The sequence below is a fragment of the Mobula birostris genome, chromosome X, assembly GCF_030028105.1.
Source record: "Mobula birostris isolate sMobBir1 chromosome X, sMobBir1.hap1, whole genome shotgun sequence".
NCBI classification, from domain to species: Eukaryota; Metazoa; Chordata; class Chondrichthyes; order Myliobatiformes; family Myliobatidae; genus Mobula; species Mobula birostris.
This window is the reverse complement of record NC_092402.1, coordinates 64,554,348-64,698,526: the sequence shown is the minus strand read 5'-3', so window position 1 is coordinate 64,698,526 and position 144,179 is coordinate 64,554,348. Positions and strand designations below refer to the sequence as shown.

Genomic DNA, 144,179 nt, shown 5'->3' with positions numbered 1-144,179 from the left:
TGGAAGGGTGCGTAGGTGACAACTATCAGCTATACCTCCTTGCCCTTGAAGAGGTTGCTACTGAGCTGCCATCTTGAACTTCTGTGGTAAGGCTTGCTACAATATGTGATTTTGGGACTTAATGATTTATTTCAGATGAAAATTAAGAGTCAGCTACATGGGGTGGATTTGAAGGGTGTTAACCTCGGGTAGGGTGATTCAGAGCCCACAAAAGCCAGTCATGTGGCCAACACCCCATGTCTCCCACAGCCACTAGAGAAGTCAGTGATGTGTTGCTCAGACAGAGAACCTCCTTATTGTAACTTTCCACAGAAATGAGCTTGCACCTGTGCCTCAGCGTTTTCGGGAGGAGCTTGGCCAAAGATTTGGTGACTCCCACAGGTGGGGAAGGGTATTGAGTAAGAGCTGTCCTCTGGTTCATCAATGAAATCTTTTTGTTGCATGATCATCATCATTATTGATTTAATTAAATGAGGTTAACTTTCCCTGGCCATTCAGCCTATTGAGTCTACGCCTATCATCAACTACTCATCTACACCAATCCTACACTAATTTTATTCTCCCCACATTCTGGCTAACTCCCCCAAGATTCTACCCCTTCCCTACACCCCTGGAGCAAGTTACAGCCTACTGACCTGCACATCTATGGTCTGTGGGAAGAAACCGACACAGTCACACAGTCTTCAGAATCAGAATCAGAATCAGGTTTATTATCGCCGGCATGTGACGTGAAATTTGTTAACTTAGCAGCAGCAGTTCAATGCAATACATAATCTAGCAGAGAGAGAAAAAAATAAAATAAAACATAATAAATAAACAAGTAAATCAATTACGTATATTGAATAGATTTTAAAAATGTGCAAAAACAGAAATACAGTGTATTAAAGAAAGTGAGGTAGTGTCCAAAGCTTCAATGTCCATTTAGGAATCGGATGGCAGAGGGGAAGAAGCTGTTCCTGAATCACTGAGTGTGTGCCTTCAGGCTTCTGTATCTCCTGCCTGATGGTAACAGTGAGAAAAGGGCAGGCCCTGGGTGCTGGAGGTCCTTAATAATGAACGCTGCCTTTCTGAGACACCGCTCCCTGAAGATGTCCTGGGTACTTTGTAGGCTAGTGCCCAGGATGGAGCTGACTAGATTTACAACCTTCTGCAGCTTCTTTCGGTCCTGTGCAGTAGCCCCTCCATACCAGACAGTGATGCAGCCTGTCAGAATGCTCTCCACGGCCCAACTATAGAAGTTTTTGAGTGTATTTGTTGACATACCGAATCTCTTCAAACTCATAATAAAGTATAGCTGCTGTCTTGCCTTCTTTATGACTACATCAATATGCTAGGACCAGGTTAGATCCTCAGAGATCTTGACACCCAGGAACTTGAAACTGCTCACTCTCTCCACTTCTGATCCCTCTATGAGGATTGGTATGTGTTCCTTCGTCTTACCCTTCCTGAAGTCCACAATCAGCTCTTTCATGTTACTGACGTTGAGTGCCAGGTTGTTGCTGTGGCACCACTCCACTAGTTGGCATATCTCACTCCTGTACGCTCTCTCATCTCCATCTGAGATTCTACCAACAATGGCTGTATCGTCAGCAAATTTATAGATGGTATTTGAGCTATGCTTAGCCACACAGTCATGTGTATATAGAGAGTAGAGCAGTGGGCTAAGCACACACCCCTGAGATGCGCCAGTGTTGATTGTCAGCGAGGAGGAGATGTTATCACCAATCCGCACAGACTGTGGTCTTCCGGTTAGGAAGTTGAGGATCCAATTACACAGGGAGATTCCACACAGACTGTGATCTGCTGGTTGGGAAGTTGAGGATCCAGTTACAGAGGCAGATTCCACACAGACAGCCCCAGAGGTCTGGTTTGAACCCAGGTCTCTTGTGTTGTGAGGCAGCAGTTCTATTTGTTGCACCATTGTGTTGTCCAAACAAAATTATTCATTTAACAATATAACCACAATGCATCTTTGAGAGGCCACACAATGACTTTAGTTAATGCTTGACAGCACCTCCAACAGTATAGCGTTACCTCAGCCTGCACTAGGTTATCTGGACTCCACAAAGTCTCAGGGGTGAGAGTGCTTTCAGCTGAGCCACAGCAGAAGGCAAAGTGAAAATGTGTGTGTCTCTTAAACTGACCAGCAGAAAGTCTAAAGGGAAAAGGAATGGAAGCTGGGTGGGGTTGGTGGTGAGGGGCATAGGGAGGTGTCATTGAACCTGGTTAAAAATAGGATTGGGTTCTTCTGTAATGCCCTCAACAGTCCATAAGGCCATTAGATATAGGAGCAGAAGTAGGCCAATTAGCCCATCGAGTCTGCACTGCCATTCAATCATGGGCTGATCCAATTCTTCCAGTCATCTCCACTCCCCTGCTTTCTCCGTAAAACCTTTGAAGCCCTGGCTAATCAAGAACGTATCTATCTCTGCTTTAAATGCACCCAATGACTTGGCCTCCACTGCCGTTTGTGGCAACAAATTCCACAGGTTTACCACCCTCTGACTAAGGTAACTTCTCCGCATCTCTGTTCTAAATGGACGTACTTCAATCCTGAAGTCGTGTCCTCTTGTCCTAGACTCCCCTACCATGGGAAATAACTTTGCCATATCTAATCTATTCAGGCCTTTTAACATTTGGAATGTTTCTATGAGATCCCCCCTCATTCTCCTGAACTCCAGGGAATACAGCCCAAGAGCTGCCAGACGTTCCTCATTCAATAACCCTTTCATTCCTAGAATCACTCTCGTGAATCTTCTCTGAACCCTCTCCAATGTCAGTATATCCTTTCTAAAATAAGGAGCCCAAAACTACACACAGTACTTCAAGTGTGGTTTCACAAGTGCCTTATAGAGCCTAAATATCACATCCCTGTTCTTATATTCTATACCTCTAGAAATGAATGCCAACATTGCATTTGCCTTCTTCAGCACCGACTCTACCTGGAGGTTAACCTTTAGGGTATCCTGCACAAGAACTCCCAAGTCCCTTTGTATCTCTGCATTTTGAATTCTCTCCCCACCTAAATAATAGTCTACCTGTTTATTTCTTCCACCAAAGAGTATGACCACACACTTTCCAACATTGCATTTCATTTGCCACTTCTTTGCCCATTCCCCTAAACTATCTAAGTCTCTCTGCAGGCTCTCTGTTTCCTCAACACTACCCGCTCCTCCACCCATCTTTGTATCATCAGCAAATTTAGCCACAAATCCATTAATCCCATAGACCAAATCATTGACATACATCGTAAAAAGCAGCGGTCCCAACACTGACCCCTATGGAACTCCACTGGTAACCGGCAGCCAGCCAGAATAGGATCCCTTTATTCCCACTCTTTGTTTTCTGCCAATCAGCCAATGCTCCACCCATGCTAGTAACTTCCCTGTAATTCCATGGGTGCTTATCTTGCTAAGCAGCCTCCTGTGCGGCACCTTATCAAAGGCCTTCTGAAAATCCAAGTACACCACATCCACGGCATCTCCTTTGTCTACCCTGCTTGTAATTTCCTCAAAAAATTGCAGTAGGTTAGTCAGGCAGGATTTTCCTTTCAGGAAACTATGCTGGCTTTGGCCTATCTTGTCATGTGCCTCCAGGTACTCCATAATCTCATCCCTAACAATCGATCCCAACAACTTCCCAACCACTGATGTCAGGCCAACATAGTTTCCTTTCTGCTGCCTCCCGCTCTTCTTAAATAGCGGAGTAACATTTACAATTTTCCAGTCATCCACTACAATGCCAGAATCTATCGATTCTTGAAAGATCATTGTTAATGACTTGGCAATCTCTCCAGCTACTTCCTTCAGAACCCAAGGGTGCATTCCATCAAGTCCAGGAGATTTATCCACTTTCAGATTATTAAGCTTCCTGAGCACCTTCTCAGTTGTAATTTTCACTGCATAAACTTCACTTCCCTGACACTCTTGAATGTCACTGCAGGTGTATACTGCAATATACAGGTGTATACAGGAATGTATACTGCAGGTGTCTTCCACTGTGAAGACTGATGCAAAATATGCATTCAGTTCCTCTGCCATCACTGCGTCTCTCAATACAATATCTCCAGCGTAATTTTCTATTGTCCTGTATCTACCCTCAACTCTCTTTTACCCTTTATATACTTAAAAAAGCTTTTAGTATCTTCTTTGATATTAGTCGCCAGCTTCCTTTCATAATTCATCTTTTCCTTCCTAATGACCTATTTAGTTTCATTTTGCAAGCTTTTAAAAGCTTCCCAATCCTCTATCTTCCCACCTGCTTTGGCTTCCTTGTATGCCCTCTCTTTTGCTTTTACTTTGGCTCTGGCTTCACTTATCAGCCACAGTTGTATCCTTCTTCCATTCAAAAATTTCCCCTTATTGGGAATATATCTGTCTTGCACTTCCCACATTTTTCGCAGAAACTCCAGCCATTGCTGCTCTGCTGTCCTTCTTGCTGGTGTCCCTTTCCAGTCAACTTTGGCCAGTTCCTCTCTCATGCCATTGTAATTTCCTTTATTCCACTGAAATACCGACGTATTAGAATTTAGCCAGTGAGGACCGCAGGAATTGCCAATACAGAGTTAGAAATTGCAAAGTTGATCACACATCATTGGTGAACAGCCGAGGAGGATTGCTCGGATATTGAGGTGGGTGAGTGGATGTGGTCAAAGTCTGGTCATTAATTAAAAATTAAATTTCACACACTCTTGGCCAACACTGATATTTAAGCTTCTGAGAGGATGGACAGAGGGGATTCCAAGAGCCTGCTTTCTCAGGTCAGTCTTTTAGGACAGATGTGAGGAAGAATTTCTTTACACAGTACATTACAAACCTTTGGAATGTGTGTCCCAGAGGGCTGTGGGCATGTATTGAAGGCTGCGGTTGATTGGTTTATGGACACTGAGAAGTAGGGATATAGGGATTGATCGGAAGTTGACTTGTCATAGGTTTGGCTCTGTTATTAAATGGCAGAAGATTCCTGCCTACTCCGCCATTCAAAAAGATCATGGGTGATCTGGCCGTGGACTCGGCTCCACCTACCTGCTTTTTCCCCTTAACTCATAATTCCCCTGCTAAGCAAAAATCTCACTGTATCTTATACATATTTAATGAGGTAGCCTCTACTGCTTCCCTTGTCAGAGAATTCCACGGATTCACTACTCTCTGGGAAAAGCAGTTTCTCCTCATCTCCATCCTAAATCTATTCCCCTGAATCTTGAGGCTATGTCCCTTAGTTCTAGTCTCACTCACCAGTGGAAATAGCTTTCCTGCTTCTTTCTTACCTATCCTTTTCATAATTTTATATGTTTCTATAAGATCCCCTCTAATGCTCCTGAATTCCAGTGAGTGGAGGCCCAGGCAACGCAAACTCTCCTCGGTGTTTAACTCCTCATCTCTGGAATCAAGCTGGTGAACGCTGCCTCCAAAGCCAGTATATTTTTCCTTAAGTAAGTAGACCAGAACTGCATGCAGTACTCCAAGTGTGGCCTCACCAGAACCCTGTACAGTTGCAGCTTCACCTCCCCGCTCTTAAATTCAATCCCTCTAGCAATGAAGGGCAACATTCCATTTGCCTTCTTGATAGCCTGTTAGACCTGCAAGCCAATCTTTTGTGATTCATGCACAAACACTCCCAAGACCCTCTGCACAAGAGCATACTGCAATCTTTCACCATTTAAATAATAATCTGATCTTTTTTTTTCCCAAAGTGAATGACCTCACATTTACCAATGTTATACAGCATCTGCCAGACCCTTGCCCACTTACTTAACCTATCTATATCCCTCTGCAGGCACTACGCATCCTCTGCACAACTTGCTTTTCCATTCAGTTTCGTGTCGTCTGCAAACCTGGATATGCTACGTTTGGTCCTCTCTTCCAAATCATTATTTTTGTATTTCAAAAATATACTTTATGCATAATATATACAGAAAATACAACCAGGACATGTCATTCATGATTCCTCCCAAATCAATCGTGAAGCATTTGGAAGTCTGTTACACAGGATATAGCCCCTCAGTGCCCCAGTGGCAAAAGGACCATAGATTGTGGTCATTCCCCACAAGGCCTTTGCATTGGCTGCACTGAGCTTCAGTGTGTCATTTACCATGTACTTCTGAACCCTGGAATGTGCCTGTCACCAACATTCCCACACAGGCATCTCACTGTATCAGAAGATCAACAATTCACCAAAGTGCACCTTTCACCGAGCTGATGATCTTCCACCAGCACTTGACGTCTGTATCAGTCCATAGCTCTGGGAACAGTCCATAGATCACAAAACTACATTCTGCAATTGCTGAGGACGAACCTCGACAAGGACCACCGCACCTCCTGTCCAGACCTCTGTGGCTTGTGTGGACTTAAAGAATGCTTTGTCATAGGAGATGCATACAATCCAACCCAACAGATGCTTCCTTTCATCATCTTCCTCACCACACCTTACAATGTTTATGGCTACTCACCCTCAACTAAAATTTTAACATCATCTCTTCAATGGCCACCACACTGGGAATTGATTCAGCCTGCCACAGAGGCAAAAGACACAATTAAAGAATAACATGTACAGAATAAATATGGCCATGAGCAGGTTAGAACTAACAGAGGGCATTGTATATTTCAGTCCCAGTTTACTGAAGTTACCCAATAGCTCCCTTTTCAGGATATTTTGAATTTCAAGATTTTAACTACAGTATTTCTAAAATGAAAACAGTGCAGTGTTTTCGTTTGCATAACACACAAAGTGCTGGGGGAACTCAGCAGGACCATCCCAATGAAAAGCCTCTGCCCAAAACGTTGACTCTTCATTCCTCCCCATAGACGCTGTCTAACATATTCAGTTCCTCCATTTTGTGTGTGTTGTTCCAGGTTTCCAGTATCTGCAGAATCTCTTGTGTCCTTCTTTTGCAAAAATTGAACTATTTTTAATCAGAATCAAGAACATGTAGTTGAATATACTATTGATTACAATGGCTAAGTTATTGTCCTCGCACCCATCATGTTGTTTTTGTTCTAAGCTTCGACATTTTGCATGAAAGATACATAAAATGGCTTCTGTTGAGTAAGTGACTAGGTCTGCTGCTCCCTTCCAAACTCGACACGTTTTGAATTCAACAACCATTGAGCTTAATTGTGCTTTGTGTACAATAAATCTCATGTTTTGGTGTGTCTTTAGATTAAATCATAACTGACATCAGGCTTGTCGCTGCTGGCAATAAGTCTCCTTCATATGAATAGGGAAATTATTGAAAGCATAACACATATATCAAAAAAGACATTCTTACCACTCAAGTGCTGAGCTCTCAATATGTACTAAGTTAGAAGAATCTGTGGAAAGTGGGTACTCTCTTAATGTCAGTGTGGGAGACATTATATTTTCCCGAGTTCAGGTGGAAAGTGCAAACTTTCATCTGGCAAGGGCACTGGGTGCAGCACAGTTTTGCAAAGCATGCCATGATGTGGCACAGCATGGGGTGGCTAGAGCGCCAGTCTGTGGCGTGGCTTACAATAACATGATACGGTATGGCATAGTTTATTGAAGAGTATGGCATGATACAACGTTGGCAGCAACCAGCTCAGTAATCTAGAGTAGCACAGCATGGCTATGAGGGTTAAAGTTAGCAGACTTTGTTTTTGCTTCCCAAAGCCACATGACCAACAAAATGGAACGTGATTGTATTGGGGACTTATTTGTTGCTGGTGGTTCCACTTCACTCCATCCTCCACCATGATTTACAAGCTCCCAGTGATTCTTCATCCTATTGGAGTGATCTTGTGGAAAGCCTACAATTCCTCTGTTCCCCTTGGACACAAACTCTCTCCACCCCCTAGTCATTCTTCAGCCAGTTCTCCCCAGCCATCTGGATTTGGGAAATAAAACTTCTTCAGCCAATCACCTACCTGCCAAATTTGCAAGTACCTATGAAAAGTCCTTTCACTAGCATGGGTGCTTTGTGTTTTACATCAATCTCCCTTGCGGCTTGGCTGTGTGTTTCACCTGTTTCAAAGAACAATGCAAAACCAAGAGGAAGGCAAACAGTAATCTTTAGATTTGTTTTGGCACTTTCAAGGTCCCAGGTAAAGCCAATTTAATGCAAATTAGTAATTATTAAAGTACAAATATCTATATATATTGAAAGATATCACAATAGTAACAACATTTGAAAAACTCTGACAGGTACTTGAATCAGTTGGGCATAAAGAGGTTTGGAATAAGTGCAGGCACATGGGAATAATATAGATAGGGATGATGGCTGGCAGAGATAAATGGGGCCGAAGGGCCTGTTTCTATGCTGTACAACTCCATAACTGTATGATAATATTTTGGACCACACAGTGGCCCAGCCTGTGGAGCTGCTGCCTCACAGTTCCAGTGGCCCAGGTTCAAATGCTGCCCTCTAGTGCAGTCTGTAAGTGCATGTTATGGAGGTGGGGATAGGGAAGAAGTGGGGCAATGGTTTGGTGGTGGGATTGGAGTCAAAAGCCAAGAAAAAGACTAAATCTAATGTATGATCCCATTGTTGCATACATGCTCTCCAATCCAGGCAGCGGCAGCAGCACTACCCATTGTGCTGTTGGCATTGAGGGTAGCAATGAAGGTCCTCCATCTCTGGTGGGGTTCAGGGCTTCCTTCATCATGTCAATTGCTTCCTTTTGGTTTTCACTGCTGTCAGTTACGCAAGTCCTGGGTGGGATCTCGGGAATACCATCACACTCAGATGTAGAGGATTTTTCATTGCTGTTTCTGTAACAATTTTGTTTTACCAGTCAGGGTTGTTAGCCCTGAGGTGAACTACCAAACCTGGGGGACCATTGGACCACTCTTAGTCTGGCCCCTACCCTTTGACCTGTTTGGCATGGGTGACCCTTACCAAGAGCCAAAGCATAAAGCCCTGACTCCAGCCAACATTGCTCTCCGGGTCATTGAGGCACACAAGCCTCCAAATCCGACGACAAGGTGTGGTCCTCTTGGCGGTCCCATTGTTGAGTTGAAGGAAATCTCTGCATCCAATACTAGGGATATGGGGTGGGAGACAGGAAGGGTGGGTAGGAATAAAAAGGGGGCATTCAAATGAGGTGGCAGTGGTGAGTCAAGATGGAGTGTTGATAGTAGAGCTGCGTTTTCACCACTCAGGTGTCCCAGGTTCAATTCTGACCTCTGATGTTACCTGTTTATGTGGAATTTGCACATTTTCACTGGGGCTGTGTAGCTTTCTGCCAGGTGCTCCAGTTTCCATTGGGGATTTAATGGGGAGGGGCAAAAATAAGGAATGTGGAGGGAAAAGAGTTGGAAAGAGGTTAAGAACTGGAAAGAGAAAGTCAGGATGAGGTCCGAGGAATGGAGAGAGGGTAGGAGGATAGCATAGAGGAGAATAGGGGGAGGGTATGGAAACAAAGGTGAGAATATGGAGGGGAGGTGGAAGAGGGGAATTTGTGAATGGGGAGGGGTGAGCTTGGGGTGGGGACATGGCTGGAATGGGGAGACAGATGGAATGGGATGGGGAGATGTTGAGAAAGTGCAGGGAGGAGGGCTGAGAATTTGGATGGGGCGAGGGGTGGCTAGAAAGGGAATGGTGAAAGGGAAGGTGTGCGGATGAGGAGAGAGCAGATGGTGAGGAATGAAATGCAGATGATGAGCAGATGAGGAGGGGGAGAAGTGTAGATAGGAAGGGGAAGAAAATGGATTGGAAATAGTGTGGATAAGAAGGGGCTGGGGACAGGGAGGGATATGGATATAAAGGGAAAGGGTAGGGCTGAGGACCTGGAGTGTATGGGATGGGAATGAGGGAGAGGAAACAGCTTGTTGGAGCATTTTTTTTTTGACTTCTTGATTAGTCATAGTCATACTTTATTGATCCCAGGGGAAATTGGTTTTCGTTAAGAACTGGAAGGAGGAAGTCAGGATGAGGTCCAAGGAATGCAGAGAGGGTAAGAGAATAGCATAGGGGAGAATAGCGGGAGAGAATGGGAAATACATCACGGAAACAGGCCCTTCAGCCCATCTCGTCCCATGGTGCCCATCCAGCTGCTCCCAATTTACTACAATCGGCCCAAAACCCCCAAAGCTGTGCCCCTCCATGTACCTATCCACGTGCTTCTTCAATGATACTCCTCTACCTGCCTCAAGATTGAATAATTTAGTACGTCTCCCACTCCATAATTCACAACTGGATTTATCTCGTGTTGTTGCATAGCCATGTGCTGCATTTTTGCAATTAGCCAGCAAAAACAGATTTTAAAAAGATGCTACTGGCAGTATAGTGCTGGAGGATTATTTACCATGGACACTTCCTTCTGGTGATGAAAACCTCAACACAGACCAACTCAGTATTTGACTAATAATTAATGAGAGCTCGCTAACAAAGCTGCGATGAGTGCAGGCTGTGAGGAGCCCTTTAGCAGATGTTTTCCATGTGGTAATTACTTTGTACTGTCATGGGATAATTCGGAAAATAAAGCAACCATTTCATTGAACAACTGTCAACAAGCTGTAGATTAGCTAAACTACACTGAAAACCTACATGTCACCTTCCTGTTTGGGAGGCACAGAGTCATAGAGCAATACATCACGGAAACAGGCCCTTCAGCCCATCTCCTCCCATGGCGCACATTCAGCTGCTCCCAATTTACTACAATCGGCCCAAAACCCCCAAAGCTGTGCCCCTCCATGTACCTATCCACGTGCTTCTTCAATGATACTCCTCTACCTGCCTCAACCACATCCTCTGACAGCTCAGCACCCTCTGAGTGAATAAGTTGCCCCTCAGGCCCCTTTTAAATCATTCCCTGCTCCCCCTAAATCTATGCCTCCTTATTTTTGACTCCCCTACACTGGAGAAAAGACCGTAACACCATAATACATGGGAGCAGAATTAGGCCATTCAGCCCATCGAGTCTGCTCCACCATTCCATCATGGCTGATTTATGATCCCACTCAACCCCATTCTCCCACCTCCTTCCTGTAACCTTTCATGCCCTTGCTAAACAAGTACCTATCAACCTCTGCTTTAAATGTACCCAATAAAAGACTATTACCATCCACCTTATCTACGTCTCTTATAACTTTAAACATTTCTATAAGGTCACCTCTCATTCTCCTACGTTCCAAGGAATAAAGAGCTAGCCTGGCCAACTTCTCCGTATAACTCAAACCCTCTAGCCATGGCAACATCCTCATAAATCTTTTCTGCACTCTTTCCACTTCAAGTCTCTGGATGCTTTCAAGAAAGAGATGGATCGAGCTCTTAAAGATAGCGGAATCAAAGGTTATGGGGATAAGGCAGGAACTGGATACTGATAGTGGATGATCAGCCATGATCACAGTGAATGGCGGTGCTGGCTCGAAGGGCTGAATGGCCTACTCCTGCACCTATTGTCTATTTAACCACACCTTTTCTATAACAGTACTTTGCGTAAACCCACAACTTGTACAACTGCAACATATCCCAATTCCTATACTCAATGGCGTTACCAATGAAATCCAGCATGCTGGACACCTTTTTCACCACCCTGTCTAGTTGTGACGCCACTTTCAATGAACTTTGCACTTGTACACTTAGATTCCTCTATCCCATTGCACTGCCATTCCCCGTCTACTGGACTGACTTTTCCAAATGCATCATCTAACCCTTATCTGTAATGAAATCCATTTGCCACTCCTCAGCCCACTTCCCTAACTGATCTAGGTCCCCCTAGAATAATCTACAATAACCTTCTTCACTATCAATAGCACCTCCCACTTTTATGTCCCCTGCAGTGATTTCCATTTAATCAGTATAATTTAGTCATCTATCAATCTGACTGACAGATGAGGTGATCCTGTTGAAAAACAAATTGCCAGCCAGTGAGGGAGGAGGAACTCAACAACATTACCCACCCACAAGTCTTTGCATGGTACAACGGTGCCATCTAATGGCACATGGAGTTGTGAACGTACATACACTTCCCACCCACATTAAACCATGTCCTGGAAGAGCTCTCACACCAGAAGATCGCATCAGCAAAAGGTGCTGCCCCCTTAATCACTTCGGTATTCGGTATTAGTATTGGATTCGTATTGCCACATCTACCAAGATACAGTGGAAAGATATATGTTTGTGTGCCATCCAGGCAGACTGTGCCATACATACAGTAATTACATTGAGGGAGTACAAATCCAAAGCAACACCTACAAACTGCTGGAGGGACTCGGCAGATCAGGCAGCATCTATGGAAATGCTTAAACAGTCAACATTTCGGGCCAAAATCCTTCTTCAGGACTGGAGGGGGAGATGCCAGTATTAATCAGTGGGGGAGGCTGGAAGGTGACGGGAGAAGCCAGACGGGTGGAAAGGGTCAATGGCTGGAGAAGAAGGAATCTGATAGGAGAGGAGAGTGGACCATTGGAGAAAAGGGAAGGAGGAGGGGATCCAGGAGGAAGTAATAGGCAGGTGAGAAGTAAAAGGTCAGAGTGGGGAATACAGGAGGACAGGGCGGAATTTTGTTCACCGGAAGGAGAAGTCGATATTCATGCCATCAGGTTGGAGGCTACTAGCTGGAATATTAGGTGTTGCTCCTCCACCCTGAGGGTGGCCTCATCTTGGCACAAGAGGAGGCCATGGATCGACCCGTCGGAAAGAGAATGGGAATGGGAATTAAAATGTTTAGCCACCGGGAAGTCCCGCTTGTGCAGAGGTGCTCGATGAAGCGGTCCCCCAACTTACAACGGGTCTCATCACTGCAGGGGAGTACTGGACACAACAGATATGCAGGTGAAGTGTTGCCTCACCTGGAAAGACTGTTTGAGGCCCTTGATGGAGGTGAGGGAGGAGGTGAATGAAGAGGTGTAGCACTTCTGCTGCTTGTAGGGGTAAGTGCTGGGAGGGAGATTAGTGGAGAGGGATGAATGGACAAGAGAATAATGGAGGGAGCGATTCCTAGGGAAAGTGGGATGGGTGGGGGAAGGTAAAGATATGTTTAGTGGTGGGATCCCTTTGGAGATGGCAGAAACTGGGGTGTTATTAACAGTTGGAGGACTGTCTCTGTATGTGTGGGTGCGTGGCAGGGAGGAAAGTGGCTTGTTTAGCTGTTGTTGTTTGTTGCATTTTGCTTTGTTGTGTTCTGTGTTGTTCTGCAGAGCATTGTGGCATGCTACAATGGTGCTAGAATGTGTGGTGACTCTTGCAGGCTGCCCGCAGCACATCCCTAAGTGTGTCGGTTGTTAACGCAAATGATGCGTTTCACTAGGTGTTTCGACGTACATGTGACAACTAAACTTGAACCAGTTATAGCTACAGTGAAAGTGCAGTGCAGACAGACAATAAAGTGCATTGGCCATGAAGAGAGAGATTGGGAGATCAATGATCTCGACTCAAAACGTCGACTGTTTATTCCCCTCCATTGATGCTGCCCGACTTGCTGAGTTTCCCCAGCAAGCCAAGTTTTGATCGTGTCCTCTGGTGCAGTCTACGCAGCGAACAGCCAGGACCTGAGTGTATTGTTTCACCTGAAAAACAGTGCCTCCAACAGGTCATCTCCGGCATAGATCACAGGCTTGGTTCTGGAGTTGGTCTGAACCCCACAACCCTCTGCCTCATAGTTTCAAGTGAACCACTCCTCTTGCCTCTAAGCTAAAGATGAAAGTGAAATTTGCCCTTTGTCCTGGGTGTGCCTGATGCTTCCGCTAATTCAAAGAGCTAACATCCCTCCTTGACACTGCTAATAACTAAAAAGCAAAAATTATGTATTTGTTGGAGGAACTTAGCAGGCCCAACCTGAAGGCCTCTAACTCCTGATAATTTCTCCGCCTCCCTCCTTTTCACTTTTTTCATTCTCCATTTTGGATACCCTCAAGCCCTTCCTCTTCGCCTTACCAGCCCATCACATCCCTTTGGTGCCCTTCCTCCTTCCTTTTCTTCCATGGTCCTTTCTTCTCCTATCAACTTCATTCTTCTTCAGCCCCAACTCCCACCTTCGTATTCTGGCTTCTTTCCCTCCCAGTCCTGATGAAGGGTCTTGGCATGAAACGTCAACCGTTTATTCCTCTCCATAGATGTTTGTGTGTGTTCCTCCAGAATCTCTTGTGTATATATTTATTTATTGAAATACAGCGCGGAATCGGCCCTTCAAGCTGCACCGCCCAGCGACCCCCGATCTAATCAGAACAGTATATCTTTGGTCTGTGGGAGGAAACCAGAGCACCCGGAGGAAATCCACATGGTCACAGGGAGAACGTATAAACTCCTTACAGGCAGTGGCGGGAATTGAACCCAGGTCGCTGGTACTGTAAAGCATTGTGCTAACCACTACACTACCGCGCCGCCCCAAGGCAAACTTAAGCCTTTGAAACACCCTATCATGGTAGCATAAACAAATTAAATGTGGTGGACTGATCCGGTGTTCCCTTCATCACCAGGTCTGATCACGTGAAGGTGTTGGGGATCTGGTTCGGAGGGACTGAGGCGTGCAACAAGAACTGGCAGGAGCGGACTGCCAAGATGAAACAGAAACTGGGACTGTGGGGAGGGCGCTCCCAATCTATAACGGGCAAGAACCTAGTCATCAGGTGTGAGGTGCTCTCAGGGCTACTGTACTTGGCGCAGGTGTGGCCCGTCCCCCGTTCCTACAGCTCGGAAATCACCCGAGCCGTCTTCAGATTCGTCTGGAGATCCAAGATGGAGCGGGTGAGACGGACCGTCATGCACAAGTCCCTGGACAACGGGGGCAAGAACGTCCCCAATGTCGCCCTCACCCTGATGGCCAGCTTCGTGTGTGGCTGCATCAGGCTGTGTGTAGAGCCCAGGTATGTGGGCACCAAGTACCACTATGTGCCCAGGTTCTACCTGTCACCCTGGCTACGAAGGATGGGTCTGGCCCCACTCCCGCGCAACGACCCAGTCAGCTGGTTGTTGCCGCCATACCTGTCCTTCATAGAAAAGTTCTTCCAGGAGAACGCCTTTGACCACAGGGCCATCAGGCAGTGGTCGCCACGTAATGTCCTGCAGGCACTGCAGGAGAAGGATGTGATGGACACAGTGGGGTGGTTCCCTGAGCAGACCATCCAGTTCATCTGGCAAAATGCCTCATTGCCAGACCTCACCAACAGGCACCAGGACCTTGCCTGGCTGGCGGTGAGAGGGGCCCTCCCAGTCAGATCCCTCCTGTACGCCCGGAACATCGTCTCCACACCCCGCTGCCCACGGGACGACTGCAGTGAGGAGGAGTCTGTGACCCACCTCTTTGCACACTGTGGGTTCGCGAAGAGGGTGTGGAGGAGGATGGATGGGCTAGTGTCACGTTTCATCCCCAGCAGCTGCGTAACAGAGGACTCTCTGATCTACGGGCTGTTCCCGGGGACGCACACGGAGACCAACATCCAGTGCTGCTGGCAGATCATCAACTCGGTGAAAGACGCTCTTTGGTCGGCCCGAAACTTGATGATCTACCAGCACATGGAGATGTCCGTGGGAGAATGCTGCCGACTGGCACATTCTCGGCTGCAGGAGTACGTGCTGAGGGACGCACTGAAACTCGGTGCAGCCACCACAAGGGCCCAGTGGGGAAGGACCATGGTTTAGGGTTCTTCTCCCACGGGAGGGGAAGGGGGAGGGTGGTAGGGAGTATACCCCTCATCAGCGGTGTGGAAAGATGAAACAACAGCCACATGAATGGCTGAAAGTGCGGAAAGGTATAGAATATAGTGGAAACGTCTATAAAGGATTGAAAGTCATTGAATGGTTTATTGTACATTATTATTGAATAAAGTATATTTTGTTAATAAAAAAATTAAATGTCAGCAGCTTGCCTTATGAAATTGATACTGCTGCACTTTAATAGATTGTAAGACACACATATTGGTTTCAGAACAAAAGGAAAAATAAATAATTGTGAGAGCTTCTAGTGCTTCAATAAAAGCTCACAACTAATCTTTTATCTCAGCACTATCCCCATATCCCTTGATTAACTTCATGTCAGAGAAGCAAGCAACCACAAAGCAGAAAGCATAATGAAGTGATTATGGCACCTCTGCTCCTTTCACCCAGAAGCTCAACACTTCGATGTCCACATTCTTAAACTCAGGGTGGTCAGATTTTGTAAAGCAAATCACAAAACATTGAAAATATTCAGTGGGTTGGGAGTGGATTCAGAATCATTCCCAACTCGTTCTCGTAGTAACCTGACTCTCCTAGTAACAAGACACTGTTTGAGGAATGTTCCCAAACTAGTTAGGGTAGCCAATAACTGTTTAATACATGTTTCCTCACAGGGTGGGGATACAATTAACAGCAGCGATCTACACCAAAAGCCCCTGGAGGCAAAGTGTTCTGAATAGGCTATTGTCTGGCGAAGTGAAAAGAGGAACAGGTTTAAACACAACCAGACAACAAGAATTTGACAAGCTAATCGCAATGCATTCAATGCTCAACTGCACTCAAGTCTGCAACAAACATGCTTTACATGGCGTGTTACATTCTTATTGCTTTATTCTTATCTGTTCGTACATTGTTCAAGATCCGGCACGACCAGTATTTATTGCTCATCGCTAATTACCCTTCAGAAGGTGGTGGTGTGCTCTCTTCCTGAGTCATGGCAGTCCTCCCGGGGAAGGTGCTGTCTCAGTGGTTACAGGATCTTAGACCCAGTGACAATAGCTTTGCCATTCAGAATGGTGTGTGGATTGAAGAGGAAGTACAGGGAGCGGTGTCTCCTTGTGCCTCTGCCCTGATTCTCCTTGGGGTAGAGACAGTGGGTTCGGGAGGTGCAGTCGCAGTAGCCTGGTTGAGAAAGCGCAGTTCATTTTGTGGACGGTGCACACTGCAGTCACTGAGTGCCAGTGATAGCGGGGAGGGAGTGTTTAGGGTGCTGCATTGGGGTGTCGAGCAAGCGAGCAGCTTTGTCCTGAACGATGTTGAGCTTCTTGGAGCGCTCATCCAAGCAACTGGAGAGTGGGCCCATCACACTCCAGATTTGGGGAACATTTTCTACGTTGCTTTTTAAATCAGAGTCTCAGAAAGGCAGCGTCCATTATTAAGGACATCCAGCACCCAGGGCATGCCCTTTTCTCACTGTTACCATCAGGTAGAAGATCACACACTCAGTGATTCAGGAACAGCTTCTTCCCCTCTGCCATACGATTCCTAAATGGACATTAACTACCTCACTTTTTTAAATAAACAGTATTTCTGTTTTTTGCACATTTTTAAAGATCTATTCAATATATGTAATTGATTTACTTGCTTATTTATTATGTTTTATTTTATTTTTTCTCTCTGCTAGACTATGTATTGCATTGAACTGCTGCTGCTAAGTTAACAAATTTCACGTCACATGCCGGTGAAAATAAACCTGATTCTGATTCTGATTCTGTCTTTGTGACAGATCTCATTTCTCCCACCCAACAAGTCAACCATTTGCTAGGGCCATCCACACTCTAGCCCGAAACTCCTACCTCCCCTCATGCTCTTTCTGTGCCCACCTTGTCCATGAGACCCAACTTTCACCTTTTCAACTGTACTCCCTCAAAGCAGCTGACCACCTAACTTCCTCTGCAGGCTCCCACGTGACCTGATGTTTGTAGTTCACCTCTTTGTTCAAATCTGCTGTTACCCTCTCCCTAGAACCCAGGCCCTCAAGTGCTGGCAACATCCAGCTTCCAAAACCAGGTCTGCCTGCCGGTGGTGTAGTGGCATCCACACCTGACTTCGAGGCGGGTGGTCCCGGGTTCGAATCTGGCCGGCTCCTTGCACGCTTTCCCCCTGTGCTGGGCTGAGCGTTGAGCTAGCAACTCGGCCTCGTAAAAAACAGACAGAAATGCTAAAGAACTGGCGGGGTTGCCACCTAATGCACCACAAGATGTGGAAAGGAACAACAAAAACAGATCTGGCTCCATACAGTACTACTGACACCCACTTGCAAAACTCATGCCTATATCTGCACTTGAGCACTCTAGACATCTCCCACCTCTCTCACTATTCCATTGCCCATCCGGAACTATGCCCATGCTCTAATTTGCATCCCATTCACTCATCATTACAGTGTCAGATAGCTCCCAGTTAAGTACTACCTCAGTTTTAAAATTCCCATTTATGTTTTTAAATTCTCCTACACCATTGCATTTCCTGGTCTCCACTGTCTCTTCCAGTCCTATAATCCCCTTAAATCTCTACACTCCTCAATTCCCAAGATCCTTGCATTTCTCGGGTTTTACATAGTGTAAAATACGCGGACACAGGCAATTAACTGGATGCAATTTAAACTGCTGAAGGCCCAACTTCTGCTTTTCACTCTCCCAAGCCTCTGCTTTTCCACTTCCACGAAGGCAGCACAGTGGCATAACCTGAAAAGAGACTGGCTCACAGCTCACGTCACCTGAGTTCAATCCTGTCTGTGGGGTTTGCACCTCCTCCATGTTTCCACTGGCTACTCTGATCTCCTGCCAGATCCAAAGACATGCAGGTTGGTGGGTAAATTGCCCCTAGTGTGTAGGTGAGGGGTAAGATCTGTGGAGGAGATCAAAGTTCAAAATTTATTTATTATCACTGTACATGTATGTCACCATATACAACCCTGAGATTCATTTTCTTGTGGGCATACTCAATACATCTATAGAATAGTAACTATAACAGGATCAATGAAAGATCAACCAGAGTGCAGAAGACAACAAACTGTGCAGATGTAAATATAAATAAATAGCAATAAGTAATGCGAACATGAGATAAAAAGTCTGTAAAGTGAGATAATTGGTTGTAGGAACATTACAATGATGGGGTAAGGGAGTGTAGTTATCCCCTTCTATTCAACAGCCTGATGGTTGTGGGGTAGTCATTGTTCTTGAACCTGGTCCTGAGGTTCTTGTACTTTCTATCTGATGGCAGCAGTGAGAAGAGAGCATGGCCTGGGTGATGGGGGTCTCCGATGATGGCTGCTGCTTTCCTAGGACAGTGTTTCATGTAGATGTGTTCAGTAGTTGGGAGGGCTTACCTGTGATGTACTGGGCCAAACCCATTACCTTTTGTAGAATTTTCTGTCAGTCAGAAGCACTTTGTTACGAGTTGATATTTGAATCCATCCCTCCTGATAACACCATGAAACACTGTCTTTTCACTCAGCTCCTTGTGTACTGTAACACGTTGGAGAGATGGATTCATATATCGACTCGTAACAAAGTGCTTCTGACCGACAGCAAATGAATAAGTGATCATAAAATGGCCGACCTGATGTCGAAGGTCAGTTGCTTAGCAACGCAACAACAAGTGATGAACAACAGCTGTAAACTTACAAGTGACATCTAGTGGCCAGAAATAAAATAGCAAAGCAAACCAGGAGAGACACAACACTCCCCGCCTGTATCTGTAAAGGATGTCACCAACTGAACACAATCTTCTCTAATAATATCTTAGACAACAGTCTGTTGTAGTCAGCCTCTGGAACTATAGATAAAGCTGAACCTGTATCCAGCTCCATTTTCAGTTTTACACCAGACATCTATTGTGATGTGTTGTCTGATTCTGTTTTGCATTTGGTAACTTTATGCATCTGCTTAGTTTTGTGTTTGAGACTTTTTGTCTGCCTTGCACATTCTCCCTATGACCTTGTCTGTAACACTTCCTGCAGTCTTTTTCCTTGAACCAACAGTCACTTGCATCATGAGAGGATTTGCCACATTGATAACACTTTTGGCTTTTTGCACCATTCAGGGATATTTTGTAGACTGGGCTGTATCTATTACTTTTTGTAGGATTTTCCATTCAAGGACATTGGTGTTTCCACACTAGACTGTGATGCAAACAGTCAATATTCTCTCCACTACTTTCCTCTTGCTTTCTTCATAATTGCACCTCGGTGCCTGGGCCCAGGAGAAGTACTCTGAAATAATAACACCCAGCAGTTTAAAGTTACTGACCCTCACCACATCTGATGAAGACCCGTTCATGGACCTCTGGTGTCCTTCCCCTGAAGTCAATGATCAGCTCCTTGGTCTTGTTGACATTGAGTGAGAGGTTGTTGTTGTGGCACCTCTCAGCCAGGTTTTCAATCTCCCTCCTGTACACTGATTCGTCACCACCTTCGATTCAGCCAGTGTGGGGAGAATAAAATGGGATGAGTGTAGGATCAATGTGGAATGGTGGCTGATGATTGGCATGGGCTTCGAGGGCTAAAGCGTATGACTCTAAGATGCTCTGTCTGTCCCAATACCTCTTTGGCTGGCTCAGAGTCTAATTCTATTTGATAGGAGCCCTCTGAAACATCTTGGCATATCTTACAATGGTGAAAATGCAAGATGTTTCTCCGCTCTGAGACACGGAGTAAGTATGAATTCAAACTTTTAGACAGCTGGAAGTAAACAGGTCTAAAGTTTATCTGAGTGCCTGGCTACTTTGAAGCAAGAAGCCTCATTTCAGAGTTGACTACCTGGAAACTTGAGGAATGAGAAATGGCCATAAAGCATTATTGAGTTGTTGATGCTGCTGCCTGTCCCAATCCCTCTTTAAGTGGATCACAGAAGGAAAGGTGAACTCAGCAAGGGGAATCACTAACATTATGAGGAAGAATCAGAATGAGAATCAGGTTTATCATCACTCACGTACATCGTGGGATTTGTTGTCTTGCAGCAGTATTACAGTGCAACATAAAAAAATACAATGTTACAATAAGAAATATATAAAATATAAATAGGGCAAGAGAGCAAAATGGTGAGGTAGTGTTCATGGGTTCATGGGCTGTTCAGAAATCTGATGACAGAGAGGAAGAATCTGGTCCTAAAACATTGAGTGTGTATCCTCAATCTCCTGCACCTTATCCCTGATGGTAGCAATGAGGAGAGGGCATGTCCTGGGTGATGGGGGTCCTTAATGATGGATGCTGCCTTTTTAAGGCATCGCTCCTTGAAGATGTCCTGGATGCTGGGGAGGCCTGTGCCCATGATGGAGCTGACTGAGTCTATAACCTTCTTCAGCCTCTTGCAACCCTGTGCATTGGAGCCTCCATTCCAGGCGGAGATGCAACCAGTCAGAATGCTTTCTACCATACGTCTGTACAAATTTGCTGGAGATTTTGGTGACACTCCAAATCTCCTCAAACTCCCAATGAAATAGAAATGCTGGCATGCCTTCTTTGTGGTTGCATCAATGTGTTGGGCCCAGGATAGATCCTCAAAGATACTGATGCACACAAACTTTATGTTGCTCACACTTTCCACTGCTGACCCCCCACTGAAGACTGGTATGTGTTCTCCTGACTTCACCCTCCTGAAGTCCACAATCAGTTCCTTGGTCTTGAACTCAAATTAACCAGAAGTGTTGGTGGTGTGAGGCTTAGTATATGCAAGCTTGATTATTTGTGTTTAGACTGGATAAGAGGTGAGAAAACCAGGTGAAAACTCAAGGCCTACTGGGGAGGGGCTGTACAACATAGTTGTGGTTCAGACTTAACTTCACTGAAAATACTTGCTGGAGCCCCAAGTCTTTCAAGCACCAATGTTCAAACACAAGTGTCATAAAAAAACAATCCAGAGATTCTCAGATTTCAGTCTACCTTTTTCTGCATAACTTGATGTATTTCGTAACAAAAGAATTATCTGAGAAGTCTTTCTTTTCCCATACCCAAGCTTGGATTTTGGCAATCACGGTTTTCCAACTTCAGATGAAGTTTCTTCAGGGTTTCGCACATAGAGCACTGGAGGACGTCAGTGGGTCAGGCAGCATCCGCGGAGGGAAATGGACAGCTGACACTTTTGGTCGAGACCCTTCACCTGGATTCTGATGAGGTGTCCCAATCCGAAACGTCAACTCTACATTTCCCTCCAAAGATGCTGCCTGACCTGCTGAGTTCCTCCAGCATTTTGTGTGCATTGCTCTAGATTTGCAGCATCTGCAGAATCAATAGTGTCTCCAATTTCAGTGATGGAACTCCTTAGCTGCTGTGTGTTGGTGTCAGAGCAAGAATTCATTGCTATCAGGTTCACAAGGTGGTGGATTCAAAGTCCTGTCTCGCAGCTCAAGCCAATTAACCTGACTAGGTGCATTTGGGAGGTAATGCTGCATTGTCAGGTATGTCACCTTTGGCTGCAGAATTAAATTAGGGCGCTGCCCATCTCTCCCTACAGCTTCAGGCGTATGTGAGATACCTCATAAGAAAGTGGCAATTTCTCTTGATGTTCTAGCCAAAGTCCCTCCCTGCATCAGGAAAGTAATTCCTCAAATAAAACAGATTAGCTGATCATTCATGCTAATACCTGCATGCAGAGAGGGTGTAGCACTTGCAAGACCTTTTCAATGAAGCACCGGCAGGTTTCTGCAAGTATTATTGCCAGCACATCCCACAGAAAGTGCTTCGATTGGGAGGGTGAATGAGAAATGGCAGACCATTTAATTTGGGGGATTACACCATTTGGAACCCTGGTGCAAAATTCAAACACTGGAGAGCCAAAACAGTTGGTTTGTTACAGGGAAATATGTAGTCAGGCAAATAAATCCTTTATTTTCTCCTCTGAACATTAATCTAAATTCTGCTATCATTAGCTTCACACTTGCATCCCATGAGTGATCAAAGTTCTCAATACAAAGCTGAATTAAACTAAATCCCTTCTGCTTGCATATGATCCATATCCCTCCATTACCGGAATTTTTATGTATCTATCTTAAAACATCTTGAGCACTATCATCGCACTTGTCACCGCCACAACCACCACCCTTGACAGTCCATTCAAGGTACTCACCACTCTCAGAATCAGGTTAAATATCACTGGCATATGTTGTGAAATTTATTGTTTCATGGCAACAGTACATTGCAATACATAATAATTTTTAAAAATCTATAAATTCTAATAAGTATATATAAAAATTAAATTAAATAAGTAGTGCAAAAAGATAGGGAAAAATAGTGAGGTAGTGTCCATGGGTTCACTGTTCATTCAGAAGGATTTTCTACAGGGGCACAATTGAGAGCATCCTGACTGGCTGCATCACTGCCTGGTACGGGAACTGTACCTCCCTTAATCACAGGACTCTGCAGAGAGCGGTGCGGACAGCCCAGCACATCTGTAGATGTGAACTTCCCATGATTCAGGACATTTACAGAGATAAGTGTGTAAAAAGGGCCCGCAGGGTCATTGGGGACCCAAGTCACCCCAACCACCATCTATTCCATCTGTGAAACGGTACCGTAGCATGAAAGCCAGGACCGACAGGCTCCGGGGACAGCTTCTTCCACCAGGCCGTCAGACTGATGAACTCACACTGATTTGAGTGTATTTCTATGTTACATTGACTGCTCTATTTATCATAAATTATTATAAATTACTATGATTGCACATTGCACATTTAGACGAGACATAATGTAAAGATTTTTACTCCTCATGTATGTGAAGGATGTAAGAAATAAAGTCAATTCAAATTTAATTCAATTCAGAAGCTGTTCCTGAAATGTTGAGTGTGTGTCTTCAGGATCCTGAACCTCCTCCTTGATTTTAACAATGAGAAGAGGGCATGTCCTGGGTGATAGGGGTCCTCAATAATGGATGCCACCTTTTTGAGTGTCGCTTTTTCAAGGTGTTTTTGATGCTAGTGCCTATGGTGCCTGAGTTTACACCTTTCTGCAGCTTCTTCCAATCCTGTGCAGTGGCCTCTCCAAACCAAATAGTGATGCAGCCAGTTAGAATGCTCTCCACAGTACATCTGTAGAAATTTGCGAGTCTTTGGTGACATACCAAGTCTCTTCAAACTCCTAATGAAATATAGCTGCCATCATGCCTCCCTTGTAATTGCATCAATATGTTAGGCCCAGGATAGATCTTCAGAGATGTTGACACCCAGGAACTTGAAACTGACCACTCTTTCCACTGCTGATCCCTCGATGAGCACTGGTCTGTGTTCCCTCAACTTCCTGAAGTCCACAATCAATTCCTTGGTTTTACTGACACTGAGTGCAAGGTTGTTGTTGCGACACCACTCAACCAGCTGATCTCTGTCGCTCTTGTATGACTTCTCATCATTATCTGAAACTCTGCCAACAATCGTTGTGTCGTCGGCAAATTTATAGATGGTGTTCAAGCTGTGCCTAGCCACACAGTCATGGGTGCAGAGGGAGATTAGAGTAGTGGGCTAAGCACACATCCTTGAGGTGCACCAGTGTTGACTGTCAGAGAAGAGGAAATGTTACTTTCAATCTGCACAGACTGTGGTCTCTGAGTAATGAAATTCCTCACGTGTGGATTAATGAAAATACAAACATTTCCTTTAAACTTTCCCCCTCTCAGCTTAAATGTATATCCTTTAGTACCTGACACATCTACCTCTCATAACCTTACAAACTTCTATCAGGTCTTCTCTCAGTCTCTGATGCTGCAGAGGATGGCTACAATAATCCAACAAAAATCAATCTAGCCTCAGTGTTTTTTTAGGAGTGGTTTTAAACTATAACAAAATTGAATTAAAATATGCTTAAAATAACATTTTTGTAACTTGCTGAAAATTTGATTTTGACAAGTTGCTTTTATATTAAGAAAAATGCCTTTAATGTGTGTCAGGAGATACTATGGTATTGTGCCTGTCACTTTCAAAACAGAACATATTTCCCCTTGAGGCAAGAAAAGTACAAGCTATGTATTAAAGTAAGGAATTGGATCAATTAGAGCACAATCCCTTCGGGCCAGAGGCATTTGGCAGACCACATTTGGAATACTGCGACCAGTTTTAGGGCCTGTATCTAAGAAAGCATATGCTGGCGTTGGAGAGGGTTCAGAAGAGGTTCATGGAATGATCCCACGAATGAAAGCGTTAATGCATGAAGAGTATTTGAATTTAGAAGAATGTGGGGGATCTCATTGAGAGACTTAGCTAGAGTGGACGTGGAGAGAATACTTCCAATACTGGCAGAATTAGGACCAGAGGGCTCAGCCTCAGAATAGAGGAACATTTTAGATTATTTAGATTATGAAGACACGTAGTCCTCTTTTACTGTCATTTAGTAATGCATGCATTAAGAAATGATACAATATTTCCTCTGGTGTGATATCATAAAACACAGGACAGACCAAGACTGAAAAAACTGACAAAACCACATAATTATAACATATATTTACAACAGTGCAACAATACCATAACTTGATGAGGAAGTCCATGAGCACAGTAAAAAGTTCAAAGTCTCTCAAATGTCCCACATCTCACGCAGACGGGAGAAGGAACAAAAACTCTCCCTGCCATGCCCGACCACAATCCGTCTCTGAGTCATCCGAAAACTTCGAGCTCTGATCAGCTCTCCGACACCGAGTACTGAGCGCCATCTCTGTCCGAACGATTCGACCTCAACCTCGGTCGCCAACAGCAGGCAAAGCGGGGATTTTGAGGCCTTCCCTCCGAAAGATTCCCGATCGCGCAGTAACAACAGCAGCAAACTGGCGATTCAGAAATTTCTCCAGATGTTTCTCTGTGCTTTCACGTCTGTATCCATCAAATCAGAATTGCCCCTATTTAACGGATACGATATCATTTTTCACCGGAGGGCTGTGCATGCGCAGGCGCGCTGCTTCTCTCTCCTCCTGCATCCCTTTAGAACAGAGATGAGGAGGCATTTCTTTAGCCAGAGCATGGTGAATCTGTGGCATTCATTGCCACAGGCAGCTGCGGAAGCCAATTCATTTGGTATATTTAAAACGAAGGTTGATAGGTTCTTGATTTGTACGGGTGTCAAAGGTTATGGGGTGAAGGCAGGAGAATGGGGTTGAGAGGGAATTAAATCAACCATGATTGAATGGCAGAGCAGACTTGATGGGCTGAATGGTCTAATTCTGCCCCTATGTCTTATGGACTCCCCCTCTCCCCACCTGAGCATTCTCAATGTAACTCTGCCAGTTGAGTTCCTTTAGGGCAGTGCAGCAATGCAGATGGTGGAGACACAGCCTCTTAGCATTAGAGACATAGGTTCGATCCTGACCTCGGGCACTGTCCTTGTGGAGTTGGATATTCTTCCTGTGACTGCATGGGTTTACCCCAGATGCTCTGGTTTCCTGCCAGATCCCAAAGACGTGCAGGTTAGTAGGTTAATTAGCTGCTACAACTTGCCCCAAGTGTGTAGGAGAAGGGGAGAATCTGGGGGGCAGTTGATGGGAATGTGGGGAGACTAAGATGGGATTAATGTAGGATTAGTGTAAATGGGTGGTTGGTGATCAGCATAGACTTGATAGGCTGAAGGGCCTGTTTTCATGCTGCAGTACTCTATGATCAGTGACATAAGTGACCGAGGTCACTTCAAAATCAGCTCCATTTACACCTTTCTTCATTGTCATTTGATCAAATTGCTCACCTTAAAGCACAGTCGTAACACAGGCCTGCTGGCTCTCCACCACACTCCCCAAAATGGGCAACAAACACCGGCAAATCTTTATCTTTACTGCAAATCATCCCCAACATCTGAACTGGATCTAAGTGCCAGAGAAGGTGAAGGCAGGTTTGATCTGATTGATCTGTAATGAAGAGATATTTCGAAGTGAACTAATGTTCTCCATAGCCTTTTCCAAATGTAGCAGGCTGAGAGGCCATGTTCTTGACCTTTTCCCAACCCACTTCTTGTCGTATTTGACAGGCAACATGAGTACATGGGGACTGGTTCTCTGATTACATCTCCCTTCCACTGGGAAGGTTTCTATGTTCACCTCTGCCCAGTCTTTAACATTGGTATTTGCTTTGTGGGGAACTCTGGACATGGTGGCACCATCGGATGGCAGCTTCCATTTATATTGTAGAACTTTGCAAGCCACTGAAGCAGGCCTGAAGGGCACTTCACTCCACCCTGTCGTGGGAACAAAACTACAACGCTAAGTCCAAGAGTAATCCTGCTGCAGGGTAACGTCAGGGCGTGTGGTGGTTGAGATCAGTGACTCGAAAGGCAGGGCTAGCTTGTTGTACTCCAGGTTGCCGGGGAGTGCCTATAGCAATGGTCCCACCGGTGAGCCATCAACCTTGACCACTCCTGAGCTGGTGACAAGCTGCACCTCACCAAAGGGAGATTATTCCCAGGCAACATTGCTACCAAAGCAGCCTGTCCAGGGGCATCTACAAGTGGAGGCATCGTGGCCGCCTTTCTCAGAGTAGGAACAGTATGAAGCTCAGGAATATTGCATTGGTAAAATCTTTTCAAAACTCTATTGCTTGATGAGGGTAGGGCAGTGAATGTTGCCTACATGGATTTTAGTATGACATGGTCCCTCATGGTAGGATGGTCCAAAAGCTTAACCTACATAACCTAACGCTTCCCTCCTACATAGCCCTCTATTTGTCGATCATCCATGTGCATATCTAAGAGTTTCTTAAATGTCCTAATGGATTTGTCTCTATCACTACCCCCAGCAGGGCATTTCACACACTCACCACCTTCTGTGTAAGAAATTAAACACCCTTCTACCAACACATGGGCAGGGAAATGGCAGATGGAGTTTAATCTGAGCAAGTGTAAGGTGTTGCACCTTAGGAGGTCGAATGTAAGGGAAAAGTATACAGTAAATGGCAGGACTCTTAATAACACTGCCGTTCAGAGGGATCTTGGGGTCCAAGTCCATTGCTCCCTGAAGGTGACCATGCATGTAGATAGGGTGGTAAAGAAGGTGTCTGCATGCTCGTCTTCATTAGTCAAGGAAATGAGTATGAGTCGGCAAGTCGTATCAAACTTTGGTTAGGCCACTCTTGGCCACTTGTATGCAATTCTGGTCGCCCCATTACAGGAAAGATATGGAGAATTTGGAAAGGGTGCAGAAGAAGTTCGCTAGAATGTTGCCTGGATTAGAGGGTATGAATTATCAGGAGAGGTTGAATTTTTTGAGGATGTGACTGAAAACATTGATAAAGGTAGAGCAGTAGATGTAGTGCATATGGATTTCGGCAAGGCATTTGACAAGGTACCCCAAGCAAGGCTTATTGAGAAAGTAAGGAAGCATGGGATCCAAGGGGACATTGCTTTGTGGATCCAGAACTGGCTTGCCCACAGAAGGCAAAGAGTGGTTGTAGATGGGTCATATTCTGCATGGAGGTCGGTCACCAGTGCTGTGCCTCAGGGATCTGTTCTGGGACCCCTACTCTTTGTGATTTTGATAAATGACCTGGATGAAGAATGGAGGAATGGGTTGGTAAATTTGCTGATGACATGAAGGTTGGGGGTGTTGTGGATAGTGTGGAGGGCTGTCAGAGGTTACAGTGGGACATTGATAGGATGCAAAACTGGGCTGAGAAGTGGCAGGTGGAGTTCAACCCAGATAAGTGTGAGGTGGTTCATTTTGGTGGGTCAAATATGATGGCAGAATATGGTATTAATGGTCAGACTCTTGGCAGTGTGGAGGATCAGAGGGATCTTGGGGTCCGAGTCCATAGGACACTCAAAGCTGCTGTGCAAGTTGACTCTGTGGTTATGAAAGCATACGGTGCATTGACCTTCATCAATCGTGAGACTGAGTTTAGAAGCCAAGAGGTAATGTTGCAGCTATATAGGACCCTGGTCAGACCCCACTTGGAGTACTGTGCTCAGTTCTGGTCGTCTCACTATAGGAAGGATGTGGAAACCATAGAAAGGGTGCAGAGGAGATTTACAAGGATGTTGCCTAGATTGGGGAGCATACCTTATGAGAATAGGTTGAGTGAACTCAGCCTGCTTTTCTTGGAGTGACGGAGGATGAGAGGTGACCTGATAGAGGTGTGTAAGATGATGAGAGGCTTTGATTGTGTGGATAGTCAGAGGTTTTTTCCCAGGGCTGAAATGGCTTGCATGAGAGGGCACAGTTTTAAGGTGTTTGGAAGTAGGTACAGAGATGTCAGGGGTAAGTTTTTTGCACAGAGACTGGTGAGTGTGTGGAATGGGCTGCCAGCGACGGTGGTGGAGGCTGATACGATAGGGTCTTTTAAGAGACTCTTGGATAGGCACCTGGAGCTTAGAAAAATAGAGGGCTATGGGTAAGCCTAGGTAATTTCTAAGGTAAGGACATATTTGGCATAGTTTTGTGGGCCGAAGTGCCTGTATTGTGCTGTAGGTTTCCTATGTTTCTATATTTCTAAACCTGGGCGTTTTCTCTGGAGTGTCAGAGCTGGAGGACAGATTACGATTATGATATAGAAGTTTGTAAGAATATGCACAGATAGAATAGAGAGTCAGAATTGGTTTCCCGGGGTGGAAATGTCAAAGTGAAAGGGAACAGCTTAAAGAAGATGTGTTGGGCAAGTTTTTATTTACACGGAGTTGTGGATGCCAAGAAATGAAGTATAATCAATGTTACATTGTTGGGCAAATGAGAATTACTTAGTTGGCATGGAAGAGTTGTGCTGGAGGGCCTGTTTTCATGCTGTGGGACTCAATGGCTCTCCCTTACTAATGAAGGGCTGGATGGTCCACTCCTCATCCTATTCCTTATGTTCTTCACACATCTTCAGGATCTGGTAAAACAAACTCTGAGCAAATAGCCACTCTGCTGCTGAACCGAATGCTCAAACCTCATTGTGCAAAGGATCACTTGGAAAACACTGAGAAACGGGAGAAAAAGGAGAACCATGTCACAGGTGCCACATTTAAAAGACATTAGGCAGCCACATGGATTGGAAACATTTCTGTTCTGAATTCAGGTCCTGAATGAAACTGCTGCACAGGCACATGGCAAAGACAATTGAAGGCCCATTTGCGATTTTGTTGGCCCTGATTTTATTTAATAATCAGGCAAATACATGGCTAGTTATAGAGTTATAGAGTCATACAGAGTGGAAGTAGCCCTTTTGGCCCAACTCGTTCATGCTGAACAAGTTGACGACTTTAGGCATTCCAACTTGCTTGTGTTTGACCCATGACCGTCTAAGCATCTATCCATGTAGCTGCCGAAATGCCTTTTAAATTTTGTAACTGTACCTGCCTCTGCCCCTCCCTCTGGCAGCTCATCCATATACCCACCAACCTCTGTGTGAAGAAGTTGTTCCTCAGGTCCTTTTCAAGACCATAAGATATAGGAGCCGAATTAGGCCATTTGGTCCATCGAGTCTGCTCCACCATTTCATCATGGCTGATCCATTCTTCCACCCTCTCAGCCCCAATCTCCTGCCTTCTCCCCGTATCCCTTCATGCCCTGACCAATCAATAATCTTTCAACCTCTGCCTTAAATATACATAAAGACATGGCCTCCACAGCTACCGGTGGCAAAGAATTCCATGGGTTCACCATCATCTGGCTAAAGAAATTCCTCCTCACCTCCATTCTAAAAGGACGCCCCTCTATTCTGAGGCTGTGTCCTCTGGTCTTGGATTTTCCCACCATCGGAAACCTCCACTCCACATCCATTCTATCAAGATCTTTCAACATTCGATGTTTCAATGAGGTCACTCCTCATTATTCTGAATTCTAGTGAATACAGGCCCAGAACCATCACACACTCTTCACATGACAAACCATTCAATCCTGGAATCATTTTTGTGAACCTCCTTTGAACCCTTTCCAGTTTCAGCACATCCCTTCTAAGATAAGGGGCCCAAACCAGCTCACAATACTCCAAGTGAGGCCTCACTAGTCATCTTGCCTTTAAAATACTTCTTCCTCTTTGCGATGTGTATATCCTGTGCCTTCCAAATTGCTTCCAGAAATTCCAGCCATTGCTGCTCTGCCATCATCCCTGCCAGTGTTCTTTTCCAATCAATTCTGGCCAACTCCTCACTCATGCCTCTGTAATTCCCTTTATTCCACTCTAATACTGATACATCTGACTTAAGCTCCCTAACCAATTCTGGTTCATTGTACAACACCCAATCCAGAATAGCTGACCCTCTGGTAGGCTCAACCACGAGTTGCTCTAAAAAGACATCTTGTAGGCACTCTAGAAATTCCCCCTCCTGGAATCCAGCACCAACCTGATTTTCCAATCTACCAGCATATTGAAGACCCCCATGACAATTGTAACATTGCCCTTTTGGCATGCATTTTCTATATCCCATTGTAATGTGTAGGCCACATCCTTACTACTGTTTACCCTCTCACCAAGTCTACAGAAAGCGATAGATACAGCCCAGTCTCTCTCAGGCAAAACTCTGACAATGACTCAGCACAACTACAAGGAGCACTGTCACAAGAAAGCAGCATCCTTCATCAGGGACCCTCACCATCCAGGCCATTCTCTCTTCTTGATACTACCTTCAGGCAGGAGCTACAGGGGCTATAGGTCGCACATCACCAGGTTCAGGAACAGTTATTACCCTTCAACCATTAGGTCCCTGAACCGGCGTGGGTAACTTCACTCACCTCAAAACCGAACCAATTCACAACCTATGGACTCACTTCCAAAGAATCTACAACTTACATTTTCAGTGTTTATCATTTATTTATTTATTTTATCTATTTGTTTGCACAATTTGTCTTTTGCATTTTGGTTGCTTGTCTTTATTTATGTATAGTTGTTTATGAATTCTGTCATATTTCTTTATTTTCCTGAAAATGCCTGCAGGAAAATGAATCTCAATGTAGTGTATGGTGACGTGCATGTACTTTGAAAATGAACTTACTTTGACCTTTGCTTAGTGAGAAGAAACTGAATTTCACGCTGGCAAAACCATGCTCGGAAGAGTTACTTTCTTCAGAGTAGCCTTTCCAAAAAGCCTACATAGAAGAAAGCTTATCAATTGGGAATGGAATAGGTTTATTATCACGGCAGCATGAGAGTGTAGTGGTTAGCACAAGGCTTTACAGTACCGGTGACCCGGGTTCAATTCCTGCCACTGCCTGTAAGGAGTTTGTATGTTCGTCCCATGACTGCATGGGTTTCCTCCAGGTGCTCCGGCTTCCTCCCACAGTCCAAAGATTGGTCGGTTAATTGGTCATTGTAAATTGTCCTGTGATTAGGCTAGGATTAAATCGGGGGATCGCTGGGTGGTGCAGCGTGAAGGGACATAAGGACCTATTCTGCATAGTGTCTTGTATCCAGAGAGCCGTGCCTGTCACGGCTCAGCACTGCCTTCTACCTGGTCGGAAGGCACACCACATGCCAGTCAACATTTCACCCCTCCCAACTAATCAATGCACACTTAACCACTGGCCACCTTAATTGGATTAACCCGTCTAGCACCAAGCTGTTGGCCCCCCGGTGAATCACCTGGGCTGGACCCTCCAGACCCCTGACCTATAAAGGGTGCTACATGTGCTTGGCTTGCTCTCTTTTTTGCTATCTCCAAGGGACCACCCTGCTGTTGGTGAGTCTCTGATCTACGGGCTGTTCCCGGGGACGCACACGGAGACCAACATCCGGTGCTGCTGGCAGATCATCAACTCGGTGAAAGACGCTCTTTGGTCGGCCCGAAACTTGATGATCTACCAGCACATGGAGATGTCCGTGGGAGAATGCTGCCGACTGGCACATTCTCGGCTGCAGGAGTACGTGCTGAGGGACGCACTGAAACTCGGTGCAGCCACCACAAGGGCAAGGTGGGGAAGGACCACAGTATAGGGTTCTTCACCCGCGGGAGTGAGAGGGGTTGGATTGGGGGGTGTATACCCCTCAACAATGGTATGGAAAAATGAAACAACAGAGTGCCACGTGGGTGGCTAAAAGTGTGGAAATGTAAAGCCCGTAATGGAAACATCTATAAAGGATTGAGCGTCATTGAATGGTTTATTGTACATAATTTTATTTTTGAATAAAGTATATTTTGAAATTTTTTTAAAAAGTTGTGCATTGCATAGGGTTTTGGGAGTGTTTATTGTTGTCCCTGTAGCAGAAAGCTGTGCCTGCCATAGTTAAGGGGTGGCAGGTATCGTAGTTACTTTTCCCTTGCTTGTATATGTACCTGTGCTCTGTCCCCACACCGTTTTCCCGTGTATTGTACTGCCGACCCGACTTTTCCCATGTTCATCTATTCTAAGCGCGTTTGTGCGAATATTGTAGAAACTGATCTTGACCCTGGTAGTACGTGCTCTCAGGCTTCTGTATTTTCCACCCGATGGGTGCGGGGAGAAGAGAGAATGTCCGGGGTAGGTGGGGGTCTTTGATTATGCTGGCTGCTTTACGGAGGCAGCGAGAAGTACAGACAGAGTCCATGGAGGGGAACCTGATTTCTCTGATATGCTGAGCTGTGTCCACAACTCTCTGCGGCTTCATGCAGAGCAGTTGCCATCCCAAGCTGTGGTGCACCCAGAGAGGGTGCTTTCTATGCCACAGTATACTCGCCGAGACATGAGCTTTCAAATATAAACAACACTAATATAAAATAACCAACATTTGAATGAGTCCTTAAAGTGAGTGACCACATCTATGACTTCTCAAATTTCATAACACATGTGCCAAAACTATTTTACTTCATCTGTAGCTGGGTGCAAGGTAACCAAGTTTTGCTGCTAGATGAAGCCAATTCAGCTATAATGATAGAAATCCCCTCCGCAGTCACTCGTCACACGCTGCCTCGTAGACTTCACACAGCACACAGTCCGCTTGCCTCGACATGCATCAGACTGAACAAGACCCAGCCCTCAGGCAACCCACACAGGTTTTTTGCTGATGGTTCATTTTCCAGCTGAAGGTTAAGACCCACATGCTGCATTGTCATTCTGAGCTGGTACCCTGATTAGAGACTGGCCTGCCTTTCTGAAATGAGGTTGCACAGGGTGCAAAGGATCCCTCCACTCCACCTAATACCTTGCCAGCTCAGCAATTCTGGTGAGTCAGAAGGTTGTGGGTTCAAGTTCTGCTACAGAAGCTTCTTCTTCTTCATGTGCCTTGCGCGTTACACGCTTGGGCGATCATGGCTCCCCACATCGAACGATCCTTCGCAGCTTCAGTGATATCTCGCACACTTAGATCTGTTAGTTCTTTCACAGTGTCCATATATTTTCTTCTTTGCCTTCCAGTTCTGCGTTTCCCAGGCATACGGCCTTGTAATGTAGGGCATTCTATTTCTCCCTTTCTGATGACATGGCTCAGGAGTTTAAGTTTCCTCTCATTAAAGATCTTTTTGTATGGGCGCGTTGGAGTACTGTCTCATTAGTTACCCTATCTCTATATGATATTTTCAGCCTTCTTCTAAGGAATCACATTTCTGTTGCATCTAAGTTTCTTTGGAGTTCTGGTGTTATAGTCCACGTTTCGGAAGCATGCAGCAAGATTGACCAGATGTAACATTTTAGCAGCCTAAGCCTTGTTGTCATAGAAATGTGTCTGTTGGTAAAAATGGGTTTCATTTTTTGGAAGTGGGTTTTGGCAATGGCAATTCTTTTTATTTCTACTTTACTTCTAGCATCTTGTGATACAAAGCTACCAAGGTAACTTTTAAGCACCAAAATTGGATCACAGAAAGCTTATGCCAGGAAAGGAGGGCTCTTGGGTCAATGTGACCTTGCCCTAAAGAAGCACTCCAGGTTCATACTACCTTCCAGCAAGCTCTGAAGCCCAACAGGTGACATCCAAGTTTTGTTTAAATGTCATTGAGGTTGCCTCCACCACCCTTTCAGGCAGAAAGGTCCCTCACCCTGCAACTGGGAAAGGCTGCAGATGGTTATAAACTGTGTCAGCTCTATCGAGGACGAGATCAAATGGCGATACCTCAGAAAGGTGGCACCCATCATTAAGGATCCCCACCACACAGGACATGCCCACTTCTCATTCCTACCATCAGGGAGGAGGTACAGGAGCCTGAAGACACACACTCAACATTTCAGGAACAGCTACTCCCCTTCCACCATCAGATATCTGAACACCACCTCACTACTTGTAATTTCTTTTTGCACTACTTATTTAGTTTCTATCTATATTCCTTATTGTAATTTATTTTCTATTTTATATTGCACTGGACTGCTCCCCCAAATCAACAAATTTCACAACATATGCCTGTGATAATAAACCTGATTCTAATCCTGACCCTCTGGGTGAAAAAACATGCTTCATCTCCCCTTTAAACATCAACAGTTTCATTAAAAATGCTCTGCTTTTCTGACACCATTTGATAACTCCACAGATTTCCTCATTGTGTCTTTGCCCATTCAGAGAGCTTGTCTGTAACCTCTCGAAACCAAGTTACATCCTTGTCCTGAGGTCGATCCCACCTAGAGTATGACAATTGGTCCCCTCAGCTGAATCATTGACGTGGAGGCCCAAACACTGATCCTTGTGCTCCACCACTTGTCACAGCATGACAACCTGTGAAACGACCTATACGTTTTTCTTTCCCTTCCTGTGGTATCTACAAATGTGTATTTCAATTGTGCAGGAGTCAAAATAGCTACAAGTTTGCAAGCAGAAGAAACAAAACATACAGTCATTGTTCTACTAAACGGTAAGACAGAGAAGTAGGATTAGGGCATTCGGCAACATGGCACAGCAAGCTCCTGCAAACAGCAACAAAACAAATCCCAAATTATCTGCTTTTGCTGTTCATTCAAGATGAGAGGGCTTTCCTACATCTGCCAGACAGCAGTGTGATCTAATGACTTCACTGAAAGTTGGAACCTGGGACAGAGGAGTATGTCCCCACCATCAGCTGAAGCTGTTTGCTCAGGTCCCTGGATTAGGACATGGCTCTGTGGAAGATCGGTAAGGCAAGAGTCAAGATGAGCTGAGAGAGACTGTGCGGACATAGTGCAGTCATCCAGGCTGAACACAGCCCTTGAAATCCTAATTCTCCTTTTGATCAAGCCTGGGAACTAAGGTTACCAAGCATACCAAGACAAGATAGATGCAAACGAAGGATTCTAGGGCAACACTTACTATTGGGCAGTTATTTTACTAATTTTCAAGTATTATTGGTATTTAACACGTAGATTTAAGTGGTTATTAACACCTGAAATATCTACTATGATTGGTATTAAAATATGAAAATAATGGGATTCAGTAATGCACAGTTTCCATTGAATCAATATCTGTATCCAACACATTAATTTCTGTATAAAAATGGCATTTCTTTGTTCAGACTTCAGAATGGTTTGGTGTCGGAGCCAAGCTGGCAGAATCCAGTTAGTCGGCGACCACAGCACCGTGATCTCCTGACTCTGAGCTGAGAGCATAAGTCACCATGCTGTGCCATATCCTGCTCCCTACACTACAGCTTTCCTGGATGACAGAATCTGCTTGAACTCAATCAAATTCTAATTTTATGAGAATTCACTGAATACACAGAAGGGCGGAGCAGTGGCTGGGGAGGAGACATTGCATTAGAATTCTGTGCAATCCAAAATCAGCATGGTTTCCTTCAGGGAAAATCCTGCCTGACGAACCTGTTGGAATTCTTTGAGGAGATTACAAGTAGGATAGAGAAAGGGGATGCAGTGATTGTTGTATATTTGGACTTTCAGAAGGCCTTTGACAAGGTGCCACACATGAGGCTGCTTAACAAGTTAAGAGCCCTTGGTATTACAGGGAAGTTACTGGCATGGTTAGAGCATTGGCTGATCGTTAGCAGGCAGCGAGTGGGAATAAAAGGATCCTTTTCTGGTTGGCTGCCAGTCACTAGTGGTGTTCCGCAGGGGTCGGTGTTGGGACTGCTTCTTTTTATGCCGCATATCAATAATTTAGGTGATGGAAAAGATGGCATTGTTGCCAAGTTTGCAGATGATATGAAGATTGGTGGAGGGGCAGGTAGTGTTGAGGAAGCAGGTAGGCTGCAGAAGGACTTAGACAGATTAGGAGAATGGGCAAGGAAGTGGCAAATAAAATACAATGTTGGAAAATGCATGGTCATGCACTTTGGTAGTAGAAATAAATGTGCGGACTATTTTCTAAACGGGGAAAAAATCCAGGAATCTAAGATGCAGAAGGATTTGGGAGTCCTTATGCAGAACACCCTGAAGGTTGAGTCGGTGGTGAAGAAGGCAAATGCCATGTTAGTGTTCATTTCAAGAGGTCTGGAATACACGAGCAAGGATGTGATGCTGAGGCTTTATAAGGCACTGGTGAGGCCTCACCTTGAGTATTGTGAACATTTTTGGGCCCCTCATCTTAGAAAAGATGTGCTGGCATTGGAGAGGGTCCAGAGGAGATTCACAAGGATGATTTCAGGAATGAAAGGGTTATTATACGAGGAACGTTTGATGGCTCTGGGTCTGTACTTGCTGGAATTCAGGAAGATGAGGGCGGATCTCATTAAAACCTTTCAAATGTTGAAAAGCCTAGACAGAGTAGATGTGGAAAGGATGTTTCCCCTGGTGGAGAGACTAGGACAAGAGTGCACAGCCTCAGGATAGAGGGGCGCCCTTTCAAAACAGAGATGCGGAGAAATTCCTTTAGCAAGAGGGTGGTGAATTTGTGGAATTTGTTATCATATGCAGCCAGGTCATTGGGTGTATTTAAGGCAGAAATTGATAGGTTCTTGATTGGACATGGCATCAAAGGTTACAGGGAGGAGGTCAGGAACTGGGGTTGGGGAGGAGATTTTTAAAAAATGGATCAGCTATGGCGGAGCAGACCCAATGGGCCAGATGGCCTAATTCTGTTCCTATGTCTTACGGTCAGACAAAAACCTACTGCTCAGAGTGCTGCCAAACCATGGTCATATCACTTTACCAATCTTTGAAGCTGTCTCCTCAAGCTAATCCACAGAACTAATTAATGGAGCCACGAGATGCTGAAATCTAAAGCAAAAGGCACACATCTGGAGAAATTCAGTAGGTCAGCAGCATTTGTGAGGGGAAGTGGACAGTCAACACTTTAGGTTGAGACCCTTCAGCTAGGTTGATGATGGACCCCAACTAGACCATTCCAGGGGAACCATAGATCAATTGTCCATTCCCCTCCAGAGATATTGCTTGGAGTTCCTCGATTCATGAATGGTAGAACACAGCTAGGGAGAAATTTAGAAAAAAACACAATTGTCTCAGTTTATTCACACTCAACATATCCAACTAATCCAATATGGCTATAAACAAAGCCACAAGGACATTATCTCTACAAATCTTAATTGTGCTGTGCGGACAAGATCAAGATCAAATTGCTTAGCTCAGCCCTAATGTACTGTGTCCAGTTCCGGTTACCCAAAACATAAAGGAAATACTTACTTATCAGAGACAATGCAGAGCTTCTGGAGGACAATCTTTGGCCTTCAAAGTGCCAGATGGAAGCAAAGAAAGGCTTTCCAGCACTGAATGAAATTGGGAGTGGGGGTGGGGTGGGGTGGGGGGTGAGGGCCTCCAGAGATGCACAAGTTTTCAAGTAGGATGGAAAAAGGAGGTGGAGCAAAGTGATGATGCTGCTAAATGATAACTCCTTTGCTTGCATCTTCGGAAACAGCTCTATTTCCATCTTTAATATCTTTATTTTTCCTTTTCAGGGTTCTTTTGAAGACCCTGACTTGCAGTTACACGTTGACTACAGTTCTTTGTGGGAATGGGACCTGCTCTTGGGGTTTCATAACTGACCGTTGTTCAGCACGCCAAGGGCTCGGCCTAAGGGTTCGGCTCAGCTTTGGAGGCCTAGGATCTCGGGACTCTGAAGATAGGCGGATCGAAAGTCGGTGTCACAACAGGAGACCCGTGTGGTATCAGGGGAGTTGGAAGATCTATGGCTGTGTGCCCAGAAACTTGAGATTGGGCACAGAGCTTGAAAAAAGTGACGAAACCAACTTTTAACATCATAAACCAGCGAGTTGTCCGTTATGTCTCCCCGCTCGCTGTGAAACGCAGATACTTCTTTCTCCCTTATTAAGGAGAGGGACCAGCACGTAAGTGTCATCACAATGAAGGCCTCTACATTCCTAGAAGTTTGTGTAGGTTCAGCATATCACCTAAAACTTTTATAAACGTCTATAGGTCTACGGTGGAGAGTATCCTAACTGGTTGCATTACAGTCTAGTATGGAAACACTAATGCCCAGGAACAGAAAAGTCTACAGAAAGTGGTGGATACAGCCCAGTCCATCACAGGCAACGTCCTCCCCACCACTGGGCACAAGAAAGAAGCATTCATCATGAAGGGCCCACTCCATCCTCACGGAATCACCAGCTGATGCTCTCCTCTCACTACTACCATTGGGCACAAAGTACAGGAGTATTAGATCCCACATGACCAGTTTCAGGAAGTTATTACCCTACAACTATCAGGCTCCTGAACCGGTGTGGATAGCTTCACTCACCTCAATTCTCAACTGATTCGATGGCCTACGGACTCACTTTCAAGGATTCTACACACATCTATAGAAATTTGTCAAAGTTTTAGATGTCATGCTGAATCTTTGCATCACAGTCTGGTATGGAAACACTAATACCCTTGAATAGAAAATACTACAAACGTTAGTGGATACGGCTTAGTCTATCACAGGTAAAGCCCTCCCCACCATTGAGCACATCTACACAATGTGTTGTCACAGGAAAGCAGCATCCATCATCAGGGACCCCCATCACCCAGGTGGCATCAGTGCTCACTGATGCCACCTGGGAGAAGGTACAGGAGAAGGTACAGGAAGAAGGTACAGGAGCCTCAGGACTCACACCACCAGGTTCACAAACAGTTATTACCCCTCAACCATCAGGCTTCTGAACCAGAGGGGATAACTACACTCAACTTCACTCAACCCATCATTGAATGCTTGCACAACCTATGGACTCACTTTCAAGGACTCTTCATCTCATGTTCTTGATTCTATCTATCTATTTATTTACTTGTTATTTCTTCCTTTTTGTATTTGCACAATTTGTTGCCTTTCGCGCTTGGTTGAATGCCCAAGTTGGTGCGGTCTTTCATTGATTCTGTTATGGTTGTTATTCTATTGTGGATTTACTGTGTATGCCTGCAAGAAAATGAATCTCAGGGTTGCATATGGTGACATATATGTAAAACAGGTATTTAGACAGACACATGAACAGGCAGGGAATGGAGGAATATAGACCATGTGCAAGCAGAAGGGATTATTTTGCATTGGCATTGTGGTCAGCACAGACATGTTGGGCCGAAGGGCCTGTTGCTGTTCTGTGGACACAATTCTGCAATGGAGGTGTTAAAAGGGACCCTTCCCCAACACAAACATCATTCAGTTGAAGCAACATTAATAAAAGATAAAGGAAAAAGCACAGATTCTGATTTCCCTGGGTCATAACATTCTCACGTTGGTAAAGGTAAAGAAATATTACAGATACTCGTGAAGAACTATGTGGAATAAAAGCAGAAACTGCTGGAAATACCAAATGGCTCTGGCAGTGTTTTGCGGGAAAAGAAAGAGAACTAGTGTTTCAGACAAACCAGCAGAACAAATCTACAATGACCAAGCTGAAAAAAAATAGTTAAGTCTATGAAGTGAATTGAATTGACTTTATTTCTTACATCCTTCATATACATGAGGAGTAAAAATCGTTACATTACATCTCCGTCTAAATGTGCAATGTACAATCATAGTAATTTATAATAATTTATAATAAATAGAACAGTCAATGTAACATAGAGTACACTTAAATCAGTGTGAGTTCATCAGTCTGACGGCCTGGTGGAAGAAGCTGTCCCGAAGCCTGTTGGTCCTGGCTTTTATGCTACAGTACTGTTTCCCGGATGGTAGCAGCTGGACTAGATTGTGGTTGGGGTGACTCGGGTCCCCAGTGATCCTTCTTACACACCTGTCCTTGTAAATGTCCTGAATCATGGGAAGTTCACAACTACAGATGTGCTGAGCTGTCCGCACCACTCTCTGCAGAGTCCTGTGATTGAGGGAGGTACAGTTCCCATACCAGGCAGTGATGCAGCCAGTCAGGATGCTCTCAATCGTACCCCCGTAGAAAGTCCTTAGGATTTCAGGGCCCATACCAAACTTCTTCAACTGTCTGAGGTGAAAGAGGTGTTGTTGTGCCTTTTTCACCACACAGCTGGTGTGTACAGACCACGTGAATGCCAAGGAACCCTCTCAACCCCAGATCCACTGATGTCAATAGGGGTTAGCCCGTCTCCATTCCTCTTGTAACCCACAACCAGCTCCTTTGTTTTTGTGACATTGAGGGAGAGGGTGTTTTCTTGACACCACTGTGTCAGAGAGATGACTTTTTCCCTGTAGGCCACCTTGTTATTGTTTGAGATTAGACCAATCAATGTAGTGTCATTGCCAAATTTAATTAGCAGGTTGGAGCTGTGGGTGGCGACACAGTCATGGGTATACAGGGAGTAAAGGAGGGGACTTAGTACACAGCCCTGAAGGGCTCCTGAGTTGAGAGTCAGAGGGGCAGAGGTGAGGGAGCCCACTCTTACCACCTGCTGGCGATCTGACAGGAAGTCCAGGATCCAGCTGCACAAGGCAGGGTCAAGGCCGAGGTCTCTGAGCTTCTTGTCGAGCCTGGATGGAATTATGGTGTTGAACGCTGAACTGTGGTCCAAGAACACTGCCATTGTTCAAGAGGCATTGATCGTGTGGATAGTCGGAGGCTTTTTCCCAGGGCTGAAATGGCTAACACGAGAGGGCACAGTTTTAAGGTGCTTGGAAGTAGTTACAGAGGAAATGTCAGGGGTAAGTTTTTTACGCAGAGAGTAGTGAGTGTGTGGAATGGGCTGCCGACGACGGTGGTGGAGGCAGATACAACAGGGTCTTTTAAGAGACTCCTGGACAGGTACATGGAGCTTAGAAAAATAGAGGGCTATGGGTAACCCTAGGTAATTTCTAAAGTAAATTCCAATTCCAGTTCTTCAGAATCAGAAATTAGGGGTCAACTCCAAAATCTTCTAGTGTGCAAATTTTAGTATCATTTATTTCCTGTTCCCATTGTTGATTACTACTTGCATTATCTCACGCTTCACTATCTCATTAAAATGGATCACGAAGAAAAACCAAAGCTGTTTGCTTCAACAAAATGTATATATTCACTCAATGTTAACCACATCAATCACTGCCTTTGCAGTATGACTCACCCCAAATGAGCACCCATGTGTAAAAGTAAGTTTGTCTTTGAATTATTAGCTGGATGAAGGGCTGGAACTGCACATATTCATTTAAAATTTCAGTGAAACAAAGCTGGTTGGCTCCACATAGACTGGATTTTAAAAGGAAGTGGGGTAGTAGTTGTTGGATTGGTAGTGGAGGGAGCCACGTGAGACAAGATCTAAAACCAAGCTGCTGAAGCTAACCAACAGAGAATGGTAGGGTGCTCTAGCAGGGGGACAAAAAATCTCAAAAAACTCAGTGTGCACTGAACGCCAGGACAGGCTGACCCTGAAAGGATACATCACTGAATGTCCGTGCCCGTTCCAGCAGTCAATAGCACATAGACTTCAGCAGGCAGAGTCCTGTGAGCAAGACAAAACACTGGGTAAGCAGAAACAGGGACAAATATACATTTTACCTTCAAGATGGCTTTTGAACAATGTTAATGTTCCTCCCACTAACAACACAAAAGGCTGTCTAGTACAAGTGGCTCTGTGCTAATCTTCAATTTAAAGGTTTTGCTGACTACTTAAAATAAAATGGCAAATTAAATAACAAGAGGCTGACAGCATTTGGACTTGAAAACTGTAAGCATGGAATATGGGTGGAGTGGGCTTTCCCAAAACTATTGAAATCTTACTCTGCCTTGCGAAAGAGCTGAAATGATATTTAAATTGACTCCAAATCAGAGGCCCTTCAATTTGGAGCAAGCCCAGGTCTCAATTGCGCAGCCCACTCCACGAGAGACAACCCGTGAATTGCGTGAAGCAAACAGTAAAAACCCCAGTCACAGATTCGGAAAATGAAACGCCAAAGTAAGAAGTCAGATAATAATCAGTTAGCCTCAGTTTGGTAAAGCAGTCCACAAGAGCACTGACATACCGTATTGCATTTGCTCTGCTGACTTCTGCTAAATATTGCTCCACCATCACCTCAAGTTAAAAATTCTCTCAGTCACTTGCACTAGAACATTCTGTGGCCAAATGGTATTTATTTTGACTTTCCCCTTCATTCCTTTTATGACAATCTTCACTGACTGCTCCCGCCACCTCCTTTCCCACCAGTGAACACAATTTGTTTTTTTCTCACCAACTTAAAGTCCTTAATCCTGTTAAAATCACTTCAGCTTTATTCCAACCAGAGACAAATTTGTCATTTCACATGCAAGCCTGCCTACCTGTTATCATTTCAAAGAATATGACATGGGGGGGCATGAGTAGGCTATTCAGCCCCTCGAGCCTGCTCCATGGCTGAACTGATCTAAAGGCTGATTTATACTTGTACGTCAAGCTTGTGCCGTAGCCTACGCAAGTGGGCAACGCCGTTGTGAGCATTTATACTTGTGCATTGGTGTGTCTGCATCACTCTGCAATTTGCGCATGTCACACATGCGCACACACCTGCCCGCACGAGGTTTCATGGTCATGGTAGTCTTTCTTGGGGTAAACAAGTTTAAAGCGAGCGCCTTTTTTTCGTAAAAATGAAATGTGTCCTCCATAATTTCGGAGGTCTGTAAAGCTTTATGGAAAGCATTGCAGCCAGAGTTCCTTCCCTGCCCTTCAGTCGCCCAATGGGAAGCTATTGCAGCGTAGGAGGAAATGTGATGCTACCAAGCGGACCAATCACAGCTGTTGCGGTCTGTGTTGCCGCGACGCACGGTTACATTTTGGGAGCGGTGCGCGTCAGGCTACGGCATAGGGTTCACGGCTCGGCGTCGATTTGATGCAGAAGTATAAATTAGCCTTTAGCCCCAACTCGCCTGAGAATCCTCAACTCCCCTATATTGCAGACAGCTCGACCTTGAATGACTCTACTTTCGCAGCTCTCTGAAATTTCAAAGGGTCACAACAATTTGAAGGAAGGTTTATTGATTAAGGCACAGAATGCAGACGGTGTGTGTTTATGCTAGTTACATTGCAGTGGGAGTACAATTGTGGTCACCACACTACAGGAAGGATGAGACAGCACTAGAGGAAGGGTGCAGATGCTGCTGCCAGGGCAGGAGGACTTTAGCTCTGGGGACAAATTAACCAGGTTTAGACTTAGAGGAGATTTGTGATAGGTAAAATTATGAAGCAAGATCTTCAGCTTTAAAAAAATACAGTTCAGTAAAATATGGTAGGAAACTGGGAGGTGTTGATGGGAGTGTGGGGAAAATAAAATTGGATGAATGTAAATTGCTGGTCAGCACAGAGTCTGAAGGACTTGTTTCATTCTGTGTGATTAGTTAATGGCATTACTCTTACTTTAAGCTGCAAGTATGATCTACTTTTGTCAATACCTACAAAACTTAAGGAGGTTTGGGTGTGGGAGAACCTGCCAAAATTAGCTTAGAAACAAGAAATAAAACTGGCTACTCCCAAACTATCAGATCTCCTGTCAGTAAAACGACACTCCCTTGTATGCTTTGAATGCTCTAATAAATGCTGTTGTTGCTAAATGAGCATACCTATGAATAATAGATATGACTCTGTATGAAAAAACTCAACACTAAGAAGATGACAAGCTCAGGGTGGCAACCAGGAAAGATCAAATGGGATTCCAAATTGAACTCATGTTAATAAGTTTTTTCTGCTAACAGCTACATTAAGTCAACAGCAGATGGTGTGAAGTCTGTCGGTCTTGTGAAAGCTCCTGACAAGTACCACTCAAGCCAACTCCCCACTGAGGTGAGACATGGCACTCTAGTGACACCTTGTGGCGTTGATCAGTATACCAACCAGCAGAAATCATGGCCTCGATCTGTTGACTAAAGTCCTATTTTCGGGCGGCAAATGAATTACAAAAAAATTTATGTTATACAGAGACCACAATAAACCTACTGAAATAATAGGTAGGCAAACACAGAGGTGGCTTGAATGCCCACAGTCTCATATATAGCTCTGGAATTTATTGCCACTATCCACTCCACCAAATCCCTCTGTGGTTGAAGCCACTTCTCAGAAGTGCCAATGAAAAAACAGCACCAAGCTACATGAGATATTAAGGCAGGTGACCAAAAAACGAATTAAAGAGGGACACTTAAAGGAGATTTTTACAGGAAAAAGAGGTTAGAGACAATTGCTTGTGCAAGGTGGGAGGAAAGAGTTGGCACTCCAGAGAACTGCAACTGCAGTGGATCAAAATTGAGGACATGCAAGAGGGCAGGTTGAATTGAGCACGAATATATCAGAGGGTGTAGAGCAGAGGAGAGCTGGAATGGGGAAGGCTGAGGAGTGAACTGAGTCATTTGGACAAAGAGAAGTTGCCTATGGGATTAACTTCCACATAATAAAGACAAAAGTTAGACTTGGTTTATATAACTGAGCAAGAATACTGAGAAGTAATGTATAAACAGCTTACTGGAATGCTCACTGAAAGATAACTTCACTTCATCAAAGGTCACCAGAAGACAGCAATCCTTATTGTAACTCCATGGCGAGCAAAAGCCTGAGTCACCACAAGCTCACATCAAGCAGGATAATGCAGGAGGACATCAGTAAACTGTCACATCAATATAATCAGGCTATAACATTGCTAAATTAGAAGAAAATTGTTCTGGGGTTATAAATGATTAAAAGAAAAGGGAACAGAGATAAATAGCCCTCGCAAAAAAAAAGGAGCTACAAGCTTGTCCATAATTAATCCCGGCAGGAACACAAGGAATGGCTGAGCATGGATAGGAGGTCTGTGGAGTTAATATTGATCAATTCAAAGATTCAAAGAACATTTAGAACCATACAACATTACAGCACAGAAACAGGCCTTTTGGCCTTTCTTGGCTGTGCCAAACCATTTTTCTGCTTAGTCCCACTAACCTGCACCTAGACCATATCCTTCCATACACCTCTCATCCAAGTACCTGTCCAAGTTTTTCTTAAATGTTAAAAGTGAGCCCGCATTTACCTCTTCATCTGGCAGCTCATTCCACACTCCCACCACTCTCTGTGTGAAGAAGTCCCCCACCTAATGTTCCCTTTAAACTTTTCCCACTTCACCCTTAACCCATGTCCTATGGTTTTTTTCTCCCCTTGCCTCAGTGGAAAAAGCCTGCTTGCATTCACTCTATCTATACCCATCATAATTTTATATACCTCTATCAAATCTCCCCTCATTCTTCTACGCTCCAGGGAATAAAGTCCTAACCTATTCAACCCTTTCTGTAAGAAATGTGTTAACTAACAAATGTGAATTTAAGTAGAATATTTTAGTCTCTTAATTCATCTTGCTATCAAAGTATGTATGCAGTGTACAACCCTGAGATTCGTCTTCCCACAGATAGCCATGAAACAAAGAACCATGGAACCCGTTCAAAGAAAAACATCAACCTTCACGCGCAAACACAGAATATTAATACACAAAATCGAAAGAGCCCATGCATATTCATTGGATCAAAAGGGAGTTTTTTTGTTATGGTTAGATATTAACCAGGGGCAGAAATTTCTACCAGGGAAAGGGATGTTAGGGGTGGCTGGTCATACAACTTTGTGCTTCAGATTGGTTGAGATGATATCTGATCAATCAGGGAGTGTGTGTGTTCCATGCCCATAAGGTGGTTGATCCCTTCATTCCCCTGCAAGTCAAAGGTTGATCAATAAATATTTTGCTGGTTTACCCAGGTACAGAGTCACACAAGCAATTTGTTTGCTCCACAACTCGTGAAATATAAATGCAAGAAAGATCATTTTAAAACAGAGGAATTGCTTGACCATCAGCCAGATTAGTTCAGTGAGCACACGTTGATGGATAACGTACTGATGGGACAAGAACAGCTCTGGATTACTTTAGATTTACAGAGAGCAGAGCAAGATAATCTATAGACTAGGGAGTTGAGATCATTTCAGCTCCATGACCTGATTATTTGCTTTACCATATAAAATTGTGTGTGCATTGAGTGCCAGCTACCCTAAGGGAAACTTCGGAAAGAACCAGCTACCAGATAGTTCGATTAGTATCCCACCCCTGTACCAAAGCCAGCTGACCAATTTGGTTCAAGACACCAAGAGGTACAAGTATATGGTTCACTAAAAATGTCAACACAGTTGGACTTGGTGGTAAAGCTGGCATTTGACATGCCTGCCTTCATTGGCTGAGACAATGAATTCCACAGATGCTGCCTGACTTGCTGAGCGCTTCCAGTATTTATATATGGAATTAATGCTTGGATTAATGTAGACAGGCAGAATGATCAGCATATACATGGTGGGTCAAAGGGCCTATTTCTATACTTAAAAGATGAAAGTTAAAAATGCCACATGTACATCGAAACATACAGTGAAATGTGTTGCTTGTGTCAACTACCAATGCAGTCCAAGGATTGTACTGGTGACAGCCCACAAGTGTCGACATGCTTCCAGTGCCACAACTTACCCACAGGTCTTTGGAATGCAGGAGAGAACCCACATAGTGACGGAAAGAACGCACACACTCCTTACAGAGGGCAGCAGGAATCGAACCCTAATCGCTGACGCTGTAAAGCATTGCGCTCTAATTGTGATGAAACAATTCTTCTTCCCCTGGCTCAAAGGGAAAACAATGATTTGGAGGCCTTCAGCAGATCTGAACTGATCCTCTAGGTGGCTCCACTGTTGGATCCAGTTCCCATTGGAATGGTTAGAGGCCAACCTCCACTTCCCATGCCCTCAACACTTTTGAGAGGTCAGATTGGTGGATCATTCCCCTCTTTACAATGGTGGTGTACTCAGAGGCAGTGGCTTCTAAAGGGCCAACCAAGGACGTTATTGTCTTTTTGAAATGTATGCTGGACATTAAGAACTTAAATTACTGCAGGTTGCTCATTGGCAGAGAAATTGAAGGAACTGGACTTGGTGCAGACAATGTTGCTGGAGAGGCGTCAGAGGCGGTGTGCAGTATAACAGTAACTGATTGTCTTAGTCGCTTTTCTTGTGATTGCAAGACCCTGTTGGACATTGATAATGTGGAATGCTGCAAGTCCAGTTACCTCAGTTGTAGCAAGGACTAGGCCTGAAGCTGAGGTACCACCTGTTTGCAGCTGTCCAGGAGGGGGCTTTGGAGTCTGTGCTGGAAGCGTCGGAGCTGCCCTCAGTGTTCATTGGCGGAGGACAAGGTGTGTTGTGTTCGGCTGCAGACTGCTGCAAAGTTCACGGACTCAGGGACTTGGACTGTGTTCTTTTTCTGTGTGGGACTGCATTTTACTGCTGTCTTGTTTGGGCTCTGTGCCTTGTGCTGTACAAACGTGGTGGGGGGTGGGGGGGTAGCTGTGTGGCCTCAGTTGTGGTGAGGACTAGGCCTTGGGCTGCAGTGTTGCCAGAGGTATCAAATGCTCCTAATATGTTAACCGTTTCATTTCCAGGAATTAACCAAATGAAGTTTTTCTGCACTGGCTCCAATACTTCTGGTAATAATGGAAGCGCTGAGTAATTAATTATGTCAGAGACATGGTGCAACATTGAACACAGGCCTGCAGTTTAGAGAAAAGTTCTTGCATAGAGTAAAAACAGGCTGGCTTGAGGCTTTCTGGAGACCATTCCACTTCCACACAACCTTAATCTCCAAGGTACTTAAGTGTTTTCACCTGAGCAGTGAAAACCAGCAGATTGCACCCAACTCCATATCCAGCATTAGATGCCTCCCCTGACCCTGGGCCAGCCTAAGTACACTGTAATATTACTTAATGAAATGTAAACCTTACTTGTCATATAACAGGCATAAGATTATAAGAGGCACAGAGTGGAGAGCCAGCGTCTTTTTCCCAGGGTGGCAATGGCTAACACCAGAGGACATCCTTTAATGTGAGTGGAGGAAAGTTTAGGACAGAAAAGGCTACAAAAAGTAGTGGATCCAGCCCATTCTATCACAGGTAAAAGCCTTCCCCAGCACTGAGCACATCTACAAGGAGAACTGTCACAGGAAAGCCACATCCATCATCGAGGACCCCCATCACCCAGGCCATACTCGCTTCTGCCAGCAGGAAGGAGGTACAGGAGCCCCTAGACCTACACCACCACGTTCAGACACAGTTATTACCCCTCAACCATCAGGTTCCTGAACCACTCACTCCAACACTGAACCGATTCCACAACCTCTGGACTCACTTTCATGGACTCTGCAGCTCATGTTCTCAATATTTATTATGTATTTAATATTTAAGTTTCTTTTTGTATTAGCACAATTTATCGTCCTTTGCACATTGGTTGTTTGCCTTCCTTTGTGTGTCATTTTTCATTGATTCTATTGTGTCTTTTTGTATCTGCTGTGAATGCCAACAAGAAAATGCATCGCAGGGTTGTATATGGCAACATATATGTACTTTGATAATAAATTTACTTTGAACTTTAAAGAAGATGCCACAGCAAGGTTTTGTTTTTAAAACACAGAGCAGTAAGTACTGTCAAGGGTGATGGTGGAGGCAGATACACAAGGGACACTCCATAGGCGCATGGATGAAAGAAAAATGGAGGGTTAGATTAATCTTGGAGTAGATTAAACCATCGGCACAACTTTGTGGGCTGAAAGGCCTGTACTATTCTATGGTACAGACCTGTGTGTACACCGCGCCATTTACTTTTCTCAGCTTCCCCTCTACAGAGAGCAAACCTGCGTCACTTTTCATGCAATCTCAAGAAGTCCCTAAAAGAGTTTTTAAGTCAATTAGGAAACTGGGAAAATTTACATTTAGCAAAGTCACAAACTCCAATTCTAACTCCATCCCCCTCTCGATGCCCTGATGATAAGAGAAATTCCCATGTTCTTTGAATACAGGTGAGATCCTCATGTCCTTCTGTGTCACCACCAGAACAACACACTTCCACATTCAGAATAAAAGCTAACCCCACCAAACCCCTTTCCATTGCCCACATTACCTCCAAATGTACCTACCCCAAGCCGCCTCCCAACGTCCAACCTGCACCATCTGTATCACAACTCACACCAGCCCCCACTGAGACACCATCATCTGAGTTCATCTATTTACATTAGCTCCTCAAAGCTCTCCAAATGAATAATTCCCACATTCAAATCCTTCCAACGGCCTCCCTACATCCAGCACCATGACCTTTAAATTTGCTCTTCAAATTCCTTGAGCTGGTGCCTTCTGGACACTACCTCACAACTGGCAGCTACATTAAAAGAGTTATACAGCAAGGAATCAGGCCCTTCAGCCCAACTTGCCTATGCCAATCCATTTGCCTACCTGAGCTGTTCCCATTTGTTTGTGCTTGCCCCATATCTCTCTAGACCTTTTCTCTCCAAGGACCTGTCTATACGTCTTTTAAATATTGTAATTGTACCTGCCTCTATGATCACCTCTGATAGTTCACTTCATTTCCCCTAACACCCTGAGTGAAAAACCTTGCTCCTCAGATCCCTTCCATCACACCTGAAAATTACGCCCTCCAGTTTTTGTCTCCCCGGGCCTAGGAAAAAGACTGACCGTCCGCTTTGTCTATGACCCTCAGTTTGATAAACCTCTGTAAGGTCACCCCTTCAGCCACCTTCACGCCAGCCTATCCAGTCTTTATATTTGCCCTCAGGGTCTTTTCCCCATTGACCCCCCTGTTGCCTAGGGTGAATAACCGTCAACCCTGCCAAACAGCGCAAATGCTTTGGTGCGGATACGGTGTGAGGTGCCCAATGATCAGCCACGACACAAATATCAAACAATATACCAAGTGCGAGTAAAGAATTATACTTTATAGCAAATTTTGGTGATGGGTAACAACTAAAAGAAAAAGCGCCACATAAGTAACTTATCAGTCTTGTGCACATAATATTTTAATACGTCGGAGCTCACGCCACCGACTCCATCCACAATGTCCTTCTGAGACTCCGGCCACCATCCAAATCCTCAAGTCCGGTATCCGCCGCCCTGGAACCGCTGTCCGTTCTCCGCACATCCGACCTCTCCGCACGCCTCCCGAAAAAGCCCGCGCTTCTCAACTCAGCACACATATACAAGATAACATAACATGACTTCCATTGGCTAGCAAATGAATACAATTTCCATTATCTCCCTGTATAACCCCAATATTGCAGTTACAGAGAATCCCTTGCTCAGCAGTTAACAGTACGAGAAGCCATTTTGGTAATAAGTGATTAACAGTTAACAGTCCATCTAGTATACTGAGAGCCCTACATAGTAATATCTTTGAAACTTTGCTGCATTCTTTCTAGATTAAACACAGTTGGAATTCCCACCCTAAAGCTCACAACCATATTCTGAACAGGCTTCTAATCACTTATTAAACTTTGAGACAGCTCATGGGAGGACTCCGACAAAGTGTGTTACAGGGGCTCAATCTAACTGTCAGTGCGATTAAATCCAGATTATTGCCTCTTTAGGGATGAAGGCTGGCCAAAGCACCCAGCGATTGCCTGTTCAATTATAAATACCAGAGCTGCATGAAGCAGCAGAAGGTAAACAGGTCCTGGTTTAACTATTAAGGGAAGATGGCAATTGGGACTGGATGACACTGCACTGGGCCAGACTTGTACCCAGATCCTGGATAACACCACAGCTGAAGCAGGAAGGAACACAATAGTATTCCATTCAGAATAAGGGAAGCAGATCAGTGTTTTCATGCAATCAGGAAAATTGGGGATACCACGCAATTCCAGTGGCTGAGGGGCTCGAAGCAAACGGAATGTCCTCTTAATTCCAAACCATGAAATAGAGGCTTCTCTTGAAAAGAAAACAAACAGAAGCTGATAAAACAGAAAAGATGTAACTCAAATAAATGTGAGGTGTTACACTTTGGGAGGGCAAACCAGGGTAGGTCTTACACAGGCACTGGGGAGTGCAGTAGAACAAAGGGATCTGGGAATACAGATCCATAATTCCTTGAAAGTGGTGTCACAGGTCATAAAGAAAGCTTGTGCATATTTGCCTTCATAAATCAATACAAGATGTTGGTGACGCCTAATTTGGAGTATTATGTGTAGTGCTGGTCACCTACCTACAGGAAAGAATTGATAAGACTGAAAGAGTACAGTGAAAATTTACAAGGACATTGCTGGGACTTGAGGGTTGTATAAGTTAAGAGTTTTATTCCATAGAGCGTAGAAGAATAAGGAGAGATTTGATAGAGGTATACAAAATTGTGAGTGGTTTAGATGGGGTAAATACAGGCAAGTTTTTTCCACTAAGGTTGAGTTAGATGAGAACTAAAGGTCATACACTCAGTGGCCACTTTATTAGGTACACCTGCTCATTAATGCAAATATCTAATCAGCCAATCAAGTGGCAGCAATTCATTGCATAAAAGCAAGCAGACATAGTCAAGAGGTTCAGCTGTTGTTCAGACCAAACATCAGAATTGGTAAGAAATGTGACCCAAGTAACTTTGACCATGGAATGATTGTTGGTGCCAGATGGGGTGGTTTGAGTATCTCAGAAACTGCTGATCTCCTGGTATTTTCATGCACAACAATCTCTAAAATTTACAGAGAATGGTGAGAAAAATAAAAACATCCAGTGAGTGGCAGTTCTGTGGGTGAAAACACCTTGTTAATGAGAGAGGTCAGAAGAGAATGGCCAGACTGGTTCAAGCTGACAGGAAGATGACAGTAACTCAAATAACCACACATTACAACAGTGGTGTGTAGAAGAGCATCTCTGAACACACGTCGAACCTTGAAGTGGATGGGCGACAGCAGCAGAAGACCACACCGGGTTCCACTCCTGTATCTAATAAAGTGGCCACTGACTGTAGGTTAAGTGTGAAAGGCGAAATATTTAAGGGAACCTGGGGGTGATCTTCTTCACTCAGAGGGTGGTGCAAATATGGAACGAGCTGCCAGCGGAAGTGGTGGATGCGGGTTAGACTCAATACTTAACAGAAGTTTGGATGAGGGAGGAGGTACGGACGGCTATGGTCCAGGTGCGGGCCGATGGGATTAGCAGTTCAGCATGGAATAGATGGGTGAAAGGGCCTTTTCCTGGGCTGTGACTCAAACCTGGCAGAATGTTGGCTTTTGGGAAGGTAAGGGGATAATGATGCAACAATGCAAATAATATTCACTGTCACTAATCAAATTTATAAAAAAGCTTGATGAAAAGAGGGAATTTTAAAAATATGGGAAAATCAGGTCAAAACACCTTTATAAGCTGGCCTGTCATACTGATAATACATAAGCTTATAAAGTTAGCCAAAGAAATTTTCATTGTTGGGCCAATGTAGAGACAAACTGAGTTTCCATCCACAGTGATCCACTCAAGACTAGAAACAGAGAGTGGTATAATCAATTGGATAACAGCGATAGTGGTCAGCTTCAATACGAAATTCATCCATAATTATATAAAACACAGACAGCGAGTTTAGTGTAAAAGAACACTTAATTTTAACATTTACAGTTTATGTTAGCTACACTAGATTTATTTGGCTCAGCCTTGGTTCAAGGAACGTTTCTTAAAAAGCAGTAAACTCCTGTTCCAATTAGTGTTCCCAAAACAGTGGACCAGCTCCATGTTGCAATTGGTAATCAGGAACTGCTGAATCTTCTCGGCCACGTCTCCTTTAATCGAGAGAGTTTTGAAGTGGTCAAATTTGCTGTCGCCCAGCCTACGCAGTCTGCGTGCTGCAGCTCGGTAGCACTTCCAGGGCTGCGGCTCAATCAGCAAGGTCTTGCAAAGTCCCGATACACAAAGGAGGAAATCCAACAGTCCTTTATCACCATGATGGAGATGGATCCACATTGTCACTGACATGCAAAAGCAAATATCAAAAGAATCACAGTGCCATTTGTCCAAGTAGGGCTTTAACACAGCCTCGCGGGAAGCAGGATCCATTATATCCAGAGTGATGTATAAAATAGATTCCGGATACGGATTGGATTCTGTGGCTCGCTGAATCAGGTCAGCATCAATGTCACAACCAAGTATGTTCAGGCTTTGTTTCAGCTCACAAAGATGCTTATACATAGCGACACTGAAGTCCTGAGGGAAGATATTTGAAGTCTTTTATTTGTAAAGTAGAGAAAGTATAGTCACAAGAAAAAACCCAAACATTTAATACAGAATGCTGAAAGAACCACAAACCTTGTTATATTGCAGGAACAAGATCTCATACTTATTATATCTCGAAGCGCATTTGACAACTTCACAGATGGATACATTTGGTTAGGCAACGAGAACTTGGTCAAAGGTAGATTGTAGAAGGAGAGAAGAGAAGAGAAATAATAAAGCGCAGGGCCAAGGAAGCTGAAAACTAAGGAAAATGTGGTACATATAATTCAGAAGTATGCAATTGGCTAGGGGGAGTGAAAAAACTCTACATGTTCACAGGGCTTATAGGGTAGAAATGTCTAAACCAGAGGGCATGCATTGAAGGTGAGAGGGGTGTGAGGGGTAAGTTTTTTTACTCAGAGAGTGGTGGACGCCTGGAATGTGCTGCCTGGTACGGTGGTAGAGGCAAATACATTAGAGGCTTTTAAAAGACGTTTAGATAGGCACATGAACATGAAGGAGATGGAGGGATATGGACATTATGTAGGTAGGAGGGATTCATTTTTGGGTTTTTTAAAAATGTACTTTTTAGTTGGTTCTGCACAACACTGTAAACCAAAGGGCCTGTTCCTGTGCAGTACAGTTCTATGTTCTGTTAAGAGAGGCAAAAGCAGCAGAACAGGCTGTTCAGGCAAGAGGGAAGACAGCAGATCTGTCAGAGGAGCTGCAGACCCCACGGAAAACAAACGCAACCAGTTCAGCCAACAAAGAGCTCAGGAAAGTTGAGAGATTAGTAGCTTGTTAAAATAAGTTTGGCAAGCTGATGGACAATGGGAAACTCAAAGGGGCAATGAAAGGAGACAGGTGACAAAAGGAGACAAAAAGTAGTGCAAGGAAAGGACTGGAAAGGGTTAGGACAAATTTGAATTAGTGGGGAAGAGCACTGATCAGATAGTCTCAGCCTTAGTGACAAAATGCCTGGGGATGGAAGTACAGCAGAGAGGGATTCTTTGGAGAGAAAATGAGGCAAACAGTGAAATCATTTTTGAATAGTAATGATAGTAATAAATTTGTCAGATAGAGTATCAGGCCTAACAGTGCTCAATCTATTTCAGGTTGAAGCTTATAGTGGGAAACCAGTGTTCAATGTCCTGAAGGGAGTGGGAATGTGGACCACAGCAATGAGAACAAGGGCTTTAATTCAGGGCAAGAGCATCAAAGGGTGCAAGTGAACAGGTCCCTAGCTGCTGTAAACTGATCACAAAAATCACAAGATCCAACACTGCAGTGAACAGCATTACTAGTATCAAAAACTACAAAAGCCTAACTGCTAAGTAAACATTCTTGGGTTTTCTAAAAAAAATCTGTGCATTTACTTAGGCAAATACATCAGCGACTTCTCAAGCTTATCAAGTACCAATAGGATACTATGAAAGTACATCCACGACCTCAACCCCACATAGCAGTTTGTCACAAAAACTGATCCAGGGAGAACACAGGTACCAGGTATTGGCTGGATTTTTACAAAAAAAAATACTACATTTAGGCAAAATCTTGGCTGAGCAGTGGATCAGCAATGCTCCCAGCCTGGCTCCAGATAAGCCAAATGGGAGCAAAAGCTTTGCCTTTGTGAGTATGAGAGTTACATTAAAAGGTTTAGGCAGTTCCCTACTAGGCACAGTTCAAAACTACCTTTAAAGCAGCCTCAGTAGAAAACAATGATTAAGGCAAGAACTGGAAGTTATAGTTGCTTAACTGGGAAGGATCAGAAGCACAACTCTTCACTAGTTTGTAATCTTGTAGATGCTGTCTAAGTTGCATGCCATCTTGGACAATGCTTCCCATCCACTACATAATGGACTGGTTGGGCACAGGAGTACATTCAGCCAGAGACTCATTCCACTGAGATGCAACACTGAGCATCATAGGAAGTAATTCCTGCCTGTGGCCATCAAACTTTACAACTCCTCCCTTGGAGGGTCAGACACCCTGAGCCAATAGGCTGGTCCTGGCCTTATTTCATAATTTACTGGCATAATTTACATATTACTATTTAACTATTCATGGTGCAACTGTAATAAAAACCAATTTCCCCTGGGATCAATAAAGTATGACTATGACTGAGTGACAGCTGAACACTCTTCAAAACAAATGCAGGCTTACTGGACCAAATGGACTCACAGTTGTGTAATAGTCAATGCCGTTGAAGGTACATGAAATATACTCAGTGGCCACTTTATTGGATCCACTTGTACACCTGCACGTTAACGCAAATCTCTAATCAGCCAATCACGTGGCAGCAACTCAATGCATAAAAGCAAGCAGACATGGTCAAGAGGTTCAGCTGTTGTTCAGACCAAACATCAGAATGGGGGAGAGAAGTGATCTAAGAGACTTTGACCGTGGAATGATTGCTGGAGCCAGATGGGGTGGTCTGAGTATCTCACAAACTCCTGATTTCCTGGGATTTTCACACACAGCAGTCTCTGGAGATTACAGGGAATGGTGCGAAAAACACAAACACATCCAGTGAACAGCATTTCTGTGGGCAAAAACTCATTGTTACTCAGAAAGGACAGAGGAGAATGGCCAGACTGCTTCAAGCTGACAGGAAGACGATAGTAACACAAATAACAGAAAAGCTTCTCCTTGATGTGGATGGGCTACAGCAGCACATATTCCCATACCTAATAAAGTGGCCACTGATTGTATGCAGCACCTACTGAATAATGGGTAAATGGATCAAAATAATCAAATCAAAATAATTCTGCAGATGCTGGAAATCCAAGCAACGCACACAAAATGCTGGAGGAACTCAGCAGCCCAGGCAGCATCTACGGAAAAGAGTACAGTTGACGTTTTGGGCCAAGGCCCTTCGGCAGGACGAGAGAACAGAAGGTGAGGAGTAGATTTAAAACGTGGGGGAGGGGAGAGAGAAACACAAGGTGACAGGTGAAACCTGAGGGGGGAGGGATGAAGTAAAGAGCTGGGAAAGTGACTGTTGAAAGAGATACAGGACTGGAGAAGGGGGAATTGGATAGGGGAGGACAAAAGGCCATGGTAGAAAGAAAAGTGGGGAGGAGCACCAGAGGGAAGCGATGGGCGGGCAAGGAGATAAGGTGAAAGAGGGAAAAGGTGATGAGGAATAGTGAAGGAGGAGGGGGTTATTAATAATTCACCTGATTTCCAACTCTAAATACACTATCGCAAGAGCATAGCTTAGAATTCTACAAACAGAATTCATTCGAGCTGAGCACCTAATGCCATTAGACCATAGACCGATTGGCAAAATACCCCAAAGCAGGGTGTCTTTGACAATCAACAAGAAAACAGACATCATATTTGCACTTAAATCTTGGGCAAATCCGAAGTCTATTTTCTACACTAAACACAATACTGCGGCCAGGATTTCATGAAAGCTGACAAGAAAGGAGGGAAGGAGTGAAAACTCTTGCAAACAATTAATCTTTCACTTGGCTGAACTGCATCTCTAAAATTAAGCTGCAATTTAGATGAGGTTCTCAAAAAAGCAGGCCAAACCAGCAACCACTGATGACAAGCAATCTGCTGCAGGAAATCAGCAGGTCGAGCAGCATCTGTGGGTGAAAAGGAATTGTCGATATTTTGGGGCCCAAAATATCCTCAGTTCCCTCACCCTCCGCAGTTACTGCCTCACCTGATGAGTTCTACAAATACCTTGTGTGTTGCTCCAAATCTAGCACCTGCACCCGCTTGCGTCTCTATTGCAATTATTAGGCTAGCATAATTAGACAGGGTTATTGTATAAATGAACCTGGCAGCAATACTTTAAAGAGGTCAGTGAGAAACAAGGAAAATAATTCGTTGACTGCCTGCAATATCTGGAAGAGAAATAATTTTATGAAGGGCAGAGCCAGGGTTGACTTTCAACAGTGGTCCAGTTGCAGATTTTCCAACTATGTTGCCCCATTGCCGATCTCTGCAGATTATATACATTATGGAGTGAATTTTTCAGCCTTTATTTCATATTGCTATACCCAAAGAATATACAAAGGTAGGAGCAGGAGTGAGTGAAAAATGAGTTACTGGAGGAACTCAACAGGTCAGGCTGCATTTTGCTCTACACTGCAGCTTTGGTGTCTTGCATTCGACACCTTGGGTGCTTTCCCATTCATTTAGAACATAGAACAGCACAGCAGAGGAACAGAACTGGGAGAGGAAACAGAGTGATGGTCCACCAAGCAACTTCACTCTGTGGCCCCCTAGATCTCCTGTTTGCCAGCCATTTAGCTGGATCCACTTATTGCTTGCTAAGTCTTCCTCCTCTCCGCCCCCACCCCACCTCTTTATTCTGGCTAATTCCCATGTATCTTTCCAGTCCAGATGAAAGGTCACAACTGAAATCTTAACTGTCAATTTCCCCCCTCCTGACAGTCTGAGTTCCTCCAGCTTTAAGAGAGTACCTCTCCCCTAATGGTTCTCACCCTCATTTCCTTTACATCCAATTCCAGCCCTTCGTTTTTCTGCTCATCTCCCTCCAGCAGCAGCCTGCAACCTTCACACCCTTCCTCCACGTTGCTCTATTTAGTTTTCCCTTTTTCCTCATTTCTCTCTCTGTCTCCCTGTTTCACCCCTGCTTCACTGTCATCTTTCACTTCTCTTCATGGAGCAGAAGATACAATAGCCCGAAAGTATGTACCGCCAGGTTCAAGGATAGCTTCTACCCCACAATTAGAAGACTACTGAATGGCTCCCTAATACAATAAGATGGAATCTTGACCTCACCATCTACCCCATTATCCTTGTGGGTAGGTTTGCTAGAACTGTTGTGGAAGGTTTAAGATAATTTGGCAGGAGGATAGGAAACTGAATAATAGGGCTGAGGATGGGGTAATTGGTATATAAGCAGAGGCAGTGTGGAATGAGACTATCAGGAAAGTCAGGCATGATAGAGCAAAATTGCAGTCAGTGGGATGAGCTGCAGTGCAACAGGGGGACAAAATTGAAAAGGGTGATGAATACAGCACTGGAGGTGTTATATTTGAATGCATGCAGTACATAGAATACAAAAGATAATCTTATAACGCAGTTAGAAATTGGCAGGTATAACGTCGTCGGCATCACTGAGTCATAGCTGAAAGATTTTAGTTGGGAGCTTAATATCCAAGAATACACATTGTATCAAAAGGACAGGCAAGTAGACAGAGGGGATGGGGTGATTCTGTTGGTAAGAAATAACATCAAACCCTAAGAAAGAGGTGACATGGATCAGAAGATGTAGAATTGTTGTGGGTAGAGTGAAGGAACTGCAAGGGTGAAAAGACCTTGATGGGAGTTATTTATAGGCCTCCGAACAGTAGCCAGGGTGTAGTCTGCAAATTACAGCGAGAGACAGAAAATGTATGCTAAAATGGCAAATGTTATGATAGTCATGGGGGATTTCAACATGCAGGTAGATTGGGAAAATCAGGTCGGTGCTGATTTTGGATCCCAAGAGGGAGAGAATTTGTAGAATACCTACGAGATGGCTTTTTAGAACAGCTTGTGGTTGAGCCCACTAGGGGATCAGCTATTCTAGATTGAGTTTTGTGTAATGAACCAGCTTTAATTAGGGAGCTTGAGATAAAGGAACCCTTAGGAGCAAGTGATCATAATATGATAGAATTCACCCTGCAATTTGGGAGGAAGAAGCTAATGTCAAATGTTTCAGTATTACAGAAGCATGAGAGATGAACTGGCCTAAGTTGATTGGAAGAGAACACTAGCAGGGATGATGGCAGAGTAATGGCTGGAGTTTCTAGCAGCAATTCAGAAGGGGGAGGATACTTACATCCCAAAGAAGAATTATTCTAAAGGCAGGATGACACAACCATAGCTGACAAGGGAAGTCAAAGCCAACATAAAAGCAAAAGAAATGGCATATAATAGAGCCAAAATTAGTGGGAAGTTAGAGGATTGGGAAGCTTTTAACAACCAACAGAAAACAACTAAAATAGCCATAAGGAGGGGAAATCTAACTATCTATGGAATTTGTTGCCACGGGCAGCAGGTGGAGGCCAAGTCATTGGGTGTATTTAAGGCAGAGATTGATAGGTATCTGAGTAGCCAGGGCATCAAAGGTTATAGTGAGAAGGCGAGGGAGTGGGACTAAATGGGAGAATGGATCAGCTCATGATAAAATGGCGGAGCAGACTCAATGGGCCGAATAGCCGACTTCTGCTCCTTTGTCTTATGGTCTTATGGAAATAAGTCACCTGGACCAGATGGACTAAACCCCAGGGTTCTCAAAAAGGTAGCTAAAGAGATTGTGGAAACACTAGTAATGATCTTTCAAGAATCACTAGATTGTTCTGGAGGACTGGAAAATTGCAAATGTCACTCCACTTTTCAAGAAGGGAGAGAGGAAGGAAACTATTGGGCCAATTAGTCTGACCTCAATGGTTGGGAGGATATTGCCCTTGATTGTTACGGCTGTGGTTTCGGGGTAATTGGAGGCATATTGTAAAATAGGCCACAGTTTCCTTACAGGAAATTCTTGCTTGACATCTGTTGGAATTCTTTAAGGAAATAACAAGCAGGACAGACAAAGGAGAATCAGTGGACTTTGTGTACTTAGATTTTCAGAAGGCTTTTGACAAGATGCCGCTGCTTAACAAGCTAAGAGCCCATGATATTTAAGAAAGATACTAGCATGGATAGAGCATTGGCTGATAGACAGAAGGCAAAGGGTGGGAATAAAGGGAGCCTTTTCTGGTTAGCTGCCAGTGACTAGTGGTGTTCCACAGGGGTCTGTGTTGGGACCACTTCTCCTTACATTGTATGTCAATGATTTGGATGACGGAATTGATGGCTTTGAGGCCAAGTTTGCTGACGATATGGAGGGGCAGGTTGTGCCGAGGAAGCAGGGAGGCTGCAGAAGAACTTAGACAGATTAGGAGAATGGACAAAGAAGTGACAGATGGAATACAGTGTCTGAAAGTGTATAGTCATGCACTTTGGTAGAAGGAATAAAAGCATAAACTATTTTCTAAATGGGGAGAAAATTTAAAAATCTTAAGTGCAAAGAGACTTAGGAGTCCTCATGCAGGATTTCCTAAAGGTTAACTTGCAGGTTGAGTCAGTGCTGAGGAAGACAAATGCGATGTTGGCATTCATTTTGCAAGGATGAGAATATAAAAACAGGGATGCAATGCTAAGGATTTATAAGGCACTGGTGGGGCCTCACTTGGAGTACTGTGAGCAGTTTTGGGCATCTTAGCTAAGAAAAGATGTGCTGACATGGGACAGGGTTTAAAGAAAGTTCACGAAAATGGTTCTGGGTATGAAAGGTTTATCATATGAGGAGTGTTTGATGGCTCTGAGCTTGTACTTGCTTGGATTTAGAAGAATGAGGGGAATCTCACTGAAATCTACCAAATATTGAAAGGCCTAGATAGAGTGGATGTGAAGAGGATGTGTCCTAGAGAGGGGGAACCTAGGACCAGAGGGCACAAACTCAGAATAGAGTGACGTCCATTTAAAACAGAGATGAGAAGGAATTTCTTTGGCCAGAGGATGGAGCATCTGTGAAATTCGTTGCCACAGGTGGCTGTAGAGGCCAGGTCATTGGGTATATTTAAGGTGGAGGTTGGTAGATTCTTGATTAGTTAGGGCATGAAAGGTTATGGGGAGAGGCAGGAGAATGGGGTTTTGAGGGAAATGGATCAGCCATGATCAAAATGGCAGAGCACCTAGCTCCTCACTGTTTGCCTGCATCTCACTTTCTCTGTAGCTGGTGCACTTTATTCTGCATTCTGTTATTGTTTTACCTTGTTCTACCTCAATGCTCTATGACATGATTTGATCCATATAAACAGTGTTTAAGACAAGTTTTTCACTACACCTCGGTACATGTGATAATAATAATAAACCAATGGTCTCGGGTTCCCACCTCACTATGCTGACCATCTTCTCTCTTCACTCTCAGTCCTGATCCAGGATTTTGACCGAAACATCAATATCTCTTCCTCCCAACACACATTTGCCGCTTGGCCCATTTGAGGTTCTCCAGCAAATTACTGCTTGCTCCAGTATTCTGTGCCTTGCTACAAGTCCAAAATTGTTGGGAATGCACTGGATAACGGTTAGAACTTAAAACCCAGACAGCCCGCAGTCAATGATTCATCCCCGCGCCCTGGTCTGAACCTACCCCGCTGTTGCAGCCCACGTCCAGAGCCAGTAAAGCCGCTCTGCCTCCTCTTGCCGGGAGCTCTGCCGCCAAATCCGCTGCCGGGATCAATCGCAGTCTCTCGCTTGGAGGATTGAAGCGATAATAGTTAGAAAAGTTACCGTACGGTGCTGCTCCATTCTCCGGCTTCACCTCTCCGATGGAGGCCGCCATGATGAGTCCAACCCAGAAACACGTTCAGCAGACTGCCAAGACCTTGAAGGAAGGTTCCTACCTCTGTTTCTTCTTGTAAAGTTTAATGGCAGTTGGCAGGCCGACATTAGGTGCATTACTGCCACCTACTGAGGTGGACTGTGGAGCAAAGAGATAGGTAGTAAACACACTACATTCTCTCCTCTTCCCCCCTCCCCAGAAAAAAACTCAAATGTCAAAAAGTCCAATGCTTTTCAGAAAGTCAAATTCGCGCTTATATACATACCACGGTAGTGATAGCCTAACAATCTTTCCATGTTAAACCGTGTCTGCCCCAAAGATCTTAATTTCGCCATTAAATGTTTCCAGGAGGCAAAGATTTTTGGATCATTGGGATCTCTTCTGGGAAGGTACAACCTGTACAAAAGGGCCGCGTTACGCCTGAACCAGAGGGGAACCAATATCCTTATGGGCAGGTTCGCTAGAGCTGTTGGAGAGGGTTTAAACTAATTTGGCAGGGGGCTGGGAACCGGAGTGACAGGGCTGAGGATGGGCAGTTAGTATAAAAACAGAGGCAATGTGTAGTGAGACTGTCAGGAAAAATAGACAGATTTTGATTGTTCTGGGTCAGTACTCGCTGGAATCTAGAAGGGTGAGCAGGGAATCTCATTGAAACCTTTCGAATGTTGAAAGGTCGAGACAGCGTAGATATGAATAGTATGTTTCCCATGGTGGGGGAGTCTAGGACTTATTGTCTGGTCTTAATTGAAAGACCAGACAGGCTAATTTAAATTTGTTACTTGTATATATTTGTGTGCCTGTAGTATGGGTGCAAACGAGGGAGACGTGAACGTGGTTTATTCAAAGGAAGCATTGTAAATATGGAATTGCCCTGAATTTTCTTTGATCCTTAGGAGTTAAAATGTTGTGTAGTGTTGGGTCAAGCAGACCTTCCTCCAAAATTGACTCCATCTGATGCCTGCGTATCTTATTTCACCAAATAAAGAGGCTGCTTCATAGCTACCAGCATTTCTCTCTGGTGAATATGTTTATGCAACAACAGCCCCTCTAAACTCAGATTGAACACTAAGTAAGGGAGAGGCTGCACGACAAACAAACACCTGTAAGATCATACAGGTCTAATCCTGGCGTCAGCTCAATTTTCCTGTCTTTTGATGTCCCACTATTGAGAAAAGTTACTGTAATTCCCTCAAAATTAATTAAAGGAGTCAGGTATGAAAATTTTATTGGTTCTTTATTAGCAATATGGAAATTCAAATCTTTACAACAAATAAGCAGTAGTATTAAAGCCAAAAGAATTTGGCATGTAGTCCAAAAATGTTTAATTATCAGTATCACATTATTCACAAACAAGTACAACTATAATTTAGCATTATCTGCCAGGGCACCAAAGGAATTCTTGGGTTGTAAATAAATCAATATCACATACTGTGGAAAAGCAACAATTCAATCATTACTGTCAAGAAGACCCTGAAAATGCTGGAAATCTCCAATAATGCAAAGAAAAATTAACACAGAATGGGTGACAAATTGTTTAAAAACAAAATAAGGGAAATCTTACTCTGCCCAAAATTACATTTCTACATTATCTTTAATATCCCTTTTTGGACATCCCAAAGCACTTCACAGCCAATGAAGTATCCTTGAGCAATAATCTGTTTTGACGTAGAAAATACGTCAGCCAATTTCTGCAAGCAACTCCCACAAACACAAATAGACCCAAGAAAGGTCTTTGCAATGTTTATTTGGTGCTAGGAATACTTTTCCTGTCTTTTTCCAACATAGTGCCATGGGATCTATAAGATCCACTTTAGGGAATCAGGTGAGCACATAATCCAGAGACAGCATCATTAACAGAGCAGCCCTCCATTCACTACTGCACTGAGGGCAGGCCTGGATTCTTAAGCTCAGACCCTCTGGTGGATTTGAACACACAACCCTCTGACCTAGAGGCAAGAGTATAATGGGAACAAAGCTATTCAATAGGGCAACACAGAAGAATAATTTGTATGTGATTAAATATGAAAAATATAGGCAAAAGGATTTTCTTATACTAATTGTTTTTAATTGACTTTATCCCTAAGTTAGCAAACAATCCCTGCATGTCTAATACTGTTCAGTCAGCAAAGTTGTGGTACACGTAAGCTGTTGGTATAATAAGATGTTACACAATAGGTAAACCAATCCCATTTTAACATGAGACAGGTTACAAAGTTGGGAAATTTGCTTTACTTTTCCCCATCTCCTGTTATACCTGAGGAGCTTGTTAAGGAGCTTGTACGTTCTGTCTGTGACCGTGTGGGTTTCCCCGCACATTCCAGAGGTGTATGGGATAGTCGGTTAGCTGGTCACATGGGTGTAATTGGACGGCACGGGTCATTGGGCCAGAAGGATCATAACTTGCACAGGCTCATACCTTGCTGTATCTCTAAATAAATATAAAGATCCCATCCTAGAGTCCAATTTAGACATAAAATATTCTTTTGCGTACTGTTAGTCTTGTTCCCTTTCAATCACATCGAAGTAAAAATTTCTGTGTCAGCTTTCCTATCCCTTGAAAGAATAATACCAGAAATTTTATTGACGCAAGGGTACACTTCCCCATTGTAAAGTTTACTTCAGTGTTTCAATGCCAAGTGGTTAACTGGCTCTTCCACAAAGCAGCTGTGCCCCAGACCACTGCAAAACCATCAGCAGGGCATCAACGTACCTACATCAGATGGGACTACTCTCAGACCACACAATCTTCCATTGAATTCCTGATGAAAATCCAGCCTTGTATTGCCAGCTGGCTCCCTTGGAGATACTTGTGTCACACACATCTTTACTACGATACTTCGTAGTTGTGAGGAACGGATGACCAGCCAGGCTAGTTGTTTTCCCTAGAATTGAAGCTACAAAGGGCTTTACACACCTCAGTTAAATCTATGAGACATCTAGAGTAAGGATACAGGAAGGATCCGTTCCCCTTGGCAGAGAGGTCAGTAACTGTAGGAACCATAATTATAATCATAGTTATAAGCAACTATGAGCTATTACGTATATTTAAAGAAGTTGATACGTTCTTGATTAGACAGGGTATCAAAGGTTACGGGAAGAAGGCAGGTGAATGGGCCTGAGAGGGATAATAGATCAGCCATGATGGAATGGCCAAGCAGACTTGATTCTGCTCTGCCATTCCATCATGGCCTAATTCTGCTCCTATATCTTATGGTCGTAAGAACACGAGGAAACAGGAGCAGGAGTAGGCCTCAAGCCTGCTCCACAATTCAATATGATCATGGCTGATCTATGCTGGCCTCAACTCATCTTCTGTGCCAACTCCCCATAACTCTCAATCCTTCAGTAGAAAGAATCAAGGGAAAAACCATCACAACAGTGATGGAGTGTGGAATTCACTGCCTAAAAAATGGGAGCAGAAAGCCTTATCATGTTTAAAAAGTGCTTGATGTGCTGCAAGCAGTTTATGAGTCACGAGTTAACTGGTGGGATTAGACGGAGTTGCTTCTCTTTGGCTGACATGTTTTTTTTTCTATCCCACAAGGGTGGCAGTTGTGCACCAGCAGAGCTTCTGCCTCATGGCTCCAGAGACCCAGGATCCACCCAAACGTGGGTGCTGTCTGGGTGGAATTTGTATGTTCTGTGACTGCATGGGTTCCTTCCACATCCCAAAGGTGTCCCAGCTTGTGGGCTAACTGGCTGCTCCAAGTTGCTCTGAGTGTGTGGGGATGAATATAGTTAACGTGAATATAGTTCTGCTTTATACTACCTCAATGTACTTATTTTAGGATTGGTCTGTATGGATGGTACGCAAGACAAATATTTTTCCACTGTATCTTAGTACATTTGACAATAACGAAGTGAGTGTGAATGTCAGAAAGAATAGGTTAGAGCATAGACTCGATGGAACAAATGGCCTCTCTCTGTGTGGCACAGAAAATTTCAATGCTCCTGATTCTCGACTGATACTCAGAGTCACACCAAAGGAGTATAGCTTCTCTCCAATGATAATTGCCCACTCCAAAGTAACCCTGTGAAAGCAGCTAAAGGAGCTGACAGCCTCTCATCTCATTAAACCGCCCACACATTAACAGCAGAGGGAAGAACACATACTGTATTCAAAGAGAAAAAGAGTCAATGCAAAGCTTCAGAGGGTGGTGGAATGTAATTGGTATCAAAGAGTGATGAGCAAAACACTGTCAGTATTCAAGGAAAACTTGGCTCAAATATTGTGAGTGACATCCAATCCAAACAACAGGTGACTGTCTGAGTCACTGATAAGATGTCAATTTCATCTTGGATTCAGAGGGGAGTGACATTTTGTTCCCAAACTCATCCAGCTAGTTACTTTCACAGTGTACGTGCTCAAAGATTTGTCCCTTCAACAACCCATAAAAGAGCAAAAAAAAAACTTGGCCACACACCACTTTCACCCAATAATGTCAATGATGAATGGGAAGATGACCCTACCCAATTTAATTCATCCTTATAGTACCCAATTCTCTTACCACCATGGTTACCCACTCCATTCTCCCCTCCCCACCCCAATAACATTAGTCTCCATTACTCAGTCTGTTAATATTCACTCAGAGACATTTACACTCATTCCAAGTGTTCAGAACCTAGGGGTTTGTGCATTGTATAGATTTAGGTTCCTGTTTGGGAGCTGTTCTTAACTTGTGCCTGTGCCATCATGTTAAAACACTTTGTCCCACACTTGAAGCAAACATTTTGTTTACAATGAGATCTCCCCTAACATCAGTCACTGTGAAATGCCTGGCTACTTCCTATTAAGAACAGATTGCCATGTTGTAAATGAGTTTTTTTTAATATCACGAAGTCGTATCTGAAGTATCAAAGAGTCATTTAGAAAGGAGTCCATGCCAACTATAAACCACCCATTGACACTGATCCTACGTTAACCTATTTCACTCTCCCCCAATTCCCATCAACACCACCCAAGTTCTACCACCAATCTTAAAAAGTGGTCCCCACATTACAGAAGAGGTTGAATTCATTAAAAAAATGGTCCACACATGCATCGAGAAGACATGGAAGAAGTGTTTTTCTTCCCCATCCCCCAACACACACAAATTTTTTGAGAGAATTTTATTCCCATCTCAAGTTTGTGTGTAGATATTTGTGAATTCTGCAAGGGCGAATTTCCACAACTGGAATGGCTGTAATGCAGGGGGGTCTCCAATACACTAGGGGCAGTTTACAGAGGCAAATTCCTGCAGCATTGTGTGTTGCCCAAGCAACTGTATGTCTTTGGGATGTGGATGGAAACTGGATCACCTGGGAGAAAGCCACCCGGTCATGGGGGAGAACATGCGAACTTCACACAGACAGTGATTGAACCCGAGTCACTGGAGCAGTGAGGCCAAAGCTCCAGTGGATGTGCCACCCCAAAGTAAATCAGACATTCCTCAAAAGATGTCTAGCATCACCTGTTAACAAAAACAAAAATCATGGCACACAGCCTGAACAAAAAGTAGGAACAAAAGGAATAGGAGTTGGTCATACAGCTCCCACCAACCACCCTCCACCCCACTGCGCCTGCCCTGCCATTCAATAAATGTACTGTGGATCTGAGTTACCTCACTTTCCTGTCCCTCCCCCCCCGATTTTCCACTCCCCTATGAACCTAAAGGCCATAAGACATTGGACAGAACCGGGCCATTCGGCCCATCAAGCCTGCACCACCAACTTGATTCATCATGACTGATTTATTTTCTCTCACAACCCCCTCCTCCAGCCTTCTCACCATAACCTTAGATGCCTTTATTAATCAAGAGACTATCAGCCTCTGCTTTAAACAGACCAAATACATTGACCTCCACAGCCATCTATAAGCAATGAATTTCACAGATTTACCACCCTCTGGCTAAAGAAATTCCTCCTATCTATACTAAAGGGATGTCCTTGTATCCTTTGGCTGTGCCCTCTGGTCCTAGACTCTTCCATTTACTGGAAATATCCTCTCCATGTCCACTCTATCTACACGTTCAATATTTGACAGGTTTCAATGAGATCCCCATCATTATTCTAAACAGAGTACATACCCAAACCCCAAAACTCCTCATACGTTAACCCTTTCATTCCTGGGATTACTCTCATAAACTTCCTCTGAACCCTCTCCAATGCCAGCACATCCTATGATGCCCAAAACTGCTCACAACCATCTAGCCTTCAATACACTTAGTGGCCACTTCCACAGCTTTCTCACGGGTAAAGATGAACTCTAAAGAGAACCTCTAAGAGAAGAAAGTCCTCCTGGTTTCCATTTGAGGTGGGTAACCCCTTTATTCTGCAACTATACTCCCTCATCCCAGGCACAGACAGAACAGTATAGCACAGGCCTTTGCAACCCATGATGTTCTGCTGACCCTTTAATCTACTCAGAGGAGGAATTTATTTTGTACACCATCTCCCCAGTAAACCAATTGTTCCTTTTGTACATTGGTTGTCTGTCAGTCTTTATAGTTTTCATAAATTTTATTGTATTTCTTTATTTTCCTGTAAATGCCTGCAAGAAAATGAATTTCAAAGCACACCTTCCAGACGATAGGATGTCACTCTTATTTCCTCTTTTTTAAAAACATTACACAGTAGCCTAACAAATTTTCTAGCAAAGCGAGAAACACACACGCACTCCAGATCCCCTCTCCGACCACATTCCTGACTCCCAGATTCCAGCTAGACTGGAACTTCAATGCTGGCTGGACTAATGAGTGAGCCAGACGCCAGACCACCAGGATAATCAGATGCCACATTACTGGATTTTTCTAAAACTAGAGTTGAGGCCCAGCACTAATCCCTGTACAACACACAATCTGCTGGAAAAACTCAGCAGACTGAGTAGCATTTGTGGGGGGCACGGGGGGGGGGTGGAAGAAAGGAATTTGGGTCAAGATCCTAAATCAGGACTGAGATCTCAAACCGAAACTTGACAAATCCTTTCCTCCCAGATGCTGCTTGGCCTAACGAGATTTTCCAGCAAATAGTTTGTTGCTCCAGATTCCAGCATCTGCTGTCTTGTACACAACTGATCCCTGTGCCACTTGTTAGATACCAACCTGAAAATGACACATTTATCCCACCTCAGATTTCTGCTTGTTAGCCAATCCTTCATTCCTACTAAAAACAGGAACATCCTTACAATTAGATCAATGTCAGGGGATTATCTCCCATTATTTGTACTGAAATTTAACATGTGGCTCCAGGCAAATAGGGCCCAGACCCTCAGTTCAGACAGCCCTGAACGTATTTCCGAGATTTGTATGGCAAACCTTTTTCACTTGCTTCAATCCTCCTCCTCCCACCTGCGCCATGGACCTTGCTACTTACCCATTCACTCCAGTTACCCAACTGAGAAAGAATCAGATACTCCCATGCACCATGTCTCACTCGCTCAAATAGCAATGGCAGAGAATATCTACAATTAGCTCTTAGGACGTTCCCATCAGTCCTATATACTGTCATTCCTGGTAATGGATTCCTCTTCGTATTTCCATCAACTCCCACCAGATTTTACCCCCTCAGTGACAATTAACCAACCAGCCTTCAAGTCTTTAGGGGGTGGGAGAAAACTGGAGAACTTGGGGGGGGTGGGCGGCCACAAAGTCACAGAGGAAGTGTGCAAATACATCACAGACAACACCAGAGGTCAGGACTGAACCTGGGTCACTGCAGCCATATGGCAGAGGCACCAATGGCTGCATCTATGTTTTCTTGCAAACCAATGACAGGCGACAAACTCTAGTGCTCCAAGGTACTGATTCAATGCTACCAACCTCTTACTGCTGATAAAAATGGACCGAGTGCTCCAGATCATAGTTTGCCAAACTGCTAAGACCGCAATGTTACACAGCAGGAGCACTGCAGTCTCCTGTACCCATACCTGTACAGAGCTCACTATGTAGCATCAGTCCCAGGGATTAACACCATCAAGAAAATCAAGTCTACTTGTACACCTTAGTAAGTTGTTTCGCATATTTATACTACTGCTTGTTGTACAGGACTGTGCAAGAGTCTTAGCCACATATACAGTATATTGCTGGGGTGCCCAAGACTTTTGCACAGTATTGTATTTGTTAATGTGGAGCGTAGAGCAAGTTTGTAAACCTGGCAGGAGTAGAGAATGTTGGGAATGGTGAGGGTGGAGCACCGTGGGAGGGGTGTGAGACAGGCTGCAGAGAAGGAGTGCTGCAGGTGCAGACACACCCAGCCCTGAGACACCAGGAAAGGTCATTTGATTCCAAACAATTGGTCTATTGATCATTACAGAATGTCTCTCTGGTGCTTCCCACTCCCTACCCCTTTTCCCAACCAGGATTCTGCTCTCCCTGCCCACTTCCCACTCTCAGTCCACAACAGAGACCCATATCAGAATCAGGTTTATCATCACTCACGTTATGAAATTTGTTTTTTTTTGCGGTAGCAGTGCAATACACAAAATTACTACAGTACTGTGCAAAAGTCTCAGGCACTAGCTGAATAATACATGGCTAAGACTTTTGCACAGTATTGTATTATAATAGTGTCAGTAACATTAACCTTTCTCTCATAAACATGTACCTCGTACTTTATGTCAACTTGTCGATCTTCAGGCCATGTCACTGAGGGACTTGTGCTAATATTATTCTGTGTCTATGTGCTGGATCGTAACTCCATGTGCTGTGTGTGACTGTATGTACTGTGTTTTGTACCTTGGCCCCAGGGGAACGATGTTTCATGTAACTATATACATGTGTATGGCTGAATGGCAACAAACTTGAACTTGACGTGAAGTTCTAACACGTACTCAAAAGAAAAAGTAACATTGATCATTACCAAGTTACTTCTATGAGTAACAAAGCCTTTTCTCTTGCTCCCTCCTTCCTTTCCCAGGTCTTCCACGTACTGTATGCATTGATTGATTTATATATGCCTTTCAGACAGGACAATAGAGTGATAGACTTGGAATCATTATTTTAAATTTCAATGCAATTGTAAGCAGAAGCCAAGGCAACAATAAACCCCATGGATTGCCTACTAATCCTTATTCTGCTTTTCAATTGTATAAAGGATCTTATCTTTATTCCTTTCAAACTCCAGCCTTGGCGAGGAATGGGCATAATAGGCGACACCGTTTCTTTGAAAGCAATTGCCTCTTCAAATTTTGAGATACAGGGCAACAAACACACAAACCCAAAAAGGAATTCAGCACAGATGAGGTGTCACAAAAGAAAAATCCATCTGAAATTTGAAAAGAAAGGGAGTGTGCTGGGATGTAGTGTGTGCGGGACAAAGATGAAGAACAACAACAGACTAAATTACTTTGCGTCCCTTTGATCTGTAGCAGGAGGTTATGTTTCATGGTACCCCAGTGCTATAGATCTAAAAGGCAAACAAAAAATTACAAAATTAAACATCTCAATGAGGCCATCCAATCCATCAAACCAGTGCAGCTTCTTAAAGGAATTATGGAATTGACTCCAGTCCCCTGCCTCCCCCCTCCCTTCACCACGCCTGCCCACCCACCCACCCTCTCGCTCTCTTCCCGTCCCCCTCATTCTCTCACCAGTGCTGGTAGCCCATGACACTGCAGCAGTGCTCTGGGTCTTCAGTTTGTTTTTAAAAATAATGGGTCCAATTTTCAGATTAATCAGTATACACTCAGTTACCACTTTGTTAGGTCCCTCCTAAATCTAATAAAGTGGCCACAGTCTTCTGCTGCTGTAGCCCATCCACTTCAAGGTGACGTGTTCAGTGTTCAGGGATGCTCTTCTGCACACCACTGTTGTAGCACAGGGTTGAGTTACTGTCGCCTTCCTGCCAGCTTGAACCAGTCTGGCCATTCTCCTCTGACCTCTCTCATTAACAAGGTGTTTCCACCCACAGAACTGCCGCTCACTGGATGTTTTATGTTTCTTACATCACTCTCTGTAAACTCTAGAGACTGTTGTGCGTGAAAATCCCAGGAGATCAGCAATTTCAGAGATACTCAAACCCTGCCAGGAGCCAACAATCATTCATTGGTCAAAGTAACTTAGATCACATTTCTTCCCCATTCTGATGTTTGGTCTGAGCAACTGAACCTCTTGACCATGTCTGCATGCTTTTATGCATCGAGTTGCTGCCATGTGATTGGCAGGTTTACAGGTGTACCTAATAAAGTGGCCACTGAGTGCAGATGTCTACTGCACCAAGGAGACATTTCTGATTATACCAGATCCATAGTAAAATAATTTTAAAAAATCAAAACCTGCAAAATGGTTTTACAACTAGCTTTAATCTCAAATATGTTGCAAATGGATTGAAAAGAAACAGAGGGGAAAGTTAAAATACAAATAGTTTTAAGGTATAGTTTCTTTGCCCAGAAAGATTTCTTTCATGCATGTCTTTAAGCAGTATTCGATACACCCATTACGCCCTACAGTGACTGCTGCTGTCAGAGTTTTCACAACATCTCATTTGCAAACCATTCCTCCCATTTCACCACCTTCTCTTAGCCAGTCAGAAGTGTTTATTCTATTGCTTCCTGCATTAAAAAAAACCTGTTCCCTTTGAATCTTGATTTTTAGTGCCCCAAGACCACAGCTTGAACTGAGGGCTATAAAGGATAGCCTCTGCTTTCCCCTCCACATTGGGCCCAAATTCCCAGCTGCCTCTCCCAGATTACATATTGTAGATTTAAACAGATGACTCATTGTCAGAGCAGCAAATGACTGGTACTTTTTAATTTAAACTTCAACAGATTATAATCTGCAGTCTATTAACTCTAAATAGTTGCATCTGAAATAAAGGCTTTATTGAATTAAAGTATTGTGTAGACGTAGTTGTTTCTCATGCCTAATCCCATGCCAGTGATGTACTTTTGAAATGTGATCAAGTGATAGGGCACCTTTTCCCCCCCGATGAGATATTATTGGACGTAACTGGTGCAAAAACAAATCTCCATTCTTTATGTTAATCAAGCCACATCATCGTTTATATCTGCCCAAGAGGTGGGGCACAGGGCTTCAGTTTTTTAACTCACCACCTCACCCTCAATCCCAACCAGACTGCCAGCCAAGCCTAGAGGGTGACTTAACACAGAGGCAAAGGCAAAGGCCACAACTGGCACCATACTAGTGGACTGGCTACTTTCTTCCCCACCGATCTCCCATAATTGCAAGTTCTTACAATGTACCCACTTATTCCCATGTTGAAGGCCCCTGCTGCAAGATCATAATTTGGTCACTTAACGGTCTGCCAATTCTTATCATCGACCAAGGTGGCTCTGCCCCCTCCCTTGCCTTTTTCAGGACAGACATTGCAAGCTGTTCCACAACTTCAGTAGCCAGAATGAGTGGCTGGATTTTTTGGTAACTTAAATATTCTGAATGCTGGACAGGATTGAAAATTCAGTCAGCAATACACACAAAGGAAGGAGGTGTTCTACATATCTGGCCTGGAGTGGTAAATGGAAGTGAACTTGGTTCAAAGCAGAGTGTAGATGGGGCAAGATTTAATCACTCATGTTGCAGCAGATGATTGATAAATAAAGTAAAACAAGACAGACCATTGACTATTACACAAGTCTATTATAATCAGTTTACAAACTACAGAGGTTCTCTGTATAAATGCAGCCTTTTAACAAAAAACCATCACCTTTCCCCAGTTTTTAAAGCTTCCCCTTTCCACAGAAACCAACACTATGGAACTCAGCACAAGCATGCAAGCTGCCTCAGAGGAGACGCGTGTAAAAAGAAGGAATCTACATTTATATAACATCCCTGGCATCCTTCCCATGCTTCAACCGTTTATTGTTTAAATAGTCATGACTGGCGAATGCAGCAGCCATTTTGCGCCCAAACAAAATGATCAGATTGCCAAAATGACATTTGCGCAGGGGAAAAATACAAGGAGAACACTTGGCTTCCAATCAAGTACCTTGGGACATGTTACCACCTCTGTAAAAATAGAAGGTGGGAGCGTCAGTCCAACACCTCCACTGCAGCTTGGCGCTTCTGACAGTGCAGTACTCCCTCAGTGCAGCCAGGGGGCGGTAGTAACCCGGATTCTGTGCTCAAGGCTTCAGAGTGGGACCCGCGGTTCAGGGAACGTAGGTATGAACAGCCAGGAGCAACTTACCCTCTCTCGGCATAAGTACAGGAAATAAAAATTCCGCCCCTGGACCTTTAGAGCAAGGAAGCAAATTTGAAGCTCACTCCCCTACACTAGTGAACACAATCCGAAAAATTTCTTCTAAGGCATTTACAGATAATCACCATGCACCCGTTAATAAAATTAGTGTGAGAAAGCCAAGCTGGCAGATGACTCAAACTGCAGGGAAGCAAGTATATCAGCTGTGTTCCTGGAATGTATGCGCGCCAAAAGCCCAAAACGCACTGGCATATGTATTGCTGTCATGCGTATATCTATAAGCTTGTGCAGATCCACCTTATACTAGATTCACTGTTACATTAACACAAAATGGATTAAACCATTAACAAGTTGGAGCAATTGGGTTTCAGCTACGCCACTTGCTTTAGCTCTAATTGCTGCTGTTGCTGGTACATTTTTTGATAGAAAAGAAAGTCCATCTCAAGTGGAAGCGACCCATTCTGATCAGCTCATTCTCTATTGGAGCCAAAAATCTGCAGCATGAAGGTGAAGATATAAATGATGTCCAAGTAGATATTCAGCGCCCCGAAGATGTACTCCTCAGGGCTGATGGCATACCGACGATTTCCTATCAGGATCTGCGTGTCAAAGGCCAGGAACTAGAGAAGAAGAAGCAAAGTGCATCCAGTATGTGAGTGGTCATTTCTCCCTAGTTCCCCTATAGATTTTGCAGGAACTTAAGAACTACTAAGCTTGCATGCAGTCAGAAACGCTAACCTCAGTGAATTTGTCAACGATCACCCATGAAACACGCTCACTGCCGCAAGGCAGAAGACCCAGCAGCAAGCTCCCATAAAAGAAATGCGATAAATGGCTGGGATGCCCCATCATTTTTCCAAGTCTGGATTCACATCCAGGTCAGACTGGAAGGGGTGGGGGGGGGGGGAGAAAATGGGCACATTTTCCTCCCATAAGGGAGGCCAGTCAACCAATTGGGGCTTTTACAACCACCCAGTCACCACTACTTACACTACCCTTTATATTCCAGGTTTTATCAACTCCCATGATGGGATTTGAACCCCCATCTCCAAATCAATAGGCAGGACCTATGATGAGTCAAATAATTAATTGTATAACCACATGTTGGTTGGGGAACATTGAGCAGACACCCCAACTCTTCTTTGGGAAGTCCCCAGTGAGATTTTAAAATGAGTGGGAAGGCTTACTTGGTTCAACCTCCGAAAAGATGACAGCTCCCTCAATGCTGCACTGAAATTACTTAATTACTTACTGCCCGTTACACTGCTGGTGTTTAGGGCAGCAATGAAGATCTTCCATCTCTGTTTGTCCTTGGCCACACAGATATAGGAGGATTCTTCATTGCTTTTTCCATAACAGTTTTATTTTACCAGTCAGGGTTGTTTAGCCCTGAGCTGAACCCCTGAACCTGGAGGACCGGTGGACCATTCTTAGTCTGGCCTCTGCCCTTCAACCTGGTTGGCATGGGTGACGCTACCAAGGGCCAAAGCATAAAGCCCTAATTCCAGCCAACACAGTTCTCTGGATCACTGAGGCACGCAAGCCTCCAAACCATGACAAGGTTGTGGTCCTCCTGGAGGTGCACTAAGAATGTCAGCCTAAGTTTTGCGCTGGTCTCTGAAATGGGTCTATGAGCCAATGATGTTGACGCCAAGTCAATGCTTGTTGGACACCTGCATCTCCCCTCCAAACTGGTAATGAACAAATGGAGAAGACTCCATTACAAAATTTGCAGATACCTGCCAGCAACACACAAGTCTTTACTGGCCACTGGGTGCACCACAGGGTAGCAACACAAAACAAAACTTAGCCCATCTTGGCAGCATGAGAGATGACTTCTCCCTGCAAGATCTATGCAGCAACATTAAAGATACTTTGCTGCACACAGGGCCAGGGGAACTTTAACTGGGAGGGGAAAGTGTGTACACACCCTAAACAGCAAAGTACAAAAGTGCCCTGTCAGTGACTCACCATTGTAAAGATGATTGCTCCCAGCACTGCATAAATTGCATGAAGCCAGGGAACCTGAAATAGAAAGAATTGCCATTTATCATGACTTGTCACTTATTAAAATATCTGCATTTAACAACAGTGGATATCCACAATGCAGGACAATGGCACATGTAATAATAACGATGCCCATTGGTCTACACTGGCAACAACGGTCTCTGCCATTGGCTCCTGTTGACAATAGTGACAGCACACATCGTTGTTAACTGTGGTCTCCATCATTGCTACTGATCCTTTTTTTTTAAACCTGCCATTGCCCCACATGGCTAGTAGACTATACAACAGAGACACCAATTTAGACCACACACACTAGAGAATGTAACAATCCCTACATTGCCAAGATAAAATCCAAGCTCCCAAAGCAGTAAAAATAGTTTCCAATTATAAATCACTTTTCCCCAAATCACCAAACATCCCAATGCACCAAGGGTCTCAAGCAGGAAATGAGTTAGACAGGAGGAGAGTTAGATGTTACAGAGGTGGAAATGAGGGCTTAACAATGAAACAGATGCTAGACAATTGTGGAAGCAAATGTGGCAGCAAGGTCGGACAACCTGCCTCAGTTTCAGACAGTCATTAAGGAAGAAGTGGGCCATTCAGTGGCTTGTTGGTGGGAATGGAGTTGGAAGCCAAGGAAAGCATGAAACACAGTGTGCGCGCAGCTCTCCAGTGAAATGATATCGTATTTGTCAAGTAGGGTGCCGTGCACAATTCTGATTTGATGAAGACAGATGTGAGAAGCACAAAGGAACATCTGGAGTAACTTCTGAAATGTCCAGTTCGCTGCCGCTGCTACTGTGCAATCGAGAACCTCCGGAGGGAAGGCCCCAAAATCCCTGGCTTTGCCTGCTGCTGGCGACCGAGGCTGAGGTCGAAGCGTTCAGATAGAGATGGTGCTCGGTACTCGGTGTCAGAGGGCTGATCAGAGCTCGAAGTTTTCGGACAACTCAGAGTTGGACTGTGGTTGGGCATGGCAGGGAGAGTTTTCTTCCTTCTCACGTCTGTGTGACATGTGGGACTTTCGAGAGACTCTGAACTTTTCTTTTTTACTGTGCCATGGCCTGTTCTTTCATCAAGTTATAGTATTGTTGCACTGTTGTAACTATATGTTATTAATTATGTGGTTTTTGTTAGTTTTTCAGTCTTGGTCTGTCCTGTGTTTCTGTGATATCACACCGGAGGAATATTGTATTATTTCTTAATGCATGCATTACTAAATGACAATAAAAGAGGACTGTGTGTCCTCATAATCTAATCTAATGCATTTTACCCATTGTTGAGCAGATGGAAATTTCCACATCCTGTACTGGGGATCAATGGTGTGTGAGGGAAAAAGGGTCATTAATATGAGGTGGCAGTGGCAAGGCAAGGCAGAGAATTCATCATAGAGCCTCACTACTCTGAGAAACCAGGGTTTAATCCCAATTTCTGGTGCTGTCCAGGTGGAGTTTGCACGTTCTCCCTGTGACTCCATGGGTCTCCATCCCCTGACCTCCCCCGCCCCCAACCCTGGATTTTTCAAAGATAGATAGAGGGGCAGGTAGTGTTGAAGAAGCAAGGAGTCTTCAGAAGGACTTGGAAAGATTAGAAGAATAGGCAAAGGAATGGCAGATGGAACACAGTGTAGGGAAGTGTATGGTCATGTACTTTGGCAGAAGGAATAAAGGTGTAGACTATTTTCTAAATGGGGAGAAAATTCAGAAATTAGAGGTGCAAAAGGGACTTGGGAGTCCTCGTGCAGGATACCCAAAAGGTTAACTTTGCAGGCTGAGTTGGTGGTAAAGAAGGCAAATGCAATGTTAGCATTAATTTTGAGAGGGTTAGAATATAAAAGCAAGGATGCAAAGCTCAGGCTTTATAAGACATTGGTCGGACCGCATCTTGGAGTATTGTGGACCCCTTATCTAAAAAAAGGATGTGCTGACATTGGAGAGGGTCTAGAGGAGGTTATGAGAATGATCCCTGGAATGAGGAGTATTCAATGGCTCTGGTCCTGTACCCACTGGATGTTAGAAGAATGAGGGCGATCTCATTAAAGTCTACCTATTATCTAAAGTCCTATATAGAGGGTGGATGGGGAGAGGATTTTTCATTGGTGGGAGAGGCTAGGACCAGAGTGCACAGCCTCAGAATAGAAGAATGTCCTTTTAGAACAGACAAGGAGGGATTTCTTTAGCCAGAGGGTGCTGAATCTGTAGAATTTATTGGCACAGACGGCTGTGGAGGCTATCACATACAAGACCGCAAATGTGCAAGAGGACAAACCGTGTAAATAGTAAAAACAGTAAACAAAAACACGTGGAACATGAAGCGCCGAGCCCCCAAAAATGAGTCCACGGCCGCAGAACCCGTTCAGTGCTAAGGCGAGAGAAGCCCGTCCAGGAACCCAATGGGCAACAACCGCTCCTGAACCTGGGGGCGTGGGAGCCTTGCACCTCCTAAACGGCGGTAGTCATGAGAAGTGAAGGAGACCGGTCAAACGCAGGCAGATGGCGCTGAACACCTGTTCGTTTCCGTTCTCGGCCTCCATGATTTTCATGTTGCTTGATGCTTTAACTGACACAGAGTAAAGGAGCCGAGCACGGGTTCATCTTGTACATAGCCTGTACATACCAGATGAGCATTTGGGAGACAGGAGGGATGGATCTGCCGCAGACACTTTCTGCTAGGTGGGAACTCTGCTCGCTGCTAACTGTTCAAGTTATGAACAGTTCATGGAACAGAGCCCTGGATGGGACCTAAACGTGAGATGTTGTGTACATTTAATCTGGATGGGGGAAGAGACAAAAGAAGCACAAACTAGGGAGCACCCCCAATCCCAAAATGATTCCAACAATCCCATAGCTGCACCATTTCAAATATATATTTTATATTTTTGTCTTACTGGTAGAGAGCCACATAGGATCAGCATTAACTCCCTACCTGTAGGTGATGGAGCCAACTACCATGGAGTGAAAATGGAAGAGGTAACTTACATACTGAAACGGCAACACAATCGCCAGGACAAAGCCACTGATGCAAAGGACCAGCAACAGTACGAACAGGACTCCTTGGCAGGAGGTGAAGTCAAACTGTAGAAGAGAAAATCCTGGTTCAGAGATCTCTGCTTGGGTTCAAATCAACTCAACAAGTACTCAATATCCGTTTCCCTTCCTCTTCTCTCCTCTGCAAAATACTTGCCCCATCATTCTTGACAGAGCTTTCTGTTCAGTAGTTAGGCAGTAGAAGGCAGTATAAAGTACAGCAAAACACATTCTCCAATGTTCATCAGATAACTGGCTCCCACAAACAATAAAAATCTGTATTCAAGTAATGAGGATTTTTCAATACAGTAACTAAATCAAGCCAAAAGACATCAAGATGATTAGAAAATGGGGACCAAAGGTTTTTTGTCAAAGTACAGAATGTGAAGAGAGGGATTAGATGAGGGAGTTGAGGGAGAGAAGGCCAAGGTTTTGCCACAAGCACAGGTAATAATGAAGAACACAAGCTGAACACAGGGAGCGCAGGATTGGAAAGTAGAAGAGGCCACAGAGAAAGGAATAGGGGAGAGCATAGAGAGATTGTACAATAACATAGACTCTTGGCCTGACAGTACACCTCAATGATCTTGCCCTTCATCTTTTACCTGAACTGTAGTTAGTTTCTTTCACACTTTATTCTACATTGTTGTTGTTTTACCTTATTCCAGCTCAATCCACTGTGTAATAGAAACATAGAAACATAGAAAATAGGTGCAGGAGTAGGCCATTCAGCCCTTCGAGCCTGCACCGCCATTTATTATGATCATGGCTGATCATCCAACTCAGAACCCCGCCCCAGCCTTCCCTCCATACCCCTGACCCCCGTAGCCACAAGGGCCATATCTAACTCCCTCTTAAATATAGCCAATGAACTGGCCTCAACTGTTTCCTGTGGCAGAGAATTCCACAGATTCACCACTCTCTGTGTGAAGAAGTTTTTCCTAATCTCGGTCCTAAAAGGCTTCCCCTCTATCCTCAAACTGTGGCCCCTCGTTCTGGACTTCCCCAACATTGGGAACAATCTTCCTGCATCTAGCCTGTCCAATCCCTTTAGGATCTTATACGTTTCAAACAGATCCCCCCTCAATCTTCTAAATTCCAACGAGTACAAGCCCAGTTCATCCAGTCTTTCTTCATATGAAAGTCCTGCCATCCCAGGAATCAATCTGGTGAACCTTCTTTGTACTCCCTCTACGGCAAGGATGTCTTTCCTCAGATTAGGGGACCAAAACTGCACACAATACTCCAGGTGTGGTCTCACCAAGGCCTTGTACAACTGCAGTAGTACCTCCCTGCTCCTGTACTCTAATCCTCTCGCTATAAATGCCAGCATACCATTCGCCTTTTTCACCGCCTGCTGTACCTGCATGCCCACTTTCAATGACTGGTGTATAATGACACCCAGGTCTCATTGCACCTCCCCTTTTCCTAATCGGCCACCATTCAGATAATAATCTGTTTTCCTATTTTTGCCACCAAAGTGGATAACTTCACATTTATCCACATTAAATTGCATCTGCCATGAACTTGCCCACTCACCCAACCTATCCAAGTCACCCTGCATCCTCTTAGCATCCTCCTCACAGCTAACACTGCCACCCAGCTTCGTGTCATCCGCAAACTTGGAGATGCTGCATTTAATTCCCTCATCCAAGTCATTTATATTGTAAACAACTGGGGTCCCAGCACTGAGCCTTGCGGTACCCCACTAGTCACTGCCTGCCATTCTGAAAAGGTCCCGTTTATTCCCACTCTTTGCTTCCTGTATGCTAACCAATTCTCCACCCACACCAATACCTTACCCCCAATACCGTGTGCTTTAAGTTTGCACACTAATCTCCTGTGTGGGACCTCGTCAAAAGGCTTTTGAAAATCCAAATATACCACATCCACTGGTTCTCCCCTATCCACTCTACTAGTTACATCCTCAAAAAATTCTATGAGATTCGTCAGACATGATTTTCCTTTCACAAATCCATGCTGACTTTGTACGATCATTTCACCGCTTTCCAAATGTGCTATTATCACATCCTTGATAACTGACTCCAGCAGTTTCCCCACCACCGACATTAGGCTAACCGGTCTATAATTCCCCGGTTTCTCTCTCCCTCCTTTTTTAAAAAGTGGAGTTACATTAGCCACCCTCCAATCCTCAGGAACTAGTCCAGAATCTAACGAGTTTTGAAAAATTATCACTAATGCATCCACTATTTCTTGGGCTACTTCCTTAAGCACTCTAGGATGCAGACCATCTGGCCCTGGGGATTTATCTGCCTTCAATCCCTTCAATTTACCTAACACCACTTCCCTACTAACATGTATTTCGCTCAGTTCCTCCATCTCACTGGACCCTCTGTCCCCTACTATTTCTGGAAGATTATTTATGTCCTCCTTAGTGAAGACAGAACCAAAGTAATTATTCAATTGGTCTGCCATGTCCTTGCTCCCCATAATCAATTCACCTGTTTCTGTCTGCAGGGGACCTACATTTGTCTTTACCAGTCTTTTCCTTTTTACATATCTATAAAAGCTTTTACAGTCCATTTTTATGTTCCCTGCCAGTTTTCTCTCATAATCTTTTTTCCCCTTCCTAATTAAGCCCTTTGTCCTCCTCTGCTGAACTCTGAATTTCTCCCAGTCCTCAGGTGAGCCACTTTCTCTGGCTAATTTGTATACTGCTTCTTTGGAATTGATACTATCCCTAATTTCTCTTGTCAGCCACGGGTGCACTACCTTTCTTGATTTATTCTTTTGCCAAACTGGGATGAATCCGTAATGATCTGATCCGTATGAACAGTATACAAGACAAGCTTTTCACTGTATCTTGGTACATGCAATAATAATAAACTAATTTCAATATCTAAAAACCTGCCTACCAATGTCTTGAATACACTGGGTGACTGAGCATCCTGGGGAAGGAATTCCAATGATTGACCACAGAATTTCTGCTTGCTTGGTCCCAATTGACATTAAAAAGGTATTAAAGGGAACTAAAGGATATTGGGCAAGTACAACGTGGCACTGAGGTAGAAGATCAGCTATGATTTTATTGAAACAGGTAGGCACAAGGAGCTGACTGTGTCCTTATTTAGCTCCATGGTGGCATGGCACAAAGTAAGCAACTCAAGCAAGTGGCACAGCACCATGAAAAACCACTTCTGGTTTCAAAATTGGGCTATTTGATGTGGGGTTTGGGAAAAAAAAGCCCACCCCACCAGGGGGGAAATATCCTCGTCTATTGTAGTGAAACCACATTAAAATATTAAACAGAAGCACTTTTAACATGGGCTGGCTGGACTGTGAGAAACCCTGCATTTAGGGGGAGGCATGGACAGCAAGTGCAGATCCAGGGCCAGAAGGAGAGGGAGTGCTTCCTCCAGCCCTTCAGGCAAGTAATCTCCTACCTTGGTCCACGCATTAGGGTTCTCTGGTCCTCTATGATCACTGGATGGGAGAGAAGAGGGGCAAAGTACCCCTCAGAAGAATGACAGGTGAGCTAATTGAAAGCCTATCGAATGGTGAAAGGTCTTAATAGAGCAGATGTACAGAGGATGTTTGAGATGATGGGAGTGTCTGAGACCAGAGGACACAGCCTCAGAATAGAGGGGTGTCCATTTAGAACAGAGCCGAGGAGGAATTTCTTTAGCCAGAGGTTGGTGAATCTGTGGAATCCATTGCTACAGGTAGCTGTGGAGGCCAAGTCTTTATGTATATTTAAGGCAGAGGTTGATAGATTCTTGATTGGTTAGGGCATGAAGAAAAACAGATCAGCCATGATGAAATGGTGGAGCAGACTCGATGGGTCAAATGGCCTAATTCTGCTCCTATATCTTATCCCAAAGCAGGACAAACCTGAAAACAGCCCCAGGCAGCAACAACTTGTGTAGCATCTCCATTCCAGGCAGGTGAACAGGTGACCTTTCAAACCAAGGGGCTAAAATTCCACACCCTGGCAAGTAATCAGAACCAAATGGCTAATCCTCAGCACCTGGAACTGTTGGATTCCAAGGAGACTAGGCAGTGGCAGAGAGAAACAGATCACTCGCATGCTGTCAGCCCTAGCTACACCAGCTTACCTTTGTCTGGAAGCTGAATATTGTCACGGCAAAACACACCAGAGCTGTGATGGCAAAGCAAAGCAGGACAGATTTCGTGTTGTAGTAGCTGGAAAATGATATGAAGATTAATACAGAGTGATTAGTAAAAAAAAACTATCAATTTTTTCTTTCATGCTATAAATCTGACATGGCTCCCTTCAGGGAGTGCTCCCCCATCAATCGCCTCAGCACAGACAACCATATCCCTTTCCCCCTCTTATATTTCAACCCATATTTCACTATGGAGGAATCCCACCCACTTTAAGAGCACAAGGGAAGACAAGATTGACCAGGCAGAGGTGACAACAGGTCTTCTTTCAAAAGAAGTCTAGGGAGTGCAGAAAGAAATGAATGTTTAGGGGATAGGAATTTCCTAGGAGAGAACATGTCCGCTTAGGATGGTGCTAAGGATAGGTAGTAAAACAGAAAAGAGCAAGAGCACTGGCATGACTTCTTCCAATCTTGCAACTACTGCCACCTGAGCGGACATGAAAGTGTGCACAAACATCTCCATCTCCAGTCACACACCATCGCCGACTTTGGCATCTATCACTGGGCCTTCAGCTGGCCACTGGGCCCCAAATTAAAGGACTCCCTCCCCAATAGCACATCCAGAAGGACTGCTCCTGTTCAAGGCAATGGCTCATCATCTTTGAGGTGAATAAATTCTGGCCTTGCCTGCAACGCCCACACGCCAAGGATGAATAACTAACACAAGGTAGAACAAAAACATTCTAAAGACAAGTGGCAACAAGAAAATAGGAGAAAAATAGGAGAAAAAAGATTTTGCTGGATACACCCACGCTGGAGAAGACAGTAAATCAAACAAAATGGTGTGGCAGCACAAATCTACACACACACCCTGTCCAATACCCATGGAGTTCAACTGTCAAGCAGATCTGGCCAAAGCTGTTATTGGGAGAAGCCCCAACCTTCTACAGAACACAAGTCCAGTAGCAATTAAGAGGCACATGGCTCCCCAGATGGAGAAGCATCCAATATTTACCTGAAGTTGTATTGACTGGAACAATTCCACCCTCTGTGAATGGGTGATGACATACTCAAGGGGAGATTACCCTTGGGAATAACTCAATAAAAGATAATCAATATTAAATCTGTGCACGCATCTCTCACAAACAACTAGCACCCTAAGTGTATAAATTATGCCTATAATGGAACTCATAGTTCTCTAGGGCAGTGGTTCTCAACATGGGCCATATGGTCTCCCAGGGGAGCTATGCCAGATTTCATAGGGGCCACAAGCAAAAAACAAGTAACTGGGGCCCACAGGAGTTTCTGAATTGGTCACTGCAAATTTACTGTTTTCTATTACTAAAATATAGAAATTAAAAATAAATATATGTAATTTATATGCAACACTGAATGAAATGAAGGGGAAAATATGCTTGATGGTGCAATTGAGGCAGCAGAACAATTGTGTGTGTGTGTGTCTCTCTCTGTGTCTGTGTCGGGGGGTCATACAGTAAGTCCATTGTTATCTCTGCTACTGCTTGACCGCACCCTGTACCCTGCAAGGCGACCCACTGAGCCCCACTCCACATCCACCCCCCCCAAATCTGTTTTCCTCCACTGACCCACACATGTTTACAATACTTATAAAACGTGATATGAAGGCTGCAGTTACTGCAGTGGAGTCATCTGCCAGCAACAGCTAATCTGCAGAGAAGCAAGAATGTGTGAAGTCTCCCACTGCATCACTCTCTACCAGCACAGTCTCCATTAAATCCTTGATATTTATTAGATCTTGAAAGGAAGTTCAATTCGCTTTTTTTTGGTGAGCACGTACTCTTTATTGCCACATAGAATTTGCATATATAGCATTTCGTTTTAAATTTGCCTAAAGCATTAATTTTTATATAAAAGTACTACCTTAAAAGCTAGTTTTATTTTTACTTGTATATTCAATACTGATACTTTTTCCACATGTAACTATACTTATAGTCCTTCAACATTTACTAATTTTCTATAGAGCCTGCTCACACAATTGTACTGTTGTTTCTGTTTATATGTACAAGACGCACACACATATGGGGACAGCACACAAGGACAAGACAGGCAAGACACTGGATTGCTTCAAAAAACTATGTGATAATTTTCAGAGTGAAAAAGCAGCTGAGATTTACAGAGGCTTACATGCACCTTATGAGATTTCAAACTTAATTGCAAAAGCTGGTAGGGCATATAATAGAGGAAAATCATTGATTCTGCGGCAGTCTCTGGTGTAATTTCTACTGTTATGAACAGAGCGCATTTGAAACTATTCTAGACATCCTCTTGAGCAACTCAACAGTATCAAGATGTATTGAAGAAGTGTCAGGTGATATGGAAAAACAAGTACAGCACCCTGCAAAAGTCTTAGGTACATATATAGCTAGGGTGTCCAAGACTTTTGCACAGTACTGTATTTGTCGACGAGGAGCGGAGAGCGAGCTTGTAAATCTGGAAAAGAATGTTGGGAATGGCAAGGGTGGAGTGTGACAGGAGGGGTGTGGGACAAGTGGTAGAGAAGGAGTGCCAGTAGCAGGAGGTGGCACAGGTATAAACACACCAGCCTCGAGACACCAGGCAAGGCTATTTGATTCCAAACAATTGATTTATTGATCATTACAGAATGTCTCTCTAGTGCTTCCTGCTCCCTCCCTTCTCCCTTCCCCTTTTCCCAACCATGATTGCCCTCTCCCTGCCCCCTTCCCACTCTCAGTCCACAATAGAGAACCATATCAGAATCAGTTTTATCATCACTCACATACGTCATGAAATTTGTTTCTTGCAGCAATGGAGCAGAGCAATACATAAAATTACCAGAGCAAAAGTCTTAGGCACCCTAGCTATAGCACAGTACTATAGTTGCACAACTGCAAGTTAAGAAGTTTGCCCTACAAATCAGTGAAAACACATTACATGAGAATGAAGCCCTTCTAATGACATATGTTAGGTTTTTGAATGATGTCCAGGCCAGTGAGGAAATGCTTTTTGCCCGAAAGCTTAAGACACATACCAAAAGTGAAACTATTTTTGAAGAAGTCAAGAGCTATTTCTTGGAGAACAAAATTCTGCTGGAAAATATAATGGTTGCTGCAACTGATGCTGCTGCTGCAGTGGTAGAAAGACACAGAGGATTCATTGCTCATTTAAAAAATGCTGTAGCTGACTTTTTTTTTGCATACACTGCGTCATCCACCGTCAGCATTTGGTTGCAATAATACTGCGAGGACATTTGCATGAAACCCTTGCTGCTGTAATAATGGCCGTCAACGTCATCAGATCAAATGCACTTCAAGATTGTCTTTTTTGACAACTTGTGAGGAAAACGAAGAAGATTTTGAATGACTACTAATGCATACAGAGGTCTGATGGTTATCAAAAGGTAATGGTCTTCCATCACGTTTTTGCACTTTGCGATAGTATTGTAGCATTCTAAGTGATAAGCAGTTTAGAGAACAAATTGTCACTGCTAAGCCTGACATATTTTTCCTGTCAGATATATCTGAAAAACTGAACTTATTAAACAAACAGTTACAAGGAGAAAACAGCAATCTCATATCATGCGAAGAGGCCATCAACGCTTTCCTTGGAAAACGCAAACTTTTCAGCAGCAATACTTGGACGTCGTAAGTTTATGTAATGTCCTTCACTGTCCACTCTTAAATAGAACTGCGTGAAGATAATCTGATTGCACATCTTGATCATTTGGAACAACACCACACTGACATGGAATTTCAGCTCAGAGATTCCAGACTGGGTGGTGGATCCATTTGGGGTGAATGTGACTGACGTTGACACCACATTGTAATAATGTCTTATTGAGCTGCAGAGTGATATAACAGCTCAAGCAAAATCCAAACACAGCAAGCAAAAACTCTGGATAACTAATGATATTCACAAGGTTCCACAGCTCTGGGAGAAAGCAAAGTTGTTTTTAATTGGATTTCCCGATTCTTATCTGGTTAAACATGGTTTTAGTCAAGCTCTTCACCTGCTACCAAAAGCTTGTAACTGTCCTAACATTGTGAAAAAAGGTTATCTTTGATTATCTTTAACCAAGTTGCAACCAGATATTCAAAAAACTCACTAGTTTGCATCAGTCACAAGGATCTCACTAAATACCCAACATAACAATATTAAGCACTTTTTCATTGCCACTTGGAAGAATATTATATACATTATAAATATAGTATCCTATTCAGAGGTGCTTCAACTGGCACTGAATTGTCACACAATTTCTATTAATTATTTTTTTCCATTCTCTCAGCACTGCTGGCCAAATAAGCTCCAGGCATGTGCTATTTAACCACAGAGACAGGTCCTTCAGCCTGCCAAGATCACGGTGACCAGTCACCTCGCTACTTTAAATCTTATTTTTATTCATCATACATTCCCATCAACGCCAGATCCTATCCCTCACCTACACATTAGGGGTGATGTACAGCCATCCCATTAACCCACCAACCTGCACAGCTTTGGGATGTGGGAAGCACCAAGGGCAGTCCCACGCAGTCACAGGGAGTACATGTAGACTCCACACAGACAGCGCCCAATGCTGGGATTGAACTCCGGTCGTTGGAGTAGCGGGGCAGCAGCACTACCAGCTGCACCACTGATCACAGGCGAACGCAGCCCGCTCTGCACTGGACACACAAACAGAAGTGACCATTCTTCTATCTACGCCCCCTCTCCCCCCAACATGGGGGATGAAAGGGATTCTCAGTCTCTACACCCCAGATCAGATCAACTAGCAAAACACTAGGGTCACACTGCTGTCACTGTTCAAACAAACAAGCGAGGATGGTGAGGTGCGGGGTGGGGGGGAAATAGAGGTAAATGTCTTTTTTTTTGCTCAACAGCTGATGACATTAGCCAGCTGGAGTTTTCATCACAGCAACAACTTTGCTTATGAAAGCCTCTCCCCTGCTAGAAAGTGGTCCAAGGTGCTTCCCTGTGAAGAGCAATTTAAAAAAGTGGTGCATGGTGCACATACAGACTGACAGCACTGGAAAAGGGAAGTGTGGTCAGCGCACATACCTTCTCCAAGCTGGAGAGAAAATGACTACAGATGATGGGGGCTCGCAAGAAGTCATTGCCAAATGCAGTGCCCAAACTGTGGAAAGGGCTGTCATCAAATGGTGAGACGAAGAGGTTTGGGCTAAGGCTGCATTGTTGGAGATGAGGAGGCCCCTGGAGGAAACTGCAGAGCCAAGATCATGGACGGATTTAAAGGCAGGGGTAAGGATATACAGGGAGCCAGTGTAGATTACTCACTCTAGGCCTTAACAACCTGCACCACTAGACTCAGGTTGGGGAGAGGACTCCAAACCCGACTTCATCCTTCGACCCAATTGGTTGTTTCCAACTGGAGGACTGAAGCACCAACTGAGTAACCAATGAAAACAACTCACTTGCTTTACTGTTATTACTTTTTATTCTAGTGAGGCATTTCATTGGCTTGTGTACTCCAGATATCATTCAACTGCTGAGACCTTCCTGGAGAATTGTGTACAGTTCTGGTCACCCCATTATAGGAAAGATGTTGAGGCTTTGGGGAAGGTGTCAAAGAGGAGGTTTTCTAGGATGCTGCCTGGTTTAGAGGGCATGTGCTATCATGAGAGGCTGGATAAACTTGGGCTGTTTTCTCTGGAGCGCCAGAGGCTGAGGGAAGATCTGATAGAGGTTTAAAAGATTCTGAGAGACATAGATAGAGTGGACAGAGAATATCGACTTTCCAGGGTTGAAATATCTAATGAGTGGTGGATGCCTGGAATGCGCTGCCTGTATGGTGGTAGAAGAAAATACATTACAGGCTTTCAAGGGATGTTTGGATAGGCACATGCATGCAAGGGAGATGGAGGGATATGGACATGGAGTAGGTAGGAGGGTTTGGTGTTTGGGAGTTTTTGATTTGCTTTTTATCTGGGTCAGCACAACACTGTGGGCTGAATGGCCTGTTCCTGTGTTGTACTCTTCTATGTTCTAAAGCCATGCAGTGTGTTCTTCCCCACTTCATGTGGGTTTCTGGACTGCAGTGGTGTACAGGCCCTTTGAGAATCAGTTCACAACTTGGGTGGAGTTCACTTTCCATTATTTGGCTGTGTTGCGAAGGTAACGAACAGGGTCAGGTCACAGATCTCTCAGTGGGTGAGCATCTGGGGGACAATGACCACCGCTCCCTGGCCTTTAGCATTATCATGGAAAAGGATAGAATCAGAGAGGACAGGAAAATTTTTAATTGGGGAAGGGCAAATTATGAGGCTATAAGGCTAGAACTTGCGGGTGTGAATTGGGATGATGTTTTTGCAGGGAAATGTACTATGGACATGTGGTCGATGTTTAGGGATCTCTTGCTGGATGTAAGGGATAAATTTGTCCCGCTGAGGAAGATAAAGAATGGTAGGGTGAAGGGACCATGGGTGACTAGTGAGGTGGAGAAGCTAGTCAGGAGGAAGAAGGCAGCATACATGAGGTTTAGGAAGCAAGGATCAGCTGGGTCTATTGAGGAATATAGGGTAGCAAGAAAGGGGCTGAGAAGAGCAAGAAGGGGGCATGAGAAGGCCTTGGCGAGTAGGGTAAAGGAAAATCTCAAGGTTTTCTTCAATTATGTGAAGAACAAAAGGATGACAGGAGTGAAGATAGGACCAATTAGAGATAAAGATGGGAAGATGTGCCTGGAGGCTGTGGAAGTGAGCAAGGTCCTCAATGAATACTTCTCCTCAGTATTCACCAATGAGGGGGAACTTGATGATGGTGAGGACAATATGAGTGAGGTTGATGTTCTGGAGCATGTTGATATTAAGGGAGAGGAGGTGTTGGAGTTGTTAAAATACATTAGGATGGATAAGTCCCCGGGGCCTGACAGAATATTCCCCAGGCTGCTCCACGAGGCGAGGGAAGAGATTGCTGAGCCTCTGGGTAGGATCTTTATGTCCTCGTTGTCCACGGGAATGGTACCAAAGGATTGGAGGGAGGCAAATGTGTCCCTTTGTTCAAAAAAGGTAGTAGGTATAGTCCAGGTAATTATAGACCAGTGAGCCTTACATCTGTGGTGGGAAAACTGTTGGAAAAGATTCTTAGAGACAGGATCTATGGGCATTTAGAGAACCATGGTCTGATCAGGGACAGTCAGCATGGCTTTGTGAAGGGCAGATCGTGTCTAACAAGCCTGATAGAGTTCTTTGAGGAGGTGACCAGGCATATAGATGAGGGTAGTGCAGTGGATGTGATCTATATGGATTTTAGTAAGGCATTTGACAAGGTTCCACACGGTAGGCTTATTCAGAAAGTCAGAACGCATGGGATCCAGGGAAGTTTAGCCAGGTGGATTCAGAATTGGCTTGCCTGCAGAAGGCAGAGGGTTGTGGTGGAGGGAGTACATTCCGATTGGAGGGTTGTAACTAGTGGTGTCCCACAAGGATCGGTTCTGGGACCTCTACTTTTCATGATTTTTATTAACGACCTGGATGTTGGGGTAGAAGGGTGGGTTGGCAAGTTTGCAGACGACACAAAGGTTGGTGGTGTTGTGGATAGCGTACAGGATTGTAGGAGATTGTAGAGAGACATAGATAAGATGCAGAAGTGGGCTGAGAAGTGGCAGATGGAGTTCAACCCGGAGAAGTGTGAGATGGTACACTTTGGAAGGACAAACTCCAAGGCAGAGTACAAAGTAAATGGCAGGATACTTGGAAGTGTGGAGGAGCAGAGGGAACTGGGTGTACATGTCCACAGATCCCTGAAAGTTGCCTCACAGGTAGATAGGGTAGTTAAGAAAGCTTATGGAGTGTTAGCTTTCATAAGTCGAGGGACAGAGTTTAAGAGTCGCAGGGTAATGATGCAGCTCTAGAAACCTCTGGTTATGCCACACTTGGAGTACTGTGTCCAGTTCTGGTCGCCTCACTATAGGAAGGATGTGGAAGCATTGGAAAGGGTACAGAGGAGATTTACCAGGATGCTGCCTGGTTTAGAGAGTATGCATTATGATCAGAGATTAAGGGAGCTAGGGCTTTACTCTCTGGAGAGAAGGAGGATGAGAGGAGACACGATAGAGGTGTACAAGATATTAAGAGGAATAGATAGAGTGGACAGCCAGTGCCTCTTCCTCAGGGCAGCACTGCTCAATACAAGAGGACATGGCTTTAAGGTAAGGGGTGGGAAGTTCAAGGGGGATATTAGAGGAAGGTTTTTTACTCATGGAGTGGTTGCTGCGTGGAATGCACTGCCTGAGTCAGTGGTGGAGGCAGATACACTAGTGAAGTTTAAGAGACTACTAGACAGATATATGGAGGAATTTAAGGTGGGGGGTTATATGGGAGGCAGGGTTTGAGGGTCGGCACTACATTGTGGGCCGAAGGGCCTGTAATGTGCTGTACTATTCTATGTTCCATAAAATATATATGTTTTTTAAAACAAGCTCTCAACTGTGAATCTATCATTAAAAGATCAAGTGAAATGGGACAAAAATTAACAAGATATGCCTGATTAACATACACTTCAATGCAAGAATTGCTCTTAAAAAAAAAAATTAAAATACCTTGAAATAAATCCAAGCATGCATGCAAAACTTGCGGTCTTTGGAAAAGGTTAAACGCAAAAAGAAAAACAGTTAATAACAAGATAGAGCATGAAATGATTGCCGTGACTATCTATTGGAATACCTTGACATCATTCCTGTCATGTAAGACATGGCCAGTGTCTGCAGAGTGATTAGAAAACAAATTAGAAGAATAACCGGTTAAACATCACAGATATCAGATAACCATCAACAATCAAATCAAACTTTTACAAGTCCTAATATGGTGATAACCACACAGCTTGCCTGTGTATATGCAATCTTTGAACAATGGGAGTACATGGAATTGCACAGCATCAGTAAATAACATGCATAACACAGGAGGCCATTCAGCTAGTTAGGCCCATGCTTGGTCTCAGAGCACACTCATCATTCTGCTGTTCTGAGGAGCTATACGGCACATATGGATGTGGGAGAAAACTACAGTGGCAAAGCTATACTACATTTCCCAAATGGGAGAGCCTCAGAACAGGAGGATATTCCTTTGGAACAGAAATAAGGAGGGATTTCTTTAACCAGAGCGTCGAGAATCTGTGGAATTTATTGCCACAGACAGCTGTGAAGGCCTGGTCATTTGGTAATTGTGGAGGTTGACAGGCTCTTGATTAGTAAAAGTGCCAAAAGTTACGGGGAGATAACTGGAGAATAGGGTTGAAAGGGATAATAAAAATCAGCCATAATGGAATAGCAGAGCAGACCCGATAGGCCAAATGGCCTAATTCTGTTCTTATGGAACCTGAAGCAAACCCACAGGGTGAAGGTGCAAACGCCACACAGACAGTATCTGAGGTTAGAATCGAACCCAGGTCACCAAAGCCCCATCAATTCCTGACAGGGTTTCAATCCAAACCAACAGCATTACAAGACAGAGGCGAGAATTGATTACCCAGACTGCTTGGGTGCAAGGTGGAGGAATTGAAAATTTCAAGTCAAGTTTGGAAAATTTTGGGGGTGACATTATAAAACTTCGTGGAACCATGGTAGGTTGTACGGAATTGTGGCCGTTTAGATATTATCTAATTGAATTGAGGATCAAGTTCAAAAGACCCAATGGCTTGCTTGTTCCAGTCCAAATTTTCCACGACTTAAGACTAGTTTCAAAGAATTGGTAATATCCCTCTTGAATGCAACATTCAAGTCCGAGGAGTTTCTCTGGACTTTACTGCCCTCTGGTGGTGGAGGCAGTTAGAGTACTGCACTAGTATCAGTTAAAAGGTGCACACACCATTACTTTCTTTTGATCTATTTAGGGATACAGCGTGGAACAGACCCTTCTGACCGAACAAGCTGTGCTGCCCAGCAACCCACTCATTTAACCCTAGACTAATCACGGACAAATTTACAATGAGGGAAAATGTACAAATTCCTCACAGACAGCACCAGAACTAAACTCTGAATTGCGACGCCCTGACCTGTAATAGTGTCGTGTTAACCACTACGCTGCCATGGCGCTCCACGGAATATCGGCACCAAAACAAACTGGCTCACTAATTAATGTTCTTTCAAGAAAGAAACCAGTTACTCTTACTTAATCTGTGTCTGCACGCAACTCCAATCACACACCAAAGCCTAACCATGACATAGCGACCGTGCATCCATCCATGAGCCATGATAAAAATAACTGGCTCACAGAGGCATCCCACTGCCAGTTCCAAAAGCATTCAGCAATAAGCAAGAGATGACCACGTGCAAACCCCAGAAAAAGCCAACAATTCCTCCCTGCTGGGTTGAGGCTGCCCATGCTGAGTGGATAAAGCCATCTGAAGAGAACTGCTTGAGGGCAATGGTAGCATAGTGCAACCCAGGTTCAATTCCCGTCGCTGTCTTTAAGGAGTTTGTACGTCCTCCTCATGACTGTGAGTTTCCTTCAGACACTCTGGTTTCCTACCACATTCCAATGACATACGGGTTGGGAGGTTAATTGGTCACATGGGTGTAACTGGGCAACACAGGCTCGCTGGGTCAGAAGGGCTTGTCACCACACTGTATCTCTAAATAAAAATCAAATAGTTTGAGTAAACCCACTAACCTCACACACTGAAGAGACACAAGAGATTCCGAAGCAACATAAGCAAAGTGCTGGAGGAACTCAGCAAGTCAGGCCGACGTTTCAGGCCCAGATCCTTCGTCAGTATTAATGTTCCTCCAGCAGATTGTTTGGCGACAGCCTTTTGGGGATGTCCAAGTAACAGCAGAGCAAGTTACAGGTAACACAAGCATACAAATGAACTGCACAGGAAGAGGATGGAAAACAAACAGGGTAGTCTTCCTGCTTCAACACTTACAAAAATGCTCAGCAGAATCAGGTTCCACGGGAAATACCTCCTGTAACACACAAAAACAGGTCAGGGTTAACACACAAACTGCAGCTTGCTCATTGCAGTTCAATCATCTCCTGAGAGTTCTTAGACCATTCCACCATCCAATCATGGCTAATTTATTTTCCCTCGACCCCATTCTCCTACCTTCTCCCCATAACCTTTGGCACCTATCAACTTCTGCTTTATAAACTCAATGACTTGGTCTCCACAGCTGTCTGTGGCAATAAATTCCAAAGATTTGCCACCCTCTGGCTAAAGAAATTCCTTCTCATCTTTGTTCTAAAGCAATGTCCTTCTATTCTGAGGTTGTGCTCTCTGGCCCCACTATTGGAAACATCTTCTCCATATCCACTCTATCTAAGCTTTTCAATATTGGATAGGTTTCTTAAAGGAATGCCGCAGGTTGCTTCAAGGCTTGTCTACCCCTCCTCTGTTAATCTGTTGCACAACTCAGTAAAATGAGTGTGTTTAATCCAAGGGTGGGGGAAATCTTAAGGGATCTTTCAGGTTCTAGTAATGGGACCAGATGATTGGAACCCCCATCCACCAACAATAATATCCACTCCCTCTGCCACAGACTACAAAACACAATCCAGGCTACTCCAACAGCACCTCCCAAACCAGAGACCTCCACCACCAAGGACAAGGACAGAACACCACCACCTGCAGGTCTCCCTCAGAGCCCCTCACCACCCTGACCGGTCCATCATCACCGGGTCCAAATCCTGGACAGCTCAGCACCACCTTCGAGGGCAATTAGGGATGAGCAACAAATGCAAACAACATCCAGATCCCAGAAAATTAATACAAATCAAAAACATTGGCTCTGTCAATAAGCTAGTGAATATAGGACACACACAAAACGTTGGAGGAACTCAGCAGATCAGGCAGCATCCATGGAAAAGAACAAACAGTCGACGTTTCGCGTCGAGACCCTTCTTCAGGACTGGAAAGGAAGGGGGAAGTTGCCACAATTAATCAGTGGGGGGGAGGGGAAAGAGGTTGGCTGGAAGGTGAAGCCAGGTGGATGGGAAAGGTCAAGGGCTGGAGAAGAAAGAATCTGACTGGAGAGGAGAGTGAACCGTAGGAGAAAGGAACGGGGGGGGACGACCCAGGGGGAAGTAATAGGCAGGTGAGTGTGCAAGTGTGTGGGTTGGGGGGTGGGGGTGTTGGCACACAGTCATGACAAGTAGTAGGCAGTGGGAACACAGAAATCCTGTTTTCCTGAATCAAACCAAGATCCACTCAAATCACTTGGGCTGTGTCGTTCCAAGAGAAGAAACATTGGACTATTCCTGCAAAATTATCCACACTACAAACCTACATGAGGCATTCACTGTAATAATCCTTTGCTTAATTCAAGAGACAACGTAAGCACATAATCCACACACTTGCCAGCCATCCCACTTTGACAATTAATGAAGAGTATCCACCACATTATAATTACCTTGGTCCGGTGCAGCAGGCCAGGGTCAGGTAGGTAACAAAGAACACAGCACTGCAAATTGAAATAAAAAGGGCTGTTAAAAGGCAAGGTAGTGATTTTTTTTTATATATAGAACAAACACAGAATTTACAATCATCTGGTTCACTTGTCTTCAGGGAGGGAAATCTGCTGTCCGTATCCATTTCAGCTAATTTGTCTTGGTTTATGTTTCAGACCAGCCTCTCACCATATCCTTCAATTGCTTTGGCGCCTCATTCTCGTATCTCACTTCCTATTGAAATGTGGTGTGGCAATCATGCCTTCTATCAGCATGTCATCAAGGACCCCCACCATCCAGACCATGCTCTCTTCTCGCTACTACCATCAGGAAGGAGGCACAGGAGCCTCAGGTCCCACACCACCAGGGTCAGGAACAGTTATTGGCCTATAGCTATCAGGCTCGTGAACCAGTGTGGATAACTTCACTCACCACCACTCTGAATTGATTCCACAACCTACAGACTCACTTTCAAGGACCCTGCAATTCCTGTTCTCAGTATTACTTATTTTTTATTTGCACAATTTATCTTCTTTTGCACATTGCTTGTTTGTCAGCCTTAGATGATGTACAGTTTTTTCCATAAATGCTATTGTATTTCCTTATTTTCTTGTAAATGTCTGTAAGAAAATGAATCTCAAAGTGATGTCTGCAGACCTTGATAATAAATGTATTTTATTCCCTTCTTCCCTATGGCAGATGCAAACAGTGCACAGGTATTCTTACCTGAATGCACAAGCTACATAATGACCAGTACACACAGGGATCTGTACACAAAGATGACAGAGGAAAACAGACAAATAACTCACACTTACTATGAAGCCCAGTACCAGCCAGGATGTGCCTGAATGTAAATCTTGACAGGGTCACTGTATACACACAAGAAGAAAAAGAAAACACAATTAAAGACAACTTCAGAGTAAATTACCTGAAATGGAAATACAGAGATAAAAGAAATTTTGCTCCTTGAACCTACTGTCCAATTCAGTAATAAATCTTTAAAAAATACTCTGAAAGTGGCTACATAGGATGATAGGGTGGTAAGGCAGCAAATGACATGCTTGTCTTTATTAGTTGATGCACTGAGTTTAAAAATCAGGATTTTATTTTGCAGCTTTATAAAACTCCAGTTCGGCCACATTCGGTTCTGGTCGTCGATTTTGAGGCTTTGGAGAGGGTGCAGAAGAGGTTTACCAGGATGTGGCCTGGATTACAGAGCATGAGCTGGAAGGAAAGGTTGGACAAACTTGGATCATTTTCTCTGGATTGATGAGAGGGGAGACCGGATAGAAGTTTACAGGATTATGACAGGCATAGATAGGGTAAACAGCCAGCATTTTTTTCCTCAGTCGAGATTTCTAATAAGTATTTAGGGCGAGACAGGGGAAGCTCTAAGGTGGTGGTGGTGGAGGCAGATAAAAAGGCTCTTAGGTAGGCACATGAATGTGCAGGGGATGAAGGGGGAAAAATTGATATTGGGTAGATAGAAGGCATCACAAAACAGAGGCAAAATTTGCCCAGGGCAACAGGAACCTCGGAACAGATTGGGCATAATGCACATCTCCCAAAGTAGCCCAACATGAACACTGATTATTCATCACACGGCTATTAGTGGGATCTTGCTATGCAAGATTGTTGAAAAGGTAAATGTCCCACATTAAAGGGCTTTGGGACACTGTCATATCACACACCTCTATGAAAGCATACTTGATTGAGTTTAAAAACAAGCTGTTAAGTTCAAACCTTTTTTTTAAAATTACATAGAAGTCACTACTAGAATGAAAATTAAACCACAAGGCCGTTTATGAGCCAATGACCTGGAGGAAATCTCACCAATTCTCCTACACAACCATAGCCTGGTCCTGGGCCAGACAGATGCAGTGGATACAACACTTGAAGAACTGCTGATCTAATTTAAGGAAAGGAGCTAATTTATAAGGCATGTAATCCCACACAGGAAGACAGTAAAAGCCTCAAAGTTACTGAATGTGGGCAAGTGACTGGTGAAGGCAAAAGAAATGGACTGCTGGCTGGTAAACAAGTATCAGTTTGAACAAGCAATAGTGGACCAGGATAGCAGTAGTCCACCTTATGGCAATGCCAGCCTCTTGGCTGTTGCCCTTTTGGCAGCTTGCAGGGCTGTGCCCTGGTGACAGAGAAAACAAAGACCATTGTCCTTATTGCAAGTTGTCTCACCCTCCCCCCAGTGATGTCAGAATAAATCATTTCATTTGGTTCAGCCCCAGCGATGCCATTTTCTATGCAATGCAAAAAAGGGAAACAAGTTGCACAGAACTGAGGAAAGTATTCATTTTCGTTTTGTGCCAAGATGGAGGCAAGTGGACAAAATGGCACAGCTGGCATAATGCTGCATCACAGGTCTGAAACGTTGGCACCCACTCTGCACTCCCTTGGCACCAGTTGATGACCCACTCCCTCAGTACTGGTGACTGCTGAACATTGTCAATCCAGGTGAGAAAAGAATGCCAAACAGGTCATTGAACAAGGCTGGAGACACAAAGAAATAAATAAAATGGTGAATTCAACATTGGACTATAGAAGAAGTCAGGGTAGCAAAACCAGAGGTACGAGATGCTTCACACAGTCAGATCATGCCTCGGTGCTGGAGGGTTGGACAGCATGGGGCAAATCCTGGTGGAGGGTGATCGGTTACAGCAAGTTGCACAAGTTGGGTCTATAGAAACCAGTGCTCGAGTGATATGGATAGAAGCTCAAAAACAAGCATCTTCATAACCACAGACAGCCAATAAGGATTTAGGGAGAAAAGTGGGAAAAAAAAATCTGACGAGTACTTGGAGCCCAGACTTCTCCAGAGCTGGGCCTGGCTCCAGACTGGACAGAGGAATGAAGATCTACTGTCTCCACTAGTCCAAAGTCAAATAAGCATGGGCATTCCTGGCGCAATTCAGAGTAGGTTCAGCATATGTCAGTGGGTTGGCACCAACTTGACACTTGCTCATATCGTGTGCCACCTTACTATGCCTGCTCAGCACCTGTCCACTGCTCCTCCTTCACCTTTCCAAAAATTAGCAGTGAACCACATTGTTGGAGATAACCAAAGGGAGGCTTATCTGCCAAATTTTCAGCACTGGGGACGGCCTGAAAGAAGATGTCCAATTCCCAGCTCTGACAGCCTTCATTGTTAAGGAGTATACAATTAGATCTAGGGGAAAAAAAATTAACTTGTAAACTCCAGAACCTAATTTGTGCAAAATAACTGCACTCCATGTGTGCTCTTTTGCCACTTTAATACACCAGTCACATTACAGTGACAGCAGGAAGTCAATGGAAGCATCACCACTTAGACAGAAACAGTAACCTCCTACCAGAAGGTGAATAGTGCAATAACCCCAGCCGTGACGGAGAGTTGAATCATCAGGATAATGTAGACCTGCAGAAGGGGAGAACAAAATAACAGCCACTGGCAAAAGACATCAAAAGCAACGTAACAGAGGGCTAAAAATTACATTGAGAGGCAACTACAGACCTCTACCAATCACTTCAAAATTGATGCAAACAAACTTTTTCCTTTGCAAACAAGAGTTCTGATGATCTGCAATGCAGTGCCTGAAAGTGATGAAAAGAAAGATATAACAATAAATTTTAAAATGGGAATGGGAGGCATGAGGAGTATCTAAGACAATGTAGGAACAGTAGACGAGTTGGAATATTTAGACAATTTAATTAATCTGGCTTCTGCTCCCTTCCTTCCCAGTCCTGATGAGGGCCTCGGGCCAAAATATCAACCGCTTATTCCCTTCCATTGGTGCTGTCTGACTTTGAGTTCTTCTAGCATCTTGTGTGTTCCTCAAGATTTCCAGCATCTGTGGACCAATTTTCAGCTTTTGGCCAATGAAACAATGCAATATTGTGATAAATTATTCTATACTGCTTTACAATTAAAGCACAGCATTTGCAACAGAGGCCATTCAGTTCATTGTGTCTGTGCCAACAAAACAGATATTTAAGCTGATCCACTTCCCAGCTCCTTCCATCACCCTGTAGGTATAAAAAGAACGTACACTGCACTCACTCAGGTTAGGTATTTCTTTCAATGTGATCAGGGACTCTGGATCCACGATCTCCTCAGGCAATGATCGCTAGAATCCCATCACTGATATTAGTGGAATTAACAGAGCTCCCAAATACAAATGGCTGGTGAAGTATTTGCATATTAATAACCCAGGATCACCCCCCCCCCCCAGAAAAACATTTCAGTGACTGAGTGAAAAACGGGGCAGACTGCAATTGTATTCATGGACACTAACTAAAAAGGAGGCTGCTAAGATGTCTCTTATCACCCAAACTGCCTCTGAGATGCACTGGAGTATTTAAAATTAAGTATCTTTTGCACATTAGTTTCTTGTCAATCTTTGTGTGTAGCTTTTCATTTGAGCCATGGAAACACAAGGGTATTCCTTGTCCCACCCCACCTCTGGAGCACAGAAGGTGATTGGGAGTAAAATATCTCAGGGAGCTGACAGGTGAGACGGAGAGAGAAAAGCTTTCTCCACTGGCTGGAAAATCTGTGCCTGCAGAAGAAAAAAATTAAAACTAATCATTTCAAAAATGAAGTTAAGAGGGTCAGCTAGATGACAGCAGAGAAACAGGTTTTCCACACAAAAGCTAATTTCAAAGCAAACCACAATGAAATTTTAAAAAATGATATTGGGTATAGCCAGCAGGTCAGGCTGCATCTGAGCGAGAGTGGAAAAAGAACCAATGACCTTCTGTCAAAACTGGAAAAGATCCTATGTAAGGTTAACAACCCAAACCAGTTTTTCAATCCACGGGCATTGCCCAACTTGTTGAATGCTTCCTGATATTGTTTATAATTCAAAATTTCTTCATCTGCATTTTTCATGGGTTGAATGAGGTTAGAAAAAAAAGATCAATATAAATCAATGTTTGATAGTCTGTACAGTCGATGGGTTGAAGGTCAATTCCTCAGTGCGTTTTCCCACTCTAAGTGCAGACGAAAAATAAAGGGGAAACAAACCAAGAGGAGAAAAGGCAGGAAAGCAAAACAAATGACAAAGTGGGAAGGGAAAGGAGGTTAACAAAAGCTCTGGCGTTTAACCCAGTACCTTTCTGATGAAGATCCGGCGAACATTCTTATCGTCCCAGCTGAATGAAGAAAACATCTCACTTTCACCAGAGAAGCCTCCGCTTCCATAACTGGGGCTACGGCCTAATCAGGTAGAGAGAATTAGAAAATACTTAATCAGCTCTTGACGTGCATTTTTACAAAGCAAAGCTGCCAACAACCTGGTCAGCTGCAGCAAACTTCAAGCAGTGCTCGATGAGCACATTTTCTTATACAAGGGAAGTGCCAAACTGTTGAGGGATGGATTTCTGCCTGGAATGTCAAAGTGAGGCCTTGTCTTCTCACTCAGGTGGATGCAAAAGATCCCTTGTCACCGTGAGACAGCAGGGTAGAGAACCTCTCCCCATGTCTTGCCCAATTCTTCAGATCATTATCATGTTGCTGCTTTTGGGAGATCATTATGTACACACAAGCACACATCCCCACACTCTAAGCTAGTGACCAGTTACTAAAACGACTTCAGTGGGCTTCGGGATGTCCTGAGTGAGAGGTGCAACAGAAATGCAAGTCTTCCTAACAGTCCTTTACACTTCCAACATTATAGAATACAGCGGATTCCTGTTAATTGGGACACATCTGGACCAGTATATTATGGCCCAATTAACTGATGGCCCCAATTAGCCAAAGTTTCATGGAAATAGTTGAAAAAGGTATTAAAAAAAGACAAAGTACTATTTAACTGAGTAACAAATTATGCATTTAAATGAAATACAAAACAAATTAGTACACTACCAATGTTACTACAGAACTATAAAACTATTAGTTCCTAATAGTTATCAAAGGAGAAATTCATCCAGTGTATGCTGCCATGTTCTTTTGACTGACTGCAAATGAACAAAATCAGTGCAGACACCTACTGCAGACAATGGACTGCTGTCATACAATGCTGTCGATGATTGCATCCTCGAAATCTTCATTTTAATTATAATACACAAGATGATTGTCGATACCTTCAAATTCTTCGTAGTTCCTAACTTGCTGAAGTAGTGAAATTGTTTCATTTTCACTCCCAGCCGTTTCTGGCATCTCCAAGCCTGAATGCTTGAAACTGCAGTGAGCAAAACGGTTCTAAATTTTCTTGCTGCTTCTGTGGGAGGGGAGGAATAGTCAATGCTTCAGGTCGAGCATCAACAGCCTGCCATATCCAAGAAAGCAGGAGACTAAAGAAACGTGGCATGTTCCCGTCAATCCTCACTAATCTTATCAATGCACTATGCAAACCATTCTATCTTTATGCATCATGGCTTAGTGTGGCAACTGCTCTGCATGTGACTGCAAGACACTCCAGAGAGTTGTGGACGCAGCTCAGCACATCGTGGAAACCAGCCTCACATCCATAGACTCTGTCTATACTTCTCACTGTGTCAGTAGAAACAAAGAAACATAGAAAGCCTACAGCACAATACAGGCCCTTCAGCCCACGATGCTGTGCCGAACACACACTTACTTTAGAAATTACGTAGGGTTATCCATAGCCCTCTATTTTTCTAAGCTCCATGTACCTATCCAGGAGTCTCTTAAAAGACCCTGTCATATCCACCTCCATCACTGTTGCCGGCAGCCCATTCCACACACTCACCACCTCTGCATAAAAAAAAACTTACCCCTGATATCCCCTCTGTACCTACTTCCAAGCACCGTAAAACTGTGCCCTCTTGTGCTGCCATTTCAGCCCTGGGAAAAAGCCTCTGACTATCCACAGGATCAATGCCTCTTATACACCTCTATCAGATCACCTCTCATCCTCTGTCGCTCCAAGGAGAAAAGGCCAAGTTCGCTCAACCTATTCTCATAGGGCATGCTCCCCAATCCAGGCAACATCCTTGTCAATCTCTTCTTCACCCTTCCTACAGATTCCACATCCTTCCTGTAGTGAGGTGACCAGAACTGAGCACAGTACTCGAAGTGGGTCTGCCCAGGGTCCTATATAGCTGTAACATTACCTCTCGGCTCTTAAACTCAAGCCCACAGTTGATGAAAGCCAATGCACCATATGCCTTCTGAACAGTGATCTCTAAACAGATCCCTGAGGCACACCGCTAATCTCGAACCTCCATGCAGAATATGACCTGCCCACAACCACTCTTTTCCTTCTGTGGGCAAGCCGGTTCTGGATCCACAAAGCAATGTCCCCTTAGATCCCATGCCTCCTTACCTTCTCAATAAGCCTTGCATGGGGTACCTTATCAAATGCCTTGCTGAAATCCATATGCACTACATCTACTGCTCTACCATCACCAATGTGCTTAGTCACATCCTCAAAAAATTCAATCAGGCTCGTAAGGCATGACCTGCCTTTGACAAAGCCATGTTGAGTATTCCTAATCATATTATGCCTCTCCAAATGTTCATAAATCCTGCCTCTTAGGATCTCTCCATCAACTTACCGACCACTGAAGTAAGATTCACTGGTCTATAATTTCCTGGGCTATCTCTACGCCCTTTCTTGAATAAGGGAACAACATCCGCAACCCTCCAATCCTCCGGAACTTCTCCCGTCCTCATTGATGACGCAAAGATCATCGCCAGAGGCTCAGCAATCTCCTCCCTTGCTTCCCAGAGTAGCCTGGGGTACATCCCGTCTGGTCCCGGTGACTTAACCAACTTGATGCTTTCAAAAAGTTTCAGCACATCCTCTTCCTTAATATCTACATGCTCAAGCTTTTCAGTCTGCTGCAAGTCATCCCTACAATTGCCAAGATCCTTTTCTGTAGTGAATACTGAAGCAAAGTATTCATTAAGTACCTCTGCCATCTCCTCCGGTTCCATACACACTTTTCCACTGTCACACTTGATTGGTCCTATTCTCTCACATCTTATCCTCTTGCTCTGGAGCAGCCAGTATAAATCAAAGATCCTTCCCAGCCCAGACATTCTCTCTTCTCCTCTCTCCCATCAGGCAGAAGATACAAAAGCCTGAAAGCAAGTAGCACCAGGCTCAAGGACAGCTTCTATCTCACTGTTATCAGACTCTTGAATGGACTTCTTACACAATAAGGTGAACTCTTGACTTCACAATCTACAACATTTATGATCTTGCATTTTATCGTTCACTTGCACGGCACTTGTTCAGTAGCTGTTGCACTTTATTCTGCATTCTGTTATCGTTTTACCTTCTTCTACCTCAATGCACTGTGTAATGATCAGATCTGTATGAACAGTATGCAAGACAAGCTTTCAATGTATCTCAGTACGTGTGCTTTGAATGGCTGATAATGGCACACACAAAAAACTTCATTCCTGCCACACTGGACCCTCACCAATATGCTTACCGACTGAATCGCTCTACGATGGATGCCACAGCATCTATCTTGCACCTGGCCCTGACACAGTAGAAAACAAGGACACTTATATCAGAATGCTGCTCCTGGATTCCAGTTCAGCATTCAACACTATTGTCCCACAGACCGTGGTGAGCAAACTCCTACTCCTCAGTCTAAATACACCACTGTACATCTGGGTGTTGGACTTCCTAACCAACAGATCTCAGGTAGTCAGGGTGCACAACTGATCCTCCCTCCTCATCGACCTCAACACGGGTGTCCCCCAGGGCCGTGTGCTGAGCCCACTGCTGTACACTCTGCTCACACATGACTGCCCGGGCAAACACCCGAGTCATCACATTGTCAAGTTGGCCGATGACACGACAGTGGTGGGGCTCATCACCAACAACAATGAGATTACGTAGAGAGGAGGTGAAAGAACTCGAGGGCTAGTGTCAGACAAAACCTCTTCTTCCACGTCAACAAGACAAAGGAGATGGTTATTGATTTCACGAGAACTCACACCACTCACATCCTTATTTACATTGGTGGCTCAGCAGTGGAAACTGTGAGTTTCAAACTCCTGGAACGCACATCACACACAACCTCTCATGGTCCCAGAACACATTCCACACAATCAGGAAAGCTCACCAGTGCATCTACTTTCTGCGGAGGCTGAAGAGAGCTGGACTATGCATATCAGTTCTCACAACCTTCTACAGGTGTGTAGTAGAGAGCATCCGAACAAGCTGCATCACTGCATGGTGCAGAAACTGCACTGTGGCAGACAGGAAGACTCTACAACGGGTAGTGAAAACTGCCCAACGTATCACTGGCACCAGCCTACCCACCATCAAGGACATGTATAAAGATATGTGCCAAAGAAGGGCCAATAATATCATATAGAATCCCACCCACCCTGATCCTGGACTGTTTGTCCCACTCCCATCAGAGAGGAGGCTATGTAGCATCCACATCACGGCCACCAGACTCAAAAACAGATACTTTACCCAAGCAGCAAGACTGATTAACATCTCCACCCGGTAACCCACTCCTCCACAGCCCCCACCACCACTACTTTATAGCTTTCTGTCAGTCACCTTATGTACAGACACTCCTGTGCCTAGTGTCACTTTATGGCCATACAATAAATGTATGGATATAAGCTATCTCAGATATTTACAGTAACTGGATGGCATCCTAGGGCGAGTACTCAGGATGTGCACAGCACAACTGGCAGGTGTGCTTACTGACATTTTTAATCTCTCCCTCTCCCAGTGCAGAGTGCCCTCCTGCTTCAAAACATCCACCATTGTCTCTGTACGTGAAAAACCAAGGTAACATATCTGAACGACTGGCACCTTGTTGCGCTCACCTCAATAATAAGCAAATCCTTTGAGAGGCTGGTCAAAGATTACATCTGCAGCTTGCTACCACCCAAACTGGACCCCCTACAATTCACCTGCCAACACAATAGCCACTGCTCTACATACTGTCCTCACACATCTGCAGAAGGATGCTGTTCATGAACTACAGTTCAGCCTTCAACACCATTCTTTACGACCCTGTCTACCCATGGCACCACCTTCAACGAATTATGGACCTGTACTCCCAGATCACTTTGTTCCAACAGAATCGTCAGTGCCCTACCATCCACTACTTTGCCTTGATCAACTTTCCTGGTAACTTCCTTGATAAACTCTATAAGGTTGGTTAGACATGATTTACCACAAAGCCATGCTAACCATTCTCAATCAGTCCACGTCTACTGAAATACTTATACAGTGTATCAGAATACCTTCCAATAAGTTTCTCCACTACCTCAATGGCCAATAATTTCCTTGTTTATTCTTGGAGGCTTTCTTGAACAGCAGAACAACTTCAGCTCTCCTCCAATCCTCTGGTACCTCACCTGTCACTAAGGATGAGTTAAATATCTCTGCTAGGGCCCTGGCAATTCCTGCACTTAAGTGGTCAAAGGAATGGTGGATGAAATTTAGCTCATACAAGAAGTGACCCATTTTAGAAAATTAAACCACTGCAACGCCCACACAGTTAACGATGGGGCCCTGGACAGTGTTGTAGAACAGAGTCTTAGGAGGACAAGTACCTAGTACTGTGAAAGTTTTGGCACAATAGATCAGGTGGCAAAGATGGCGTATGGTAAGCTTGCATTTACTCTACAGAGGATTGGGAAGTCTTTAAAACCTTACAAAAGGAAACCAAGAAGGTCATTAAGAGAGAAAAGATTAACTATGAAAGGAAACTAGCAAATAATATCGAAGAGGATACTAAAAGCTTTTTCAAGTATATAAAGAGTAAAAGACAGGTGACAGTAGATATAGCCGATAGAAAATGATACTGGAGAAATTGTAATGGGAGATGAGGAGATGGCAGAGGAACTGAACAAGTATTTTGCATCAGTCTTCACTGAGGAAGACAGCAGGATACCGGACACTCAAGGGTGGCAGGGAAGAGAAGTGTGTGCAGTCACAATTACGACAGAGAAAGTACTCAAGAAGCTGAATAGGCTAAAGATCGATAAATCTCCTGGACCAGATGGAATGCACCCTCGTGTTCTGAAGGAAGTAGCTGTGGAGATTGCAGAGGCATTAGCGATGATCTTTCAAAAGTCGATAGATTCTGGCATGGTTCTGGAAGACTGGAAGATTGCAAATGTCACTCTGCTATTTAAGAAGGGGGCAAGGAAGCAAAAAGGAAATTATAGACCTGTTAGCTTGACGTCGGTGGTTGGGAAGTTGTTGGAGTCGATTGTCAAGGATGAGGTTACAGAGTACCTGGAGGCATATGACAAGATAGGCAGAACTCAGCATGGATTCCTTGAAGGAAAATCCTGCCTGACAAACCTATTACAATTTTTTGAGGAAATTACCAGTAGGCTAAACAAGGGAGATGCAGTGGATGTTGTATATTTGGATCTTCAGAAGGCGTTTGACAAGGTGCCACACATGAGGCTGCTTAACAAGATAAGAGCCCATGGGATTACAGGAAAGTTACATACGTGGATAGAGCGTTGGCTGATTGGCAGGAAACAGAGAGTGGGAATAAAGGGATCCTATTCTGGTTGGCTGCCGGTTACCAGTGGTGTTCCACAGGGGTCTGTGTTGGGGCCGCTTCTTTTTACATTGTACATCAACGATTTGGATTATGGAATAGATGGCTTTGTGGCTAAGTTTGCTGACGATACGAAGATAGGTGGAGGGGCCGGTAGTGCTGAGGAAACGGAGAGTCTGCAGAGAGACTTGGATAGATTGGAAGGATGGGCAGAGAAGTGGCAAATGAAGTACAATGTTGGAAAGTGTATGGTTATGCACTTTGGCAGAAAAAATAAACGGGCAGACTATTATTTAAATGGGGAAAGAATTCAAAGTTCTGAGATGCAACGGGACTTGGGAGTCCTCGTACAGGATTCCCTTAAAGTTAACCTCCAGGTTGGGTCGGTAGTGAAGGCGGCGAATGCAATATTGGCATTCATTTCTAGAGGAATAGAGTATAGGAGCAGGGATGTGATGTTGAGGCTCTATAAGGCACTGGTGAGACCTCACTTGGAGTACTGTGGGCAGTTTTGGTCTCCCTATTTAAGAAGGGATGTGCTGACGTTGGAGAGGGTACAGAGAAGATTCACTAGAATGATTCCGGGAATGAGAGGGTTAACATATGAGGAACGTTTGTCCGCTCTTGGACTGTATTCCTTGGAGTTTAGAAGAATGAGGGGAGACCTCATAGAAACATTTCAAATGTTAAAAGCATGGACAGAGTGGATGTGGCAAAGTTGTTTCCCATGATGGGGGAGTCTAGTACGAGAGGGCATGACTTAAGGATTGAAGGGTGCCCATTCAGAACAGAAATACGAAAAAATTTTTTTAGTCAGAGGGTGGTGAATCTATGGAATTTGTTGCCACGGGCAGCAGTGGAGGCCAAGTCATTGGGTGTCTTTAAGGCAGAGATTGATCGGTATCTGAGTAGCCAGGGCATCAAAGGTTATGGTGAGAAGGCGGGGCAGTGGGACTAAATAGGATAAAATGGATCAGCTCATGATAAAATGGCAGAGCAGACTCGATGGGCCGAATGGCCTACTTCTGCTCCTTTGTCTTATGGTCTTATGGCTGGGGAATTGTGTACAAGCGTTGGGACGTCATGTGGCAGTTGTATACTCTCTTGGTGAGACCACACCTGGAATCTTATGTGCAGTTTTGGTCATCATTCTATAAGGAGGATGTGATTAAGCTAGAGAGTGCAAAAAAGATACAACCACTACTTTATCATTTCCTGTCAGAGTCACTATGTATAGACACTCCTGTTCCTATTGTCACTTTATGGACAGACAATCTATGTACATCAGCTATCTTATGTATTTATATTTTTTTTATTATTGCATTCTTTATTTTATTCCGGTTTTCTGTGCTGCATCTGATCTGGAGTAACAATTATTTCATTCTCTTTTAAACAATCTTGCATCTTGGATGTGACTACAATAAACCAATAGATCTTTGTAAACTTGCATTTCCACAAAACTGCTAAATAGTTAAAATATAACACTGACTGTAAAGGACATTATTGTAAGAATTTCAGAAGTGCACACAACCAGCTCACACTGTAACAAATGACCATGAACTCCCCAACTCCACTTGCAAAACTGCAGTGCCAAGCAGTGGCAGAAACCAGCTACTACAGCAAATGTACAGGCTACAGAACAGCTCTGCCTTTGCTGGCTGCAAACTCATCTGTCTTCAAATCTGGGTGCAGCGTCACCTCGTGGCCAACACCGATTATCATTTTGCATCTTGTATGGAATTATTTACAAAGATGGCAATTTCCAATTTGGTGTTATATGCATATTATTAATTACAAAAATATGGCCACTCCTTCCCCAAAATACTTCAGTATAAATTCATATAGCACCCTTGAGGATGTACCAAAGCATGTAACAATGAAGCACAATATTCATTGTTTCAATGTACAGAACATTGCAACAAACTTGTGAACAGAAACATGCCAAGAATGATGTTGGTGAGTTGGTTGAAGAACTTCAAATTGCCCTGCAAGATGATTTTAACTCAATCAGTTAAAATAGGAAGATCCTTAGCTTAATGAGCTATCCAAAGGACGGGACCTTTCACACAATGCACTGCACTCCCTCACTGCACTGAAATATCAAGTCTAGATTTACTTAAGACTATAAAACTATAAGACATAGGAGCAGAATTAGGCCATTCAGCCCATCGAGTCTGCTCCACCATTTCATCATGGCTGATCCCAAATCCAATTCAACCTCATACACCTGCTGTCTCACCATATCCCTTGATGCCAATCAGGAAACTATCAACTTTCACTTCGAATATACCCACCGAACTTGGCCTCCACCGCAGTCTGTGGTAGAGTAATCCACAGATTCACCACTTTCATTAAAAAAAAACCTCCTCACTTCCGTTCCTAAAGGTCACCCCTCAATTTTATGGCTGTGCCCTCTAGTTCTGGATACCCCCACCATAGGAAACACCCTCTCCACATCCACCTTATCTAGTCCTTTTAACATTCAATAGGTTTCAATGAGATCCCCCCCCCCAAACTCCCGCATTTTTCTAAATTCCAGTGAGTACAGGCACAAAGCTGCCAGACGCTCCTCATATGTTAACCCCTTCATTCCCAGAATCATCCTCATGAATCTCCTCTGGACTCTGTCCAATGACATATCATCTTATCTGTGATAAGGGGCCCCAAATTGTTGATAACGCTCCAAGTGCAGCCTGACTAGTGTCTTATAAAACTTCAGCATTATCTCATTGTTTTTATATTCTATTCCCCTTGACATAAATGCCAACATTGCATTTGCCAAAGACTCAACCTGTGAATTAACCTTCTGGGGGTCTTGGTTAGGGACAGTGCCTGCAAATGGTGTGTTCGAACATTTTTATTCCAAGGTCTACCTCAACAACATACTGTAGCCAGAGGGGTCTTTAGCTTCTCCACTGAAATCCCTTCCTTTCACTCACTGTTTATTGCAGAGATCTGCTCCTCACCCGAGGGAGATTTACCACAAATGGCAAACACTTCCACACAAGCTACCTGGAGCACATCCCCCATGCCAGACTCAGCCACCTTGGATCCAGCAAGGCTCCTGATTGCAGGCTGGAACCTGGTCTGGCAGTTCCATTTTACGCAAGGGTAACAAGCTGGCATCACAAGTGGCCAAAAAGCCTGTTTGTATACAAGGGACACTCACACATAGACCAGTGTTGCAGAACTGGTTTCAAGCTGGACACATCAGGGCTCATCCAGGCACAGCTGATGCAGAGGTGACCCGAGGGGGTGGGGGGGAAACTACAGACATTGCAAAGCTTTGGAATGAGTCTCTCATTTTCCTTTGCGAACAGCTTAACTAAGAAATGGAATTAGGTGGCCCATATGCCCGTTGCACTGGGATTCAATTAACAGCTGCAAATAAACAGCAGAGCATTCCAAAGTGCGGGAAGGATGAAGTGAAATGGCACTCATCACGTTTTAATATTATGAATATTAATGATCTAATTGGCTGCTTCTGCCTTGCCGATTTCATACAATAAGTGTTTGTTAGACACTGTAATGAATGACCATGAACTTCCTAATTCCACTTGCAAAAGTGCAATCCCACACAGTGGCAGAAACCAGCTACTCCATCAATGTACAGATTACAGAACAGTAAACAGCTCCCTTTGGTGACACTCATCATATTTTAATATTAATGAATATTCATGGACTGCCTGGTCACTTCTGCCTTACTGACTGCATACAATAGGTGTTTATGTTATACAGCAGAGACTGATCCAATGAAGGGATACCAAGTAGGAAGAGGGACACAGAGATATGTCAGTAATTAAAGCGAGAGTTGCACTTCCAAGCTTTTCCAGGAATTAGGCAAGGTGAGAACCTATTGCATTTGGATTGTTGGAAATGCTGGTTTGATTCCACTGCTCAAAAGAAAACAGCACACTCTCCCACCTTGTGAACATTGAGAGCACCTGTCTCCATCAACATTTGGACAAGCTCTGGACCAATTGTTTAACAATGGAATTAGTATTAAAAGACGAGGAACAATTAGGGTTTGGTCAGTGAGGCTTTGTGGGTGGGAAATTTTCTCTCAGGAATTTGTTGGAGTTCTTTATTTCAAAAGGTTTCCAAGAGGATTGATGAGAGTAGGGCGGCACAGATATCATCTACATGGCCTTTAGCAAAGGCCTTTGACAAGGCCTCCTACGGTAGATAAGATCACATGGGAACCAGGATGAGTTGGCCAATCAGATACAAAAATGGCTTGATGGTGGGTGTCACAGCATGGTACTGGGGGGTTGTGTATCAGACTAGAGAACTGTGACCAGTGGTGTGTCACAGGGATCTGATATTTATCATTTATAGCAACGATTGGGATGAGAATGTAGGTGACATGATTAGTAAGCTTGCCGATGACATCAACATTGGTGGTGTGCTCTGTGAAGACGGTTATCCAATGTTACAACAGGATCTAGGTCAAATAGGGAAAATGGTCAAAGGAATGGCAAATGGAATTTAGCTCAGGCAAGAAGTGATCCATTTTGGGAAATTCAACTTGCGTAGTAAATGGTGGGGCCCTGGACAATGTTGTAGAACAGAGATTTGAGGGACAAAAGTACCTAGTACTGTGAAAGTCGTGGCACAATAGACCAGGTGGCAAAGATGGCACATGGTAAGCTTGCATTTACTGGTTGGGGAATTGAGTACAAGAGTTGGGACATCACGTGACAGTCTTAGATCGTCATGCGGGCACACTTGGAATAATACATGCCATTCATTCATTAAGAAGAATGTGATTAAGCTGCAGAAAAGATTTATGAGGATGCTGCTGGGACAGAGGGAGAGAATGGAAAGGCAGGGACTGCATTCCCTGTAGCAAAGGAGGCCGAGGTGTGAGCTTAGAGGTTTTCCATGAGGGGGCATAAACAAGGTAAATGGTCAGCCATTTTTCCCTAAGGTAGGGAGTCAAAAACTAGAGGTCATGAGGTTAAGGGGGGGTGGGGACAGATTTAAGGGGATCCAAGACACCTTGGTCAGGATGGATGATTTGGGACAAAGTGTCTGATTGCATGCTGTATACACCTTTATGAACCCCAGCGACCAATTGAAAAGAGGCTCAAGAGGACCTTTGCTCCCAGTTTGCTGCAAGAAGCTCTAACCGCCCAACAAACAGGAGAACAGAGAATTAACAACCCACACTGGGGACCATCTGTCACTGTTACATCTTAAAGCCAGTCTTTCTACCAAGGTGCAACTAAATTTCCTTACAGCCTCGAGTACAACAGATCACCCTGCGTGATGCTCCAGTCAAGAGCCTTTGCTATGGCAACCTGCCCTGCAAGGCACTTGCAGATTTGTTTACCTGAAAAATGACTAAGACCAATTGGTAAACATGACATCACAATCTTGGCATTCACTTAAAGGTCATAAGACCACAAGAAATCGCAGCAGAATTAGGCCATTCAGCCCCATCAAGTCTGTTCCACCATTCCATTATGGCTGACTTATTGTCCCTCTCAACCCCATTCTACTGCCTTCTCCCCGTAACCTTTGACACCCTGACTAATCATGAACCTACCAACCTCTGCTTTAAATATACTCAATGATTTGGCCTCCACAGTCAATGAATTCCACAGGTTCATTAGCCTTTAGCTGAAGAAATTCCTCATTTACGTCATAAAAGGATGTCCTTGTATCCTGAGGCTCTGCCCTCTGGTCCTAAGCTCCTCCTCCTCCACCCCCCCCCCCACCACTATAGGAAACATCCCCTCCAAAACCACTCTATCTAGGCATTTCAATATTTGATAGCTTTCAATTAGTTCCCCCCCCCCCCATTTTTCTAAACTCTAGCAAGTACAGGCCCAGAGACATCAAACATGCCTCATACGTTAACCGTTTCATCCCCAGGATTCTTCTCAGGAACCTCCTCGAACTCTCTCCTATGCCAGCATATCCTTTCTTAGAGAAGGGACGCAAACTGCTCTCAACACGCTGTGTGGTTTGACAAATATCTTATAAAGCCTCAGCATTACATCCTGCTTTTATATTCTAGTCAACTTTCAAAATGAATGTGCAGCATTAGTAGGATGAAGGGCATATTTTCTTGCAGAATGACTCTTAACTGCCACTTTCAAGGGTCATAAACATTGGCCTTGTGGACCAGTACAGATATCCAATGTATGATTAAATTAAGAAAAACAGTTTGTGCAAAAAAAAAGAGCTAGGACTGGAATACAAGGCACCGGTGAACATTTTTGGGAGCCGTATCCAAGGAAGGATGTGTTGGCATTGGAGAGGGTTCAAAGGAGTTTCATGAAAACGATTCTGGGATTGAAAAGCTTACATGAGGAGGGTTTGATGGCTCTGGGCCTCTATTCACTGGAATTGAGAAGAGTAAGGGGGGAATCTCATTGAAACCTATCGAATGGTGAAAGACCTCGACAGAATGGACATGGAGAGGATGTTTCCTAAGGTGGGAGAATCTAATACCAGAGGACACAGCCTCAGAGTAGAGGGATATCCATTTAGAACGGAGAAGAGGAGGGATTTGTTTAGCCAGAGTGCGGTGTATCTGGAATTCATTGCCACAGGTGCCTGTGGAGGCCAAACCATTGGGTATATTTAAGGAAGAAGTTGATTAATTATTGATTGGTTAGGGCATGAAGGGATATGGGAAGAAGACAGGAAATTAGGGCTGAGAAGGAAATGGATCAGCCATGATGAAATGGCAAAGTAGAGCAAGTCCACCTTGTCATGAAGTCTTAATGTACAAGGGCTTGGGCTGTGTTTTGCTTTTCTTATTGACAAAAGTATATCAACACAATTAACACTACAACTGCAATGCACTCAAAAAGCTTTACTTACTTGGATCCACATAGGCCCAGCTGGGGTGCATCGGTGCCGATGGCGAAGGGCTGCTATTCTTGGCACCTGCTGTTGCCTCTTCATATGTGGGGGGTGCAGTTGATGCACTCATCGGCTCTCTTTTCTCAGGACCTCCCTGCTCGGCTTCAGGATTTGGGGTTTTGTTCGTGGCAAAGAGCTACAAGACAAAGAGAGAATTGATGTGGGAATGCCTTAGATCTGCAGTATTGGTCAGGAGTGTCTTCACAGTGACAGGGCCATCTCTTTCGTGAAAGGAAATTAAACTCCCCCTTTGTTCTAGTTAGATCTTGTTTTTGTCATATTTATCAGGGCACTTTTGACCCAGGTAGCCTTTGACCACAAATTGTGGTTATAATATAACAAACTAATTCAGAGCAGAGAATGTCATAATAAACTGGAATATCTCTTTGAAAGAAGCTTTCTTTCAATTAATCCAGAAGGTCACCCGATACCTTAAGTCAAAACCTTCACTGATATTTCTACTCCCCTACTGAGTCATACCCAAGACCAATTGGAATTGGTTTATTATTGTCACATGTACTGAGATACAGCGGGAAAACTGTCTTGCATTCTGTTAAGACCATATGACATAGGAGCAGAATTAGGCCTTTCAGCCCAATGACTCTGCTCCGCCATTCCATCATGGCTGATCCCGGATCCCACTCAACCCCGTACACCTGCCTTCTCGCCATATCCTTTGATGCCCGGACTGATCAGGAAACTATCAACTTTCGCCTTAAATATACCCACAGACTTGGCCTCCACCACAGTCTGCGGCAGAGCATTCCACAGATTCACTACTCTTTGGCTAAAAAATTCCTCCCCATCTCTGTTCTAAAAGGTCATTCCTCAATTTTGAGGCTGTGCCCTCTAGTTCTGGATACCTCCACCATAAGAAGCATCCTCTCTACATCCACCTTATCTAATCTTTTCAACATGTAGGTTTCAATGAGAAACTCCCCCCCCCCCAACCCGAACCTCCTCTGGACTCTCTCCAATGACAACACATCCTTTCTGAGATATGGGGCCCAAAAATGTTGTCAGGCTGCACTTGGAGCATTGTCTAGTGTCTTATAAAGCTTCAGCATCATCCCCTTGAAATAATAAATGCCAACATTGCATTTGCCTTCTTGACTACAGACTCAACCTGTAAATTAACCTTCTGTTCATACAGATCAAACCATTATACAGTACATTGAGGTAATAGAAGGGAAAATAATCACACATTACAGAATAAAGCATGACACCTGCAGAAACTAGAGTCCTGATGAAAGGTCTTGGCCTGAAGTATCAGCTGTTCATTTATATCAATAGATGCTGCCTGTCCTCCTGAGGGCCTCCACGTGGGGGGGCGGGGGGGTTCAGTTTTTGTGTGTGGGTGTATGTGTGTGGCTGTGTGCGTGCGCATGCACTCACGTGTAGAGAATAAGGTGCAAGATCATAATGAGGTAAGTCCAGAAGCCAAGAGTTGTTCTTACTGTACAAGAGGCTCACTCAAGAGTCTGCTAACAATGGGACAGAAGCTGTTCTTCAGCCTGGTGGTACATGCTCTCAAGATTTTGTAGCTTCTGCCCAATGGGAGAAAGGGGAAGGGAGAATGTCCAGGGTGGGTGGGGTCCTTGATTATGCTGGCTGTTTTACTGAGGTATTGAGAAATACAGACTGAGTCCACATTGGGGCAGTGGCCATCAGGGTTCAGCAGCCGGGTGCTCACAGTGACAGACTAATGATCCACAGGTATGGTCTAGTGATTAGTTCAAATCTCACTGAAGCAAAGTTAATGTGTCACAAGGTGGTGTCATGGATTCCGAATTAAATAACATCAACCTCTGAAAAAATCTGCTTCATTCATCTGGGAAGCAGGGACATTTTTCGAAGTTGGGTAGGCCACCCCTCTCTCCACAGATAGGTGGGTCACCAGCACATCAAGTAGCTCCGGGACCAACAGAAGCATTTGAATGACCAGCTGACCACTCCTTGCACACGGTCTTCCAGACTTCCAACTCTCAAGTTGCAGTGGGCTCAGCACTGGCAACTCTGATAGATGGAATTAATGATTCTTCTTCCATTGCACACTCAAGGCTTTGAGTGTGTGTCATTAAATAGGGTACCTTGAGAGACAATGTAACGATTAGCACAGCACAATGCAGAGATGACAAAATGTAGAAGGTTGCAATGAACTGGTTGGACTGGCAGAATTTGCAAATGGAATTCAGTTTGGGGAAAGCACGAGCTAACGTATTTGGAAGAACAAAGAAATGCATGATAAATGGGAAGCAATCAAGAGAAAAAGGGGTCTTGAAGTGCTTACACACAGATCTTTAAAAAAAGCGGGATTGGTCAGTTCGGAGACTAAAAAGGCATAAAGTTACTTTATGATAAAGGTTCTTTAAAAACAGGGGGCATAGGTTTGAAGTAAGTGGTCAAGGGATTGGTGGGGGGGTGGGGGAAGAGGAAGGGGAAAATATACCCACCTTCACATTTTGTTTTCCTTCAACACACAAAATGCTGGAGGAACTCAGCAGGTCAGACATCATCAAGAGAGGGGAATAAAACCGTTAATATTTTGGGCAAGAGACCCTGTATCAGGACTGGCTTGTACTCCCTCCCCTCCCCTCATCTTCTTATTCTGGCTTCTTCCCCCTTCCTTTCCAGTCCTAATGAAGGGTCGTAGCCCAAAATGTCAACTATTTATCCCCCTCCAAAAATGCAACCCAAGTTCCTTTAGCATTCTATGTGTTGCTCTGGATTTCCAGCATCTGCAAAATCTCATGTTATTGCTTTTCTTCAAGTAACACTGAATTACAATGTTTCACAACTCTGAGAGAGACTCAGGCTGTGCTTAAAGCCTTGCGATCCTCCACACAAGGAAACTTGGAGACTACGAGCACGGAGCTTGTGTAGCTGAGATTTTTCTGGTTGGTGTTGAGAACCTCAGGGGCAGATTTCTAGCAATCTGCTGTTTACTTTCCCTCTGCTTTTTAAACCTCAGATGCTACTGACCTACTCAGCATTTTTCTGCTTTTATTTCACAATTCTAGCATCTTCTGTATTTTGCTTTGAAGATCAAAAAATTTTACACTCTTGTCTGCCCTCACACTCAGAAGAGTGTGGGGTTGAGTCCCACCCCAGAGGCTCAAACACAAATATCTGGGCTCGGTAGAGAAGTGTAGTGCTGTCTTTCAAGCAAGATATTAAACCAAGGCCCCATCATCTCCCACAGACTGCCACTTAAAATAGCCTCGAGATCTTTTATAGGATGGCTGCCCCTTGTGATCTAGCCAACACCTGCATCAAAAAGGGGAGTTTTCACTTTGCTGTTTGTGTGATCTTACTGTGCATTAATTAATAATAGCATTTCAGACAATCACAATGACTCTTACCTCAAAATAAAAAGGAGGGCAGCATGGCAGAGCAACAGATAGTGCTGCTACCTCACAGTCAAAGTGCCCCAAGTTCGGTCCCAACCTCTGGTGCTGTCTATGAAGAGTTTGAACTTTCTCCCGGTGATTGTGTGGGCTTCTTCTGGGTGTTTCAAGCTTTTTTTTAAAACTTTGGTGACACAGCGCAGAATAGGCCCTTCAAGCCACATCACCCCAGTACCCCCCCGACAAACCCCAACCTAATCTCAGGACAATTTACAATGATCAATTAACCTATCCAGTACGCCTTCGGTCTGTGGGAAGAACTCGGAGCACCCGGAGAAAACCCATGCATTCTACATGGTCTCCTTACAAAATGGCGCCAGAACTGAACTCAGAAACGCCCTGAGCGGTAATAGAGTCACACTAACCCCTATGCTACTGTGCAAGTTTCCTTCTAACATCCCAAAGATTTGTAGGTTGGCAGCTTAATTGGCCGCTGCAAATTGCCCCTGGTGTCAGAAAAGCAGAGTAGGTACATGATAGAGAATAGGTGCAGCAGATAGGAATGCTCAATGGGCCCCAAAAGGTCTCTTTTTTTTAAATAAGTGATAAGTCCTCCCTTGACAACAAAACACTTTGGGATGTCCCCAAGCTTTTCACATTCACCATCAAGCTAGTATATTAATATCTGCTACTATAACCACATTATCGTTTTAATAGCTTAACTGAATAATAAATCCTTTATTTGTAGATAATGAAGCCAAGCACCCTCCCCCAAAAATACCACCCTACCTTAACTGGAGTCAGATGCTTTCTACTTAGGGAACAACAGATTTAAAAAGATCGCTCACCCTGCTCGACTATGCCAGTTTCTAATTGGCTCAAGTCCTATATCAAACTCACCTTTCAGCTTCTCCACTATACTTACCTTTGCATGCATGTGCTCGAGTAGCTTGGAAATGGAGCGTCTGAAAATAAGCTCAGCAGAGGATCTTGAAGTTATGATTCACCTACTCCTTTCCTTAAGGAGTTACGTTCTGACACTCTACGAGCAAAGAGGATTAGGTCATCATCAGCTGGGTCACGTGGCTCCATCAATTCCCATAAATGGAGATAATACACTAATACTTCAGTAGCAGATCTTCCAGTCTTCTGTGCTGTTGCAATGGCAGAGAATAAAAGTTGCCATTGACAGCCATTAACAATGTTCTCGATTGTTGCTTCTGACCTTGTTACATGTACACTTTGTATTTGTTTGCAGTATCCAACTCCCAAGGTTGAAATGGAACACGCATTCACATGACAGGTATGTTCACTCACAATCCCCATGCAATCTGACAGAGCTTGAGCAGTTTTGTAAAGAAGAATGGGGAAAAATTGCAGTGTCCAGATGTGCAAAGCTGATAGAGACCTATCCACATAGACTGAAGGCTATAATTGCTGCCAAAGGTGCATCTACTAAATACCGACTTGAAAGGGGTGAGTAATTATGCAATCAATTACTCTGTTCAGTAATTGTAATAAATTTAGACCAATTTGTAGAAATTTGTTTTCACTTTGACGTGAAAGAGTCTTTTCTGTTGATTAGTGTCAAAAAAGCCAAATTAAATCTAATGTGATCCAATGTTGCAAAACAATAAAACATGAAAACTTCTGGGGGGGGGGGGAATTTCTCCGCATCTCTGTTTTGAAAGGGCATCCCTCTATCCTGAGGCTGTGCCCTCTTGTCCTAGGCTCTCCCACCATGGAAAACATTCTTTCCACATCTACTCTGTCTAGGCCTTTCAACATTCAGAAGGTTTCAATGAGGTCCCCTCCCCCATCCTTCTAAATTCCAGCGAGTACAGACCCAGAGCCATCAAACATTCCTCGTATGATAACCCTTTCATTCCTGGAATCACCCTTGTGAACCTCCTCTGGACCCTCTCCAATGCCAGCACATCTTTTCTAAGATGAGGAGCCCAAAACTATTCACAATACTCAAGGTGAGGCCTCACCAGTGCCTTATAAAGCCTCAGCATCACATCCTTGCTGTTGTATTCTAGACCTCTTGAAATGAATGCTAACAAATGCATTTGCCTTCCTCACCACCAACTCAACCTGCAAGTTAACCTTTATGATGTTCTGCACAAGGACTCCCAAGTCCCTCTGCATCTTGGATTCCTGGATTTTCTCCCCATTTAGAAAATAGTCCACACATTTATTTCTACTACCAAGGTGCATGACCATGCATTTTCCAACATTGTATTTTATTTGCCACATTCTTGCCTATTCTCCTAATCTGTCTAAGTCCTTCTGCATCCTACTTGTTTCCTCAACACTACCTGCCCCTCCACCAATCTTCGTATCATCTGCAAACTCGGCAACAAAGCCATCTATTCCATCATCTAAATCATTTATATGCAGCATAAAAAGAAGTGGTCCCAACACCAACCCCTGCAGAACACCACTGGCAGCCAACCAGAAAAGGATCCTTTTATTCCTACTCACTGCCTCCTACCAATCAGCCACTGCCTTATCCATGATAGTAACCTTCCTGTAATACTATGGGCTCTTAACTTGGTAAGCAGCCTCATGTGTGGCACCTTGTCAAAGGCCTTCTGAAAGTCCAAATATACAACATCCACCGTATCCCCTTTCTCTATCATACTTGCAATCTCCTCAAAGAATTCCAACAGGTTCATCAGGCAGGATTTTCCCTGAATGAAACCATGCTGACTTTGTTCCATCTGTCCTGTGTCACCAAGTACCCCATCACCTCATCCTTAACAATTGACTCCAACATCCTCCCAGCCACTGAGGTCAGGCTAACTGGTCTATAATTTCCTTTCTGTGGCCTTCCAACATTTGTCATCAACCTGGCATATCCCTGTGTACCAACTGTGAAGTGCAAGTGTGGATCGTGCACTTTCTGGCATACAGTCCAGCTGCCAGCCCTCTCAAAGGATCATAGGCTTAGCTTCAAATAAGCTATTCAGACCGATACTGGCCAGCGCAGCGCTGTAGAAGAGCTGCATGCCTGGAAACTGGAGCCCATGGCGGCTGCAGTATGGTTGCGTAGTCACTGCGGAAGCAAGCAGAGACAGGGAGGGCAAGTATACTGTGTTATGCAAAGATTACAAATACCTACCTACCATATCAATACGGAGAGAAATTGCAAATGAGTGAAGTACAGGAGGGCTCCAGGGACTCTTGCGCACAGATTGCAATATGTTAGCAAGCAGGTGCAGTATGTCAAATGGCTGGTTGACTTCCATTGCAAGAGGGCTGGCGTTCAGAAACAGTAAAGAAATTCTAAACTAAAAACAAAAACAGGCAATGCAGGAAATATTTGATAGTCAGTGTGGGGGGGGGCCCACCTGGAGGAAGGAAAACCAAGTTAACATTATCAGTGCAAACACGAGGAATTCTGCAGATGCTGGAAATTCAAGCAACACACATGAAAGTTGCTGGTGAACGCAGCAGGCCAGGCAACATCTCTAGGAAGAAGTACAGTCGACGTTTTGGGCCGAGACCCTTCGTCAGGACTAACTGAAAGAAGAGCTAGTAAGAGATTTGAAAGTGGGAGGGGGAGGGGGAGATCCAAAATGATAGGAGAAGACAGGAGAGGGAGGGATGGAGCCAAGAGCTGGACAGGTGATTGGCAAAAGGGATATGAGAGGATCATGGGACAGGAGGCCCAGGGAGAAGGAAAAGGGGGAGGGGGGGAACCCAGAGGATGGGCAAGGGGTACAGTGAGAGGGATAGAGGGAGAAAAAGGAGAGAGAGAGAAAGAATGTGTGTATATAAATAAATAATGGATGGGGTACGAAGGGGAGGTGGGGCATTAGCGGAAGTTTGAGAAGTCAGTGTTCATGCCATCAGATTGGAGGCTACTACTCAGGACCCTCTGCAATGTCAGTACATCTATTTCTAGATAAGGAGTCCAAAACTGTTCACAATACTCCAAGTTCTGTCTGACCAATACCTTATAAAGCCTCAGCATTACATCCTTGTTCTTATATTCCAGTCCTCTCGAAATGGATGCTAACATTGTATTTCCCTTCTTCACTACTGACTCAACCTTCAATTTAGCATTTAAGGGACAAGGTCTTCAAAGTCCCTTTGTACTTCAGAATTTTCTCCCCATTTAGAAAATAGACTACACCTTTGTTCTTCTACCTTCACTATATTCCATCTGCTACTTCTTTGCCCATTCTCCTAATCTGTCAAAGTCCTCCTGCAGACTCCCTGCTTCTTCAACACTATCCACTTTCCTCCTATCTTCATATCATTGGCAAACTTGGCTACAAAACTATCAATTCCATCATCCAAATCATTGACATACAATGTAAAGAGAATCAGTCCCACCACAGACCGATGTGGAATACTACTAGTTACCGGCAGCCAACCAGAAAAGCCCTCCTTTATTCCCACTCTTTGCCATTGTTTTATCCGTGTGTAATGTGAGGTTAGTTTACTTGCCAGTCCTGACGAAGGGGTCCGGCCCGAAATGTCGACTCATTGTTTCTGACTGATGCTGCCCGACCTGCTGAGTTCATCCAGCGTACTGAAAGTGTTGCTTTGATCTTTTACAGCATCTGCAGATTATTTTGTGTTTACAATTTGTTACTCCACTGTGCTGGTCGTTGATTGGCCCATTTGAGGGATACAGCAGCTCGTTCCCATTGGTTGTCTTGTGTGCCACAGCACCAGAGTCCAGTTCCAGGCATCTCAGGGGTACAAGAATAGCACATGAGAGAGACTCGCTGGCTTTTTGTTTGTCTTCAGGGGCTTCTCTTCACACTGAGGTCACAACCAGTGCTGAAGAACCATTGGGAAAGCGTGCACACTTAGCTAAGTATCTGCTGAATGATTAGTTTGCAGTTGTGTAACTTGGGGAGACTTAACAAAGTACCTGTGGAGTTTGAAGTGTTTCTGAATATTTGGTGTCATGGTTAACTAGGGTGGCTTAGATGAGTACTTGATTGAATTAGATGTTTGGTCAAATGTTTTATTGCTTCCTGCAAATAAATGGTTAATGGGCTTATTCGTAATCAGTGTCTTCTGTCTCACTTAACAAACCCATGAACCTATTTCTTTGTAACACTATGCTAGTATCTTTCTTGTAATACTACGAGCTCTTAGCTTGATAAGCAACCTCATGTGTGCGACCTTGTCAAAAGCCTTCTGAAAATCCAAGTAAACAACATTCACTGACCATCTTTGTCTATCCGATCTGTTAGTTCCCCAAATAATTCCAACAGATTTGCCAAGCAAGATCTCCCCGTCAGGAAACCATGCTGACTTTGGCCTACTTTCATGCACCGCCAAATACCTGAAACTTCATCCTTAACAATCGACTCCAACATCTTCCTGACCACTGAAGTTAGGCTAACTGGCCTATGATTTCCTTTCTTCTACCTCCCCCCCTTCTTAGAGTGGAGTGACATTTGCAGTTTTCCAGTCCCCTGGAACCATGCCAGAATCTAGTGATTCTTGAAAGATCATTAGTAATACCTCCAAGATCTCTTCAGAATCCCGGGGTGCAGTCCATCTGGTCCAGGCATCTTATCTTCAGACCTTTCAGCTTCCCAAACACTGACTCATTAAAGTTAAAAGTTCAAAGTAAATTTATTATCAAAGTACACATATGTCACCATACACAACACTGAGATTCATTTTCTTGCGGGCATACTTAGTAAATCCATAGCAGAATAATAACCATGATGGAATCAATGAAAGACTGCATGATCTTGGGCACTCAACCAGTGTGCAAAGGACAACAAACTGTGCCAATACAAAAATAAATATTAATAAATAGAGAACATGAGAGGAGTGACATGTACATCAACAATATCATTATGTTTACAAGTGACAGTGCAAATTTCCACAGATATATGGTGGAGAGCATTTTGACTGGTTACACTAGTACCTGGAATGGAGGTTCCAATGCTAAGGATCATGAGAGGCTTCAGGGGGTTGTAGGATACCTCAAGAAAGTGGCATGCATTATTAAGGACACTCACCAGCCAGGACTTTCCCTCTTCCCATTACTACCACCAGGGAGGAAGTAAAAAAGCCTGAGGACACACACTCAATATTCTAGGAACAGCTTCTTCCCCTCCACCATCAGATTTCTGAATGGACAATGAACCTATGAAAACTATTCCCCCCCCCCCCCCCCATTCTGCACTATCTCCAGCATTTTGTGTGTATTGCAGTTCTAGGCCACATTGTTTGAGATGCTACCAGCTGGTGGATGCAAAACACCTTCACACAAGGAGAGCAGGATCATGCTCCTCAGTCAGTATTTATCACTGAGGACTTTCTAGTTTAAAAATCAGAACTGACCAGTTCTGAAGAAAGGCCAGAAAGCTGCATTGTTAATGCCACATTTCTCTCTCTCTCTTATGCAGATGCTGTCCGACCTGCTAGGTTTTCCCCAGCATTCTCCTTCATTTCAGATTTCCAGCTACTGAATGGTTCTGTATTTCACTGTCCCCAGCTTTATTTTCACCCCCACTTCTCTCTGCACCTCCCCCAAAAAGATAATTGGCAATTAACAAGCCTCCACTTCCTCCCTCAGCAGCCACCACCACTATTTGCATCATTCTGGATTAAGATGACACTACTGAAGACGTGCAACAGCTTACTAGTGGTTTGGAAGGCAAGAGAATCAACTAAAAACATTGCTTTAACAGCGAGGAGGCAGGCAGAGTTGAGGCTGGTTTCAGGGATCAGCCGTGCTGGGGCACTGCAAGGTGCAATGTTTTCAAGCTGAGGTCGCTGCTGGAGATGGAGTGAGCAATTTGGAGAGGAGTCAATGTGGAAGGGTTTCGATGCCTGTCCACCCTAACACGGGTGTGAGGTTGGATCACTCCAAGTGCTAAGCCGATCTGGTTTTGAGCTGGGCAGCCCAAGTGTATCACGATGTCGGGGTCCAGGTCCTAGAGTGAGGCACGAACCAGTGCTTGGGCAATATAAATTGGTGCAGATAAACTGGAAGCCTGAGTATTGGAAACGGAGGTGACAATCAGAATGATGTTGCTCGCTCTCCCGCGAATGTTCATTCTTTCTCAATCGCACCCAGGCTGTGAACTGCTCTGGCTGCTGTGCGTTTTGTCCCGCAGGTGGGATGAACTGGGATTGAGGCTTGGGCCTTTTCTGGGAGTGGATCTGGGGATTCAGTCTGGTTCAGAATGCTGTTGGTTTGCTTCTATTGCTTACATGATCTCTCCCATTTTTTACCCTCCCCTCCCCCCACCAAGAGGTCTTTGGTCTTTCTTTTTTTTTAAAAAAAGATTGGGTTATTTGTGTTGCTTGCTTTGTGGCTGCCTGTAAGCATACAAATCTCAAGGTGTATAATGTATACATTCTTTGATAATAAATATGCTTTGAATTGACTCAGCTTCTCTTGGTCTCAGACATTCCCTTTGTTCTCCCCATCCTTCCCCAAAACTCAAAAATATATTAGGTTTCTAAAAATTCCCCTCTTTCTGATGAAAGGTCTTTGACACAAATCATCAACTCTGCTTCTCTCCCCCAAGAGTTGGTTGCCCCACTTTTTTGCATTAGAGCAGTGATTACACTTCCAAAAGAAACACAAGACCTTTGGATGTTTATGAAAGGCATTGGACACAGATGCAAATACTTCCTTTCACCACACAGCATACATATTAAAGAATTAGACCACAAGATATAGGCCATTTGGCCCTTCAAGTCTGCTCCACCAATTCATCATGGCTGATCCATTTTCCCTCAGTCCCTATCTCCTGCCTTCTCCCCATATCCCTTCATGCCCTGATCAGTCAAGAATCTATCAACCTCTGCCTTAAATATGCATAAAGACTTGGCTTCCACAGGTGCCCATGGCAATGAATTCCACAGATTTACCACATTCTGGCTAAATAAATTCCTCCTCATCTCCATTCTAAAATGACACCCCTCTATGGCTGTGTCCTCTGGTCTGAGGCTTCCCCACCATAGGAAACATCATCTCCACATCCACTCTATTAAGGGCTTTCAACATTCGATAGATTTCAATGAGGTCACCCCTCATTCTTCTAAATTCCAGTGAGTACAGGCCCAGAGCCATCAAACACTCACGTGATTCAGATTTATTTATAACATGTACATCAAAACATATGGTGAAACACTTGCATTAACAACCAACACACCCAAGGATGCGCTGGGGGCAGGTCACAAGTGTCGCTACACATTTCAGTGCCAACTTAAACTGTTGAACCTAACTGGAACAAGCTTGAGTGCCTGTACATTTGTACTCCCTTGCTAGAATGCAGGAAGAATGATCAAAAATCAGCTGGAAATGGATTCAGGAGAATATGAAGCAGAGAAACAAACATCTGGAATTCTAGGGGAGGTTGTTCAATGTATAGGTTGGTCAAGGGCAGATCCCAATATGGCAAAAGCCTTTAGTTCTATTGGAGACCCAGGAACTTGGTGAAAGAATCAGTGCAGTGAACTAGCTCCACAACCTGGACCTCAATACCTCCTTGTACAATTGGCACCTGGATTTCCTCACTTGCAGACCCCAGTCAGTTTGCTTTGGCAACAACATCTCCTCCATGATCTCCATCAGCTCAGCTGCACCACAGAGTTGTGTGCTTAGCCTTCTATTTCTTTAGGAGTCTATAGATGTGTGGTGGAAAGTGTGCTGATTGGCTGCACCATGGCCTGGTATGGAAACACCAACGCCTTTGAATGGAAAATCCTACAGTAGTGGATTCTGGCCAGTACATCAAGAGTGAAGCCCTCCCAACCATATGAGCACATCTACATGAAACACTGTTATAGGAAAGCAGCATCCATCATCAGATCCTCACCATCCAGGCCATGCTCTTTTCTCACTGCTGCTATCAGGTAGAAGTTACAAGAGCCTCAGGACTTGCACCACCAGGTTCAGAAACAGTTACTGCCTCTCAACCATCAGGCTCTTGATCAAAAGGAGTTAACTACACTCATTTGTGAGATGTTCCCACAACCAATGATCTTACTTTAAGGACTCTTTATCTTGTTATTTCATGGTCTTATTATTTGTTGCTACTTATTTACATAATTTGTTGCCTTCTGCACTCTGGTTGACCTTTCGTTGATCCTGTTATAGTTACTATTCTGTAGATAACGAGAAAAAAAATCTCAGGGTTGTATATAGTGACATATATGTACTTTGATAACAAAATTTACTTTTAACTTCTTAGGGTCCAACAGGGGTTTTAAGAGATAAAATGCTATTCAAGCACTGCAGTGGCTAACCCCTATATAGATGTAACCATCATCAGATTTCTAAATGGTCCATGAACACTACCTCCTTTTACGTGACACTGTTTGTCTTTGCATTACATTGGAATGCAAAGCAATTTCCATGTCATACAAAATAACGATAACAAACCTGACTCTGAATGCCTTCCGCAGTGTTGAAGCCTTATAATAGGCAGAAGCCAGAAACATAGGAGGCTGGCATTTGTGAGCCAACTGTCAGCATTTCCCCAGACCCTCTGCAGGCATGGACTATTTTTGAAATTGAGTCAGTGTCAATGGAACCTTCTTCCACAAGAATTGGCTGCCTCATTATTCACACTTTCACACTTTCATCTGCGCACAATTCAAGGACAAGGATTGGCCGTCATTTGCATTTTACCTGCAAGAAACATCACTACATGGTGAAACCAGTTCAAAAGTGGTTCATGGCTATTGAGTTCTTGGGAGAGTACTGACTGGGCAAAGGCACAGCTGATACTTTGTTAGCACACAGAACTTAAGAGCAGACTTAATCGTGTGGCCCTGATGGAACACTTCCACACACGACTTTGTCCCAATTCACTCATCAGAACAGAGACTCCAGTGCCCAGACAAAACACCCTCACACCCTCTTAGCTTCACCATGCTGAGCTGCTCTTGGGCCGTGTGTCATTTCTGTTTGGCTCAAGCCTAAAAGATAAACTCAACAGCCTTCATCTGATTAGTTGGAACCATGGAGGCCACCAAGAAAATTTACTTCAGGATGGCCTGTTTTAGAGGCATCAGCCAGGATGCCTGTTATTCCAGTGAATCTTTCACAACCACTCAAAGCAGCAGGCAGGATGTCATGCATGCTTATTAATCTAGATGTTGTACTCAAGCCTCTGGAGTGGGATTTAAACTCACAAACAGTGCTGAAGATTCCTGCCCCCTGATCATCTCAGCTAGCAAGAGACTTTTTGTCACACTGCAATTTTCTCCTGCAGTTTTAGCCAGCCCCTCATTCCTCAAAGCATCTGTTGCACCGTTCTTGTCAACTCTACACCATCGTGGCATAATAGCCACTGTCTAGCTCCAGCCCCCACCTCCTTCTCCTCCTCACATACATCTCTTCGCCTCAAGAAAAAGTTCACCATCTACTATCTCTAGCCAAAGCACTGCTCTTCCCAAGTCATCATAATTCCCATTTATACTGCAATTATCCCATCCCCCTATAGTCAGGAGTACATCATTATGGGGAACCTGCCTTCTACCACACATCTCTAATAGAGGGAGAGCATGGTTGTGGTAGAAATGGTTAAAACTAGTGTCGGATGGAATACTTAACCATTCTGGAGCAGCTGGGCTTAAGACTGCTGATTTGTGTCGAGAATAACCTTGGATGATAAGCGCACAACCAGGAACTCCAATTAATAAGATACTAGGCTCCTGGAACCAGGAGGGAGGACGCCTCTGGGGGTAAATTATGAGTCCTGATAACAACTGTTAGACTTGTGCTGAGAGATAATTGACATGCCTTTTCAGCGATTGATCTTGTACTGACCGTGGGATGCCAAACAAAGTTTGTGAAGTTGTTTGTCTTGCTGTATAAATATGAGCTCTGCATAACCTAGAATTCAGAGTTCTGGTGGCGGTGGAGACTGCTGCAGACTCTCCATGATATCATGTTAATAAACTCTTAAAACAAAACTCGAAGTCACTCTGGGTGTTCTTAGTGTTTCCATGACAATGGTTTTGCAACAAGCTCATGGTATTAAGAAAAGATACTAGCATGGTTAGTAAATTTGCTCACTGGCAAGAGACAAAGAGTTTTCCAGTTGGCTGCCAGTGACTAGTGGTGTTCTTCAGGGGTCAGTGTTGGGATCGTTTCTTTTCACATTATACATCAATGATTTGGATGACAGAATTGAAGGCTTACAAGAGAAAATCTGCAGATACTGGAAACCCGAGCAACACACACAAAATGCTGGGGGAGCTCAGCAGGCGAGGCAGCATCTAGGAAAAGAGTACAGTCGATGTTTCGAGCCAAAACCCTTTGGAGAGGACTGGAAGAGCTGAAGAACAGATTTTAAAGTTGGGGGAGGGGAGAGAGAAACACAAGGTGATAGGTGAAACCTGGAGGGGGAAGGATGAAGTAAAGAGCTGGGAATTTGAATGGTGAAAGAGACAGAAGGCCATGGAAGAAAGAAAAGGGGGGAAGGAACACCAAAGGGAGGTGATGTGCAGGCAGGGAGAGAGTGAAAAAGGGATGGGAAATGGTGAAGGAAGGGGTGTGGGGTCATTACCAGAAGCTTGAAAAATCGTGTTCATGCCATTAGGTTGGAGGCTACCCAAACGGAATATAAAGTGTTGTTCCTCCAACCTAAGTGTGCCCTCCTCACAACAGTGGAGGAGGTCATGAATGGACATATCGAAATGGGAATGGGAAGTAGAATTAAAATGGGTGGCCACTGGGAAATCCCGCATTTTCTGGAAGACAAAGCGTAGGTGCTTGGCGAAGCGGTCTCCCACTCTACATTGGGTCTCACCAAGATACGGGAGGCCACACCAGGAGCACCAGACACAGTCTATAACCCCAACAGACTCACAAGAGAAGTGCTGCCTCACCTGGAAGGACTGTTTAGGGCCTTGAATGGTAGTGAGGGAGGAGGTGTAGGGGCTGGCAGGGCACTTGTTCCACTTGCAAAGATAAGCGCGGGGGGGGGGGGGGAGGCAAGTTTGCAGATGGTACAAAGAGGTGAATGTCGTGTTAAGAAAGTAGAACTCTACAGAATGACTTAGAATGGGCAAAGAAGTGGCAGATAGAATACTGTATAGTGTAGGGGTGCGTTTAGTCATGCACTTTGGTAGAAGGAATAAAGTCGTAGGCTATTTTCTACAGTAAATGAGCAGATAATGCAAAATTCAGAGGTGCAACAGGAGTTGGGAGTCCTCATTCAGAATTCCCTAAAGGTTAAATTGCACGTTGAGTCAATGGTAAGGAAGGCAAATGTAATGTTACCTGAAATGATACGAAGATAGTTGGAGGGGCAGGTAGTGTAAGAGAAGCAGGGAATCTGCAGATGGACTGACAGATTGGGATAATTGGCGAAGAAGTGGCAGATGGAATACAGTGTATGGTCATGCACTTTGGTAGAAGGAATAAAAGCGTAGACTAATGAAACCTATCAAATATTGAAAGGCCTAGAAAGAGTGGATGTGGAGAGATATTTCCTATAGTGGAGGAGTCTAGGACCAGAGGGCACAGCCTCAAGGGGGTCCCTTTAGGACAGGGGTGAGGAGGAATTTCTTTAGCCGGGAGTGGTGAATCTGTGGAATTCTTTGCCACAGACGGCTTTGGAGTCAAGTCATTGGGTATATTTAAAGCAAAGGTTGATAGGTTCTTGGTTAGTAAAGGCATCAAAGGTTACGGGGAGAAAGCAGGAGAATGAGGTTGAGAGGAATAATAAGTCAGCCATGATAGGATGATGGAGCAGCATCAATGGGCCGTATGGCCTAATTCTGCTTCTATGTCTTATCTAATACAGCTTTGTCCCCTCTCTTTTCCCATTCCCCATTCTGGCACCCTTCTTACCCCTTCTCATCTGCTCATCACCTCCCTCTGGTGTCCCTCCTCCCACCACTTTGTCCATGGTCCACTGGGCTCTCCCATTACATTCCTTCTTCTTCAGCCCTTTACTTCTTCCACCAATCACCTCTCTACTTCTTTCCTCATTCCCCCACTCCCATCCACCTTCCTCCTCACCTGAATTCACCTATCATCTATTAGCTTGTGCTCCTCCCCCTCCCTTCCTATTCTGCCACACTTTCTTTCCATTCCTGATGAAGGGTCTTGTCTTAAAACTTCGACTATTTCGCCTCCTAGATGCTGCTTGACCTGCTGAATTTCTCCAGCCTTTTCTATGTGTTGCTCTCAGTTTGGTTATCTTCATGAAACATCTCAATGTCAGTGCGGTGCTGGAAGTGACAAAATGTACCCTGCATATGCCAGTTGTAAAGGTGAAGGATCTCAACATCTGGAATACCACAGAAACAGAAGAGGTGGCTCCAAGAATTTATCGACAGAAACCAAAAAAGGTGGCAGATGATACACTGGCCAACTGCTCATGAGTACTTTGAGGAACCAGCGTAATAAAAGCAACCTTCTTCTGCTACCTCAGTAAGGTGGAACACAGAGGGGAGCTGTGGTGGAAGAAACAAATTTAAGCAAACATTATTTTGTATGATGCAGTTTTCTTCTAGAATTTTAAACAAGCTGTAACACTGCTGCAGGATAGCTTTCTCCAGAATGCTACCGAATTTGCTCAGTTAACTGTCAACAAACGTAGATTCACATGAAGGATTCCTGGGTTGGAGGGATCTGACATATGAGGAGGGAATCGAGTGGGCTGTTGCTCAAAAAACCAGCATTGAGCAGAATGAGGGGCATTCTCATTGAGAAAGGCTTCTGAGGGGAGCTGATGAGGCAGGCAAGATACTTTTAAATGAACAAAAAGATAACTGCAGATTCTGGAAATCCAAAACAAAACACAAGTTTCCAGAAATGTTTTCCCCTCAGGCTGTTTCGCTCCCCACTGATACCTGACTGACCTGCTGAGTATACTTCAAGCATCCAGTTTTTGCGAGGATTCCACTCAATGCACATTCAGAATCAGTGTCATGATCTCAGGATAGGAGTCAAGACATTCAGTAATCAGAAGAGGAAGCATTTCCTCTCTCCAAGTGCAGAAAAACCTCTGGAATTCTCTACACTGACAATTGTGGAGTTTCAATCATTGACCTTATTCAAAGACAGAGACTGGTAGATTTTTCAGGGAACCAGGGGATTAGACAGGAGTGTCATGTTGAGGTACAGGAGCATCCATGATCTTGTTCAATGCCAGTTTTTTTGAAGAGTCAAAGCGTACTCACATAGGGTGAGGCCATTCTGCCTACTAGGTGCCTCCTAGCCCCCAGAACAATCCCACCTCTCCCCCAGGCAGTTAATCTGATTAACCATCCTAGTTAGCCAACCCCACTCCCCTCTATCTGTTACCTCAGTCACTGCAATACAATGTTAACACTTTAACCCACTTTTTATATTGCTCTTACATTGTAAATATATGATGGTATTTATGCACATTTTATTGCATTTTCATACATTTTATATAATTCTTTATAACTGTTGAACGTTGCTTTTTGTTGCACGTAACAGCAACACACAAATGCAATTTCCAAATACACGTAAATGTTTCTGGTGAATAATGTTGACTTTGCTAAACAAAAAATTAATCTGAAATGCCAAAAGTAATCAGGGCAAGTAACTCTTCATAGTGGTGTATGACATTAACATATTATGGATACAGCGGAGATGTGGATGGGTATGCTGGAGCATCAGTGCAGAGGGGCTTCAAACAACTGCTTCAGAAGAGATGCACTTTTGCTCCTATCCACAAGACTATAAGATGTAGGAGCAGAATTAGACCATTGGCCCATCAAGTCTGCACCACCATTCTATCATGGTTGATTTTATTATCCCTCTCAACCCCATTCTCCCACCTTCGCTCCACAACCTTTAACACCCTCACTAATCAAGAACCTATCAACTTCACTTTAAATATATCCAATGACTTGGCTTCCACAGTCACTTGTGGTAATGAATTCCACAGATTCACCACCCTCTAGCTAAAGATATTCCTCCTAACCTCTGTTCTATGTGGATGTCCCTCTATTCTGAGGCTGCGCCATCTGGTCCTAGACTCCCCCAATATGGGAAACATCCTCTCCATGTCCACTCTGTCTAAGACATTCAATAGGTTTCAAAAGGGACTCCCCCCTCATTCTTCTAAAGTCCAGTGAGTACAGGCCCAGAGCTATGAAAAACTCCTCACGTTAACTCTTTCATTCATGGAATCATTTTCAAACTCTGCTGAGCACTCTATAATGCCAGCACATTTTTCTTAGATAAGGGGCCCCAAACTGCTTACAATGCAGTGCAGGCTGATCAATGCCTTATGAAGCCTCAACATTCAGGAACGGCTTCTTCCTTTCTGCCATCCAATTCCTAAATGGACATTGAACCCTTGAACACTTTTTTAAAAAATATGCAGTATTTCTGTTTTTTGCACGTTTAAAAAATCTATTCAATATACGTATACTGCAATTGATTTACTTATTCTTTTAAATTTTATTATTTTTCCTCTCTCTGCTAGATTATGTATTGCATTGAACTGCTGCTGCTAAGTTAACAAATTTCACGTCACATGCCCGTGATAATGAACCTGATTCTGATTCGATATAGCCATATAACAATTACAGCACGGAAACAGGCCATCTCGGCCCTTCTAGTCTGTGCTGAACACTCACTCTCACCTAGTCCCACCGACCTGCACTCAGCCCATAACCCTCCATTCCTTTCCTGTCCATATAGCTATCCAATTTTACTTTAAATGACAATATCGAGCCTGCCTCTACCACTTCTACTGGAAGCTCGTTCCACACAGCTACCACTCTCTGAGTAAAGAAGCTCCCCCTCGTGTTACCCCTAAACTTTTGTCCCCTAACTCTCAACTCATGTCCTCTTGTTTGAATCTCCCCCGCTCTCAATGGAAAAAGCCTATCCACGTCAACTCTATCTATCCCCCTCATAATTTTAAATACCTCCATCAAGTCCCCCCTCAACCTTCTGCACTCCAAAGAATAAAGACCCAACTTATTCAACCTTTCTCTGTAACTTAGGTGCTGAAACCCAGGTAACATTCTAGTAAATCTTCTCTGTACTCTATTTTGTTGACATCCTTTCTATAATTCAGTGACCAGCACTGTACACAATACTCCCAATTTGGCCTTACCAATGCCTTGTACAATTTCAACATTACATTCCAACTCCTATACTCAATGCTCTGATTTATAAAGGCCAGCATACCAACAGCTTTCTTCACCACCCAATCCACATGAGATTCCACCTTCAGGGAACTATGCAGCATTATTCCTAGATCCCTCTGTTCTACTGCATTCCTCAACGCCCTACCATTTACCATGTATGTCCTATTTTGATTAGTCCTACCAAAATGTAGCACCTCACACTTATCAGCATTAAACTCCATCTGCCATCTTTCAGCCCACTCTTCTAACAAGCCTAGATCTCTCTGCAAGCTTTGAAAACCTACTTCATTATCCACAACGCCACCCATCTTAGTATCATCTGCATACTTACTAATCCAATTTACCACTCCATCATCCAGATCATTAATGTATATGAGAAACAACATTGGACCCAGTACAAATCCCTGAGGCACACAACTAGTCACTGGCCTCCAATCTGACAGACAGTTATCCACCACTACTTTCTGGCATTTCCCATCCAGCCACTGTTGAATCCATTTTACTACTTCAATATTAATGCCTAACGATTGAACCTTCCTAACTAACCTTCCGTGTGGAACCTTGTCAAAGGCCTTACTGAAGTCCATATGGACAACATCCACCACTTTACCCTTGTCAATTTTCCTAGTAACCTCTTCAAAAAATTCAATAAGATTTGTCAAATATGACCTTCCACGCACAAATCCATGTTGACTGTTCCTAATCAGACCTTGTCTATCCAGATAATTATAAAAACCATCTCTAAGTATACTTTCCATCAATTTACCCACCACTGATGTCAAACTTACAGGCCGATAATTGCTAGGTTTACTCTTAGAAGCCTTTTTAAACAATGGAACAACATGAGCAATACGCCAATCCTCCAGCACCATCCCCATTTCTAATGACATTTGAAATATTTCTGTCAGAGCCCCTGCTATTTCTACACTAACTTCCCTCAAAGTCCTAGGGAATATCCTGTCAGGACCCAGAGACTTATCCACTTTTATATTCCTTAAAAGCGCCAATACTTCCTCTTCTTTAATCATCATAGTTTCCATAACTTCCCTACCTGTTTCCTTTACCTTACACAATTCAATATCCTTCTCCTTAGTGAATACCAAAGAAAAGAAATTGTTCAAAATCTCCCCCCATTTCTTTTGGTCCCACACATAGCTGTCCACTCTGATTCTCTAAGGGACCAATTTTATCCCTCACTATCCTTTTGCTATTAATATAACTGTAGAAACCCTTTGGATTTATTTTCACTTTACTTGCCAAAGCAACCTCATACCTTCTTTTAGCTTTTCTAATTTCTTTCTTAAGATTCTTTTCACATTCCTTACATTCCTCGAGCACCTCATTTACTCCATGCTACCTATATTTATTGTAGATAACTCTCTTTTTCCAAACCAAGTTTCCAATATCCCTTTAAAACCATGGCTCTCTCAAACTTTTAACCTTTCCTTTCAACCTAACAGGAACATAAAGATTCTGTACCCTCAAAATTTCACTTTTAAATGACCTCCATTTCTCTATTACATCCTTCCCATAAAACAAATTGTCCCAATCCACTCCTTCTAAAACTTTTCACATCTCCTTAAAGTTAGCCTTTCTCAAATCAAAAATCTCAACCCTGGGTCCAGACCTATCCTCCTCCATAATTATATTGAAACTAATGGCATTGTGATCACTGGACCCGAAGTGCTCCCCAACACATATCTCCGTCACCTAACCTATCTCATTCCCTAACAGGAGATCCAACACTGCCCCTTCTCTTGTTGGTACCTTTATCTATTGCTGCAAAAGACTATCCTGCACACATTTTACACACTCCAAACCATCCAGCCCTTTTACAGTATGGGCCTCCCAGTCTATGTGTGGAAAATTTAAATCTCCCACAATTACAACCTTGTGCTTACTACAAATATCTGCTATCTCCTTACAAATTTGCTCCTCCAATTCTCACTCCCCATTAGGTGGTCTATAATACACCCCTATAAGTGTTACTACACCTTTCCCATTCCTCAATTCCACCCAAATAGCCTCCCTAGACGAGCCCTCTGATCTATCCTGCCAGAGCACCGCTGTAATATTTTCTCTGACAAGCAATGCAACACCTCCCCCTCTTGTCCCTCCGATTCTGTCACACCTGAAGCAACGAAATCCAGGAATATTTAGTTGCCGATTAGATTAGATTCAACTTTATTGTCATTGTGCCGAGTACAGATACAAAGCCAATGAAATGCATTTAGCATCTGACCAGAAATGCAAAGGATAGTGTTATTTACAAAATAACTGCGAATAAAAAAAGTGCTACAGCACACAAATATAAAAGTACTGAGATAGTACAATACGGATGCAATACTGCTTAGCGCTGTGATGAGACGTTCAGCAGTGTCACAGCCTCAGGGAAGAAGCTCTTCCTGTGCCTGCTGGTGCAGGAGCGGAGGCTCCTGTAATGCCTACTGGATGGGAGAAGCGTAAAAAGTCCATGGTTAGGGTGAGATGCATCCTTGATAATGCTTTTCGCCCTGCCCAGGCAGCGTTTATGGTAGATGTTCTCAATGGTGGGCAATTGGGTTCTAATAATCACACCCCTCCTGCAACCATGTTTCACTAATAGCTACAACATCATACTTCCAGGTATCAATCCATGCTTTAAGCTCATTCACCTTTCTTACAATGCTCCTCACGTTAAAATAAATGCATTTAAGAAATTTTCCACCTCTTATTCTCTGTTTATCACTAACAACTGTACTATCTCCTTTTTCTTCCATCTCCCCTACATCTGTTCCTACACTCTGGTTCCCCTCCTCCCTTGTATCTAGTTTAAATCCACTGGAGCCTCTCTAGCGAACCTACCTGCAAGAATATTTGTCCCCCTCCGGTTCAGATGTAAACCATCCCGCTGGAACAGGTCCCACCTTCCCTGGAAAACTGCCCAATTATCTATAAATCTGAAGCCCTCCCTCCTGCACCATGTCTTCAGCCATGTGTTGATCTGCGCTATCTTACTATTTCTAAATCCGCCTGCACGTGGCACTGGTAGCAATCCTGAGATTGCTATCCTGGAGGTCCTGTCCTTTAACTTGGCACCTAACTCCCTAAACTCACCTTTCAGGACCTCCTCACTCTTCCTACCCACGTCATTGATCTCATATGGACCATGACATCCGATTGCTCATCCTCCCTCTTGAGAATACCGAGAACTCGATCCGAGATATCGCGGACCTTGGCACCAGGGAGGCAACAGACCATCTGGGATTCTCAATCTCTTCCACAGAACCTCTTATCTGTCCTCCTAACTATTGAATCCCCTATCACTACTGCTCTCCTCTTTCCCCTCCTTCCCTTCTGAGCTGAGGGTCCAGTCTCGGTGCCAGAGACGCAACCACAGCAACTTGTCCCTGGTAGGTTGTCCCCATCAACAGTATCCAAAATGATATACTTATTATTGGTGGGAACGGCCACAGGCGTGTTCTGCTCATTCTGTCTATTCCCCTTCCCTCTCCTGACAGTCACCCAGCTACCTGTCTCCTGACACTTAGGGGTGACTATCTCCCTGTAACTCCTGTTTATTTCTACCTCTGCCTCCTGAATGATCCGAAGTTCATCCAGCTCCAGCTCCCTAAGTCGGTTTGTCAGGAGCTGCAGCTAGATGCACCTTTTACAGGTGTAGTCATCAGGGCCAATTGTGCTTGCCCTGACTTCCCACATACTGCAAACAGAGCACTCGACTGCCTTAACTGCTGCCTCTATTACCTACTCCTAAGGTAATTAAATCAATTAAAGGAACTTACCCGGCCTTACCTCATTGGGAGCAGGCTCATCCTCAGCCTCTGCTCACCGAAGCCTCTCGAGCCAAAGCCTTCCTACTCTGCCTCCCACTACTCCGTCGCCCGCTCCGTCAATCTGCTCGCTTTTTAACTCTCCCACTGCCTTATGGTTCGACTTTCACGCGCTTGCGCAGTCATTCCCCCGTTCAACCGCCGAAGAAATGACCGAACCTTGTCAATCTGAAGCGTCCTTCCTTTTATATTCGAGTCCTCTCAAAATGAATGCTAACATTGCACTTGCCTTCCTGACCACCAACTCAACCTGCAAATTAATGTTTAAGAAATCCTAGCCTCACCAGCCAGTGAGGCTCCAATGGCTGGTAAGTACAGGATGAGTTACAGGGAAGATAAAGACAAAACTCAGCACAGGTTCATCGCAGCTGCTGCTCCATCACATCATCGGCAGAAGGAAACACTAACCAATCAGGAAAGCTGCAGAGGGGGCAAATACCAAGGCAGTTTAGTCCAAAAATAAATCCATTCTACACTGCAGTATCTGTAGAATTTTTTTTTGCTTTCCAATTATTAAACCATTTCTGATGGAATTGGAACTAAATAGAACCAAAAAAAACCCTCCGACTCTTAAAAGAGAGCATTCAGCCCAAACCTGCTTCATCACACCACAGCAGATTTGCCCCTTAGCTCTTTTGATACCCCAACTCTTCCAGAAAAAAACACTTGGCCAGCAAAATATTGCAGATACTGGAAACACAAAATAAAATTAGCAGATGCTCGAAGTGTGCCGCACATCAGACAGCATACATGGGGAAAGCAGCAGAGTTAACAATTTACCTTGATGCACCTTCCTCTGAGGAAAGATCACTGGCCTTAACTATTGACTGTTCCTCTCTCTCCATAGATGCTGCCTGACCTGCTCAGCTTTTCCAACATTCACTATTAGCAAAATTTTTGACTACCTCAGACAAAATAGGTGTAATTGTTGCCAGTCCTTTTTTTTCTCTTAAAGGGGATAGTGACACAGCTAGTAGAAATGCTACATTCAGGGATCCAAACTTCAATCAGGTACTGCCCCAGTAGAGTTTTCACATTCTCCTTGTCACTGCGCGAATCCCCCACCCCTCGCAGGTTTCCTCCCACATCCCAAAGGTGTTAACTGACCTCTGTACATTTCCCTAGTGTGTAGATGAGCGGTAGAGCCTCGGAGGAGTTGATAGGGATGTGGGGAGAATAGCAGATTGATGTCAGAGCAGTGCAAATGGGTGGTTGATGGTCAGCATAAACTTGATGGGCTGAAGGGCCTGTTTTTGTGCTGAATCTCTATGACTCTGTTCCTGGGATGCTTTGTGTGGATGCTATCAGTGCCTACTTAATGATTTCCTGCATGCAGAGGTGCATTCTAATGTAAACAGAACAGAGGGATTTATACTGTGGACGAGCCCCGATTGGATGGATATTGGGAAGAAATCAGTCTCAGGTGCACACACCCAGTCACTAAGTAGTTGGCCATACAGGAACCTCTCTCTCCCCTCCATTTCAACATCCTCCAGAATGGGACACAGATTAGCACCTCGATGCAGGTCTCAAATGAGCAAATGCGTGCCCACCCAGCAGCCAAGAGGAATGCAAGAGACTGCAATTGCTGGAATCGGGGACAAAAATCTATTGAAACAACTCAGCAGGTTAAGTAGCATTTGTGTCAGGTCCTAATGCTGGGGTTCGACCAGAAACATCAACTGTCCATTTCCTCCACAGATGCTGCCTGACCTTTTGTGTTTCTCCAGCAGATGGTTTGTTGTTCCACATTCCAGCATCTGCAGTCTCTCTTGTGTCTATTGGGATTTGCCTCCTTGGCATTTGTGTCACTGACTGGCGGTCATTCTGATCCTGAACGCATCTTCTACGCTGCCAATCAGCCAGTGCAAGACGAGGCATGGCAAGGGTTGGTAACTAGAGCTCTTGGGAATTCTTAGCACCTGCAAGGTCACTGTGTACAGTCTGCAGAGTCTTAATCAGCACTAATGCTCCTGACCCAATGAGTGGGTGCCTTCACACCGAGAGTCGAGGATCTGGCGCCACCCGAGTTATATGAAGAGGGAGAGGAGGCGGACGTTTGTGTCTGCAGGAACCCCAATTGCGTTGCAAAGCTGGGTAAGGCTTGGGTAGCTTGCTTTTCACGGCTGATTTAGCCGTCTGACATCCACTGCTAATGTGCTGGTAACCAAGTGACCATGTTTAGTAATGAGTCAGTCTTCCGGGGAAAAGGGGCAAATATCGTTGAAATCTGGTACAGAAGCTGCAGCGCCATTTGTTTAGCCGTCGTTGGATAACCATGGGTTTGCATCAAACGCGAGCCGGATAAAGTGCCCCACGCTCACCCGTTATGTAAGTTAGGGGGAAGACAAGAGAACGAAAGCCGTCAGATCACATAAACACTAATAATTCAAGCCGTCATTAACACTACCACCACACAGTATCGTATTTGACTGAATGTCCCCAAAATAAATTTTCTATATATAAAAAAAACTGAATAAATGTATTTAAAAAGGTGTGGGGAGAGTAGTCGAAGGCTTGGGGTAATAAATCACATATTCATCCACTTCTAAATAGATTAAAAATGCATTGCATTAAGCAGCCAGTAGATAACCCAGTTTTATATCGCACCATAACAACGCATTCGACCAGCTGTACATCTGGGATAAACTAATCTGTCAATCAATTAACAAATTGAAAAGCGCTCAGCGATGGGAATATACTCACTTTGCCTTGTGTCATTTTCAGAGGTACAGTTGCTGCGACAATTGCAGACCCACTCGTACACTCGCGGTGTGTAGGTTAACTTCCAGTGAAACCGAGCTGCCGCCTGTAATACCGCAATAAATCCGTGGATGTTTCGAGCAATATCCAGGAGCAGGCACGCAGGCAGCTGGGAGGTACCATGTGCATGCAGCAAACGGGGAAAGGCTCTATTTTATTTAATGCACAATGGGATTTCGGTAATATCTGGAAATAATAGGATAGTTCGAAACCTTTGCAGTCTAACACGTGGTATGTTGAAAAAGCAACTGCGATGATATGCAGAAGTGTGGCCGATGCCATTAGCCTTTTTGGTAAAGTCCAGTTATTTAATTAGGTGCTGCATTTCACACAGAGTGGCCTGCTTAAATTTAAGAGGTGGTGGGGGGCATTTTCTGAAGAGCTTTGCATTTCGATAGCGTCCTTCAGGACTTCAGGAGGCCACGAAGATCTTAACAGACAATTAATTGGTTTTGAGGTGGCTTGGTCTTCCTGTATATAGGCAGTGGATTGCTTCCATTTTGGTTTGAAGGTGACTGATGAGGCCAATGAGGGACCTTCTGACTTTTTCACACATGCTGCAAGAGGTGGGTGATGTGGCAGATAGATTGGAAAAATGTGAACTCCTTCCACTTGGCTCCAAATGTGCTCCTGCTCCAGAAGCTCAGCTCAGTTGCCATATGGAGTAGTGATGGACTGTGGTTTCGCAGGAGGCAGTGGGGATAGACCATAGAATAGTACAGCACAGAAACAGACCCTTTGGCCCACAGTGTTGTACTGAACTAATTAAGTCTGTAATTAAATGGCTAACTAAACTAATCTCTTCTGCCTATACAAGTCCATATCCCTCCATTATTTACTTATTTATTGATTGATAGACAGTGAGGAGTAGGCCCTACCAACCCCATCCAGCCACTCCACCAGCAATCCCCCGATTTAATCCTGGCCTAATCACAGGACAATTTACAATGATCAATTAACCTAACAACTGGTACCTCTTTGGACTGTGGGAGAAAACCAGTACACCCAGAGGAAACCCATGCAGTCACGGGGAGAACGTACGAACATCTACAGGCAGAGGCGGGAATTGAACCTGGCTCACTAGTACTGTAAAATATTGTGCTAACCACTATGCTACTGTGCTGCCCTCTGTATATTCATGTACCAAAGAGACCCTTAAACCCCTCTATTATAAGTGCCTCCATGACTACTCCTGGCAGCGAATAAAAAAACTTGCTCCACACATCTCCTTTGAACTTATCTCCTCACATCTGAAATACATGCCCTCTCGTATTAGAATTTCAACCCTGGAAGAAAGATACTGTCTACTCTATTTATACCACTCATAATCTTAAGAGCTGCTATCAGTTCTCCCCTCAGCTTCTCTTGCTGCAGAGAAAACAACCCAAGTTTGCCCAGCCTCTTCTTGTAACACTTGCTATAAAATTCTGGTTCGACTGCATTTGGAGCTGAACCAGAGCACCTGGGAAGGTGCTGAGCTCCTGGAGTTCCTAGAGCGGGAGCACGTGGCAAGCCAAGTGGAAGGAGTTCACAGTATTCCAAATTATCTTCCCATTGCCCACCTCCCACACCATGTGGGGAAAAGTCTGTAGGTCCCACAATTGGCCTTATTAGTCACCTTAGAACTAGAGTGAAACATCTTGGTAAACCTCTTCTGCCTCTTGGATTAAAGTGTAAAATTTTTATTTTTAGACCATAAGAGATAGGAGTGGAATTAGACCATTCAGCCCATCAAGTCTGCTCCACCATTTCATCATGGCTGATCCACTTCCCCCTCAGCCCCACTCTGCTGCCCTCTCTCCATAACATTTCACACCCTGACTAATCAAGAACCTATTAACCTCCCCCTTAAATACATCTAGTGACCTGGCCTCCACATCCGCCTGTGGCAATGAATTTCACAGATTTATCACTCCTCAGCTAAAGAAATTCCTTCTAATCTCTGTTCTAAATGGACATCCCTCAATTTTGAGGCTGTATCCTCTAATCCTGGACTCCCACCAAAGGAAACATCCTCTTCACATCCACTCTATCTAGGCCTTTCAACATTCAACAGGTTTCAATGAGATTCCCCCCCACCCCCCCATTCTTCTTACAGTTGAACTTTCCTATGCTTGAAAAAGGATCTGGTGTTTTCCTGGCGTATATGACGAATAAACTCTTCTCGGGCTTCCAGCCGGGTACAGGTATCAATTTTAGCCAACGTTTCAATGATAAACTCTGCTATCTTCTTCAGGGATGATGCCTGGGCATGTCTAGTCCAGTGGCATTTATACCCCCGTAGTCCATCCTCCTGATTGGAAACCCACATCAATGAGCACAGGAGGTGTATCTGTTTGGGATACCTTGAGAAATTGGCAGTAGTAGAATATTCCATTCACAATGGTTATAGGATTGACTTCGACGGCACAAAACTATTGTGCCATACCAATGGCTTTTGGGACCGCCTGATGAAGGAAGCCATTGAAATAAAACTAGAGGAAAAGAATTTTAACTGGCTTTAAGTAAGAACTGGAATTTGATTGTAAACAAAGTGGGGCAGCAGAAACCTGATTGGATGAGGACTAACCAATCGGGGGACGGACTATGGGGGTATAAATACTAAACATGCCCAGGGATCATCCCTGATGAAGATGGCAGAGTTTGTCATCAAAACGTTGGTTCAAATCGATACCTGTATCCAGCCGGAAGCCCAAGAAGAGTTTACTCGCTTTCTTATGCTTGCTTCTAATTTTTATATAATCACCTCTATGTGTATAATTCAGTGAATTTTCAATAATTGTATTATAGCTGATTTTGTATATTTCTAGAAGATTTTTTTTCAGCTTGTGTCACACCACTGAACCTATTATATAGGCTACCCCATATCAATGGAATGTGCTTTATCTCTCTAGTGAGCTAGTTTCAGTATAAGACAACCACAACTTCTTTGTTCTCTCTTCTCTCTTACAGTCGAGTGAGGTTGAATTGAATTGACTTTATTTCTTACATCTTTCATATACATGAGGAGTAAAAATCTTTACGTTACATCTCCATCTAAATGTGCAATGTGCAATTTATGGTAATTTGTAATAAATAGTATGTGTAACAGGACAGTCAATATAACTTAGAAATACAATTGTGTCAGCATGAATTAATCAGTCTGAAGGCCTGGTGGAAGAAGCTGTCCTGAAGCCTGTTGGTCCTGGCTTTTATGCTGCGGTACCGTTTCCTGGATGGTAGCAGCTGGATCAGTTTGTGGTTGGGGTGACTCGGGTCCCCATGGACCTTTGGACCCTTTTTACACACCTGTCTTTGTAAATGTCCTGAATAGTGGGAAGTTCACAACTACAGATGTGCTGGGCTGTCTGCACCACTCTCTGCAGAGTCCTGTGATTAAGGGAGGTACAGTTCCCATACCAGGCAGTGATGCAGCCAGTCAGGATGCTCTCAATTGTGCCCCTGTAGAAAGTTCTTAGGATTTGGGGGCCCATACCAAACTTCTTCAACTGTCTGAGGTGAAAGAGGTGCTGTTGTGCCTTTTTCACCCCACAGCTGGTATGTACAGACCACGTGAGGTCCTCGGTGATATTTATGCCGAGGAACCATTATTATAATTACCATTATTTATATTGTTATGACCACTGAATAAAGGGGCTGTATTGCAAGATTTACACCTCATTCTTGACTTCCAAAGAACTTCTGGATCAATATCACCAGATCCAATAGCACCCTCTCCAAAGCCTCTCCAAATCCTTTCTATAATTGTGTGACCAGAATTAAATGCAATACCCCAGATGTAGCTGAACCAGCATTTTATAAAAATAAAAAATCTTCCTGACTCCTGAACTTGTGCCTTGACTAATAAAGTCAAGCAGACCAAATGCCTGTGTTAACCTGTACATCCACTTTAAGGAACTTGATCCCTGGGATGTTGCACCTTTTCCAAGGAAATTATGAGTATGACTTTGAATCAGAATCAGGATTAATATCACTGGCATATGTTATGAGATTTGTTGTTTTGCAGCAGCAATACATAATAATAAAAACTATAAATTAAAATAAGTATGAATAAAAAAGAAAATTAAATAAGTAGTGCAAAAAGAGTGGGACAAACAGTGCGTTGGTGTACATG

At 44.1% G+C, this 144,179-nt stretch overlaps 2 protein-coding genes across 2 annotated transcripts; both read right to left on the bottom strand.

Moving 5' to 3' along the window:
• Positions 1 to 50,411: 50,411 nt before the first annotated feature.
• bcdin3d (BCDIN3 domain containing) lies at positions 50,412 to 62,034 on the bottom strand. Its single transcript, XM_072248705.1, has 2 exons — positions 61,843 to 62,034; positions 50,412 to 53,666 (listed from the first exon to the last, which is right to left on the bottom strand). The coding sequence occupies exons 1-2, from the start codon at positions 62,032 to 62,034 to the stop codon at positions 53,115 to 53,117; spliced, it is 744 nt and encodes a 247-aa protein (XP_072104806.1). The 3' UTR covers positions 50,412 to 53,114.
• Positions 62,035 to 74,636: 12,602 nt separating this feature from the next.
• LOC140191559 (protein lifeguard 2-like) lies at positions 74,637 to 140,099 on the bottom strand. The gene is made up of 12 exons (XM_072249054.1): positions 140,009 to 140,099; positions 113,983 to 114,160; positions 100,788 to 100,891; positions 99,027 to 99,091; positions 96,495 to 96,548; positions 95,643 to 95,693; positions 94,160 to 94,199; positions 91,960 to 91,997; positions 83,276 to 83,363; positions 79,152 to 79,247; positions 76,138 to 76,191; positions 74,637 to 74,786 (listed from the first exon to the last, which is right to left on the bottom strand). Exons 1-12 carry the CDS (start codon positions 140,021 to 140,023, stop codon positions 74,637 to 74,639), a joined length of 933 nt encoding a protein of 310 aa, XP_072105155.1. The 5' UTR covers positions 140,024 to 140,099.
• Between the last annotated feature and the right edge of the window lie 4,080 nt (positions 140,100 to 144,179).

What these genes read in the sequence shown, in the direction of transcription:
- bcdin3d (XM_072248705.1), bottom strand. Translation starts at nt 62,034, where the DNA reads ATGGCGGCCTCCATCGGAGAGGTGAAGCCGGAGAATGGAGCAGCACCG. An exon ending in ACGTGGGCTGCAACAGCGGG is followed by an intron (nt 53,667 to 61,842) that starts GTAGGTTCAGAC and finishes ATCTTCCCTCAG; the next exon opens with GACTTCAGTGTCGCTATGTA.
- LOC140191559 (XM_072249054.1), bottom strand. An exon ending in TGATTCTGCTGAGCATTTTT is followed by an intron (nt 91,998 to 94,159) that starts GTAAGTGTTGAA and finishes ATCACTCTGCAG; the next exon opens with ACACTGGCCATGTCTTACAT. An exon ending in TTGTGTTGCCGTTTCAGTAT is followed by an intron (nt 76,192 to 79,151) that starts GTAAGTTACCTC and finishes TTTCTATTTCAG; the next exon opens with GTTCCCTGGCTTCATGCAAT.